Raw genomic sequence first — 144,179 nt, 5'->3', positions numbered from 1 at the left:
ACATCCTTATTTATATTAATAGGTCTATCCAACCACATGCATATTATGCATTGTTCTCAATACAACCCTAATCCAACTTATTTTGGTGCTTGAACTCGTCTTTAAATTTTCCATTGATGTACATCTCAATATAAATCTCACACAATTCAAGATCTCTAACATCCCCAATTTTTCAATGGTAAAATGATCATACATCATTTACAAGTAAAACCATAGGTGGATTAGCAAACAAGGCACCTACCTTGTTTGTTTGTGCAATGATTTCTGGATAAAGTTTATAGTTTGGCTATTCACATGCTTCATTTCAAATCAGCTTAACAAGGTTCACCTTCATCTTGGTTTGTCTTTTCACACTTGTGGAGTTGGAAGCCATTTTTGTTGAGTAAGGTTTTGTCAGACGCTCAACTGATCACTCAGTTTGCACACCACTCACTTTTCTCACAAATTCACTAATACATTCTCACTTCAAATTGTTCTACAACTAATTCTTAGCTATAATCATTCAAAATTTCTCTTTTTCTCTTCAAATGTAGGGTGAAATAATGAAAATAAAAAACCACATGTATACACAATAAAGTTACCTTTTTTTACCATTAGGGCACATTAAATGCATTGTATTCCAAATTCTATCATATTTAAAATCTCAATCACCACACAATTCTAGCATTGCTCGGTTATCTTAGCAAACTTGACTCATGCTTAGGTAAAGCATTACCATACCTTTATTATTACTAGCTTGGTTTCCTTTGCTGACACTTTGCTATTGACACACTCAACAAGACTGCCTAATTATAAAAAAAATTAACTCCATGTAATATCCTTGTGCATCAAGTTTTATGCAAGTACAGACTTCTTTTCACTTTATTATAGGAACTAATATAGAATTTATCAATGATAGTAGAGTTCCTCACCTCCTTGTGTGATGTAGTTTAAGGTGGGGGTTTCACCTAATCCATGAGATGAGGTGTCCCCATTTGTTACACTTGATGTCCCATTTTTTCCTATCTTCCTTACCCACTTCTTGTTCATCTATTCATGAATTTCATCTGCACCTACTTTTCTTTTACCTTTAGAATTTTCACCATTAAGTGCTAAAACTCAATTTCTATAGTTCCTTCTTAGATGATTGACCCTGTGACAATTATAGCATGTCATGTCATTATTTCTCCAATTACTAGATCTTCCTCCAAAATATAGTCTTATGCAATTCATAAAAATATGACCATACTTCCCACATGCAATACATCAATACCATGTGTTTTAATCCCACTTAAGAGCATTACCCTTCTTCCTTGGTTTCCAGTTAGAGTTCATCTATGATCTGCAATCTTGTGACTTATGTCTAAACTTATTACAAGTATAACATTAACTGATGAAGGGTGCTCTAATACCACTTGATGATGGGCCACTACACCCTTACAAAAATACAATTAAAAATACAAAATGGAAACAAAGAGAAGAAAAAAAGCTTTACAAAGCATCCATTAATAGTTGAAATTTATTACAACTTCTCCAAATGAGAGAACTAAAACTTCTTACAATATGAGAAAGATTCCAATATGAGAGCTTACAAACCAAGAGCTTCCAAAAAGAGCTTCACCAAGAAGAACTTCCCAAATAAGTTTTTATACACTAAGATCTTTCACCTCCAAAGCTTCAACCACAAGAGCTTTCCAAATAAGATCTTACACACTAAGATCTTTCACCTCAAAATATTGCTTCTATATGCTCATATACCTTGCTTATATATGCACTTACAATCCAAGATATTACAAATGCAACCGATGTGGGATAAAAGGTAAGTGCAACTACCTGACAAAAAACATTAAATTCCCACCCAAATACAACTAAGCACCACCATGTGGTCCAATTATAAAATTACATTGCCTTTGTGGATCACAAAAAATATTAAATACATGATTTAAGGAACTTTACACGAACTTCTAAGATGCCACCAGCACACCTTGATAAATGAAATAACAACTATTTTTCTTAATTTTCTTTTTATTCCACCAATGCACCTTGGTAAATGAAAAAGGCCTTTTTCTCCATTTTTTATTCTTCCCTATTTTTTCTCAAATTTGTGTCCCTTTCTCTCTCCTCCAATATTTTTTTTAACTTTATTTATCATGCCCCCTTTTATTTTTGATGCTAGGTGCTTGTGTGCTAGACACCCTATTGAAAATAATTCTTCAATTATATGTTGTCATTGATGTTACACAAATGTCAGTATTAACTGAGCAATGTAGAGTTTATAGTATTAACCTTATATATCTCAGTATTAACTGAGCAATCGGGTAAAGAAGACTAGTATCAACCAAGCAGTTGGTTAATAAAGGGATTCCTTCTTGCAGTATAGACCGAGTGATCAGGCATCAAAGGGCTTGTAGTACTAACCAAGTGGTCAGGCATCAAAAGAGTCATAGTGTTAACCGAGCATTCTATCCTAGTGTTGACCAAGTGATAGTAGAATGTATTTGTCAAATATTTAATTGATTGAGGCTGACTATTTGAATTTTTATTATTGTTTTGGAAGGATATTCAAGCTAACTTGTCCAATCTTATGATATATAAGAAAGGCCAAGTTGTGAGGATAGAATGTAGAAATGGAATATGAAATAAGATGAATATGTAAGAAAAGGCAAAGACAGAGAAGGAAAGTGTGGAAGATAAGCTACAAAAGAACATCTTATTAGGAAGGATCTAAAAGTCAAACCAGAATAGATATTTGAATCTATAAAGATAGTTGCTTCATAAATAGAGTCAAATTGTTGTTACTTTCTAACCATTGTAGCAAAAAAGAAATCTCTTAACAGAGTTGACTTAAAAGTCATTTTGTAAATCCTCTAGCAAGGTGACATTTCAAGATTGAAGTGTTTCAAGACCTCTAACCAAGCCACTCCTAACAAGGTGGTCTAAATCCTCTAACAAGGTCATACTTAACAGTATGTTTTGTAACCTTTAATAGGGTTGGATCCTAATAGGGCTCACTTCAAAAGAGTGAAAATATTGTGACTTGTTGCAAGGTGGTTTTCCCAAATTGGGTTTCCACATTAAATATCGGTGTCATATGTGTACATGTTATTTTCTTTATGCTTTAAGTTTCAGCAACTAAGTTACTAAAGGATAAAACATATTAATACTCTTAAGATTGCTTTTTTAACCAAGTGACAGTAATATTTTAGTGTTAACCAAGTTGGACAGTATTCCATGATTAGTAAAAGTTTGTATTGACATCTAAATGACAAGGAATTATTTTTGTGGTAACTGATTCACCCCTCCCCTCTTATTTACACTCTTGTTATAAGCATGAATGTTGATGATACTTCTATGGGTGAGTATTGTAGAATCATTATTAAATCATTATCATGATGATATGTTACATGCATGACTATGTTTGTTATTGATGTCAACATAGCAGTTTTCTATGGTATCTGAAGAAGAACAGTGGTAAAGATCAAGTTGGTACAAACAGATCATTGAGTATTTCACTAGCAAGGTTAAAGGGAGATACTACTAAGTTTCTAGTATATGTATATAACCTTGGGAGCATAAGATATTAAATTTGGAAGAAGTTATACAAGTTTTGGTGAAGATTGTTCTGAGATAGAGATTACAGAAGCATGTTCTAGTAAACTTGTTATATCTCTTAGTAAAGTTGTCATTCTAAGAAGCAAGGCTAAAGTGTGTAGAAGACATGTTGATGATGATGTGGCTAAGCTCATTCATCATAATATTACACATACGAAAATTTATTCAAGTTACAAAGTGACAAATTAATGTTATTGCTAAGTATAATGTGTTCTTAATGAGGTCCTATAATAATTAATTGAGAAGGTGTAATATCTAACTCAGGGAATTATTTTATGGATTTGGTATAAAGGAAGGACATCTTCCTTTGTTATGAATGAAAGATTGCATGAAGCACAAAGAGCAGAATAGAAGAGAAACAAATTGATATGCAAGGATAAATAGAGTAGAGCAAAGTTGGAGAGAACTTCATTGCTAAGGTTTTATTCTAAGATTTGAGGTTTGATATTTGGATCTAAGGTTCATGACCTAGTCTACAAGCTCTAACAGTGATTGCTCTAATTGACAGGACAAAGGAAAGAGGTTAAAGCACAATAGAAACAATTATTCTATAAGGAATAGTTGAGAGATCAATTGGACAGTGAAGTTCAATGGTCTTTCCCCAGAAGTTGTTTGGATAGTGGGTCCTTTTGCCTTCTACAACTCCTAACAGGGTTGGCACAACTCCTAACAAGGTTGGAATCTCCTAACAGGGATTCAAAGTCTCCTAACAGGGACTCTTATGTATTGAATGTGTTTATAGACTCCTAACAAGGTCCATCCTCTAACAAGGAATGTGTGTGTGTGTGTGTGTGTGTGTGTGTGTGTGTGTGTGTGTGTGTGTGTGTGTATATATATATACATATAACACACACACACACATATACATATATATATGTATATGTATATATATATGTATATACAGATACATATACATATATATGTATGTGTGTATATATACATATATATGTATATACACACACACACATATGTATATGTATATATATATGTATATACAAATATATATATATATATGTATATACAAATACATATACATATATGTGTGTATGTGTGTATATATACATATATATGTATATACACACACATATATGTATATGTATATGTATATGTATATATATATACATATACATATACATATGTGTGTGTGTGTATACATATATATGTATATATACACACATACACACATATATGTATATGTATTTGTATATACATATATGTGTATATATATACACATACATATATATGTATCTGTATATATATATACATATACATATATATGTATATATACACATACATATACATATATATGTATGTATATACATATACATATCTATATGTATATATACACATACATATACATATGTATGTATGTATATATATACACATACATATACATGTATATATACACATACATATACATGTATATATACACATACATATACATGTATATATATATATATACATGTATATATATATATATACATGTATATATATATATATATACATGTATATATATATATATATATATATATATATATATATATTAGTATGTCTTTGTGGGCATCATTCTCACTGGAATTTTTCCTCTAATCAAGGGTTTTCCTAGTTAACGAATATGGTGTAATTATGTATGTGCATCTTGTTATGGTTTTTGTTTACCAGTGATTGAATAGTTAAGATTAATTAAGGTTGATAAATGTTTTAATTGGATAACTAATTCACTCCCCCCCTCGCTCAGTTATTTTGGTGGACTATTACTTCCAACAATTCTTACATTTCCAACAATTGGTATCAGAACATTTAGTGCTTGCGGGAAAGGTTTCAAGGACCTAAGCTAAAGATTAAGATGTTTTACATAAAAGAGATCCCTAAGCTTAACAGAGACAACTTTTCAGCATGGTAAGAATTGATGAAGCTACATCTATCAAACATCAATGATATTGGTTTGTTCTACTTGGAAAACATATATGTACCACCACCTAAACCTATGACTATGGAGCAAATGAAGGAGGCAAAGGATCACAATATAATGATGATTGATATAGCTTCCTCTCTAAACTATTATAAATTTGAAGAGGTCAAAGATTGTCCTACTACATTTGATATGTGGGAAAAGCTACAGAGAATCTATGGAGGTGATAAAAATGTTCAAAGAGCCAAGGCCGAAATCTTGAGAGACAAGTTTGATCGAATGAAAATGAAAGAAGGTGAGAACATTGTCCAATATAGTGAAAGAATTAAAAAGAGTGTGAGTGAAATCAGAGCTGCAAGAAGGAAAATTGAGGATGAAACAATATTCAACAAGGTACTAAGTACACTTCTTCCTACTTATGCAATTAGAGTTTTATCAATTCAAGAGATGAGATGCAATCCTAAAAATGATATAACCTTGGATGAATTCATGGGAAGATTAACTACTTTTGAGTTTGATAACTTTGATAACTTTGCTCCTACTTCTAGCAATCTTAAATCTACATTCAAAACCAAACTAAAATCAAAAGGAAAATAGGTTGAGAGTGATGAAGAAGATGATTCAGATGAAGACCTTGAAGTTATTGAAGCCCTACTTGCAAAAAGAGTATCAAAGGGAAAAGGAAAATGCAGAGGGGAAATTCCATTGATCTATTTCTCATGTGAAGAGGTTGGTCATATTGCTGCAAGATGTCCAAACAAAGAAGACATATATGAGAAAAGGAATAATAGGTCCAAAGGAAAGAAATACTTCAAAAGCTACAAGGACTTCAAAGACAAAGGTAAGAAATCTTGTTACATTGATAAAGATTTTGATAGTAATAATGATGAAGAGGAAGTAGTCTAAATTGATGATAAAGATAAATCTGATAATGAGGACAATGAAAAGATGGAACTTATCTCTCACATTAGCAAAAATGATATATGGATCATAGATAATGGTTGTTCCCATCACATGAATGGTGACAAAACTAAGTTTGAACATTTAGAACACTATGATGGTGGAAGTGTTAGATTTGGAAACAATAAACCATGTTATGTTAAAGGAAAAGGAATCAAATGTGAAAATGCCTACTAGGTTGAAGGATTAAGACATAATCTACTCAGTGTAGCTTAGCTAAACAATGTAGGATTCAAAGTAGAATTCGTGAATGGAAAAGCTAAACTATTGGATGGAAAAGGAAACCTAGTTGGAACTAGCAATCAAACAAAAGGAAATTTATTTTACCTAGATCTCATTGAAAGTACATGTTTGTTAGCTTAGATAGAGTAAAGTTGGCTATGTAATAAAAGGATGTGTCATGTTAACTTTGATAACCTAGTTACCATAAGCAATAACAAAAGAGTAAGAGGCATGCCTTATCCGAAGAAACCTAAGATGGGCATGTGCAAACAATGTCAAATTGGTAAGATGAGTAAAAGAAGTTTTAGAAGAAAGTACTTTAATTCTGAAGAAGTTTTGGAGCTAGTTCATACAATCTTTGCAGGTAAATAGGTGTGGAAAGCTACTATAGAGACATTTATTTCATTATATTTGTTGATGATTATTTTAGGATGATGAGTGTAATATTTTTGAAAGATAAATCTGATGCTTTTCAAAAGTTCAAATGGTATTTGGCTAGAGTTGAGAAAGAAATTGAGAAGAATCTAAAATGCTAGAGATCAGATAGAGGAGGAGAATTCATCTTAAATAAATTCAATGAGTTTTTCAATGAAAGAGGAATCAAAAGACAAGTATCAGTACCTAAAACTCCAAAGAAAAATGGAATAGTAGAATTAAGGAACAAATCCATCATGGAATGTGCAAGGATACTAATGTCTGAGAAGAATGTTGCACCAAAATACTAGAGAGAATCAATCAACATAGTAGTTCATACACTAAACTGAGTTCAACTGAAAAAGGTATAAACAAAACACCTTATGAATACAAAGTAGTGTACATGTGTCTTAATGGACCCCAATTCATTAGATCCTTCATTACATCATCGCAGACAGTCTCAGGCTTAAATAATTTTAAGTTATGATGTTGTGATTCAAGGAAGAAGTCAAGTTTGATGGTCTTCACATCTTCGCTTGCAATCAAGGTTAACCCAAGGTTATGGTTACAATGATGTAATTCCCTTTTTTCACTCATTTGTAGGGTTATAATCATGGTTAATTTTTAGGGCTATGATGGGGTGAACAATAGTTGAGGTTGGTATTTGCAACTTTGCAGGTAGCAAAGTAGTTAAGTGTTCTCAAGTTGTAAAGCCGCGAAAAGTGTCATTCAATCAAACAAAGTGTTAAGGCAAACCCAGGTTTAGGTAGTGAAGTAGTGATTCCCCTTTATCACACTCTCGGAAGGTTAAAGTATGAGTTAAGAACTCAAGTCATGAAGTTGCAAACAAGGAAATGATAAGCAGTTAAAGATTAGGTGCATCTTTACAAGGATTCTCCTATAGTTACAGTTTTTAGTCATGAAGCTACAAAGTTAGAGATGGAAGTCATCAAAACAATGATCGTAGCATCGCATGTTCTAGTTGGGTTTCATGTTTGGAAGTTCTGATGAAGCAACAAAGGCAAGGATGACTACATCGTGGCTTTGCACAGTTAAAAGGTTGTTAAGTCCAAACTACATTGAGGGTGCAAGAAGGCTAATTTTATGACGATCATAGGATTGCAAAACTTTATGGGCTAAATTGATTCTAGGCTTCAAAGTAGCAATATGACATGAAATGAAGACATCATAATTTTCCATGGTTAAATGGTTAAAGAGGGAAAGTGGTTGTGAAGCCATGAACATAGATAGTCAATAGGTCAACATAAAGATAGAAAGTTGGGTGAGGTGGCAGAATGCTTAAAAGTTATTGGGCCACGTGGTGAAGGCAGATGTTGAATTTAGTTGACTTGTTGACATGGTTGACTTGGCATGTTGAGAACGTGAAATCAAGTAGCTCTTTAATGGTGAGTAGGTTCATGATCACTCATAACTACTATTTTGAGTGTTCTCCATGCCCGATGAGTGTACATTTCATTAGTATGTTGTCATGGTTATCTATCTACCCAATTAGAGTAGTTGTGGCCACCATTTTTGTTCTCTTTAGGGCTTGATTTGTATACAATATTAGATTTCCTACATATAGATGTGTACCTCAATCAAATCCTTCTAGATTGGCAGTGATTGTTCTCTGCAACTTTAAGGTAGTAGTTGAGTTTTGGCTTTCAATTGAAGTTTTCTCAGTTATGCTTTAACAATAAAAAAAAGTTTTATAACCTTTCCAAGGGTTGGTCTTTCTGTGATTCCATAGCAGTTGTATGGCATACTCTACTACTATAATTTCCTTTTCCTTTGAATGAATATAACTCTCGATTGTATCTCTTTCATCCATTAATATATTGTGTAGTATTTTCTTGCCTTATGTTGATGTATTGTATCTATTTTTCAATTGTATGATTTTATCTACTTGGCCTTTGAATGATATAGAGTGAAGTTTCTTCCTTATAACATTATATTAGTTTTATGATGTTCATATGGTTGTTGAGTCAAACAAAGATTGAATCTGTGTATTTTGAGATTATAATGATGAACTATACATTTCTAGGTAGAGATAAGATTAAACATACTATTTTGGTGTATCGCCCTCTCTAGATTAGATTGGGTAGTTTGATTTTCATGCATCTCCTTCTCCCTTTTCCTCTCAAGAAGTAGTTAGGTGTGCCCTAATAGTAAGGAATTCAACCTTCTTTGGAAACCCAATCTCATTGTTCAAGTCCCACAACTAGAAGATTTTTTTCATGTTTCATAGGTTTCCTTTAGGTCAAACTTTAGGCAAGGATGCAAACTTTTGTGACAACAATTACATTGGTAGTTGGCATAGTTGCAAGATTTTCTACTAATCTAACAAAAAATCACATGATGGTAGTAAAAAAGATTTCTAAGGTACCTAACAGGGACTGAAGAATATGGTTTATGGTATAAGAAAGGAGGAAATATTGAGTTGAGAGCCTTTACTAATGCAAATTAGGTAGGAAACATTAATGACATAAAAAGTACTAGTAGAGGAGTATTCTTTCTTAGAAAGAGGTTAGTATCTTGGACAAGCAAGATGTAGAATTGTATCTCTCAATCCACAATAGAGGTAGAGTATATTGTTGCAACAATCAATTGTTCTAATATAATGTGGATCAAGCAATTAATGTTAGGAATGAAGGAAGAAATCAAGGAACTAGTGGTTATCTATTGTGATAACACAAGTGCAATAAATATATCCAAAAATCCCATGATGCACACAAAGACAAAACACATTGCAATCAAATATCATTTCTTAAGGGAATTGGTTTAAGACAAAGAGGTGAGATTAGAATTTGTGAACATTAAGGAGCAGATAGAAGATATATTTACTAAGGCTTTACCTAAGGATGCATTTATGTATCTAAGAGGTAAACTAGGGATTGTTCCCCTATCTGATGTTCACTAAAGCAAAAGATAGTGAGGCATCAACCAAGTTTCATTGAAGATCTATCAAGTTGATGAAGATTGTCACACTTTAGGTACGAAATGTAGAGCATATTGCATATGAATCAGTACAAAGGTACATTATAACTTCAAAATTCTGTATCCTTTTGCATTTGATGTCAAAGAGGGAGAATATAGTATGTCAACATGGAAGATCGAGGAAAGTTCAGTGTCAATGAGAAAGAGGGAGAGTTTTGTATCTCAGTAGAAGGAAGATATTTAGATGATGGGTTGTACAAAAAAGAGGGAAAAAATGATAGAATTTCATAGTAGAGTGTTGACAAGGAAGCAACAGAGACAAATCCAAGAAAAATCTCAGAGGAGTTGGTATGGATGAGAATCAGAATGAAACTAAGGATATTACTCAATTGTTCATACTTATATCAGTTTATGTTGACATGTTGTGTTGCCATCAATGCCAAAGAGGGAGTTTTTTGAAAATAATTCTTCAGTTGTATGTCATCATTAATGTTACACAAATGTTAGTATTAACCAAGAAATGTAGATTTTGTAGTATTAACCTTGTATATCTCAATATTAACCAAGTAGTCGGGTAAATAAGACTTTCCAGTATTAACGGAGTAGTTGGTTAATAAAGGGATTCTTACTTGTAGTATAGACCAAGTGGGTGGGCATCAAAAGGTTACAGTATTGACCGAGTGGTCGGGCATCAAAGGAGTCACAGTGTTAACTGAGCATTCAGTCCTAGTGTTGACCAAGTGACAAAAAAATGCATTTGTCAAATATTTAATTGATTGAGGTTGACTATTTGGATGTTTATTATTGTTTTGGAAGGGTATTCAAGCTGACTTATCCAATCCTATGATATATAAGAAAGGTCAAGTTGTGAGGATAGAATGTAGAAGTGGAATATGAAATAAGATGAATATGTAACTAAAGGAAAAGGAAGAGAAGGAAAGTGTGGAAGAGAAGTTGCAAAAGAACCTTTGATCAGGAAGGATCTAGAAGTCAAACTAGAACAAACATCTAAATCTGCAAAGATAGTTGCTTCATAAATCAAGTCAAATTAATCTCTTCATAGAGTTGAGTTAACAATAATTTTGTAAATCCTCTAACAAGGTGACATTTGAAGATTGAAGTGTTTGAAGACCTCTAACCAGACCACTCCTAATAGGGTGATCTAAATCCTCTAACAGGGTCATACTTAATAGTATCTTTTGTTACCTTTAATAGGGTTGGCTCCTAACATGGCTCACTTCAAAAGAGTGAAAAATATTGTGACTAGTTGTAAGGTGGTTTTCCAAAATTGGGTTTCCACATTAAATTATGGTGTCATCTATGTTTATGTTATTTTATTTATGCTTTATGTTTCAACAACTAAGTTACTAAAGGATAAAATAGATTAATACTCTTAAGATTGCTTTGTTAACCAAGTGACAATAATATTTTAGTGTTAACTGAGTTGGACAGTATTGTATGATCAGTAAAAGTTTGTATTGACATCTAAGGGACAAGGAATTATTTTTGTGGTAACTGATTGACCCCTCCCCTCTTAGTTACACTCTTGCATTTCCAACAATGCACATGGTAGGAATTTTTTTTTGAATATGGATTCACAAAATGAAGTCACCACTACTGATATATATATATATATATATATATTTATTTATTTATTTATTTATTTATTTTATATTTTTTTCTTCTCTTCCAACACCTAACTAGAACAAGTATTTGATGTTCATATATTTTCTTCTTTCTTCTTTTCCAACACCTAGCTGGAAAAAGTATCTACTACTAACAGTACTCCTATGCAATTAACTATGCCCAAGTATAACTCTTATCCTCCTCCATTCTTTTTGAATTTAACACATCTGTAATAAACTAACAACACCATACCAATCTTCCTTTGCATACCACACATCAGTAACATGATCCTCATGAAAACCACCATCATTCAAATTCATCTTAAATTCAATATTCCATGATTCATATTAATTTACCTCTTTGACATCTTCATATATGTTTTCTTCTTTCATGTCATCAATAATGCATGTAACCACTTCACTTGTTGGATCTCCAACCAAGGCATTGTACTCCTCTACTATTGTAGTCTTCAAACCATCTTCATCTACTTTGGGTTCACAAATATTTTCATCTTCATGTTCTTTCTCTTCTTTTATATCACATGTATGATACTCTATAGCATCTTCTTTCTTTCCTTGATCCAAACAATTATTAGCATCTCTTTTATGATGAAGAACTTGTCTCTTTCGCAACTTTTCTTCTGAATTATTCATCCACTTATGTAAATCCAAAAATATTTTCTTGCATTCTCTTTCTAAATTTCTCAAATCTAGGGATCCTCAGAATCTATCCAATCACAAAATTCATATTCTTCTTTCTCTTCTCCATGCTCAAGTCTTCATAAGAAAAACTTTGTGCAATACAAGCACCTTGTATAAACTGCTTCACAATTGGTGATCTATCTATAAACTTAGCTCAAATCATGACCATGTAAAATGCCTCACTATTGGTGATATGTATACATAATCAAGAACTTCTTCTTGACAAACTTCACCCTACCCTAGGTCCTGGTGCAAACTGCCTCACATTCGACGATCTGTCCACACACTCAGGAACTCTCGCTTTGATACCATTTGATGAAGGGTCTCCCCTTAATACCACAAAAAACAAACAAAATAGAGAATGACACAAATTTCAAGAATAAACTATGGGCTTCTTATTATAATTGCAAATGCAAAATTATAAAATTACAATATGCAAACGCACATGGACGCCTTCCTTACAATAGTCTCTAAGATAGAGCTATGACTATCACCCAAAACTACCCTAGATAACATATGAGCCTTCCTTATATGAGATTTTTTTACCACCTAAGAAGGTTCTAGACACTAATCCCTAACCCTTGAGGTTGACCGACCTCGTATTTTAATACACCATTACACTTTATTAAATAAGATCAACTCAAGACAATTTGCAAATTACATTTTCAGATGGGTCCACTTCTAGAGACCATAACTAAAAAATAGTTGACTTAATGGGCTATTATAACCCCATTCTCAAAACCTCAGCTAGCAATCTACAATGATTGATAGTGAAAGCATCCATTAGTCAAGGTTTCACCTTGTTTCAGAGCTATTTAAGCCTTCATTGCTGGACCTAAAGTTTGGATAGACAATATTCATACAAAAAATTTGCAATGACTACATTAATATATATGATATGATAATAAAACTCATCTGGCATGCTAATATGTCAAATATGAACCTCTACATATGATATTAGAACAATATGAGCACATAATAATGAATTACTAAAATTAGCAAGCTCCCTCAAATAGCAAGTCTGTACAGGAATAATCCTTATTGGAAACACAAAAACTGGAAAACTAGAAATAGAAATAGTTTTGGGTGATACAAGATTTCCCTTAAACCCAGGATGCTCTTGCATCAATAACCATTAAATACATACCTCTTAGGTGGTTGGATAAACTTGGATCTACACTCAAATGCATGATGTTGATAATTATTATAATGATAACAGTAACCATTGAATTTGGGAGTAATATTGCTCTTACCATTTTTGCTTCTACATACATTTGTTGTGTGTCTAAACTTTCCACAATGATACCATGTTGGTTTCTTTAGCTTTGAATTAGTGTTCACGTTCCTTTTTTTGGCTTTCTTTGATGATTCGCCTTGCTCGGTATATCCTAAGTTAGATGTGTCTCTCGGTCTCCTTTGTGCTCTGAGTTGTTCGTCCATTAATTTGATATAGTCTTGTGATCTGTTCATCTCTCCATAAGATCTTTCTTAGACTTTAGTTCACTCTTTAGTCTTTCATTTTTAGTCCTCAATTCATCAATTCCTTCCATCTTCCTACCAATTTCAAGATTAGCATCGAGTAGTTGGGTCATACCAAAGTGATTCTATGTTAATCTTGAGATCTCTTCATCTTTTGCATCGAGTCTTGCAGTAATTGGGCTCTTGTCTTCTTCCATCATTTGTTTTTCATCCCCAACTTTTCTCTTTTGTTTGGTTACTTCACACATTCTTGTAGATTGCACTTGTTGTTCCATTTTCAAAGATTTGACCTACTCTAGTAAGATTGTGGTTTTTATCTAGTTGATTAGCAATGGTAGCATCAAATTCATCAGACATGTTTCCATTAGATAGTTCTTCTATAACTTGCTCTTGATAGGTTGTCTCATTGGTTTGCTAGGAAATTTCTTTTTCCTATTCTAGGAATGCTTCAGGTTGTTCTTCAATTCACTAATTTGACTCATGGCCATCCTTAACTCCAATATCTAGTTCTCAATGGTCCTATCAAATATGTACTTCTCCTTGACTCAGACTCTTAGGTAGTGAAACTTTAACAAGAGAACGCATCCCTGATACCAATTGTTAAAATACAAGATATATAGGATGTTGAGTTGGTGGGGGGTGGGGGGGGGGGGGGGGTGTGGGGGTGCGGGGGGTGAATTAGTATGCTCTAAAACTTTTTATTTTGATAAATTTAGTACTTTCTTTACTTCCTTTGTTAATAGTTTAACATTAAGCATATAGAAGTTTACTTATAACGAAAAGTAAAACAACTTATTCAACATCAACACATAAAATCATAAGACATAACTCGTAATATAATCATTTTGATATCGCATAAGCCCTTGGTTAGAGGGGAAACTATAGTGGGGATGGTACCCACAATTCCATCGCTATGATAATAAGAGGTTGCCTTATTAGGGATACAATGTTTAGTCACTTCTAAAGACTTATTCAATTAAGAGTATAAAATGAGATCTACAATACCTTTTACAAGGATTTTACAACAGTCATCAAGTGTGTTCTCAATTAAGAGATTTACATATAAGACTATGTTGGTGCCCAAATTAGCATATTAGGTTTCTTATGAAATGATGATCCAATAATGAGAATTCCTAATAGAAATTTTCCAATTGATAGGTTCTACTCTAATTGAATGTGGACCTCTACAATTATGGCTCTGTAGAACCAAGGTTGGTAGGCCTATACCTCACACCCTAGAGTCTTTTTAGAGTAGATAATTTGTGAGATTTAAGTGTTTTAATAATTTTAAAAGTTTATAAATGTTTGTAGGTGTAATATATAAATGTATAATGGATTTGACAACCTTTTTCACTTGGATGTATTTCCTTTCTGCAATCAGCATGAAGATTCAAAATAATAATCAATAGACCAGTGCCTTAATCGATGGAGTCTTTATCATTATTTTTTCAATCACTCAAAAATTTTAAAGTAACCTCCGAGATAGATAATAAATCCCTTTAAGATAGATTTTTATCACTTTAATGATGTATGAACTATTGAATGCTCAAGTAAATTTCAAAATTGATTCTTACTGAATTTAACTCCCCTGACAAGCCCAATAAGACAACAATGAAGATTGATTTATCAATACAATATTACTATTTTACAAACATTGAAAAAACTTACTACGTTCAATCAATTGAATAATCAATTAAAGCAAACTTGAAATTTCATATGAGGAAACAAAATGCATGAGACAGAAATGATATCACCAAAAGATCAATCGAGCACATGAAACACTTGTATTGAATTTGAAATGCTTTCACCATAAATACATGTGTTGCTAGTGCATACAGATAAAACAAACTAAAGTAGACAACAAGATCAACTTTCTCTATTAGGCCAATAGTGGCATGTTTTGATGGTTAAGTTGTTGTGTTGTTATCCTTGCCATCAAGGTTCAAATCTAATGGGGATGAGGTCCCCCGTTTGTGGCCTCACTGGTACATAGCTCCAGGTCAAAGCGTTTACCCCTCAAAAAAAAAAAAAACTTTCTCTATTATATATATATATATATATATATATATATATATATATATATATATATATATGATAATGATTATATTGTTGATATCCAAATTTGGTCCTTATAATTATAGATATCGAATTAGTTACAAAATGGAAGGGTGTGACCCTTTGTTTACAAAATTTATCCTAATTGACCAACTAATAACAACTGTCGATTTAGCAAAACAAGATTTTAAGAGAAAAGATTCAATGAGATGAATTTGATGATGATTCCTCAACAAAATCATTGCATTGTTTGATATGCTCCTGGTATTTATCATCCTCAAGAAAGTCTGCATCTCTAATCACCTCATGGGCCTTGATTTCCATCTCGATCATTCTTTCAATCTGTTCGCTTGTTCTTATCTGTTGGATACAATTGTTCAATTGTGCGTTGTCTTTGATGTTACACAAATGTCATATCAGTTATCAGATAGAGTCTACCGAGCTCAGTTGGTCAGCAAAGTAAATTCCAAAGTCTACCGAGTGTTCTTGAAAAATACTCTATGGAAACAGTTTTTTACTGAGCTCACTCAAGCATCGAAGGATTTTGTGATAGAAGTCAGTGGTAACTAAGCTCACAAGGTTAACAAAGGAAAGTTAGTGTTGACCGAGTTCACTTGGTCTCCAAAGGATTTTGCAGAGTTCACAATGTTTACTGAGCTTCAATTAGTTAACACTGAAAATCATTTATGGAGTAGTGTTTACCGAGCAGAGTTGGCCAATGAAGGATTTCATTGTTTTGGAAAATAAAGTTTAATTATTTCATGTACTGATTGTAGCCAACAAATGTAATGATTATTGGTAATTGTAACTTGTAAATGAGTCGATTTGACAATTTGTAAGGTATAAATAGGAGGTCAAGTTGTGAATTCTAAAGTATGGATGAGTGTAATGAGCAAGCATGCAAGTATACTGATTGTGTAAAGAAGAAAGTGTGAGTGAATTTTGAAGAAGGATCAGATATCCTTGAGGAGTAGCAAAGATTTATTTGATCAGTGAGGATCTAGTGAAGTAGCACTAAGATCTGTATCAGCAATTCAGTTGCATCTCATTCAGGTCAATTCATTGTTACTTTCTCACCATTGTAGCAGTGATTTGTAAATCTCTTAACAGAGTTGGTTTAACAACCATTTTGTAAATCCTCTAACAAGGTGACAGTTCTATTGAATTGTTCTAAAGTCCTCTAGCAAGGCCACTCCTAGCAGGGTGACTAAATCCTTTAACAAGGTCACACCTAACAGTGTGTTTTGTAATCTTTAACAGGGTTGGCTCCTAACAAGGCTCACTTCAGAAGAGTGAAAATTGGTAGCCAGTTACTTGGTGGTTTTTCCCATATTAGGTTTCCACGTTGAATCTGGTGTCTCTTGTGTTCATGTTATTTCTTTTATGCATGCATGTTAATCACTGTGAATGTTTAAGGTCTATCAAAGATAACATACATTGCATCTACCAAGTTACATAATTTTTTTCTGTATAGCTACCGAGTGATAGCAGTAACTAGTTTTATAAGACATCTAAGGGATTTGTGGATTTGTTTTTGTGATAACTGATTCACCCCCGCCCCTCAGTTACTCCATCTATATTTCCAACAATTGGTATCAAAGCATTTGGTGCTTGCAAGAAGGATTTCAAGGATCTAAGCTAAAGATCAAGATGTCTTACAAGAGGGAAATTCCAAGGCTTAACAAGGATAACTTTTCAGCATGGCAAGGTCTCATGAGACTCCATCTAGCTTCCATTGGAGATACAAGATTAAAATACCTTGATCAAGAATATGTAACTCCTTCTGATACATTATCTGTCAATGACATTGCTGAGAAAAAGACTCATAACACATGATGATAGACATTGCATCTACCTTAAGCTATGAAGAATTTGATGATATCAAGGACTAAAAAATTGCCTTTAAAATGTCGAACAAGCTAAAAGATATCTATGGAGGTGATGACAATGTGAGGAGAGCCAAAGCAAAAAGTCTAAAAGGATAATTTGATCAGATGAGGATGAGAGAAGATGAAAAAATTGCTAAATATGTTGAAAGAGTCAAAGCAAGCGTCAGTGCAATCAAAGCTTCTGGAGGAGATATCAAAGAGGAAATAGTTGTAAGTAAAGTTCTTAGAACATTACTTCCCATTTATGCAATTAGAGTTTTTGCAATTCAAGAAAGAAGGTGTGAAGCAAATCATAAGATAAATTTAGAGGCCATAGTAGGAAGATTGACTGCATTTGAGCTAGATAACTATGACAACTATGTTCCAGCTCCCAAGAACATTGAATCAACATTTGAAGCCAAGCTTTCACTCAAAGATAAGGGCAAAAAGATAAAGGATTCTCAGTCAGAAAGTGAAGAAGAATAAGAATGGAGTTCTGACAATGATCTTGAGTTGGTTGAAGCTCTACTAGCAAGGAAATATTCTAGAGGCAAAGGGAAATATAAAGGTAAGGTTCCTCTAATATGTTTTTCATGTGAAGAAATTGGTCATATTGTTGCTAGGTGCCCAAACAAGCAAAAAAAGGATGAGAAGAAAGGTCACAAGTGAAATGGCAAGAAATACTTCAAATCATTCAAGGAAAAAGGTAAGAAAACATGTTTCATGGCTAAGGATTAATAGTGAAGATGAAATTGTTTACATTGCTATGAAAGATGAATCTGATAATGATGAGGAAGATAAGATGACAGTTATCTCTCATGTAAGAAAAAATTATACATGGATCATAGACAGTGGTTGTTCACATCATATGACTGGTGACAAAACAAGGTTTGAACATTTTGAAGACTTTGATGGTGGCAGTGTTGGTAATAATGAACCTTGTTGCATAAAAGGAAGAGGAAGAATCTCACTAACCAAAGAGCTTGTATGTGATAATGCCTATTGGGTTGAAGGACGAAAACACAATTTTTTGAGTGTGGCACGTCTAATCAATATTGGATTAAAGGTGGAATTCATGCAAGGAAAAGCAAGATTGTTAGATGATAAAGAAAAGCTGATTGGATCAGGCATACAAACAAAAGGTAACTTGTTATATCTTGAACTTGGTGAATGTTCATGTTTTATTGCTCAAGTTGAATAAAGTTGGTTATGGCACAGAAGGTTATGTCATGTGAACTTTGATAACCTAGTGAAAATAAGCAAATTCAAAAAAGTAAGAGGCATTCCTAGTATAAAGAAACTTGATGTTGGTCTATGCAAGAATTGTCAAATTGGTAAGATGAGAAAAACTAGCTTTAAAAGTGAAAACTATCAGTCTGAAGAAATTTTGGAAATTGTGCATACTAATTTGTGTGGACCTATTGGAATTGAGAGCTATACTAGAGAAAAGTTCTTTATTCCTTTTGTTGATAACTACTCTAGAATGATGATTGTCATGTTTTTGAGAGAGAAATCATAAGCATTTGAAAAGTTCAAATGGTATTTAGCTAGAGTAGAGAAGGAAACTGGGAAAAGATTGAAATTCTTGAGATCAAATAGAGGTGGTGAATTCATCTCCCATGAATTCAATAAATTTTGCATTGAAAGAGGAATCAAGAGACAGGTATCAACACCTAGAACTCCCGAGTAGAATGGAATAGCTGAAAGGAGGAATAGATCTATCATGGATTGTGCAAGGACTCTAATGATTGAAAAGAGAATTGCTATCAAATACTAGAAGGAAGCTATCAACACTGCAGTTCATACCTTGAACCAAGTACAGTTGAAGAAGGACTCATTCAAGACTCCTTATGAGTTATGGTATGGCTATAAACCCAATGTAAGTTACCTAAAAGTATTTGGAAGTAAATGTTACATCTTGAAAGAATCTAAAAAATGTAAATTTGATGTGAAGGGTGATGTAGGAATATTTTTGGGATATTCTTGCAAAAGTAAGGCATATAGATATTTGAATTTATCTATTCACAAAGTCATAGAAAGTGCACATATGAAAGTTGATGAGTTTGCAGAAAGGACTGAAGAAGAAAGCAAAAAGGAACCAGAAGACTATAGAAGATTTGTTTTCATTGAACCTAATATAGTGCTAGATACATCTGTCAATCAAGAAACTTCTACTCCTGAGTCCTTAGTCACCAAGTTGCAAGAAGTTCAAATTGAGTTGAAGTAACCTGCGTCACATTCAGATGCTACCAAGCCAATGCCTACTGAGTCTGAAGGACTTGAGTAGTAATCATATCAACCAGAGACAAAAACTCAAAATGAAGACAGTGGAACTCAATCAAAGGGAAAAGAACCTATATTGGCCAAGTATGTTAGGAGACATCAGGCACCAGATCAGATTATTGGAGACAAATATGAAGGTATTATGACAAGAAGTAAGATAAAAAGTACTTGTTTACTTGCTGATTTTGAACCTAGAAATGCCAAAGATGCATTAGAAAATGAAAGTTGGATTGAGGCTATGAATGAAGAGATTGAGCAAATAGAAAAGAACAAAACATGGACTCTTGTACCTAGGCCTAAAGATAAAAATGTGATTGGAACTAAGTGGATATTTAGAAATAAGTTGAATGAGGATGGTAAGATATCAAGAAACAAAGCTAGATTGGTGTGTAAAGGCTACTCTCAAGAAGAAGGAATTGATTATGGAGAGACCTTTGCTCCTATTGCAAGACTGGAAGGTGTTGGGACCTTACTTGCATATGCTGCAGACAAAGGATTTAAGGTATATTAGATGGATGTCAAATCTACATTTCTTAATGGTATTCTTAATGAAGAAGTCTACATTGAGTAGCCTGAAGGTTTTGTTGATCTAGGCAAGAAGAACATGGTCTGCAAGTTACACAAAGCATGGTATGGTCTGAAACAAGCCCTTAGAGCATGGTATGAAAGATTGCATAACTATCTTATTCAAATTGGTTTTCAAATCTAACTAATGATAATAGTAGCTTGTATATCAAGGAAGGACTAGATAACAAGATTGTTTTGGCAGAAATATTTGTGGATGATACTTTGTTTATAGGAAATGATGATCAATGGAAAGAATTTTTAGAGAAAATGAACAAGGAATTTGAAATGTCAATGTTTGGTGAGATGAAATTCTTTGTTGGTCTTCAAATTCAGTAGAGAAAGAATGGTATCTACATTACTCAGTCAAAATACATCAAGGAGATACTCAAGAAGTTTGGTATGGAAGATTGTAAACCAATTGGGACTCTCATGTGTACTGGATTAAAGCTTACCAAGAATGATGAATCAAAAGAGGTAGATCAAACCTTATATAGATTAATGATTGGAAAGTTGCAGTATGTAGTTCATATGAGGCTTGATATTGCTCTTGCAACTGGTATAGTAGCAATATTTTCAGAAAAACCCAAAGAGAATCACATGATGGCAATCAAAAGGATCTTGAGATATTTGAAAGGAACTAAAGATTATGGACTGTGGTATAAACTTGGAGGAAATTTGGACTTGAAAGTCTTTACTGATGTTGATTGGGCAAGAAACATTGATGACATAAAGAGTACAAGTAGTGGAGCATTCTTTCTTGGAAAGAGGTTGGTTTCTTGGACAAGTAAAAAGAAAAATTGCACATCCCAATCTACAGCAGAAGCAAAGTATGTTACAGCAGTAGTAAACTGTTCTAATATTGTTTGGTTTAAACAGTTATTAGAAGGCATGAAGGTTGAGATCAAAGAACTAGTTGTTATGTTTTGTGATAATACAAGTGCAATCAACATATCCAAGAACCCAGTGATGCACTCCAAAACTAAGCACATTGCAATAAAGTATCACTTTGTTAGAGAATTGGTGTAGGACAAGGAGATTAGATTGGAATATGTCCATACAAAGGAGCATATTGCTGACATATTCACTAAGCCTTTACCTAAGGATGCATTTTTGTATCTAAGAGGTAAGATAGGGGCCATTCCCCTATCTGAGGCTCACTAAAATGAAGTTTTAGTGATGCATCAACAAGAACCTAGTTGAAGATCTATCAGTTGATGCAGCATAGTCATGGAAACATTTTATATGAATCGGTACTTAAGGTACATTGCTACTCATTTGGTATGTGTTGTCTTTGGCATATGTTGTCAAAGAGGGAGAGTATACTGTCATATCTTCCTGAAATTTGAATTTGTGTGTGGAGAGTTTGTTGTTTAGAAAATAAGCTATGTAATTCCTTCACAAAGGGAGATTACTGCATTAGAGAAGTTTGTAGCATAAAATCTAAGAGGGAGAAATGTTCTGTCAGAAAAAGACTTGTTTTCAAATTTCATCTGCTATGACATGTTGTGTTGCCATCAATGCCAAAGAGGGAGATTGTTGGATACAATTGTTCAATTGTGTGTTGTCTTTGATGTTACACAAATGTCATATCAGTTATCAAATGGAGTCTACCAAGCTTAGCTAGCCAGCAAAGCAAATTTTAGAGTCTACCGAGCATTCCTAAAAAATACTCTATGGAAACATTTTTTACTGAGCTCACTCGGGCATTGAAGGATTTTGTGATAGAAGTCAGTGGTAACCGAGCTCACAAGGTTAACAAAGGAAAGTTAGTGTTTACCGAGTTCACTTGGTCTCCAAAGGATTTTGCAGAGTTTGTAGTGTTTATTGAGCTTCAGTTGGTTAACACTAAAAATCATTTATGGAGTAGTGTTTATCGAGCAGGGTTGGCCAATGAAGGATTTCATTGTTTTGGAAAATAAAGTTTAATTGTTTCATGTATTGATTGTAGCCGACTAATGTAATGATTATTGGTAATTGTAACTTGTAAATGAGTCGACTTGACAATTTGTAAGGTATAAATAAGAGGTCAAGTTGTGAATTCTAAGGTATGGATGAGTCTAATGAGTGAGCATGCAAGTATACTAATTGTGTGAAGAAGAAAGTGTGAGAAAATTTTGAAGAAGGATCAGATATCCTTGAGGAGCAACAAAGATTTATTCAATCAGTGAGGATCTAATGAAGCTAAACTAAGATTTGTATCAACAATTCAGTTGCATCTCATTCAGATCAATTCATTGTTACTTTCTCGCCATTGTAGCAGTGATTTCTCAATCTCTTAACAGAGTTGGTTTAATAGCCATTTTGTAAATCCTCTAACAAGGTGGCAGTTCTATTGAATTGTTCTAAAGTCCTCTAGCAAGGCCACTCCTAACAAGGTGATTAAATCCTTTAACAAGGTCACACCTAATAGTGTGTTTTGTAACCTTTAATAGGGTTGGCTCCTAATAGGGCTCACTTCATAGGAGTGAAAATTGGTAGCTAGTTACTTGGTGGTTTTTCTCATATTGGGTTTCCACATTAAATCTGGTGTCTCTTGTGTTCATGTTATTTCTTTTATGCATGCATGTTAATCACTGTGAATGTTTAAGATCTATTAAAGATAACATACACTACATCTACCGAGTTACAATATTTTTTTCTGTATAGCTACCAAGTGATAGCAGTAACTAGTTTTATAAGACATCTAAGGGATTTGTGGATTTGTTTTTGTGGTAACTGATTCACCCCCCCCCCCCCCCTCAATTACTCCATCTATATTTCCAACACTTGTCATCTCTAGGACGTCATTCTTTTTTGCTCTGAGGGCTTGATCTTGTATCGCATGACACATCCCCATCCATATTTGCTAGTTAATTGTCTTTCCATCTGCATCATGCCATGATAGGACTCTATGCTCCGTTAACAAATCCTCAATTAATTGAAAAGTGGTCTTAAACTCTTGTGTGTATATGTTGTGATCGTTAATCAATTTATTTGCTTCTTGCATGTCTTCATCCTCTACAAGATCATTATTTTCCTTGACTAGTCTTTTGTACACCTCATTATGCTAGAAGGCCAAAGATTTATATGCATTATATAGATTCAAAACCCTTCCTAACCTGGTTAGCAACATTTTGAAATGATTTCTCAATATGGAGCTAGATATCTCTCTTCGAATCAAAAATACATCCTTTAGCCTTTTGTTTTCTTCCTATATCCTCTTCAATTCACTCTTCAAGGCATCATCTGATAATTGAATCATAGGCTAGGTTGTTGGCCTTCTTATTTCCAGCAAGCTCTCATACATTGCCTTCCAATTGTCTCTCTCAAATGTCACCTGCTTTATTTGTGTTTGGTTAAACATAGCAATGTCCACGTGTATAGTTGCCGACTTATTAGGGTTTGTTATCCCTACTTTCAATGTCATGAAATGTCCAAAATCTTGATCAGTATCAATGATTTGTGGCCTTTTGTGTAGAGGGTAAAGATCCCATTATAGCATAGATCTTTCATCTTCCACAAATTTGAAACCATTGATTGCATCTTGTACACCCTGCTCTCAAATCTCATCTTGGTAAAATCATGATTCCTGCTTCATTTAGTAGTTGTCTCCCTTTTGCTAGGGTCATTCTCTCTACTTCCTTCTTGATGTCCTCTTTCAAGTTGGCCATCAACTCTTTTTCATTTTTTGGAGTGAAGTGTTAGACACTCTGTCTCAACATCTTCCCTTTGTAATTATATAAAATAATAATAAATTCTTCAGATTTGACAAAGTCATCATCACTTACAAACTTGCTAGATCCAAGGATTATTTCATCCTTTTTAACATCAACTCTTCAAGTATACGAACATCATATTTAATGCTTGAAGCGTTGGCTTGTCTAAAGTCCTAGTCACTAGAATAGGGGACTGTGGCAAATTATGAATGTCATTTTTGAATTGCTCCAATTCTTGTTGTCTCCTCTCTTCAAGCTTCATGTTCTGATCTTGCAAGTACTGTTGAACTTCTAGCCACTCCATATTTTTGAAATTCTCTTCATATTCAATGCCATGATGGATATAGTCTCCCAATTTTTGTGACATTCTGCATGCATGGATATAACCCTCAGGATCATAATGGGTCCATAGATCCACAGTGTACATATGATACTCATTCTACAAATTTTCCCCAATCTTATCATACGTCTTTGTTGCACAAATTGTAAAATCTCCAAAAGATAAAGTGGTGGGGAGAAAAGTTTGTTTCCTTTTCTTCCCTCCAAAATGTTGTTTTCTTGACTCTAACATCTGCCTTACAATCTCCAAGTAAGCAATTATGTCAGGTACTGAGGCTGGCTGTCTGTATGGTTTACCCTCAAATCCAAAAACTCTAAAACATGTGAAATAATCACAAGCATACCAATCGCCCCAATTATGCTTAATCTTCTCCCCCAATCCATTATCTTTAGGTCTCAAAAACCTCTTATGTCAGGGCTAATAGAAGGGAAAGCTTGATGCCCAAATAGCATATACAAGGGTTGGACAAAATATTCCTCAAAAGTGAAGTAGCAAGAGGCATTGTTTTTGTAATCCCATATTGAAGTCCACAATTAAACTAGTTTTTCTTCTTCATTAGTCTCCCACATATTTAATTTTAAATTATCATGCCATGTATTTCTTAATTGGTCATAATATAGAATCACATGCATTAGAAAAGAATAATGTCTAAAAGTAGGGTATTGAACATCATTAAAATTAACAAAAGAAGAATGAATATTGTCAACAATATACTCTGCATAATCATAGGGCCTGGTCTCCAACATTTGTATATCAGATGCTAAGACCATAGGTCTAATCTCCATTAAATTAGGAACTCCCATTCCTCCCACTTGCCCGCAAGACTGAATGTCATGTCGAGGTAAGTCTTGAACATATTAATATTAAATGGAGGTCTATCTACTACAGTCAGTGGCTCTCTAACAGTCTTTTCAACATCAGCTTCCACTACATATAGGATATATCTGACATTTCAAATTCATTCTTCAACTTATTAAATGATAATTTCTTTGTGAGACCATCTGTTAATTTGAAAACTTTATTCAAAGAATCAATAGATATTTCCATAAATTTCTCCCCACATTGACATAGATATATCTATCATTATCATTGTATTTACTGATGATAACCTTCAACAATTCAACATTCACAAATACATTAGACACAATTAGCTTTCCTAAATTCATCTCTCATGGATGAAAAATAGGTGCTTTATGATTCCTTCTGACATTATGGTATAGGAAGAGCTCATATCCTCTTGTCCTTGTCCAGACATCTCCTACCTCACTGTATTTGTCTTCCAATTTGTCAGGAGAGGCAAACTTACTTCTTCTAGATTTAAGTCCAGTGAAATCCATCTTTTCAATGAAACCTTCATTTAGCTTTCTAGGAGGAACTTCATCCTCCAGTTTTTGTTTCTTCTCAGCTTTAATCTTCTTCACTTTCTCAACTTTCCTCTTCTACATTGAACTAGAACCCTCCATGATTTTCTAAAAATCCTCTCTGAATCAAATTATTGCAAACTTTGTATACTAATAGAAGCCTCTTATGAAATTCTTTATGCTCAAAATAAGGAATGATTACCTCTTTAATAAAAGATTCCTTATGCTTGTGTATTTACTTCCCTGCATGAATCAAAGCCATAAAGTTTTTTGATCTTTGTAATACAACACAGATTGTCAGTAGTCACTTCTTGCCATTACTTCCCCACCTTATAAAACATATTCAAATATTCGATCACTATAGCTTTTGGCAAAAAATACATGTATACCTTTGATCATTGTGCCTCATCCCTTAAAATAGTGATCTATTTTATTTTCCATATTTATCATTGTAGCAATGGTGATAACCATATCGTTCATCGCCGTATGGAAAACCTCTTATCCACAACCTTTGATGGATGATCTCACAATAGGACATAGCGATCACAATCTTTAGTTTTCATTGCAAGTTCTCATACCATCGCTATAGCACATAAAGATATGCAAAATATCACCGCTCATGCCATGTCTCTATTACTCCAAGTGTGATCCATGATCATTCCTAATCTATCACTATAGTCCATACCAATCCCTTTTTAACATCTTATTACTTTATCGATGTAGAACATAGTGATGAACAAACTTCATCATTGATCACTAAAACACAAACTTTATTACTTTGGCTATTGATGATCGGTAAAGGTCATAGTGATATATCTCTTTTGTCACTCATCACTATTTAAACAATGTATCCTCTCTACATAGTGATAGACTTGATCGCTATATGCTATAGTGATACATCACCCAACTCTTGAAAATGACCCTACTGTCATCGCTATAGCATACAATGATATTTGATACTTCACCATTGTAGCTATAGAGATATAAAAAAAATCATATATCTCATAGAATTTCAAGAAAATCAAAACTATGACCCATTGACAGGGATTGCCATATGATGAGTAAGCCTTAGGAATGCATTTTGGGATAGACACCTTTGATTTAGATAGTATATTATGATTCCTTGCAAACACAAAGAAATGTAGTAAGTGATTCTTTTATTTGATCACAATATAATCAACCTAGGCTATAAAAAATGATAAGTAATTTGCAACACGAAGAAAAAGTCCAAAAGATCCATTATAGTCAAAGAAAATAAAAGGTGGAAAATATTTATAAAATATTGAGCTCCACCAGACTATTAAATCCACCTTTTTCAAGGATTTAGAAAACTACTGCAGTGATTATAAAGTAGTGTCAAATGATCTATAGAAGAAACTTACTTTACTTGATTAGACCCCTCTTCTTCTCAATGATTATCACCTTCCTATGATAGATCTACAATTTCTTTTTGTTATGTCCTTAAATTCAACTTTCGACCTTTTCTCTATAGTGTTTTTTTAATTCCTTACTCAATAGTATTCACCTCTTCATAACATAACCTCAACCATACCATCAGCAACAATAACTTCTAATTATTCTCGACTACCTCTTTTATAGAAGTCTTTTGTCATTTTGTAGCTTGACCTAATTAGGATTTTAGATCCTTCTGGAATAGTCCTTTGATTGTGATCAATGATTTTGGAAACATCCATTCCTTCCCTCCTTTTCAACTTTATTTTAATTGGTTTGTGCTACCTTAAATTCATCAACAATCATTTCCCATTCTTTAAGAAAATATTTTCAAATCTTTACATCAATTATTGTAAACTATTTGTTTTGCTTAGTGTAGTCGTGTCACATTAGATTATGTGCAATTCAAGCTTTAATGTTGCCTCTATGTCAGTCGATAAATACAATGTTATTTCTTGTTGACACTTAGTATGGATTCTTTTCGGTGACTACCGAATTGCTCAATATAGCTTTTAGCTTGACTCAGGTATAGCCTTTGCATGGTAGATATAGTATATGTCTATTTCCACTAAATCTTGAGTACAATTGTAATGTTCTTCCATGTCCTCCTTCATTGCTCAAGAAACATAATGACTTGGTTACTATGCACATTTTGAAACTAATAGGCAACATAGCTACTTGTAGGAATAATAGTTAAGCCCTTGTCACAAATCCTGAGGGGAGCATTGAACATTTTTCAAACAATCCCCCCCTCATCGTTAGCCAAGAGTCTAAAGATTCAAACTTGTGACCAAAATCTGTTACCACTTGTTAGAGTGGGGTTGTCATTGCACCAAAAGACCAATCTATTAGTTCTTAATACAACCTCTCAACTTATAGTATATAGGAGGCAGTTAAGCCCTTATCATAGATACTGAAGGAGGCAATACCAACTTCCCCTTTCTACAATATACTTTTTTTTAGGAGGTTAGTGTTTTGGGTTTATAACCCATGCTTTTGGGACTCTAGAGGGTCTAGGTGTAATGTGCATCAATGATTGATAAACTGAGATAAGATTCAAGAAGTAGGGCCTTGAAAGAGGAGAATGCATAGAAATTAGATCATACCTCATCCCATGAGTGATAAAAAGTGAAGTCAAGGATGAAATGTTAGGTCCTACCCCAATCTCACCCACAAGAGAAGAGAAAGAAATGGGGGAAGTGTGTGCTCCAAGTGCAATTTTGAAATGCAAACACACTAAAGAAGAGCTCAAAGTTATAAATTGAGCAATTTAAGATGATATAGGAGCAAAGTAACATGTTGCAGTCTTGATGAGATTTCCATTTTATTAGATTTTAATTCAAATGGATTGTTGATTTTGGTCTCCTCCTTCTAGTTGAATGACACAAAATTATTATTTTTATTACAAAGATAATAATACCTCGTGCCTTTTGTTATTCCTTTTTGACTTGTTCCACACTCCCATTTTCAAATACCCTTCAAACAAAGGTGTCTTGCACCCTTCATGCTCATGTGTTCTTATAAGACAAATTATGCCTTTATCTTTTGCATCATGCCCTAACCTAGGTCCTTGCTTCCAAAAGCAACCTTTGCAATTCCAACAAATTAATATTAAGTAAACCTAAGTAGAACTTGATTGCTATTTATTTTGACACACTAGATTCAAAGTTGATTCTTCATCCCTAGTTTCCTATTTTGACCTTAATTTAAAGTTTCTTACCAGAAAAATTATCATGACTTATTTGATGCGAATTTGCTATCTTGTTTGATAAAAGAGACCTAAAAGAGGCAATAACAACTTCCTCTTTGTACAACATGATCTTTTTCCTTTATCTCGTGTTGCTCTAGCCTTTGATATTTCCTCCCTTCTTTCCTCTTGTTTCTTAATAGCCAAATATTTATCTAGAAAAAAAATGAGAGCACCTCAACAATTGCTCCTTATCTAGGAGACTTTGTTTATCATGCATGCTTTACATGATGATTTGAACAGTTTAGCTATCTTGTCACTAAACTTGCTCACTCTCTATGATTTGAAATTTTGTCATTGCCAAACCAATTTGTCTTGTAATTAATTTTTCCATAAAACTCTCACCCCTTTGATAGTTGATCTAGAGGATATTTTCACTAAAATTTGAAGTATCTCCAAAACTCCAATAATCAGTACCATGTTGAAGTCCTCAAAATTTTGAGTCCAACGCAACTTGAATGGACGAAAAAGGAGTCCGTATGCTCGAGATATGTCTAGTCAAAGTTGGATCAAACCTTGGGTCAAAGGCTGTTAGAAAAGGCAAAATTTCAAACTCTCCAAAATTGGTTGAAGACAACGCCAAATCGAAGGTCTCGTTGAAAGATTTCTGATAACATTTTTTTCATAAAAAATGGAGCCCGGATGCAAAATTTATGCTCGGTTAAAGTTGGCTGACCAAAGTAGTTGATGACAAGGCAAAACTAGTGACGTGGCATGTGGCAGCCAGTCTGAAGAGGACATGTGGCATGTAGAACATAATCCTCATCTAGTGGAAAGAGGACATGTGGCATATGTCAGGTTTGACACCGTGGTAGATAAAGTTGACACGTGTTGGCATCAAGGAGTGCCATGTGGCACATGACGTGTCATGGTAAGAGGAGCGATGTGGCAACATCATCAAAAGTGGTGGCAAGTGGTCAGTGGGGTTTGAACCTATGACCACCGGCCCCTAAAACCCAACCAGTGGTTGTTGCACTGCTGACATTTGTTTGAAACCATACCTAGTGGATTTCTATTTAAACTTAAATTGCCGCTAATTTTGTTAAAACAAGCTGCCGACAGGGGTTGAACCCTCGACTCGATGGGTAACAAAATGAATGGTGGCCGCTGTGCCACCTTTGTGCCATAAGATGTATGAGCTTAAATTAGTATTTAAGTTTAAACCAACAGCCGATCCATCACTTAAAAAAAGGTTTTTGTTATTTTTGCTACTAATTAAACCCCCAAATTGTTATAAAGGCCAACTTTATAAAATAAAAAAGGTGTTAATTTGAATGTAGCTTGTTAAAAGGGGACTATTTTTTAAATTATTTTGTTTTAGCCTTTTTTAGAAAATTTGATGTATAGAAGGGGTAGGAGGTCATTTTGAAGACATAGAAATTGGTGAGGAATTATTTTGAAACTAGAAGGATGACTTATTGCTAAGGAGGAGAGAGAGAATTCTGGAGGCATATTTTCAGTCCTGAACATTAGAGAAGTGTAATGTTGATGTTCTTTGTGGGGTTGATTCTATAACACTTTGTAATTGATTTTGGAGTTAATCGGATTGGTCCACTAGTTGGAGCTGGACTCAGAGATGTAGTGCTGATAGGGCGAACTCCGAGATCAAATTGTGATGTGACTCTCTTATCTCTCATTTCTCTTTTTGTTAGTTTATTATGTGTTGTTCTTTTCTGTATTTCAATTGCATTAATTTGCTTCAGTAAAAGCATTAAATTAACTTTAATATGTAATTGATTAAAATTCCTTTGTAATAGTTCTAAATTCTTCTTCTCTGTAATTTCAACGTTTAAAATACATAGCCACACATTTACTGCTTGGATCAAGGAAAGTATATATGATTGTTGGGATTAAGTTATTAAACTTGTAGATCCTAAATTATATCAAGTTTGGTATCAGAGCCTATTTTTGCAGAGAAATTGTAGGTGGTGAATGTTAACCAAGTTGAAATTGAAACAAGGAGAAGGTGAACTTGTAGAGTTCAATCCAGATATTGGGAAAAGAAGAAATTTTTTGCAAGTCATGGCATCTGAACAAAATCATTCTGAGTTTGATATGGAAGCCTTCCAGAGAGCTTTTGTGGAATTGAAAGCTTTGGTGGACATTCTTCTTCAAGAGAGGCATGAATGACAGTTGAGAAAGGCAAACAAGGCTAAGAAGAAGGAAGAAGCTAAATCTTCATCAAAAGATGACAAAGGCAAAGGAGTAGGAGGTGGCAGTGACCCTCCTGAACCTCCATCCCCATATTCTTCATCTTCTTCATCGTCTTCTTCTTCTCTATCTACTTCTTCTAAAAAGAAACAATCTATGAAGACACCTTTGTTAAAGCTTGAAGTAAAGTTTGATTTGCCTGTATATAATGGTGAATTGGATGCTGAAAAATTAGATAATTGGCTTAAGCAGATTGAAGTGTACTGTAGGGTTCAAAATATTTTGGATGATTCTTCTAGAATCCATCTAGCTACTCTTAGGATGGGAGGTACTGCATTAGTTTGGTGGGAGAGTAAGATCCACGATGATCTTGCTACACACAGTAAAATCATTTCATCTTGGTATGAATTTACTTCTGCTTTGAAGAAACAATTTTATCCTTTGGGTTATTTACAACAAGCCATTATGGATTGGGAAAATCTAAGGCAAGGTAAAGGGCAATCTGTGCAAGAGTATACACAGGTGTTTAGGAAGAAGGCATTAACTCTTGGAATTCCTCTTTACATGCAAGATACTTTATTAAAGTATATAGGTGGAATGCATTCATATTTAAAGCATACAATATTGGAAAGAAAAAGTCTATGGCTATTGTTCAGGATCTTGGATTAGATTCTGATGATGCGACAACAATATCAATTGTAGGTTTGAAAGGTAAAGCTTTTGTTGATTCTACCATTGATGTTTCATATGCTTCCACTTTAAAAAGTCATGTTGTTCTTGAAGATAGTAAAAGGTGTGAACTTTTTCATATAAGGATGATTTCTAAGAACACTAAAATTGACACATTGATAGATAGTGGGTCCCAAGTTAATCTAATTTCAGAAGAAGTTGTTAAACAATTGGGATTGAAAATTAAGCCACACAAGAGACCTTATCCATTAGGCTAGGTGTGCAATGATAACAGATTGTGAGTCACTAAGCAATGTAAGCTAAGATTTGCAATAACATCTAAGTTCATAGATGAGGTTGAATTTGATGTGGTTGCACTTGATATTTGTGGGATTGTGTTGGGTAGCCCATATTTATATGATAGGAAAGCTATCTTCTACAGGGAACATAATAGGTATCACTTGTTTAAAAATGGAATTGAACACATTATAAGAGCTCATCGCATGAAGAATGAAGGATCGATTGTAAACACGAGGCATTTGAAAATGATTGCAAATGAAAGCAGTAAACTAACTCTCATGTCTGCAACAACTAGTGAGGATCAAGTGCAAGCATAATCAAGTCTTCAACCAATGATGGTAAAAGAGGATTTGAAAGGTTCATTTTCTAGTGATGTTTTTGTACGAGAGGTCCAAAATGTTGATACTCTTTCCATTTCATCAGTTATTTCAATTTTGTTGCTTTTATTTCTACTAATTGGTACTATGTGGGTGATGGATGTAACAATGAACACTGGTGCATATATGGTTGACTATATTAGCAGTGCTATTTCATTCTTCATAATGTGTGTGACAATCCAGATATTCAGAATTCTAGCAGTTTGTATAGGTGATACTGGACAAGTGAGGCAAACATGCCCTTAGTTTTATTTTATGTAAAAATAAACTTTCAGAGGTCCAAAAGCTCTTTTTCAGTGGGGAGGCTTGATCTGGAGGATATTTTCACTGAAATTTGAAGTATCTCCAAAACTCCAATAATTAGTACCATGTTGAAGTTCTCAAAATTCTAATTCCAATGCAACTTGAATGGGCAAAAAAGGAGTCTGTATGCTCGAGATATGGCTAGTCAATGTTGGGTCAAAGGCTGTCAGAAAGGCTAAATTTCAAACTCTCCAAAACTGGTCGAAGATAGTGCCAAATCAAAGGTCTTGTCGAAAGCTTTTCGACAATGTTCGTTTCATCAAAAATGGAGCCCAGACGCAAAAGTTATGCTCAGTCAAGGTTGGTTGACCAAAGTAGTTGATGACATGGCAAAACTAGTGACGTAACATGTGGTAGCTAGTCTAAAGAGGACACGTGGCATGTAGAGCATAATCCTCATCTAGTGGAAAGAGGACATGTGGCATATGTTAGGTTTGACACCGTGGCAGATAAAGTTGACACATGTCGGCATCAAGGAGTGCCACGTGGCATGTGACGTGTCGTGGCAAGAGGAGCGACGTGGTGACATCATTAAAAGTGGTGGCAAGTGGTGTGTGGAGTTTGAACCTACCACCATCGGCCCCTAAAACCCAACCGGTGGTCGTTGCATTGCTGACATTTGTTTGAAACCATACTTAGCAGATTTCTATTTAAACTTAAACTGTCGCCAATTCTGTTAAAACAAGCTGCCGACGAGGGTTGAACCCCTGACCCAGCGGGTAACAAAATGAATGGTGGCCACTACACCACCTTTGTACCTTAAGATGTATGAGCTTAAATTAGTATTTAAGTTTAAACCAAGAGCTAATCCATTACTTAAAAAAAGGTTTTTGTTATTTTTGCTATTAATTAAACCCCCAAATTGTTATAAAGGCCAACTTTATAAAATAGAAAAGGGGTTAATTAGCTTGTTAAAAGGGGCCTATTTAAAAAAAAAAAATTAGCCTTTTTAAGGCAAATTTGATGTATAAAAGGGGGTATGAGGTCATTTTGAAGACATAGAAATTGGTGAGGAATTATTTTGAAACTAGAAGGATGACTTATTGTTGAGGAGGAGAGAGAGAATTCCAGAAGACATATTTTCAGTCCTGAATAGCAGAGCAGTGTAATGTTGATGTTCTTTGTGGGGTTGATTCTGCAACACTTTGTAATTGATTTTGGAGTTAATTGAATCGGTCCACCAGTTGGAGTTGGACCTGGAGACATAGTCCTGATAGGGCGAACTCTGAGATCAAATTGTGCTGTACCTCTCTTATCTCTCATTTCTCTTTCTATCAATTTATTATGTGTTGTTCTTTTCTGCATTTCAATTGCATAAATTTGCTTCAGTAAAAGCATTAAATTAACTTTAATATGTACTTGATTAAAATTCCTCTGTAACAATTCTAAATTCTTCTTCTTTATAATTTCAACAGTTTAAAATACATAGCCACACATTTACTGCTTGGATCAGGGAAAGTATATCTAATTGTTGGGATTAATTTATTAAACTTGCAGATCCTAAATCAAATCAATAGTTATAGTTACTTCTCTAACTTGCCTTTCTTTGATTTCTGTATCTTACATTATCAACTCGGGGGTTTGCTTCCATACTTGTAGAACTACTAATAACTTCTGTCTTTGTTTTAGATCTCTTTGTAAAATCTCTTGTTTTCTTCTCTTACTTTTACTGAGTGGTTGTTTTCTTGGTCAACCACTTCCCCTTCGGCTTTAGATGATTTAGAATTCAACACATATATATTTTCCACTATAGATTTTTTCACGATTGCTAAATAACCTTCAATGTCTTACCATTTAGTCTTTCTGATCAAAAGAGCCACTGGCAACAAAGCCACTTACTGCTTCAAAACCTTATTATTTTATGCTAAAGATTGATTTGGAACTATTAATTCATGGGTTTTAATATCTCTTTCTTCCTCATTGACCTCCAAAACGCCCAACCTCCTCTTAACATTTAACAATTACTACACTCTTATAAAAAGGGTTTTTAAAATATGTTGTTTATCATGAAAGGGAAAAATATTTTCTCTTAAAAACATTTTTTCCTTCCCAACCCTAATTTTAGATATACAAATTAGTTATCCTCAAATTGCTTGGCATTGACTTAAACCCAATTCCTTGCTTTTACTAAAAATGCATTTTTCACTTCACCTTAATGATTTGTTTCAAAAGAGAATATGACTAAATACCTAGCTTGCCTATTAGTGACAACCCAAGAACTAAAACATTCTAAAAAAGGAAAGAAACTTAAGCCCATTGAAAGAGAAAGGTGCATAGCAAAAGGATACAAAAAGCCCTTGGATGGTGCTATTAAATGTTCATCTAAATCATAAACCCATATTGTCTTGATGAAAATTAATGAAAAAATGGAGGAGTTTAAATAACGTCTATAAGATTGAGGGTTTAAGGGACCAAGAGTCCAATCCTAAATCTTCTTTATGTTTTAAATAATGTCAAATCTTTAGTTGTAAAGTCTTTTTCAAGAAATTGACAATTTTGTGAATCTTTGCTTCTTCGAAAAGCTAGTATAGACAACCTTCCTTCAAGATGTTCTCATAGTGACAACAAATATCTTGGTAAGCAACATATTCAAAGATAAAATGCCATTCAATTTCTACAACCACTTTGCTAAAAAAAGTACACAACTTTTTCTCTCAAACCTCTTTGAAAACCATCCATCCACTCCCACCTTAGGTGATGAGACACGTTCTTAGTTGAACTACTAACAATCAAATCTTATCATTAATTTGCTACCACAAATGATCTTTTTCATAATGATCCCAAGGAGAATTAAACTCTTTCACACAATGAACAATTATTTATCCTACTTGAATTGTCCACGTGACAACCTGAGAATATAGAACTCACAATTAGCTACCATATTTCTAGACAACACAAATCAATGATAAGTGGATAGATAGATAGATAGATGATTTTGAACGAGGCTTAGAATAACCTATGAGATAGATGAGCCTCTACGGTGCAACATATATGCACCATTATTCAATGGAAGTATAAAAGACTTCCACAATTTACCAGTAACTAGAGGTGCATATATGTTGCCTGGTAGCCACTGGCTGGGACAGTCTTCCCACTAAACCAGGTTTAGCCTATGGATATGATTGATTGGATGAAATAAGAGGATGACATCGTTGGTCGGTGAGATGCGATCGCATATAAAACAAATTTTCGTCGACTATCCCCACGATTTAAATCCAAGAATTGTCGAGAGCCCGTTGCAACGTGGAGGATCTTTCAGCTCATGACATATGTGCTTGAGCCAAACCCACGGACATGTAACCACATCATCAATTCTGTATAATAAAGCAAAGGGAATAACTGTTCGTGTCATTGTCTCTGCAGCGGCCTGTTCATTTGGAAGAGTTCTACACTAGGTATGCAGTTGTGCTTTTCTTTTGTCCTGCTTTGAAATGTTTGATTTAATTTGGTACGGAATAGATTGACACAATTCTTAAATTTGTTTTTTCTTGCATCATACCTTCCTGCATTGGCTTGATTGGGTGCGTTCTAGAATGGATTCAAGTGGGCTACTCATTTTCTTGATCGCGGGCCAAAAAAAAACATAGTTTTTCGTTTTTGGTCATTCCCTCCTTCCCGAGATCTTATGTCAGGGTAGCGACTGCAAGTAGAGTACCTATTTCTAGTACTTCCTCAAATCTTTCCTGGACTCGAAGGAAAATTTGTTCGAAATCAGGTGTCGGATTGCCCTGTAAAAGGACATATGATCAGTATGCATCTAGACCGGGATGATTCACATTTGAACATGTTTCTAGATGATAATATAGAAGTTGGGTATCTATAAGATGAAACAAAGGTTTTGTAAATTAGGTAGCAAGATAAGCAGATTTGACTGTGGAGAAGTACTAAAGATGAGCTACAATTTCTGAAGTCCATGTTGCCAGATGGATTCACCTGCGCGAGTTCTTGTAAATCTTTACTTTCGAAAGATGGGTGATTGAAGAAATCGCTCTTAAGTCCTTGCTACTTGAACAATAAATCCTTGAAATTTTAAAAGCTATTCTACACAAGCGAACATTTTCAAATACTTAAGATTTCAATTTTTCAACATTACCACTCAATCCCCATTAATTTGGTTCTATAAAGGGGCTTAACAAATGAAGTTTTACCAGGTCATCAAAATAGTTGCATTTAGATTCACATCATAATCTTAATCCCCGAACCCTGTTGATTAATCCAATCCTCAGGTCCTAGGGAAGGTGCCAAAAAGGATTGTACATTTGTGTGCCAAATAATTGCCAGCCAAGCAGAGAAATTCATTCCCATGACAGAGCCTTGATTTCTTCGTCGTCCCAGGATGGAATCCTGATTACAAACCTTCACGTGCTAGAGTTAGAAATATAGTTGGAAGTGAAACAGTTCCCATTTTGATAAGTAGGAAACTCCGTAGTTAAGCGCGCTCAGGCTGGAGTAGTACTGGGATGGGTGACCTCTTGGGAAGTCCTGGTGCTTCACACCTGTGAGCAACACCTAGATCCAATGAGTGCTAAGTGTTTCATTTATTTTCATGAGAGATGGATTCGTGTTGAATCACTACTCATGAAACATGGGTCAATGAGTTTGACTCAAAATCACACAGTTAAATCCTGATAGCAATATCACAATTTGACTTGCTGTGGAAATTATTTCCCACTTATCAATTGATGAGCTTAAGGGGCTTTTTAATGAATGGTTCATAAGGCAAAACACTTGGTGAAGGCTTTGCAAATGTGGTTGCAAGCTTTGGGTTTAACCATGGAGGAAACTCTGTAGTTAAGTGCGCTTAGGTTGGAGTAGTACTGGGATAGGTGATCTCCCTGGAAGTCCCGGTGCTTCACCCCTGTGAGCATCACCTAGTTCCAATGAGTGCTAAGTGTTCCATTTATTCTTATGAGAGATGGATTCATGTTGAATCACTACTCATGAAACATGGGTCAACGAGTTTGACTCAAAATCACACAGTTAAATCCTGATAGCAATATCACAGTCCCCATTCTGTTGTGTCAAAAGCTCTGAAGTAGCAGTAACTAGAGCATTCATTACTGCAATGTTGATCCTAGTTTAACATCTGCAGATGTACTTCCGTGTAATGTGACTGTTTGTTAAGGTAATCGAAGTGGAAGGAGGTGACTCCCCAATAATTGGCTAGTATTTCTTTGGGTAAAGATTTAGATGCTAGTATTTCTTGCTCTCATGAGACAAAAGGATTATTAGCCATTTTGCAGAGCTGTCTTCCTACCTTAGTGTCTGACAAATGGTCAGAAAAATTGGTATCTTATGGAGCATCTGAGAAGTCTTCTAATTCTATTTCTGGCATATAAACAGTACACCCAAATTTATTAGCATTTGTTTGCTGATTGTATAGAAAAGTTTGAGATTATAACTGCTATTTAGTTGTTAGGTCTTTAGGATCATCCTAATCTGGGTTTGTGATCCATATAGATCATGATAAATGTAAATAGAAATGTCAAGGGTATTATGATTTCATGAAAAAGTAATTAACAAACACAGTCTGGAGTTTGCAGGGTCAAATCTGATTGTGCAGGATGAATCTCCACCTACCGATCCCACTAGTGGCAGAAATGACCCTCGACTTAGAAAACAAATTCAAAATGAAAAAATTGACTGTTCTGTTTGCTGTTTGAAAGGATCCTTTGAGGGGCCAAGATGGATCCTTCAGCACTGACAACAGTTATAAATAATGGTGGGAAGTATGTCTGTAGTCATTGTACACATGGAAGAACATATAATTTTTTTATTTCAGTTTGGTCAAATAAAGGAAAAGTAAACTGGTTTGTTAGTGTAATCAAAGATTGTGACTATTGTATACACAAATAATGGAGCAAGGGGCAGATTACATCTGTGGCAACTCATTTTACCTGGTAATCTTTTAGTTTTATATTGGTAGACGTGCATTTGTGACTATCAAAGCTGCTGTTGCCTTCATTGAGTGGCCCAAGCTAAAAATTCTTAATAATATGGTGTTGGATTCTGTATTTTTAGGGAATGCTATTTTCTTATTTTGTAACAATATATCTCTTTAACACCATCATTAGTGGGAGCAAGTAGAATAGCATATTGAAAAATTGAAAGGAAATTTGCAGCAATGGTAAACCATATCCATATAACTTCAAGAGAGGAAAATATGCAAAAAAGTATTTAGAATTCACCATGGAAAAATATAGGCCAACACACCTTTAATATGACACAAGATGTACCCTAAGAAAACTCTCAAAGGGGAAAATCTAATCTTCAAAAGCACTCAAAACTCAATGTATTATCTCATGAAAAAATATTACAATACACTTGTAGAGTCTATGCAAGGTTCCTAAAACATCAAGCTCCCTAATTGCAATCTAAGCGACAAGCAATTGAGAATCATGCAAACACACATCTCAATCCATATTCCCTCTCCTCACTATGCTAAATGAACCTTAGCTGACAATCCAGAGGTGTGACTATCAACCTCAACAATTACTTATGTGCTTGCTTTTATAGAAACAAGTTTTCTTGAAACCACTGAATGATATTGCATAAAGCATGTGTCTTATGCCATGAGTCTACAATACGATGTCATTGTTATTTACTTTTTATACTGAGTTTTTCCAATATTAAATATTTTTTTAATGTGCAATGTACATATTATATTTATGTTATTGTTACATACAACATACAAAGTAACCTCAAGACAGTCTAATCTATGTGATGCTCGCATTGCTAGATTCCTTGGGTGTATCACAAATAAGTATTATTTAAGGTAAACAATTGATGCAGGAGCATCCTAGGGTAGTTAGCAATCTTGCATGTTGGAGGGATTTTGGCTTTGGAGTTGAGGACTTGCTCACCAAAGAAGTGGTGCTCGGTCGTTATTGGGTAGTTTTGGATGCAGTATTGACCGAGGAGCTCGTTCGCTATGTTGCTCGATACTCACTGCAGTGCTCAGTGTGTGTTGGTTGTTCAACACATGTAGAACTCGACAGTGCTTGTGGGAGCTCGACGATGCTTGTGGTTTCTGCTGACGCTCGGTAGTGTGGCTTGTGAGATGGGGTTCTTGCGGATTCGCTTGGCTGACTTGGCATAGTTAATGCGTGTGATCATGATGTGGATCGATCGTAGGGATGTATGGATTTATTTGGGTCTTGGATCTTTATCCTAAGTGCATTTAATGGGTGTTGTAAGCTGACTAAGGAATTTTGTATTTAATATTTGTTGCAGGCCTACTTGTGGCTTGAATATGTATTTAATGCGAGGGTTTTTTTAATTTGTAACTTGCTAGGCTGACTTGTGGCTTAGTTGGGTATAAGTAGAGGGTCTTGTGGAGTCTTGAGTCATTAGGAGTTCAACATGGAGTAGCTGAGAGAGCGAAGTTTGTGAGTAGAGCTAGTAGTTGTAGCTAGGGAAACAAGGAGATTGCTTGGTGGCTTGTGAGTACAAGTTTAGATCTCATTGGAGGTTTCTACTAGAGTATTTTTCTGCTATAGACCTAGACTAGCTCGGGTTTGGTTGGATCTTGAGGGATCTTGCAGAACTATTACTTGCTTTGTATTTGACCGTAACTGGAAAGGCCTTACAACCCGACACATTGCATGTAATCAGTTGTTTATTAAATAAAGAATTGAGTTTGGTATCAGATCTTGTATCTTGTGTTGTGTTTTTGCTATGTGGTTATTTCCGGAGAACTGGATCACCCCCACTGGAGCTTCATTCGGTTCTACACTACATCAGGTGGTATTAGAGCTTAGTTTTCCATAGTGTGTAGACAGATTGCCGAAGTTGAGGCAGTTTGCACTAGGACTTGGGGTGGAGATTATCAAAGCAAAGGTTTGCTCTGGTTGAAGATTTATTGCCGAGGGTTTATGAAGATCTTGGAAGATGCCTTCGAGAAGATTGGACCCTAGGGCGATTGAAGATCTCTGTGATGCTATGGAAGCAAGGATCTCAAAGATGATTAAAACATATTTTAGATCTAGGATGGAGTTGATGAAGAATGAGATCATGAGGGCTATAGCTGGTGTACCTCAGCATGTGGGTACTCAAGATGGTTATGAGGAAGTTGCTAAAGACTACAAGGTTGCTGGATCGAGTGGTGAAGATAGAACTAATCGCATGGAGCGACCTGTGGGAGATAGGGCTGGTCAGATGGATAGATTTGGATCTCAGTTGAAGCTGAAGCATAAGATGGATGTTTCTAATTTCTCAAGTACTTCGAATATTGAAGATCTAAATGATTTGATTGGCGAATTGGAAGATTACTTTGAGTTAGAGGATATTGGTGATCCGCTTAGAGTGAGGTTGGCACAAACTAAGTTGAAAGGACATGCTACTTTATGGTGGAAAGAATTATAGCGAGATAGAGAAGAGGATGGTGAAATGAAGATCACTAGATGAAGATTGATGGTGACTAAGTTGAATGTTAAGTTCATTCCTATTGATTATGAACTTGATTTGTTTAAGAGGTTGCAAAATCTGAAATAGAAGGATATGTCTGCGAAAGATTATACCGAGGAGTTCTACAAGTTGAAAATTTGGTTTGGACATAGAGAACATTGTAAGGACAAGGTGGCTTGGTAAATTAATGGCTTGAGATTCAATATTCAGGATGAGGTTGGTATGCTGAAGATTGTTTTGATTGAGGATGCTTATTAGTATGCTCTAAAGGCAGAAGATAATTTAAAGAGGAGACATCAGGGTAGCTCCTGAGGGAAGGACAAGTAGGATCACTCAGCAAAGTATAAATAGATTGCATAAGATGAATCAAAACTTGTTGAGTTGAGGAAGAGGACTAAGGTTGCCTATAAAGGTAATTGTTTTTGTTGTGGTGAAGAAGGACATAGAGCTTATGAATGTTCATAGAAGGCTAGTGATAGGAGAGTTGCTGTGGTGAATGAAGTTGAAGACTGTGTCAATGAAGTTGAGCAGGAAGGGGAGAATTTGTTGGTTCGGCGAGTACTGTTTGGTAAGAAGGCACTGGAACCTTGTCAAATGAGTAATTTGTTCAAGACTCTTTGTAAGTCTGGTGGTAAAATCTGCAACGTGATTGTGGATGATGATAGTACAAATAACCTTGTTGCTAAGGAGATGCTTCAGAAACTTGGTTTGAAGAGAATGAGACATCCTTGTCCTTATAGGATTGGTTGGTTACAAGATGGTCATGCTTTGGAAGTGAAGGAGCAGTGTCTTTATGATTTTTAGATTGGGCAGTATAAGGATCAAGTGTTGTGTAATATTGTGGACATGAGTAGTTGTCACATATTACTTGGTAGACCTTGGCAGTATGATTGTGTCAAGAATGTGATTACTGTTGAGAAAGGTGGCAGGAAGCATTCCTTGATTCCTTTGTAGAATGAAGAACTTGATAGGAGGAACCTAAGTATTGGTAGTTGAGTTGAGTTGAAGGATTCTGAGAGGGTTCGAGATTAGTGTGGAAAACAACCTTGTGGAACACCAAAGAAAAATGTAACGAAGTAGAGAGGGAGCAAGGGAGAGAGCGTGCAAGTCGAAGACTTGGAGGATATGTATGTGAAGAACCAGTTTGGGATTTATGTGCTGAATCCCAAAAGATGTTCTTCCAGCTACTGCAAACATCTTTTTGCACTTGGGGTGTCTGATGCAGGAGCATCCTAGGGTAGTTAGCAATCTTGCATGTTGGAGGGATTTTGGCTTTGGATTTGAGGACTCAGTTAGCAAAGGAGTGGTGGTGTTCGGTCATTATTGGGTAGTTTAGGATGCAGTATTGACCGAGGAGCTTGGTTGTTGAAGGAGCTCAATTGCTATGTTGCTTGGCACTCATTGTAGTGCTCGGTGTGTGTTGGCTGTTCGGCACCTGTGGAACTTGGCAATGCTTGTGGGAGCTCGGCAATGCTTTTGGTTTTTGCTGATGCTCGACAGTGCGGCTTGCAAGATGGAGTTCCTGCAGATTTGCTCGACTGACTTGGCGTATTCAATGTGTGTAATTGTGATGTGGATTGATTGTAGGGATGTATGGACTTATTTGGGTCTTGGATCTTTATCCTAAGTGCATTTAATGGGTGTTGTAAGCCGACTAAGGCATTTTGTATTTAATACCTGTTGCAGGCTGACTTATGTCTTGAATATGTATTTAATGTGAGGGTGTATTTAATTTGTAACTTGCTAGGCCAACTTGTGGCTCAGTTCGGTATGAGTAGAGGGTCTTGTGGAGTCTTGAGTCATTAGGAGTTCAACATGGAGTAGCTGAGAGAGTGAAGTTTGTGAGCAGAGCTAGTAGCTGCGTCTTGGGAAACAAGGAGATTGCTTGGTGGCTTGTGAGTACAAGTTTAGATCTCATTGGAGGTTTATACTAGAGTACTGTTTGTTGGAAATGAAGCGAGTAACTGAGAGGGGAGGGGTGAATCAGTTACGACAAAACAATTCCCTGTCCCTAGATGTCAATTTAAACTTTTCATTGATAATGCAATACTCTATCTAGCTCTATTAAAACTAAGTTCTTGCTGTAACTTGGTTAACGGAGTAGTCGTATGATTATAAATCTTTTTTAACCTTTAATAACTTAGTTACAGAAACATAAAACATAAAGAAAATAACATGAACAAAAATGATACCAAGATTTAACGTGGAAACCTAATTTGGGAAAATCACCATGCAACTAGTTACAATATTTTTCACTTATTGGAAGTGAGCCTTGTTAGGAGCCAACCCTGTTAGAGGTTACAATACATATTGTTAAGTATGACTTAGTTAGAGGATTTGGTTCACCCTGTTAGGAGTGGCCTAGTTAGAGGTCTTCAAACACTTCAAGCTTGAAATATCACCTTGTTAGAGGATTTGCAATTTGATTGTTAAGTCAACTCTATTAGGAGATTGCTCCATTGCTACAATGGTTAGATGGTAACAGTAATTTGACTTGATTTATGAAGCAACTTCTTTTGCAGGTTCATATATCTGTTTTGGCTTACCTTTGGATCCTTGATGATCATAATATTCTTTGTTACTTATCTTCCACACTTGCCTGCTCTTTGTTTTTCTTTGATCACATATCCATCTTGTTTCACGTTCACACTTTTATTACATTTCTTGACCTTTCTTATATATCGTAAGCTTTGCCAAGTCAGCTTGAATACCTTTTGAAATAATCATTAAACATCCAACTAGTTGGCCTTAATTAGTCAATTAATTAACAAGTGTAATTTGCTGATACTTGGTTAATACTGGGATTAACCACTCGGTTAACGCTGTGATTCCTTCATTGCCTGACTGCCCAACTGTGCTCGACCAATACTGATATTACTCGGTTAATACTAACATTTGTGTAACATCAATGACAACATACAATTTGAAGAATTGTTTCTAATACTGTTGTGCTATAGTCTTGGACTAGCTCGGGTTTGGGTTTGATCTTGAGGGATCTTGCAGAACTATTACTTGTCATTAATAATATAGCCTTTTCCAACATTCTTTCCCTTGTATACACTGTATAAGGGGTCAAAAAACTTCAAGGGAACAATCCCCATAACCAACATGTTCTATCAAAACACACAAGTGGTCCATCAAGATACTCGCAACAATAAGAAACATGACCACCATCTCAAACAAGTGCACACTCATTCTCCATCATGCATAGAAAATAAGATTTAATCCAAAAAGGAATGCCACTCAAAATATGATATATCACATAGAAGTATGAATATCGCGTTAACTTGATATCCAAACACAAACACTAAATCCAGTAACAACTAGGCTTGATTAGTTGGACAAGCAATTGCAGCTAACAGTTACCACATGCAACCGACTGTACCTCAAAACCAGTAAATACCAATCATAACAGGCAGACCTCATGCTATAAACATATCCAACCTAGTATGTGATTATAAGTCCTTGTCTATGCACCATCCTGTATAAAGAAGTCCTCCAAGGCAATAACACAAACATGTGATAAAAATGCTTGATGATCAATTGCATTGTAATATAATGTGAATATACAACAAAACAACACAAACAATTTGGAACTCCCATTGCATGGGTAATGTCAAATCTGAAATCAATCAAGACATTCAAACGTCCATTGATAGCACTTACATAGTTGTAGCAAATGTCTTCCATATCATCTAGTATGAGGAACATCTACAATGATATGCAAACTTGCACACTAAATTGCTGCAATACAACTCTCTAAACACTAGTCTCAGTAGCTCTCCCAAGTTCTCCTTTCCATGGAAGAGAAAGATCAAAGAGTCCTGATGCCATTACCCAAAGGTTAACGATTAAGTACAATAACAACAAAATGATTACACACCCTAATATCATGTTAATAGTAACATCTAGGAAGAAACACAAGACCACAAAGAGAACTTGTAAGATGTACTGTGTCTTATCAACACCTTGAAGTGCTTAAGTTATGACAAGTTAAATCTCCTTCACAAAACTGCAAATAGAAAAGACTTATCAATATCCAATTGTTTATTTAAAAAATGAAACACATGACATTAATCAATATGCCAATAGAATGTAAGTCTATAAAATCAAAATTGTCCATACTAAAGACCAAGGGAATAAGCCCAAAACTATCATGTATACTTCTTAAATAAGCCCTGCAAAACTAACATCCATAGCTCAAGATTTCTTTGCAGGATAAGACTAAGGGGAAAATCCCCATGTGAAGTAATCTTCAATAAGGCATCAAAACTAACATTCATAGCTCAAGATCTATTCTCATGAGAAAACAAATCACCAAACAAAATACACTTGTAACAAGGTGGAAAATACTTCCTATAGGATCCATCATTGGGAGGACCAAAAGTGAAGAATGATATTGCTCCTCCAAGGTACACCAAGCCGAAATGACTCACCAAGAACAATCTTCTCAAAAGATCCATTTGGATCTAACATCCAACCTAGGTGTTGGCTCTCTAGTTCTCTTGTTGCAATCTCATCAAAGAGCAACCATCTCAACACATGATCTCTAGGAACAAGAGATCTCTAGCCTTATCCAAATTTGATACAGGTGTAGAACCAATCATCTCATGCCAATCCAATTCCAATGCAACATTACATTAACGACAAGTTCACAAGCAAAATGAATACAACACTTATCAATCAAATCAGCACAAATGACCACCAAAGATCCAGCTCTAAAATTGGTAATTCTCCATGACATTGTGATCTTAATTTCTTCAAAATATCACGTCTCTAATGATCGTAGTTGCTCCCAAGAGCACTTGCATCACACTAGCACTCTAAACTAGAAATCAATAGTACACCATGGCACAGTAACATCTGTCCTCTAAACAAGCATTAGTTGTCAAATCATAACTCACACCTCAACTAAGGACTTCAAAGTACTCCATGGTACCAACATGTCAAAATCTCCAAGCCACATGAAGATAACTTTCTCTTGACAACAAAACTCAAGCTGCTAAAGAACTCTTACCACATACAAGGAACAAGATCCAAGAGCTCCTCCATCACACCAAAAATTATTGCAAAAGATCATCTATCACCAAGTGATGAATCCATCATTGCAAAACTTTCCACTGAATTGTGATATAGAGGTAGGCATGGCATTGTGATATGATCTTGGAATGAAGATCACCCACAATACACATCTCAATTTCAACACCAACTACTCCAAAAGATAAAGTAGAGGCAATGTAACAAATGGATTTTCATAACAAAATGAAGAAGAACTAATATCTGGTTTCACATAGAAAAGAAAGGGCTTTCTTCTACTAATTTTCGAAATAAAACATCTTAAATCCCTTTCATGAGACATTGACTTATTTAACTACTAACGACTAATTGAGATAACCATTCAACTGAAATAACTAAAATAACAATTAACTGAAAAACTGAAATAACGATTAACTAAAGTAACTGAAATAACAATTAACTAAAGTAACTAAAATAACGATTAATTGAAGTAATTGAAATAACGATTTCCTATCTTCCCTAGCATATAGTAAAGTAAATACATAATCAGTTACAAAAGGGAAATAATTTCATATCAGGAATGGAAAAAGAAACATACAAGAAGTAACTGACGGGTCTTTAACTAGTTGTGCAAGCTTCGGCTTTCGGTAAGAGGAGAAGCATTGACTTAGGCTTAACCTCCCAACCTCGGACCATATCTATCCCCACACAATCTTTTGTAAAGAAAGACCCTCCCTATCCTAAGATTGGGCTTGGGGTACTACTAGTCCAACCACCCAAGCATTTCCGGTGTTTAGAATGTCTGCACAGTTATGGACGGACATGTCTGAATAATTGACGCTACTAACATCAAGTGATCTTATAAAGGAAAACATGCCCTTTAACGACCTTGGCCAAGGCTTTTGGATGGGTTCTATTACCTGATCACCACCGCTCGACTTGACAATAGGAGAACAATAAATATGAACATGCATGAGCTATTAAACGATTTTCCTTTTAAAATAATAATTGTTATATCATTTCTAATTTTGTTTTTATGTTATTGCAGATTTCTTTATCACCTCTTCACCTCTTCCTTAGCCATACAGCCGGGTGAGTCCCAGGTGTTTAAATCTCAGAGTATACAAACTCATTTTGCTGATCCTTAGCTAGTGTATGAATATTACATGTTTCCGTATATCACAGCTTTTATGACTTAGAAAAATAATCTTAAGACTTGCAAAAGTACAATTCGATTTTGACTTACAAGAGTGAAATAAAGATGTTTGCACTTAACATGACAATTTGTCTTTACTCAAAAGGGAAAGATTATTCTCTTTGATAATACAGTGCAGATTTCTCATGGACGTAATTCCTTCTGCTATAATTTCTAATGCAGGAATAAAAGAATGAAGATGTATCACTCGAAAGGGGAAATGACCACCTAACCTAGTCTGACTTAATGGAAATGTGAGCCTTGGCTGGATGTTGAACCACTGGTTCCCTCACGGAAGCAATCCATATGCAAAATCCAAAATATATTTGATTCCCAACCTTTAGCAATGGGTACAGCAAGGAGTAAAAATATGGAAAAAAATATGTAGAGGTAAAATCATGTGGAGACAAAATTCATATCCGTCTTCTCTCGGCTTCCAAATATATGTAGAGGCATTCGATTTCTCAAAGGCTTCTAAGAAGCCGTAACTCTTAAAGAAATGATTTGTCTTCTTGAACACCGATATAATATGCCAAGTGTACATTTTGGTTTTTAGTAAAGAATTGAATAAATATGGAAAAGAACTTGAAGGTTATAAATCAAGGATAATTTATAATATATTTATCTACTTGCACGTAGGTGTATTTATAAGATGGCATCATATTATATGTTTTATCCAAGTTCGTATCTTTTATTATGTATATCTAAATACATTCTTTATTTGGAAGATTATTTTATCTTCTTGTACATGTATTTAAATGTAAGTATTAGATAGAATCTTGTATAAAAATAATATTATGGTGTCACCTTTATTTCTATATCTATGTGGACGTACATAAATATGTGTTACAATGAAATGATGGAAATGTCAACTGTAAGCTGTTAAAGGTATGTATTTTAATTAAGTTAAGATTATTAATGTTTTTAATGTTTATCTAATAGCTCATACGTGTCCAAATGATTGTACCTTGCTATACAAGTCGCGAGGTCATTACCATGATAGTTAGAGGTCATACCTGTCAACCAGATAAATGGACTAAGATAGTACCCCATTCTGTTGATCCCGTTTAGCAATGCTTCTCCCCTTCGTCTTCTCCTGCAATCACCCGTGCAACATTTTTCACAATAATAACAAGTTCCATGATAAATCCATAATAACATTTAATGTAGATATTAGCAAGGAATTTAACCATAATTTCATTACCAAGCAATTGTTAACTACTATCATCATCGTATGATAAATAATGGATAACGACCATCATCATTAAACAGTTAGACAAATAATTGACAACAAACATTTCTATAGAATACAATGGTTATATTTAAGTACTCTTTCCACATGATTATGAAAGAAAATCCATTCGATTCAACAACTATAATAAATTTAATTTAGGTCAAAAATTGGGATGTAACAGGCAAGATCTCCAAGCCAAGAAGATAAGCTACCACCTAAAATTTAGAAATTCAACCACTAATATAACATTTGTGTAACAACCATGTTCTGCCAAATCTTCAAGCTTACAAGTAATGTCCATGATACTATGATCACTATTAAATCAAGTCTTATGCCTTGCACCACAGTTAACAATTGTAGGTCCCACAATAGAATTGCATTAGGTAATACTATCTCTTTCTATCTTATAATCATAATCAAACGAATGAAGTAGGTGACAAAACTAGGCCAACTAAAGAAATATTGCATCCACATTGAAATATCTATGGGTATAGATGGTCAACATCTAAGTTATCCACACAACCTGTAAATAGAAACATTGTCATGTTCGTTGATTTGAACTAAAAAAATAATTTAATTTGATATAAATTGTTGAGAAAGAAATTTTAATTTTATAAAAAAGACAACTTTTATTTTATTATTAAAAAAAAAAATTACCTTAAAGTCATTGATAAAGTGTTTTAAAAAAAAGAGAGCCTCAATTACCTCAAAGTCATTGATAAAGTGTTGCTGTAAAGACTTTGAGTCTGATTTTACAAATGCAAACTTAGAGATGTCTTTGAAACATAAGTCTATGGCTATGTGGGTTATTGATGTGTGGTCTTTGTATATTTTTAATTGATGGATAAAATCATAGTTCCACTGGTTAACTTTTAAAATGCCAATGTCTAGTATTTAATGTTCATAAAAATGTTTCACAACTTAATCACGAGTAAGCTATCACCGAACCTAGGATTAGAACTCTGAAATTTTCATATATAGATATAAGTCTTTAACTCAATTTATCAAGAATACACAGTAGAGAACATCAAGAACTAGATTTAAAGTAGATGCATTCAAGCACTTGAAACATACACAGTCTAGGAGCTGATACAATTCGGATTTGGAATGTGACAAGGCGTGGATCTCTGTAGACTCTGTTAGGAGTATTACTGATCATTAATCTTCCCGACAACTTCCAAGAAATTGTGTGCGACTCACTTCTCTAAACACTCAACCCCCAAACAACACCATTCAACAAGGCGATGTTGTCCTTCAACTTCCTCACTCCTGGCTTAGTTGATATTCCCAATGTCAATGAAACTTTGCTGCTACGTCCAAGCGTCTGATAGATTTGTCTTCAGCTGCATCATTTTGGGACTCCAACGTTTTGCTTCCGTGCTATATCCACCAAGTGAACTTGTGCTTACACGCGTTGGGTGGTCGTTTAATGCTCAAAACTGAAAGGGATTTTGTCCTCTGTCTAGAAAGCTCAGATCAAAGTGTTAGATTGCCAAATTCTCTTCTTTGCGCCCATCAACAATTGATTCCCCTCCCTATATCCATTCTTACAATTCTAGAAAGGCCCACGATAGTTATGAATTGATGGAAATGCATGTTGCAGTTACTAAAGTGCCCAATCATATTGACATTGACTCAACTAAAAACCGGTGCTAATGTTAATGCATTTTCTAGATACCAATTTTTCTTAATCAGTCAGCTAAAGTTAGGCATCATTGAAGAGTTGAGAATATGGATGGAAAAAAACATGCAAGCCACCTCCCAATGCAAGAATCTTCAAGTTGACCACCTAAAGTCATACCTAAATTTTTCCTTAGCCTATTAGGATGAGGAAAATAGGCCAACTGTAAAGCTTGGTAGATTATTCCTGGGGAGGGGACATGATAGTCCTCCCTTCCCGTGATTGTTTGCCCTCAAGCAATCGCAATGCTGGATGCTGTAGAATACGTTCACTCTCCCATGTTCTATCTTCTATGGGCATTCCTTCCAACTCACCAAGTACTCACGAATGGGTTTGCTTCTCAACTTATCTTACTTCCAAAACCTTGTTAGGGACCAATTCTAGTTTCCCCTCCTCATCTAGTGGGGGTAATCTGATTGAGGTAGGATACATGAAAAATGTTACGAGTCCTGGTGTTATTTGGTAGATCCATCTCGTAAGCTACCTCCCCTATTCTCCTCAACACCTGAAAGGGTCCATAGATTCTAGGATTGAGCTGATCCGCTCTTCTTTAGTGAGCTCTGTTTGTAGGGCTAAAGACATAGGAACATCATATTTACCACCTCAAAAGATCTTTGTCTTGTGGTGATCTGCATAAATTTCTTGTTGGTTTTGGGCTCGCTGTATATTCTTTCAGAGATCAAGGAGGACATCCTGTTGTTCCTACAACCAATCCTTTGCCAATGGAGTCTGACTATCTGCCAAGGCTAAGTCAATGAAGGACAGGGGGTCATTATCATATAGTGCCCTGGATGGGGACATGTCGATAGACATATGATAGGTCGATTGTAGCAATACTCACCCAAATTTCACCACTTAACCCAAGCTTGCTGCTGTCCTAAAATGTAGTTGCGGAGATATCGTTCTATTCACTTATTAATTATCTCCATCTATCCATCCGTCTGGGGGTAGTAGCTAGTGATAGGGATTAGTCATGTACAAGCTAGTTTGAATATTTCCTGTGAAAATTTGCCGAGAAACTTGCTCTCCTTGTTACTGACAATGGCCTTGAGTAGATCATGTAATTTGAAAACCTCTCTAAAGATAAATGTCGCTACTAGAGAGTTTTTGTAGTAAGCTACCACAACAAAAAAGTGGATGCATTTTGTCAATCTATCCACCACCACAAAGATATTGTCCTTGCCCTGCACCTTTGGGAGCTTTGTTTTGAAGTCCATAGATATACCGTCTCATGTATGCTTAGGAATCGGTTAGGGCTACAGTAGTCCAACAGGATACACATGCTCAGACTTGTTCTGCTAACAAATCAAACACCTTCTGACATGCTGAAGAACGTCATCCTTGAGGCCTTTCCAAGAGAACCTCTCTCTGATCTACCTGTAGGTTGCCTTGCATGCAAGATCTGCTCCTTAAGTTTTGACCCAATAACTAGATAGATTCTAATATCATGAGAAGATTTTTTGGAGCTTGATTGTGTCACAATTTTTTAAGCATCAACGTTTCAGATCACACACAGTGATCCATCATCAGGATGAGGAGTGTAAGAGAATAGAGAAATAAAGTAGCAGACTGGAGGGAGCACAAATATATAAAGGAGGAAGAGAGGGAAAAGCGGGGGGGGAGGGTTGCTGCAGCATGCAGATCAAGAGGGGGAACACAAGGTAAGGAAGAAGAAGAAGCTAGATTAAAGAACAAAGGAATTCAAAAAATGAGAACAATTAAAAATTGAACAAAAAGACTAATAGAAGCAGAGATAAAATAAAGGGCATCATGTATATAGGTGAGTATGTCTAGAAACAATAAGAATAAAAAAAATAAAAATAAAAGCAAATAAAGCAATGACAAAAAATTCAAATCAACAAAAAGAGATAATATTAAAAACTAAATAAATAATGAAAATAAAAACTAGGAAAAAAACAAAAGTGGACTACACAAGCAAACTTAAAAGAGGATAAGAAGACGCAAACAAAACATGAATTAAAAAAAAATAAAAAATAAAAAAATAGAATTATATATATATATAATGGTGTCAAAAAAATAATGAAGAGGAGGAAAAATAATAAAAAATAAAAAGAAATGAAAGTAAAAACTAAAGATAAAAAATAAAAAGTAAAATAAAAAAGGAATACACAAGCAAACCTAAAAAAGGAAGAGAGGACACAAATATTAAAACGCAAACAAAAATGAAAATAATTAAAAATCAAAATTGCTATAATAATTAAATAAATGAACATAATGATATATATATATATATATATTAGTGGTAAAGAAATATAGATAGGAAGAAGAAAAATAAAAGTAGTAAAATACATAGATATAAATGAATGAGAAACAAAATGAAACGAAAAAAGCAATGAAAAAGCGATAAAACCAAAAATAGAAAAATGAAAACTAAAAGAGTGAAACCAAAAAAATAAAATAATAATAACAATATCAACAATAATAACAATAATAGGAGTGTGTGTGTATGTGTATATATCTATGTTCCACGGAGTTTCCGGGACGGGGACGTTTTAGGGGACGGGGACGTGTTTCCGGTACGGGTACGGGTCGAAGCCAAAATTTAGGGGACGGGACATCAGGGGACGGCGATTAAAAACATAGGGGATTTTTTTTAATATAGAGACAAAATTCAAATATGTATATCATAACATTGATAAACCATTCACCATAGACATTTTAGAAGATAAATACATGGAATATTATCAAATGGCAAATACTAAGTGCTTCCATTATAACAATATCACATACATATATAGCAAAAATTAAAATGCCTAAAGGCTTCAAGTATCATGCTGAAATCAGAATGAAATAAAGAGAAGTCCAACTAAAATAGTTAGTAAATAGTAAATACCGAACGCAGTCTTGCCTCACTAAACACAATCTTTGCTCATTGCTGCTACTGCTATTATGTTTTTTTCCTTCCTCTTAGCAAGTATGTTAAATCGAAAAATGAGTAGAAGAGTTAGTGTTTTAATGGACCAAATATGGGTTGCATATTGTTATTATGTCTTTAAGATGACTAGGGGCCACACGAACAACAAAAATTAGGAAAAAATGTTTTTTTGGGGATGGTTTGCCTTTACCAGATTGACTGGAAAAAAGGGGACGGCCAGCAGTTTCGGGGACGGATAGGGGACGGCAAAACTGTCCCCGATACTGCTGGCCGTCCCCAAGTTTCCTGCCCAAAAAAATTGGCCGTTTCGGGGACGTTTCTGAATTTTTCAAAAAAGGGACGTCGCAGGGTACGGCCAAAATCCGTACCCGCGTCCCCGTTTCGTACCCGGTACGGGTACTAGGGTACAGAGGCAGGGGACGCGTCCCCGTGGAGCATAGGTATATATACATATATATAAGAGAGGTAAAGAAATATAGATAAGAAGGAAAAATAATAGTAAAGAAAATAGATATAAAAAATGAAAAAAAGAAATGAAACCAAAAAAGCACAGAAAAAGCATAAAAACCAAAAATAGAAATAATGAAACCTAAGAGAGCGAAACCAACAAAGAGAAATAAAATGATAATAATAAAACCAAAAATAATAACAACAATAATACTAAAAGGAGTGTATATAAATATAATAAGAAATAAGAATTGAGTAAAAATCAATATAAAATAACAATAACGACAAAGAACTTGAACAAGCGAACCTAAAAAAGAATAAAGGGCCAAACCCAAACAATTGAAAAGAAGTGATAGAAACAATGACGAAAAGCGAGGTAATGAAAAAGGAAAGAAAGAAAAGGAGCCAAGTTGGCGAAAAAGCAACCATCGAGAAAAGGAAAGCTCAGGGAAAGAGAGACGAACTGAGACTAGGGAGCCCATAGAGGGAGTGCAAGACACCAAAGAAGAATAAAAACGAACAGGATAAAGCGGGGCAAAACTGACGACCACCAACCATCACCAAGGGAACAAAGAGGAATAGAAAGACAGAGGAAGCGTGAAGACCGCAGGACTAGGATCGATGGCACTTAAGCATCCCCCTCAGACCCATTGTGGACACCAGAGGTTCCCCCATGTACCTTCTTGCCGCTCATCTTGCCAAGTTAATCTCCCCCTTAGTGGGCGTCTCCAGGACCTTCATCAAGGATTCGTCCCACTTTGTTAATTTCATCAAAGATACCAAGCTAGAGAAAAATGACATCTTGGTTAGCTTTGATGTGGTCTCCCTCTTTACCAAGGTTCCTATTTCGGATGCTGTTGAAATTGTGAAGAGCAAAACTAATGTTGAGATCGCCAATCTTGTTGATCTCTGCTTAAGATCAACTTTCTTTTCCTTCCAAGGGGTCATCTATGAGCAGGTAGATGGTGTCGCCATGGGCTTCCCTCTCTCCCCAGTGATTGCTAACCTTTATATGGAGCATTTTGAGGAGCTAGCCCTTTGTTCTTTCCCCCTCAAGCCAAAATGGTGGAAACGGTACGTTGATGACACCAATGTATGTTGGCCCCATGGGATGGAGAAACTTGAGGAGTTTCACAAGCATATCGACGGTATTTCTTCTTGCATTTCTTTCACCAAAGAGCTTGAATTCGGCGACCAATTATCCTTCCTTGATGTGTTACTCATTAAGAAACCTGATGGCTCATTAGGTCGTCGTGTGTTTCAGAAAGCCACCCATACCGATTTGTACCTTCATGCCTCTTCTCATCACCATCCCAGCCAAAAAGTTGGCATCCTTAAGACCTTGGCTTTAAGGGCCCACAAAATTTGTGATGATGACCACTTAAATCTGGAGCTTACCCACCTTCGCCAAGTCTTTAGATTAAATGGGTACTCCAACAAACAAATTTCGAAGGCCCTTGCCCAGGCTCGTTCTTTCTTCTTGTCCCTCTCTGCTCCCAAACCCACTCCCTCTCTGCCTCCCTCCTTTGTGACTCTTCCCTTCGTTGATGGTGTCTCGCAAAAGCTTGCCAAGATTTTAAGTAAAAAAGGCTTGCGTGTGGCTTTCAAACCCTTGCAGAGGATAAAAAACCAAACCCCCACACTCAAAGACTCCAACGGTGTCTTTTCAGAATCAGGAGTCTACAAAGTGTCTTGCTCTTGTGGTATGCCTTATATAGGTGAAACTGGTCATTCTTTCAGCACTCGTATCAAGGAGCATAGTGCGAACATTAGACATGACAAGGTTCAAAAGTCAGCCTTAGCTGAACACTCATCAACCACTAAGCATCACATCTGTTTGGAAGATGCTCGTATCTTATCTAAGGAGGACAATTATTTCAAAAGGAAACTTAAGGAAGCAGTTGAAATCAATGGTCACCCCATCAACCTTAACAGGGACGATGGATGGGCATTAAACCCCTCCTGGTTTCCTATGTTAGCCAAGTGCCATCGATCCTAATCCTGCGGTCTTCACGCTTCCTCTGTCTTTCTGTTCCTCTTTGTTCCCTTGGTGATGGTTGGTGGTCGTCAGTTTTGCCCCGCTTTATCTTGTTCGTTTTTATTCTTCTTTGGTGTCTCGCACTCCCTCTATGGGCTCCCTAGTCTCAGTTCCTCTCTCTTTCCCTGAGCTTTCCTTTTCTCGATGGTTGCTTTTTCGCTACCTTGGCTTCTTTTCTTTCTTTCCTTTTTCATTACCTTGCTTTTCGTCATTGTTTCTATCACTTCTTTTCAATTGTTTGGGTTTGGCCTTTTATTCTTTTTTAGGTTCGCTTGTTCAAGTTCTTTGTCGTTATTGTTATTTTATATTGATTTTTACTCAATTCTTATTTCTTATTATATTTATATACACTCCTTTAAGTATTATTGTTGTTATTATTTTTGGTTTTATTATTATCATTTTATTTCTCTTTGTTGGTTTCGCTCTCTTAGGTTTCATTATTTCTATTTTTGGTTTTTATGCTATTTCTATGCTTTTTTGGTTTCATTTCTTTTTTTCATTTTTTATATCTATTTTCTTTACTATTATTTTTCCTTCTTATCTATATTTCTTTACCTCTCTTACACACACACACACACACACACACCTATTATTGTTATTATTGTTGATATTGTTATTATTATTATTTTTTTTTGGTTTCGCTCTTTTAGTTTTCATTTTTCTATTTTTGGTTTTATTGTTTTTTCATTTCTTTTTTCGTTTCAGTTTGTTTCTCATTCATTTATATCTATGTATTTTACTATTTTTATTTTTCTTCTTCCTATCTATATTTCTTTACCACTAATATATATATATATATATATATATATATATATATATATATATATATATATATATATATATATATATATATATATATATATCATTATGTTCATTTATTTAATTATTATAGCAATTTTGATTTTGATTTATTTTCATTTTTGTTTGCATTTTAATATTTGTGTCTTCTCTTCCTTTTTTAGGTTTGCTTGTGTATTCCTTTTTTATTTTACTTTTTATTTTTTATCTTTAGTTTTTACTTTCATTTCTTTTTATTTTTTATTATTTTTCCTCCTCTTCATTATTTTTTTGACACCATGATATATATATATGTAAAATTCTATTTTTTAATTTTTAATTTTATTTTTATTCATGTTTTGTTTGCGTCTTCTTATCCTCTTTTAAGTTTGCTTGTGTAGTCCACTTTTGTTTTTTCCTAGTTTTTATTTTCATTATTTATTTAGTCTTTAATATTATTTCTTTTGTTGATTTGAATTTTTTGTCATTGCTTTATTTGCTTTTATTTATTTATTTTTTATTCTTATTGTTTCTAGACATACTCACCTATATACACGATGCCCTTTATTTTATCTCTGCTTCTATTAGTCTTTTTGTTCAATTTTTAATTGTTTTCATTTTTTGAATTCCTTTGTTTTTTAATCTAGGTTCTTCTTCTTCCTTACCTTGTGTTCCCCCTCTTGATCTGCGTGCTGCAGCAACCCCGCCCCCCCCCTTTTTCCCTTTCTTCCTCTTTTATATATCTGCGCTCCCTCTAGTCTGCTACTTTATTTCTCTATTCTCTTGCACTCCTCATCCTGATGATGGATCAGTGTGTGTGATCCGAAATGTTGATGCTTAAAAAATTGTGACACAATCAAGCTCCAGAAAATCTTCTCATGATATTACTAATGGATTGTGGAAATCAAATGACATTAGATAGATTCTGTTTTTGCAATAGATGACATCATCAATAACCTTGTATCTATCATCCTGAACATGATCATCCATGACCTCACAAGTAAATGTGTTCTTGGAATACTCAACTAAAAGCTGAGACTTCCAATTAGTCGATGTCTCTTATGTAGAACAAGAAGTAGCACTAGCTAGTCTCTTGAAAAGCGCATTAGCTACTACATTATTCTTCCCCTTGCCATATTCAATGCCAAGGTCATAAGCCCGAACATTGCTGGTCCACTTCTATTGTTTCTCATTAAGTTCCTTCTATGCCAAGAAGAAATGCAAACTGTTATGGTCTGTCTTGACTACAAATCATCCACCCACCAAATACTGTTTGAACTTAGCTAGAGCATGCATGATGGCTAATATCTTATCGTAGGTGGAATGCAACTTTTCATGACCCTTCGGCTTCCTTTTCTTGTAGGCAATAGGGTGCCAATCCTACGTAAGTATTGTGCCTACCCTTTGACCAAAGGTGTCACTCCAAAACAAATGTTCTAATGAAATCTAGTAATGCTAACGGTGGGCATTTTCTCATCATTTGTTTGACCTTATCAAATATCACCTCTGCATCTTCGGACCATCTAAAAGCACCCTGTTTTGTGAGATTAGTAAGAGGTAGGGTAAGCTGGGAAAACCCCTTCACAAATCTCTTGTAGTAGGAACACATCCCATGGAATCCTCACAAATTTGAAACATTTCTTGGCAGCGACCAATCTATCATAGCTTGTATCTTTTCTTGATGAACCTTGACCCCATTAGCTCCAATAACATGCCCAAGGTACAATATCACTATCAAGCCAACCTTGCACTCGGATTCTTTAAAACAATGGATGTTGCTCCTTGATACTCAAAGCCTCACCCAAATGTTGTAAGTGGCCCTCCCAAGTCCTGCTAAATATCAGAATATCATCAAAGAAAACCAACACAAACTTATGTAGTTGCTTATTAAATATGCGGTTCATAAATGAGTGGAATGTAAAAGGTGCATTGGTGAGTCCAAAAGACATCACCAAAAAATCGTAGTGTCCATAGTGATACCTAAAAGCCGTCTTATGTACATCCTCCTCACCGACTTGAATTTGATGGTGTCCTAAACATAGATCAATCTTTGAAAAGTTGACGACCCCATGTAACTCATTCAACAACTCATCTATGTGGGGAATGAGATACCTATTCTTGATAGTCCTCTTATTCAGAGCCCTATAATCAATACACATCTGTAGAGTCACATCCTTCTTTTTGACCAAAAATGTTGATGAAGTAAATGGACTCAAGCTCGGCCTTATGTGCCCCATATCTAGTAACTCTCTAACGGTCCTCCCGATCTCCTTATGATGCTTTAGGTGACGATAAGGTCTAGTAATCACCAGTTTTGCACCCTCCTCCAACTCAATCACATGCTCAAACCCACAGTCAGGAGGTATGTCCGGAGGAATATCACTGAAAGCATCTTGTTGCTTATCTAGCATTGACTGAATATCAATGTGATGCTGCTGTCCTAACCCCGAATTGGATTTGGTCGAGATAAAATAGTGAGCTGTCCACTTCGTGTCGTCATGTCTCAACAAGGACTACATACTATGAGCTGAGATTATTCTCGGACCCATGTCAGTCATGGCTCTAAAAATGGTTTGCTGATCCACTCACATAAACTCGATCTACTTCTGGTCATGATCAATAGTGTACCTTCCAAGAGTTTAGAACCATTGTAGACCCAAAATAGCATCCATCCTTCCTAATTCAATCACATAAGAATCTGCAGTCAACGTATAACTTTCCAGCTGGATCCCAAGTTGTGGAACCATCCCGAAATAGTTGAGTATATCTTCATTAGCAACCTTAACATCAAAATGGGGGACTGCATTTACCTATAACTTTGTTTTTGCTTCTGTGGAGGCACTAATGAAATTATGTGTAGCTCCCGTGTCTACTAAGCAAATCATTTGCTGCCCTTCTACCATTCCCTTCAAATAGATAAGTCTACCTCTAGGTAGTCCTGAGAGTGTAGCAATTGTAGGAGGCTGATCTGAAACCTGTCCCTCAACTAACTCCACTTGGGGCTGCTTGTGATTGCCTTTCTTGTCTCTGTCATCAGATTTTTTGCCTTCATTTTCATCATCTGAAACTACCTCAATATAGTGACTCTTACTCTTTCGAAGGCATCTATGCTCTGGTTTCCAAGGTTCTTTGCATGTGAAGCACAAGTGTTTCCTTAGTTCATTCCTGGACTCAAAATCTGACTTAGGTACAGGTGTCTTGTTCTGATTTGAAGACTTCAGATTGGTCTTTGATCCCTTGAAAGGATTCTTAAGGGGCGGAACTGCTCATGATGAACTATCTAGATCAAGTACCATCTTGATTGCATCTTGGAGAGTGGTGGGTTTCAACACTTTAACAAACCATTTGAACCTCTCACTCAAACCTTCCACAAACAACATCACTGTTTTGCTTTCAGACATGTCAGGAACTATAATAGATATCTACTGAAATTCATCAATATAGTTGTCCAAAACACCACTATGCATAAGCTAGGCCAACTCTGTAGTAAACTTCTGTTGTGAAGTTTTCACACCATCGATAATTTTTGGAGTTGTCCAAAAAATTTTTGGTCTTAGAAAACTTTAAGTCTTGGACACCTTCGGGCCTAGGGGGAGAAAGGTTAGATTTATTTTTACCTGGTTTCAACTTGATTTTCCAGGGCAGACAATTTCATCCTTAGGTCAAACAAATTTCAAAGAGCAACACTTGGCAGGATAAAGTTGTAAATTTTGTACTTGACGATTTCTTTTGAAAATTTGGATATAATTGTGTAAATTTGGATAATTTTCAAATTTTTTTTTTTTTTTTTTTTTGTTAAATTTGGTCTTTTGGAAAATCTTAAATTTTTGGTGAATGAAAATTAATTTTTGTGATGGTGGAATCAAATTGCAAAATCAATTTTAGAATTTAGAGAAATAATTTTATTTATGTTAAAAACTAAAATTGCTTAGCAAAATTGATTTCAATTAAGTTGCAAAAATTGGCTTTAAATTTTTTAAGCCTTTAATGAAATTGGTAATTTAATATTGAAAAATGGCTTTTGGCAAGCCAAAATCCGATTTTAATGACATATTAATTACTTAATCTTCATTAAATGGAAACATTTATCATCTCCAAGGCATTATTTATTTTCCTTTAACAATTTTGGTCTAATTGGCAATTTTAAAAAGTAAATTTCATCTTGGCAAAGTTAATTTTGGGCTAAGCATTTAATTGGGGGCTATGCCTTGTGTTCTAATTAATTTATTTTTGCTCCCAGGGTCCCAGCCGGCCAGCTTGGAGGAGCGGAGGGAAAATGGTATAAGAGGGCTCCTCCCTCTCCCATTTTCTTCATTCCTCACAGCCTTCTCTTGCTTGGCGAATTTTCTAAGGGAGTAGATTTTCAGACCTTGGGTGATTTTTTTCTTGCAAGGGCAGTTTTTCTTCCTCCTTGGGCGATTTTTGAGAGGGCAGATTGGTGTTATTTTTGGCGATTTTTCCATGCTTGGGCAGAATTTCCATGTTTGGCGAATTTTCTAAGGGGCAAATCTGAAACTTCTTCTATGTTTGGCAATTTTTTCAAGTTCAAGAGTTTGAAATTCTGATTTGTAGGAGGGTATGAAATTCTCAAGTCTGATCCTAAATTCCAAAAGAAAGATCCGGCTATTGGTGGAGGTGACTTTTAATTATTTAGAATTGAAAGGGGTCCTTAAGCTGACTTCCTTCTTTCGTTCTTTTCTAAGGATTGTCTCCCTTGGTTCTTCTCGCATTCATTGTCCACCACTTTACCATCCCGTAATAGGGTGATGAGTCGGTAGATGTGCAAGCAAGAACCCTAAGGGAACAAACACTAAGAAAGACAAAGAGGATATGATGCCCAAAACAACTTTCTTCTTGAAAATGAGGCGAATAATCGATACCAATGTCGGTACAGTAAATATGCTATCCTAAATTCCGAAAGAAAGATCCGGCTATTAATAGAGGTGACTTCTAATCATTTAGAGTTGAAAGGGGTCTTTAAATTGACTTCCTTCTTTCATTCTAGTTTAAGGATTGCCTCCTTTGGTTCTGCTAGTCTAATTGTCCACCACTTTACCATCCCGTAATAGGGCAACGAGATGGAGAATGTTAGTACAAGCAAGAACCCTAAGTGGACAAACACTAAGAAAGACAAAGAGGATATGATGCCCAAAACACCTTTCTTCTCGAAAATGAAGCGAATAACCGATACCAATGTTGGTACAGTAAACATGATACAGGTAAAAGATAGACTAAAGAAAGGACAATCCCCCTTGGCAAAGAAGATACAGAAGGCGGTTGCACATCATAGCCCAAGCGTCAACACTTCTATTTCAACCATGAAGAGCGACGTTGGAGTGGCGCTTGATTTTGAAGACATTAGAGAAGAGGATATCAATGAGGCAGGATTTGGATCAAGATTGGATGAGTTAGGGAAGGTTGTTATCAAAAAGAAACATTTGAACACCTTTTCCTCCCTCAATGCCTTTATCGGATTTGCAAAAGAATATGAGAAAGATCACGAGAAGGCACTATAGGCAGCAAGCAGCATGATGAAATCGGCTGAGCTCAAGATAAAGCATACACCTTGTCCTCCCATGGAGCAAGTCAACAAAAGGCTAGCTAGGTTCATTGCCTTTGCTAAAAGAATGAAAGAAAAAAGGAGATTTATATTAGAAGATCATTTGATGTGAGCCCCAAGTGGCAATTTCTCTTTCTTCTAGGATAGGACAAGTGTCTAATTCTGATTGGCCACCATTTTGGTGCCTTCTCATTGGTTGCCACTTTTACACTTTTTTCATTGGTCCATTGACGACGTGGCACCTTCTCATTGGCTGATGGGGTGGCAACCCTAATTAGGGTTTCTAGGATCCAATCTAGATCGTTGATTCTGCTTTTGATCTCTACTATTCGTTGTATTTTGGCCTCTATATAAGGCCATTTTGCTCTCATTTGTGGAGAGTTATGTTGGAGAATTGTTGCCATAATATTATCAAAATTGTGCTTTATTCATTGTTGTGACTTGCATGGTGGATATACATGATCATTTTGGTGTATTGCATGGTTCTTCTTATCTCTCAAATTAAAGTAGGATTTTATTTCATGTTGCTAGAGTAGAAGTAGATGGCTAATTGTGTGGTGATGTTGGTAGATGTTTGATAGGGATCAATACTAGATCACTAGCATCCTAGTGGTTGGTTGGGAAGCCTTGTGTGGTAAACTAGTTCATTTTCCTTTGAATCATTGCATCTATGGAGGTGGGGCTGCTAGTTAGCCTTCATTAGATTCAATCTTCGTCCATTTGCTAACCTTTCAATTGATAGGAGTAGGAGTAGAATGGTGAGCAGTTGAAGGAGTAGGAGTAGAATAGCGAGTAGTTGGGTAGTCGAATTTCATTCTAAGAAAGTTAGGAAGGTAGAAGTTATTAGAACCATTACTGCCTCCTCCTTGCACAATCAACATCATCTAGCACTCACACCAAACCACTATCTCCATCATCCCATCGAAGCCCAAGTCATCCTTGAATGAGCAGTGTAAGGCTGCCTACATGATTACTAGCGAATCACATCGATAAAATTGAGTGAGTATCCACAAGTGTAAGGAACATTGGAGTTATTCTCATATCCCATGAGCAATAACTTCTCAAGAGAGGAATTGTATGTTTGATACTCCGTATCGGATATCCAATTACTAATATGTTATGTAAGTGATACAAAACTCGCATCAACAACTTCTACATCCTTATTGTCAAATCTAGCTATTAGCTTGTTGCTAAACTCCCCACATGAGTTAATCATGCCATGATCTTAAGTGACAAGGCCGTGATGCCACCAATCATAAGCTGACCCATCCAAATGCATTGTAGCAAACTTAGTTGCCTCAGCTTTAGTCATGGGTTTCAGTGTGAGAAATGTATCCAACTTATGTATCTAGGCCCTGGCTGTAGATTTCCTACTGCCATCAAATTGTGGTAAGTTACGCTTATTCATAGCATGCTTCAAATTCCTATTTGGGCCTCTTAGCCTTATATCTTGTCTAGCTTGTACCATTTCCCGTTGTTGTCCAATCCAAATGTATAGTAGCAAACTTAGTTGCCTTAGCTTTAATCATGGGTTTCAGTGTGAAAATGTATCCAACTTATGTATCTAGGCCCTGGTTGTAGTTTTCCTACTACCATCAAATTCTGGTAAGTTAAGCTTATTCATAGCATGCTTCAAATCCCTATTTGGGCCTCTTAGCCTTATATCTTGTCTAGCTTGTACCATTTCCCATTGCTGTCCCATATATTCAATAAAGCTCAAATCTGCCTTGACATTATCAGGAAATAAATACCATTCAACATGCACAATCATGACATTCTCTGGAATAGCCACTGCTGCCGCTGCATTTGTGTAAAATTTCCAACTGGCTTCCAACTTGTACAACTTATTTCTTTGCAATTTTTGAACAATATATAAAGTATTTACTTTATTTTCTATTGAAATTGGGTTTTTAACAATAACTAGAATTTTGAAAGAGATTATGGATAATAACCAGTCAACATTTTATTTCTCTACAATTTCTTTGAAAACATACATTTGAACCACAAAATTAAAATAAAGCACTTGGTCTGCAATTATATGAACCAAATCGTGGCCCAGCTGTACTCTTTAATTGTCCACAAGCCGCAATAGAAGGAGGTCGGCCTTGGTGATTTACGACAATGCCAAATGATTGTGGAATTTGGTGGCAGGTAGGAAGTTCACAAGAAGACGTGAATCCCTGTTTCACTAGGCGTGGATTGGCTGGAAAATAACATAGGCCTCAATTACCTCTTCACAATCTTTAAATGCTGTCCAAACTCAGCTCTTCACAATCTTTAAATGCCGCCCAAACTCAGTACTGCAAATATTTTATGATGTCTCGCCTCAGTATGGTTGTCGTCTAGCAAAAATCGGCCTGCTTGCAACCTTGGCCGCTAGTATTGACAGGAGAACAATTCCCAATATAAATTCGAACTCCAATTCAGATTCTTAGATTGAAAATGTGAGCCTCCACACTTCCCAGTATAACTCAGTGACAAAATTCTCCAAGCCATAGTTGAACACAGTAGGAGAAATTAGATAATTGTATACTTAAGTACAATTATCAAATGGAATAACCTGAACTTCTTCAAATCCTAGGCAGTTGATATGAGCAAATAGATATATAAAAACAAGGGGATCTCTCCTCAACAAAAAGCTGTATTTATAACACAAATTGAGCCATCCAGCTTCACTCTCACACCTTCTTAAAAAGGAACTTTATAATATAAAGTTATAACATTTTATAATATAAAGTACCTGGCTTATTAAATGTAAATTAAATCATCATTAAATCGACAAGCTGGCCAATAAAAGACTTCAATAAGAATCCTAGAGAGATCAAATATCCAGAATCAGAGAACCATCTTGCCTGAACTGCTCAAACCAAAAATAGCAAATGACCAAAGTGACCTACTAAAAATAGTAAGTCCAAAAATAGCAATCTCATGACAAAGACCCCCAACTAGACATTAGCTCACGAGGGTTGGGATGATGAGCTGACAAACCCACACTCCGGAGACCTACTAAATCGGGGACATTACAATTTGCAATCTCAACTTCCTCATTATTCTCAACAAACATAGGCATCAAGGGCCTATCAATGGTAGGAGTGGTTTCTCTAGCATCACTTGGTGTTCCAGCTGCACTACACCCTCACTGTGATGACTTTGGGGTCTCCTTGGTCTGGTATTCAACTATTTTATCGCTTCCGTAAGCTGCTGGAACATGTCAACAACATGTTTCTATCCATCTCTGAGGGCTCATAATGTTTCCCTCACTTCTCTATTTGCTTGCTCAGCCTGATTTGCAGCCCTCTCAGCCATTGAGTGAACTCTTACAATCTTAGATATTGTCCTACCTTCTGGTATTGGCGGGAGTCTCCAAACTCTTCGTGTTTCCATGTTATACAGATGCATTTAAAACAGTCATCCTCTTGGCAGCAGGTTCGCTACTTTGATATCATTTTAAAGACTCCGAGTCTGATTTTGCAGAATGCAGACTTAGAGATGTCTTTGAAACATAAGTCTGTGGGCTCTGTTGGTTATTGATGTGCATTCTCTGTATATTTTAAACTGATGGATAAAATCCTAGTCCACTGGTTAACTTTTAAAATGCCAACATCAAGTATTTAATGTTCATAAAATCGTTTCACAATTTAATCATGAGTAAGCTATCACCGAATGTGGGATTATAACAAATAAAATTTTCATATATAGATATTTGTCTTTAACTTGATTTATCAAGAATACACAATAGAGAACATCAAGAACAAGATTTAAAGTAGATGTATTCGAGCACCTGAAACACAGAGTCTAGGAATTGATACAATCTGGATATGGAATGTGACAAGGCATGGATCTCTGTAGACTTCGCTGGGTGCATTACTGATGCCATTAATCTTCCCAACAGCTTTTAAGCAACCGTGTGCAACTTGATTCTTGGAAAATTCAATCCCTGAACAACACCATTCAACAGGGCAATGTTGTCCTTCAACTTCCTCACTCCCAACTTAGTTGATATTCCTGAATGTCAATGAAGCTCTGCTGCTACCTCCAAACTTCTGCTAAATTTGTCTTCAGCTGCATCATTCTGGGGATCCTTCAATGTTTTCCATCTATGCTATACCCACCTTTTAAGCTCATAATGCAAGCTCTGATTTGAACTTGCTCTCACGCGCACTGAGTGACAGTCCACCGCTCAAGATTGAGAGGGATTTCGTCCTCTATCTAGAAAACTAAGTTTAAAGTGCCTTATTGCCAAATCCTCTTCTTCTCCGTGTCCACCAACAGTTGACTCCCCTCCCTACATGTATTCCTTCGATTCCAGAAAGGCCTGCGACAGTTACAAATTGATGAACATGCATGCGACATTTACTAAAGTGCCCAGTCATATTAAGGCTGATTCAATTGAAAATCGGCACTAATATTACTACATTTGCCAGATACTAACATTTCTTAATTAGTTGGCTAACAATAGTCATCAATCAAGAGTTGAGAAGATGGATGGAAAAAAAAAACATGTTAACCACCTCCCAATGCAAGAATCTTCAAAGCCGACCACCCAAAGTCATCCCTGAAATTTGCCTTAGCCTATCGGGATGAGGGAAATAGGCCAAGTGTTAAGGTTGGTAGATTATTTCCGGGGAGGGGACATGAGAGTTGCTAGGACAAGGGAGCAGTTTGAAATATTAAAATTAAAAGAAAAAGAAATTCTCTAGATTCCTGAGGGCTTAAAGTAACAAGTAGGTGACTATAAATTAGTTGAGCTTGAGAAAATTGTCCATTGTTTGTTGCCAAAAATCCCTTTGTTGAATATTGTGCATTTGGTGCTCACGTTTTAGTTAGAGGACAAAAACCTCCTGGTAATGTAATCAGAGGATGAAAATCTTCTTGGTTTTCAGATTGAATTTGAGACAAAAATTATTGAATAATATTTAATTTGCAAAATTTTCTATTAGTCATTCCTTGCAGGGCCATGCGATTATACAATAGTATATCTTATATTAGTAATTACTTATTTTTCTGGCTGTACGTCTTTTCATATGCTTGTGTTGCTTCAACTCAAAAGGAAGAGTTGCTAATTTTTTTTGAGCATCATAAGGAAGGTATCAAATACTTTCATGTTATTCACTTTATTAAATGTTTAAGTGGTTGCCATGCCTTATGAATATTGTGTATCCAGCTTTACAGAAATTGTCACGTCCCCTATCCCTAAATTTCCATATAGGGTTTGTATTGCTCTTGGGAATGACAACTTGTAATGTTCCCTACTAGGATAATTCCAATTTTCAATGATTACATCATCACCATGTATATAAATCAGATTAAATTAAGAAACAATAATTAATTCATAATACATACTTAAGCCCTGGTTCCTTACTTCTCTCCTAATCAATAATTTTGAGGAGGACGGTGGCAATAACATATAACAGTCTACAAGTGGGCTCCCTCAAGGTTCTTACCCATCTTGGGAACTTACTTTCATGTGACTGAATTACTTTGCCTCTCCCTACACAAAATATGTGCTAGGGCACGTGAAACAGTCCACAAGTAGGCTACCTCAAGGTTCCAACCCATCCTGGGACCTTCGCGTTATGTGACCAAATTCCTCTGCTTCTCTTAACGGCAATTAGTGAGTTAATAAGGAACCAAGTACTGTCTTATATATTACAAATACACACCCATGTAACACAACTGATATGCAATTCTGATTTCATTATTGGCATCAGATATAGCAATACACATGGTTCATTTCATTTAACATCATCAGCATGTATATACATCAGATTAAATTAAGAAACAACTATTAGTTAATAATACATACTTAAGCCTTGACTCCTTACTTCTCTCATAATCAATAACTTTGAGAAGGATGGTGGAATTAACATAAAACATTCTATAAGCGGGCTCCTTCAAGGTTCTTAACCATCTTGGGACATTTCTTTCATGTGACCGAAATACTCTGCTTCTCCCTACACAAAACCTGGGCCAGGCATGTGAAACAGTCTACAAGCAGGCTCCCTCAAGGTTCTCATCCATCTTGGGACCTTTTCATCATGTGACCAAATTGCTCCGCTCTCCTGTTAACTGTAATTAGTGAGTTAATAAGGAATAGACTAAGTACACACTACTATCTAATTTATTACAAATACACACGTGACATAAGTGACATACACTTCTGATTTTGGACATAGCAATGCACACGATTCATTTCAGATCTTGGCTATTACTTGTGCTGATAACACCAATTCTTCAATTATACTATAATTTCTTAAAGCTTGTTATGTCATAGATGATCTCTTGTAATTAAGGATTCTAATCGATATTTCTTGAGTCTTATCAATATTCCTTAATTGCTGTCTATCTCATATGTTAACTCTGCTCACTTCATTAGTCTCCTATTCTAGTCACTGCATAATTACGTATAAATACATTGTAATTGTTTCTGTTACTGAATCCTCATATACTGTTTGCTATTCAGTATAATTTCTCAATGATATTGCTTGTAATCCTCAGAGGAACAGTAGGGATACTTGCTGTCAATTCTGCTTATTAACATCATAGACCATTGTAATTACTAATTACATCAACACTTGTATGGCTTTGGAACATTTCATTGCTATCTTTGTTAATCATTTATATTTGACTTTATTCGTAATTGATCTTTGGTTTCTGAAGAATGCTCTACTCTTATTCACTACATTTTGAAAGGCATTCTCTCATCCTGTCGACTCCTCTATATGTGATTGTTCTTGCCTTGGCCACTTTGGAACAATGGGTATTGCAAATGTTAATCGATACCCTTAGTATCGTGGATGCATTTGTTTGGTCTACTCACCACCTTTATGGTCATAGCACCATCACTTCTCTTATTCGCTGGTAATTACCTAAGTGGATGCTCTTGTGAAGGCCCTGGATTCGGATCTTTTAAAATATGTAGCTACGATACAGACCTTCATTCAGTCGTTTCCTGTTTGTGCTCATGAATTCCTTAAGGCAGTTTTTAGATGCAGTATATTGCTGTAATAGTTGTTATGTGTATCCACGGTCTCTGCTTCTGTTCATCTTCATTCTCCAGTGTTTTCGTGAGCCTTTGTTTTATGGTTCTTATAGTATCTATGATCGAACATGTGATGTATATTTTCAAGCATTTTTGTTGCTGAGTCAGCATCATCCTTATCAGCTTTTTTTTTTTTTTTTGGCACTATTGCTGTTGGACATGGTTTCCACGTATTATTTTACCTGTCTTCACCTTTGCATTCCACCGTTATAGAACTGTTTCAAACCTTCATGTCAAGGAGTTTTTGTCGTACTTCTTAATATTCAAATGCCGACTCTTCCTATTCAAGTGTTTTGTTGAAGTTGTCCCTCTCTTCATTTCTGGCGGATCTTATTATTGAATATTATTATTCATTTGTATGCCTCCATCTTTGGGTGGTGACTATTTTGTGTTGTCCACATGCTATTCTTGTTCGTGTGTAAAAAGAGTCTTTGACAGCTTTGATTTCTTATTGGTGTTCATTGGAATACTCAGATCAAGATTTCTGAGAATACAGTGTTCTCTTAGTTGAAGATTGCTTGCTTTGAAGTGTAGTTGCATTTCTCTGTTTTGATTCTGATACATATACATATAATCATTATCAGTTTGTGAAGTGTAATGAGTTGTTTCATTTTCTTTTATTATTAAGTATGAGTAGCATATTTGTGTACTAAGAATTAAATCTCTAATCATATATAATCATCAAGTATTGAAGAATATTTGTTAAGTGCAAAGACTTTGTAACTGATTTGAAATCTCAATAATGGAATATATTTTGGTGGGCTGGGTTGTTTCCCCTGCTCAGGAGGGTTTTTCCCAGGATAAGTGCCTTGTGTCATGTGATAGCTTTGCATCTCTATTTGTATTATTTGATTTACTTAGTTTCCGGAGTTAGCATGGTATCAGAGCCAGTTTGAAGGAATTTGATCCAGAACCGGAAGTTTTCTTTGATCTTTCTTAGTGTATGGAACAAAATGAGTAATCAAATTTAAGCATGTTCTTAATTATAAAGATATGAACCGGTTGACAGGGTTTCTTTTGAGGGGGTGTTGGGGTTCTTATCTTGTTCTCAATCAAACATTTTTACTCCAGTTTTTAAGCCAATGGTGAGCCCAAGGTTCAATGCCAAACCTAGAGCTCTAATACCATATATAGCAACCAATTTAAAAAAAAAAACTAAAAACCTTGAAATACTCATTCTTTTATTGAACAAAAGTGAGCTAGCTACTCATTTGCATGAAGGAATAACAGAAAATAACCAATTAACTGCAGTCTCATGATAAGATCTTAACTACTAATTGAAAGATTTAACTGTCTTTGATAAACTAGAAAGAATGATCAGGAAAAGTTAACTAATTATATTATGCATGCTAAGTAAAATAAAATCTAACATCAAAATTCTAACTACCATTTCAGATGAATAGATTTTCTTAACTAAAAAGAATGGAACTAATATTTGATTTCAAATAGAAATGAAAATAGTTCTTCAACTAACTTCTGAAATAATACATCTTTATTTCCATTTCATGGGATAATAATTGAAATAACGATTAACTGAAATATCACTCAACTGAAATAACTACTAATTGAAATAACTGTTTCCTATCATTCTTTGTATACAAGTAAATTATTACGATTTATACTATGATACAAGAGGAAACAAATGCATAGCAAGGATAGAGAAAGAACATACAAAAAGCAACTGGTGAGTCTCTAACTGGTTGTGCAAGCCTCAGCTTTTGGGTAAGAGGAGAAGCATTGACTTAGGCTTAACCTCCCAACCGCAAAACATATCCATCCCCACACAATCTTTTGAAAAGAAAGAACCTCCCTACCCTGGGGCTAGGGTTGGGGCACTACTAGTCTAGCCATCCAAGCAATACCGGTGTTTAGAATATCCGCATAGTTATGGACGGACATGTTTGAATAACTGGTGCTATCGACATCATATGATCTTTAGAAGGCAAACACACTTTTAACGACCTTGGCTAAGGTTTTTGGATGGGTTTCTAATACCCGATCACCAGTGCTCGACTTGACAATAGGAAAACAATATAAATGGACATGCATAAGCTATTAAATAATTCTTTTAAAATTATATATATATATATATTGTATCACATCTGATTATGTTTCATGTTCTTGCAGATTTTTCTCTCACCTCATCACTCTCTTCCTTGGCTATACAATTGGGTGAGTCTTAGGTATTCAAATTTTAGAGTAATCCAACTCTTTTTGCTGAACCTCAGTTGGTTTAAAGAATATTATATATTTTCTCTTAATGGACTTACAAGGAAAATAGTTTGATTCTGAAATCCATCAGTAACAAAGACGTTTGAGCGTATCATATACATTTGATCTTGACTTAACATGGGAAGTGTGGACTCATCCAATGTCTATTCGATATTGCAATTCAATATTAATGTATGGAACTCATGGACACATTTCTTACTGTTGTAAATTTGAATGCAAATGTATATATAACAAATTATGATTGGAAAAGTTCAGGAAGATGTGGGGCTTGGCTTGACTCTATGTAGCTGACTCTTCTTGACGTGAGCAATCCAAAGTGCAGAGCTCAGAGTAACAATGAATACGACTTGTCCTCAATCATTCGCAGCAAAAAAAGAAGTGAAACATAGGAGAACAGAGGTATAAAATGCATAATGGATTTTTGGTTCTCCCGACTTGTAAATATAAAAAGGAGGCATTCGAAATAATAAAGGCTTCCAAGAAGCTGTGACTCTATGATCAGTTATAAGAAAAGAAGAAGATTTATCTTCTTGAATCATCGATAAAAAATGCCAAATGTACATTCTCACCTCTTATAAGGAAAGAATAAATATGAAAGAGAACTTGAAGGTTACGTAATCAAAAGGATAATTTATAAAGTTATACACACACACACACACATATTTGCACATATATATATTATTATGATGGCATCATATTTAATATTTATCCAAGGTTGTACCTACTAAAGTATGCATATCTAAATACATGCATCACCTAGAAGATTATTTTATCTCCATATCTTCTCATGGTGTACGCACATTTAAATATATGTATTTTAATAGATATAATTTTGTATGAATTAATACTATGATGTCACCTTACTTTTATATCTATGTGCACGCACATAAATATGTATTATATTGAAGTGATGAGAATGTCAACCATAAGCCATTAAAGGTATGTACTTTAATCAAGTTAAAATGTTTAATGTTTATCCAATAGCTCATGCGTGTCTAATGATTGTATTCTCTTATACAAGTCGCTAGGTTCTTACCAAAATAGTTAAAGGTCATACCTATCGATCAGATAAATAGAGTAAGGTAGTACCCTAGTTCGTAGATCCCGTTAAGCAATGCTTCTCCCCTTCCTCTGCTTTGCAATCACCCGTGCAACATTTTTCACAATAATAACAAGTTCCATGATAAATCCATAATAACAATTAATATAGATATTAGTAAGGAAATTAGTTAATAACCATAATTCCGAAACCAAGCAGCTGCTAACTACTATCATCATCATATGACAAATAATGGATAATGACCATCATCATTAAACTGTTATACAAAATAATTGATGACAACTAATTCCATAGGATACAACGGTTATATTTAACTACCCTTTTCACATGAATAAGAAAGAAAAATCCATTCAACTCAATGGCTATAATAATTTAAATTAGCAAAATTTGGGATGTAATAGAAAGTAACTACGTAAAATATAATAGTTGAACTGAAATAAAGATGCAACTGAAAGGAAATAACATAATACTATCAAGGTTTAGATCACACCATGTCAAGAGAATGTCGGAACTAGTTGATCTGTCCTGTGCATGTCTAGGCATTGGAGGAGAGCAGAAGCACTGACTAAGGCTTAACCCCCCAACCATAGACCTACTATGATCCACACTTAGTCTCTATTGAGAATGGCCTAACCTTGCACGGGATAAGGCACGTGCACACCATCTCGCTTGCCACATGAGCAACTTGGTGTTAGAGTTGTGAACTACTTAGCCGACTAGGTTGTGGGTAATCCCCCCCCAACCAAACATACTATCGATTCGACTATGAGTTATCTTGACCTCTAGTGATCATAGCAACATCATTCACCATTAAACCTACTCTGGTGAGGGATTTCCAGGGACACGATGTGCCCGATCACCCACCGCTTAACTTGACAGTCATAACTAATACCCCGTTCCACCATGAGCTTACTAGACTTACTAATATCAAATTCTTATGCAATTCTTCATAATTTTGATATATCTTTCTATTTGTTGCAAGTTTATCAATCTGTCCAATCCATGGATTACACCACTCATCTCGACCATTCTTGGTTATCCTTGATGATCTCGGGGTGCAGGGGCACCTAGGTAGGTTCATGGAAGACCTAGGGCTCCTATGTTATTTTGCTTGTAGTGGTGCCAGCCACACCACTAGGTGAATGATAGGGCTAACCTAGTCCTAGGTTGAGGTAAGTTAAGGTTCGCAAGCCTCTTGAGGCCCTAGTTGCTCCTAGTTGTATGATTAGGTCAAATAGGGTATCTTTGTGTTTTGAAGGGTAGAATGGCGAAGTAAGTGTTTGAAGGTCCTTTTTACATGTTTTGTATCCATTTAAGGCTTTTGGTTAGGTTTGGTAACCTTTGGAGCAAGTTTGAGGGTCAAACACTAAAAGATGTAGAAGTTGCTCAAAAATTGCAACTTTTTGGTGGGAGCTTGGTAAATGTTTGAAACACTTAGAGTTGGAGATGGGATGTGTATTTAAGGCCATCCTCGACCTTTTGAAAGGGTTGGAAGTTGTAGCCATTTTGGTGTGTACGGACTATTAGCAAGATAACAGTTATGGTTTTATGCTTTTTGTGGATATTGGCATTTACATGGATTGAATTTGGAACTGTAGTGTTTGGAAGTTGTAGTGGAGTTTTATTTGAGATTCTGTATAACTTTAGTTTGTGTTTTTGTAGGGTTTAAGTTTCTTTAATAAATTATTTTGCCTCTTGCTTGCCTGCTGTTCTGAACTAGGCCACTGGACAAAATGGAGTCATAACTCGTCTTCCCAGTGTAGGATCTGTACGGTCTCTTGGGATTAGGAAGATGACTCCTTGAACATTCTATATAGTGAAGGAGGGGCCTTGGAAAGCAAGGGAAGTATTTTTGTGGTGATGCCCTAGGCGAGCCATTGATGCATGGCTAGGGATCACAATATGTAGCAGAGGTGTTAGAAGTGATTGAATGCTTGAAATGCTTCAATCAAAGGGTGGATTGTGATAGGAGTGTGTGTGGAGAAGCCCCAAACTCAGTGGGAGGCAGTGATGAAGGCCCTAAGGAGGGTAATACTTGTTTCTTGATAGACTGGTCCAATTACCTTGGAAATCCTGATTTTTAGGCACTAGTATAGGTCGTACAATATGGATGCCTTGAGAGATTGAGACCTCATGAATTCTCAAGTGCTTTGAAAAGGGTGTCAGGATTAGTGAATAGGTTACCCCCTTGTTAAGGACTTTGCCAAGTTATTCCATTTTTTCATCATTAGGAGGGCTAATTGCTTATAGCCTTTTTGCAAGCAATGTTGTGCAATTTTGGGTGCTTCTTGGAACTCGTTTAGGGTTTCAATTCGAAATGTGGTAGCGAGTCTTGGGAAGTATCCTAGTGTCTTCTGAGATGCTCATACCCTCATTTAGGGTCTTAGTTGTAAGTTGGGTTGTTTGTGGTGTTAATGAAGAGGAAGCAATAAGGCCAAAGCAAGCCTAGGGAGTTGTAAATGAATCATTGTTCTACCTAGTTGGTGGGCACTAGTTGAAGGGGCTAGGATCTCATGGATAGGATCCTAAGAAGAGTAGAGTAACTAAAAACCCTATTAGGTCAAGAGAAAGGCCTAAGGAGACCCTAGGATAAACTAGGGTAGGAGCAAAACTAGTTGTCACATTAGAGTGGTATCAAAGCAAGTTAAAGACTTGGGGAGGAAGTGTATGTTTACAGGTGGTGGAGATCAGTGGGTGAGTCAAATATGGTGACTAATGCAGAGCTAGCTAAGGAAGTTGATGAGCAAAAGGAGAAGAATAGACTCTTTGAAGAAGCCTTAGCAGAGGTGAAGTTAAAGTTGGATGCAGTTGCTGATGCAGCCAAGAAAAAGGAAGAAGAGAATGATGTTAGGGGTAAGGAGATAGCAGAAGAAGATGTTGTCCCTAAGCTAGACCCTATCTTGAATGATGAACCTTTCTTGAAGGCCATAAAAGCCCTAGGAGGAAAGGCCTTGGAAGGTGTGCCACTATTTAGTGGGAAGATGGACATAGATGCAGTGATGGATTGGATAGATGGGATGGAGAACCATTTTGAATGTGAAGGGGTGTCAGAGGCACAAAAGATCTATGTAGCCAAGTCAAGACTTAGAGGATCAGCATTGACTTCGTGGAAATATGTCCAGGATGAGAGGATTAGGATAGGCAAGAAGCCTATATCCCATTGGAATGCCATGGTAACCAAACTAAGGGAGAATTTCCTAACAAAGGACTATGAGATTCAACTCCACAAGAGGAGACAAGGACTGAAACAAAGAGATTTGGATGTGGCCTCTTATACAGAGGAGTTTCAGAGATTATGCCTTAGATCCAAGAAGTAAGAGGAAGAGCCAATAAAGGTGGCTAGGTACTTGGGTGGTTTAAAATGGAATATCCAAGAGGAGCTAAGCTTTGGACACCTATTGTTCAAAGGTGCCATCAACTAGTCCTAAAGGTGGAAAAAAAGACTAGAAAGAAAGGGGAATCTAACTTCAAGGATAGAGGCAAGGGTAGAAATCAGAGGGGGCGAAGAGGAGGATACCAAGGCAGAGGTAATGATTAGAAGAACCAAGGTGAGACCAAGCTCACTGAGAAAACCACTGAAAGCATTCCTAGAGGAGGTTACAGTAGAGGAAGAGGTAACCAAGGAGGTTCTAGCAGAGGCAGAGGATCAGGTAGAAGTAACTCATACTTTGCTAGTATGAAGTGTTACAACTGTGGTCAACTAGGCCATCCAACATGCAGATGCCTTGAAAAGCCCTCTTCTTCAAACCATGACAAGAGAGTGGCCTATGCTCAAGAAGACAACTCTAGTGGCAAGGAGAATGAAGTGGATCACATAGAGTTTGAAAAGGGTGAGAACCTTATGTTTAGAAGGGTATTGATCAAGCAACCAGCTCCTGATGAACCTAATAAGCATAGGAGGGCTTTGTTTAGAATCAAATGTAAGATTCTTGGAAAGTTTTGCAAGGTAGTGGTGGATTCAGGCTCTACTGACAACATAATATCAGAAGAGGCAGTTGAAAAGCTTAAACTAACTAAGATACCCCATGTAAATCCATACAAGGTGACTTGGCTCAACAAGGGTCAAAGTATACTGGTCAATGAACAGACTTGGGTTGATTTCTCCATAGCAGGGTACAAGGACAGGTTATTGTGTGATATCTTGCCCATGGATGCTTGCCATCTGCTGTTAGGTAGACCCTAGCAGTATGACAGAGAGACATTATATGATGGGAAGGCAAACTCCATATCATTCAAGAAAAGAGGCAAAACTTTTAAAAGCCGGTCTTTGTTGGAAGGAGAGGAACTACAGCTCAAGGTGCCTAGTGTGTTGCTATATACTGGGAATGAATTTGTCAAAGATCTCAGGGATGATGAGAGCCAAAGTTTTGCAGTTGTGTTGAAGTCCAAAGGAGAGGAGATCAAAGAGCCACTGCCCATAGAGGTACTAGCATTGCTTGAGAAATATAAAGACATTGTGAGTGATGGTACTCCTGCCACTTTACCTCCGAGAAGGGTTATAAGCCATCAAATAGACTTTGTTCCTGGTGCATCTTTGCCAAACAAGGCAGCATACAAGCTCACTCTAGACCAAAACTTGGAAGTGGCAAGACAAGTACAAGAACTATTGGATCAAGGATCGATCAAGAAAGAGTGTAAGCCCATGTGCAGTCCCTGTTGTACCAGCATCCAAGAAGGGAGGAAAATGGAAGTTATGTACAAACTCAAGGGCTATAAATAGGATCACAATCAGGTATAGGTTTCCCATACCTAGGATTGAGGATCTCATGGATTGTCTTGGAGTGGCAATGTACTTCACAAAGTTGGATTTAAAGAGTGGATACCACCAAATTAGGATTAAGGAGGGAAATGAATGGAAGACAACATTCAAGACAATAGATGGGCTATATGAGTGGCTTGTAATGCCATTTGGCCTCTCTAATGCTCCTAGCACATTCATGAGGCTCATGAATGAAGAATGAAGTGCTCAAAGACTTCACTGGAAGATTTGTGGTTGTATATCTAGATGATATACTCTTCTTCACCAAGACAAGGGAGGAGCACATCAGACATGTGGAAGCAGTATTGCAGAGACTTCACGAGGAGAAGCTTTCTATAAACCTTGAAAAGTGTGACTTCTTCAAGCAAGAACTTGTGTATTTGGGCTTTTGTGGTGTCAAAGGGGTCCTTGAAGATGGATCAAGAGAAGGTTGTTGCTATCTTCAACCGGCCACCACCTACTACATCTATTGAGGTAAGAAGTTTTCATGGTCTAGCTTAGTTTTATAGGAAGTTCATTAGGAATTTTAGTGGCATATGTGCAACTTTGCTAGATACCATTAAGGGTGGGGTCAAGTCCAAGTTCAAGTGGACCTTAGAAGTAGGGAAATCCTTTGAGTTGCTAAAGAAGCAAGTAGCTACCCAACCTGTTTTGCAATTGCCTAGTTTTGAGAAACTTTTCACCATAGAGTGTGATGCAAGTGGCCTAGCAGTAGGGGGAGTGTTGAGTCAAGAAGGTAGGCCAGTAGCCTTCTTTAGTGAAAAATTAAATGAAGCCAAAAAGAAGTATTCTTCCTATGACCTAGAACTCTATGCCCTAGTTCAGTCTCTTAGGAAGTGGATGCATTACCTATTGCCCAAGGAATTTGTTGTGTTTACTAACAATCAAGCTCTCAGCTACATCAATACTCAAGAAAAGTTGAGTAATAGGCATTTGAAATGGATGGAGTATCTACAAGCTTTCACCTTCACAATCAAGCATAAGAAAGGACAGATGAACAAGGTGGTAGATGCATTGAGCAGGAGAGTGTTAACAGTCCAAGAAGTTCAGTTGCATAGCATTGGGATAGAGAGCTTCAAGAGTCTCTATAAGGAGGATGAAGACTTTGCAGAGGCATATAAGCTATGATATGATTTTGAGAACCATTTCCATAGCAAGTTCTCTGAATTTACCTTGTAAAATGGATTGTTATTTAAGGGCAATCAGTTATGTGTACAAAGGGGATCCATAAGGGAGAACCTAATTCAGGAAAAACATAATGGGAGTCTAAGTGGACACTTTGGTGTGAGCAAAACTCTAGAACTAGTTCAAATTTTTATTCTTGGCCTAAACTAGTCAGATATGTGACTAGGTATGTTGAGCAATGCATGGTATGTATGAAAGCTAAGGGTGGAATGAGTAATGCAGGACTTTGTTAGCCCTTACTAGTCCCAAATAGGCCATGAGAGTGTGTGAGCATGGAGTAGGTCTGCCCGAGACAAAACAGGGCTATGATAGTATCTATGTAGTTGTTGACAGATTCAGTAAGATGGGGCACTTCATTCCATGTAAGACTACCAATGATGCTAGCCACATTGCACACCTATTCTTTAAGGAGGTTGTAAGGATTCATGGACTTCCATTAAGCATTGTTTCAGATACAGATGTGCAGTTCATGAGCAATTTTTTGAAGACTTTGTGGAGCAGACTTAGTACCTACCTCTCGTTTGGTTCAGCATACCATCCTCAAACTGATGACCAGAGTGAGGTGGTTAATAGGGTGCTAGGTAATCTCTTGAGGTGCCTAAGGAGTATGGGCAAACATGGGATGACATCATTCCCCAACCAGAGTACGCTTACAATGACAGTAGGAATAAGACCACATGCAAAAGGCCTTTTGAAATTGTGTATGGGATGCATCCAAGGGGTGTATGTGAGTTGAGGGATCTTGAAGGAATGGAACATAGAAGTGGACATGCTAAAGATTTTGCCCAAACCATGAAAGAAATCCAAGAACAAGTCCAGAAGACTATCCAAAATAATACATAGAAATTGAAAGCCAAGGTGGATGAAAGAAGGAAAGACATTCAGTTTGCTATTGGTGACTATGTTATGGTGCATTTGAACAAATCCAGGTTGCAAAAGGGATTGCCAACTAAGCTGCAAATGAAACGAGTGCGGCCTTACAAAATCATAGCCAAATATGGTGCCAATGCTTATAAAATTGATTTGCCTTTAGATTTGGGCATCTCTCCACTTTTCGATGTCCAAGATTTGGTTGAATTCAAGGGTACACTACCTCAGAGCAGTCCAAGAGTCGGTGCAGATCTAGAGCCTCTAGTAGTACCTTCATCAAACAAGTTGGAAGTTGAACAAGTGTTGGACTCCAAAGTTAAGAAGGCCACCAAGCACAAGGTGTACATGGAGCACCTCATCAAGTGGAAAGGCAAGCCAAATTTAGAAGCAACTTGGGTTGCTGAGGCAGACTTCAACAAGGTAGGCATCCCACAAGACCTATTGTCCACAGGAGTGACAGTTTTCTTTTGTGGGGGAGTATGGTGTAGGAGCACCTAGGTAGGCTCATGGAAGACTTAGGGCTCCTAGGTTATTTTGGCTTGTAGTGGTGCTAGCCACACCACTAGGGGAATAAAAGGGCTAACCTAGTCTTAGGTTGAGGTAAGTTAAGGTTAGAAATCCTTTTGAGCCCCTAGTTGCTCCTAGTTGCATGACTAGGTCAAATAAGGCATCTTTGTGTTTTGAAGGGTAGAATGACCAAGTAAGTGTTTGAAGGTCCTTTTTACATGTTTTGTATCCATTTAAGGCTTTTGGTAATGTTTGGTAACCTTTGGAGCAAGTTTGAGGGTCAAACACTAAAGATGTAAAAGTTGCTCAAAAATTGTCAATGTTGTCATTGACAACATTGACAACTTTTGTTGCATTCGAGCAAATTTTTGGTGGGAGCTTGGTAACTGTCTAAAACAATTAGAGTTGGAGTTGGGATGTGTATTTAAGACCATCCTTGACCCTTTGAAAGGGTTGGAAGTTTTAGCCATTTTGATGTGTATAGTCCTGTCAACAAGATAACAGTTATAGTTTATGCTTTTTGTGGATCTTGGCATTTACATGGATTGAATTTGGAACTGTAGTGTTTGGAAGTTGTAGTGGAGTTCTATTTGAGATTCTGTATAACTCTAGTTTGTGTTTTTGTAGGGTTTAAGTTGCTTGAATAAATTATTTTGTTTCTTGCTTGCTTGCTGTTCTGAACCAGGGCATTGGATAAAATGGAGTCATAACTCCTCTTCCCATTGTAGGATTTGTACGGTCTCTTGGGATTAGGAAGATGACTCCTTGTACATTCTGTACAATGAAAGAGGGGCCCTAGAAAGCAAGGGAAGTATTTTTGTGGTGATGCCCTAGGTGAGCCATTGATGCATGGCTAGGGATCACAGTATGCAGCAGAGGTGTTAGGAGTGATTGAATGCTTGAAATGCTCAATCAAAGGGTGGATTGTGATAGGAGAGCGTGTGGAGAAACCCCAAACTCAGTGGGAGGCAGTTATGAAGGCCCTAAGGAGGGTAATACTTGTTTCTTGACAGACTGGTCCAATTACTTTGGAAATCCTGATTTTTAGGCACTAATATAGGTCGTCTTGTACAGATGCCTTGAGAGATTGAGACCTCATGAATCCTCAAGTGCTCTGAAAATGGTGTCAGGATTAGCGAATAGGTTATCCCCTTGTTAAGGACATTGCCATGTTATTCCAGTTTTTCATCATTAGGAGGGCTAATTGCTTGTAGCCTTTTTGCAAGTAGTTTTGTGCAATTTTGGGTGTTTCTTGGAACTCGTTTAGGATTTCAATTTGAAATGTGGTAGCGAGTCTTGGGAAGTGTACTAGTGTCTTCTGAGATGCCCATACCCTCATTTGGGGTGTTAGTTGTGAAGTTGGGTTGTTTGTGGTGTTAATGAAGAGGAAGCAATAAGGTCAAAGCAAGCCTAGGGAGTTGTAAATGAATGATTGTTCTACCTAGTTGGTATGCTCTAGTTTAAGGGGCTAGGATCTTCTTAGATATGATCCTAAGAAAAATAGGGTAACTAGCAACCCTATTAGGTCAAGAGAAAGGCCTAATGAGACCCTAGGAGAAACTAGTGTAGGAGCAAGACTAGTTGTCACATCACCTGGCGTAACTTTCCAGATTACATTGCATATTGTTTAATTACGAAAAATAATATCTTTTCCCTCCAAATTCCAGAAAGAGGGAAAGAAAGATTATGTTTGTATATGTAGTTAGATACATTTTCAGCTAGTGGTAGGTTTCCACAATCTTAGGGACATATGCATTTGATGTCATTGCATTTGGAAGGAAACGACATGTTCAATTGATAACTTCCACCTTGATATATAAACTTGAGGAAGAAATATTGTATAATAGAGACTTTACATCAGCTTGTGAGTGCTCTCGGCATTAAGTAGTATATTAGTTCCAACCTTGTACACATAAACTTTAGATATTTCAACTAAGGTCTGACTGGACCATCTTCTATAATGCATGATAAGCTATTGATCATCGATGTGGAAGTAAATAACTCAGTGAGAGTACGACCTGAATAAGAAAGTCTGTTTGGTAAATCTTTTTCCTCCAACTTGACTCTGTCGAAGAGCAATGAATTTCAGTGATTCGTTCTAGATGCAGACACCGTTTCATTATTGGCAAGGTAAATTTGAATGAACATCAAGTGTAGACACAATTGATAAAAATGGAGCTGTGATTAGCAAATGAATAATGGCTGATTCTTTTGCTTTAAATGCAATTTGTGGATAGGATGCTTCTAGCGGGGGTGAGAAAGAAAAGCTTGCGACTTGTGAGACTGATATATCTTTTTCCTTAACCATCATGGGAAAATGAAAGAGCAAGGTGGAGTTACATTTGCATCAAAACGGGGTGATAGACACATGCAACTTTCATTACAATCTTGGCCAATGGCCATGCAATATTTGAAAAAAGAAATGAATGGCCTAATTAATAAAGACTCATAAAAGGCTGATGGACTTTCTTGATTTAAATTAAATTGATATGGAAATTGAATTTCACCCATACTTAATATAAATAATACTCATATTATTTTGTGTGTATTTGTATGTATCATGTATACACATAAGCATATACATTATGTAAAACAAATATGCGCATACGTATATATGTATATTGTAATATGTACAAATATACCTAAGTACTATGGGTATTATTTCTAGGATATATCATATCTGCTGTTGGATGATTGAGAACATCCAGATTCCAATTTAAAGGTAATAGTTTTATTTCATTACTGTTCATATGAATAAATATATGTATCTTATAAATGAGATAAATGAGATGACCTAGAAAACTCATGGTGGACACTTGGTATTAGTTAGTCTTCTCTAGTCTACTTTGTTCTTAGGCAAATGGGTTTAGACAAATACCTAACAAGCTTGGTGCTTATGCTCTATTCCCTCTCTGTCAATGTCCCCCCCCCCCTTCATCGCGCATGTGCAAAAAAAATTAGCATGGTGAAAATACACTTCCAATACATTCTAATGCAAATAATGCAATCATGATAAATAACCATCTTAACAAATCAATTCCAATTTACATGAGATCATAATGAATAACCAATTTAACCAACCATTTCCAATTCACATGAAACCTCAATGGCTATATAGAACATTTGAAATAAAAAATAAAATATGGAATGTAATATTGAGAAAAGTATTGCTAGGGTTGTTTAGACAAACCACGGATTCCACAATCATACACTGTGATACCGAGAGTTGCATAAAGCTTTCAATAAATCTTGTATTTCATGATACGTCCAAGCACATTGAGATTCCCTACCATTATATTAGAGACATGGTGGACAAAAACATTATATAGCTGAGATACATTAGCACAAATGAGCATACTACTGATATCGTAACCAAGCCTCTCTCTAAGATAAAATTGGATCACCTTAGAGGTAAGCTTGGTACGGTAAAAATGTAGAATATTGTTTGAGATCAAGTCTTAGTGAATTTATTACTACTATATATATATAACATGTGGGTTTTTACACGATTTCGTAGAAACATCATGAAAGGTGACAATATTTGAATAATGTTTACTTGTGGTTATTGTTGTAAAGTGACAACCCTAACAATAGTTTAACTTACTATCATGATTGATATCTTTAATTATATCTTGATAGCTCATATCTCTTAGTAGTGTGCAACTACAATAAGTTATCTTATTGAGATATGTCATGGTGGATGTTGTGAGATATGACATCTATGGTTATGCCATGAGCAAATATCTTCTTTGGTAGGTATCATGAGACTTGATGCCAGTGCACATACCGAAAAATATATTAGTATGGTGAATATCACATGGTTGGTATTTTAGAATATACCATATCCCTTACAATATTGTGATCTCACAATGCATCTAGGATCAAAACTATCCTCGCTAGCTAAGAGGGAGTGTTGATGATTTGTAGCTTTGGTCGACTAAGTTGAATCGATGCAATTAAATCATTGAGTAAACTATTGCCATCTATCCTTTTCTTATTATATGAAGTATTAATACATATTTATTAGATAATCATATATGCATACATATATATATACATATATGTATATATATGTGTGCATGTGTGTGTATACATATATGATGAGCTACACACACACACACACACACACACACACATATATATACGTATATATATACATATATGTATACATTTTATTCTTGTATTCTCATTACCTGATAAATATATATTAATCATCACTCATTATTTTTTGTAGGTTATCCAATTGCAAAAATCGATAACAATGATCAACTGCATATATTCGATATTAATCAAATAAACATTAAATGTTTAGCCTGATACTATTCACAGTTCTATATTCCCTTGATGGCACCGTCGGTACCGACGACATTTGGATTTGTTATTAACATAACACACATGATAATGGATGAGTGGCAATGATTGATAAGAGGACATGCCTCTAGTTAGAGGCACGTCTCTACGTGAACCATGTTCGTGTAGAGACAAGTCCCTACGTGAACCTTGTTCATGTAGAGACATGTCTTTATGCCAGTCATGTCCATGGAGAGCAATACATATATGTTGATCTCTTTTGAAACTTGGAAAACACAGAAATCAATGAGTACTGCTATAAGTACATGCACATGTGTGTATATATATAACATCAAAATCATACTTAATAGTTGACAGTCTTGTTCTTATTTATATATTCAGTTTTGCAAAGGAAGAAACTCATTAGCTTGAAAGAAGATCAAAACTTGATTTCAGTCAACACTTAACCAAGAAAAATATAATTCTTCTATCTCTAATATGATCCTAAAGTTTTAACGAGAGTAAATGTCTCATATCAAGCCAATTGAATTTGCCTGAATCACCCTATATCTTTCTACAACATTCCAAGGCTGATTTATCGCTCAATTGTCTCCTATAGGTTTTAAACTTTGGGCCACTTTTTATACGTGCCACCAATCTTGTACACTGAAGTATTGCAAGATCAATACATCCTCAATCAATTTGACTCTAGATGCATTTGAGCATTGGTGATGGGGATAGAAGGTGATTCGTATATTATTCATATGCTATACGGAGAGGACCAAAGAGACGAGACTTGCCAAGTCTCAAATACTCGGTGAGTTGCAAGTCGAGGCATGGCTAGAAAGTTCTCCAAGCTTGCACTTAGAAAATGTAGAGTTATTTTTGGACTTGTAGAGTCTTGGGACTTGCCAAGACTCTGTGAACCTTGGCGAGTTTGTGCCTAAGACCTGGCCTTTTTATTGAACTCTCAAAATTTCAATGTTTTTTTGGTTTATGACACACCTTCAGAGTATAAACGGAAAATAACATTTAACTTGTATTTGTTTTTATAAAATTCACAAAATTTCAATGCTACCTTCTAAATATCTAGGAAATATAACATTTAATTCCTGGTCTTTGTCTTCAAGTTGGTCTCATTGTTTTCATCAAAATATATACATGAAATAAAGCATTTCAGTGTTTTACCAATATTATAATTCAAGTTATATTTCATGTATTTATTGGTAGGATATTTGAGAGCAGTTTTACATACTTAGGAGTTATAATGCAAATTCTATGTTTAGAAGATATTATAAATTTTAAGATAGTCAAATTTCAGTAGTCAACAAGTTCCTATCAGCATTCTCTCGCGCTCACTATCTCAGTTTCTCTCTTCTGAACTCTAGATCTATCTCTTTTTGTATCACTCTTCCTTTAACCCCTCTCTATTCTCTCTATCTCATTCTCTCCTCTCTCCCACAAGATGTAAACCTCTCTCTCTCTCTGTCTCTGTCTCTGTAATGACCCCAAAATCGGGGTAAAACATTTGAAATAAATTTAAATACTATATCTATTTTATCAAGTGGCTTTGGCAATAATAAATTTATCCTTTGTGTATTTAATTGAAATAATCTTCAATAGTAAATAAAGAATAAATAATTAGATAAATGCTACTGTAAATATTAGAGCAAATAACATAAATATTATTGTAAATATATAATATCTTTATAACAAACATTATAATTATAATTAAGATAATCTTCAATTATAATAAATAAATAAATATTGTGACTTAATCAAACATTATCGTAAATAAATATTGTGACTTAATCGAAATAAACTTATAAAGATAAATTATAAATAATCAAAACAGGATGTATTATAAACATCAAACGGAAGGGTTGTTGCTATAAATAAATAAACATTATGTAATGGAAGAATATGGGTCACGACCATTTCCTATGGTTGTGACCTTTGGCCGATCATCAATATTTATTTCAACCCACAACCGTAGAAGAGGGCAGAACGAAGAAAGGTAGAAACTAGGAAGGAATAACAAACCCGCAGAAGCATATAATACATAGATGTTTAAAGGATTGTTCAGAATAGTTGCCGAGGAGAAGACCCGCAGTCATACTTGTCTCATGCGGAATGACGTAAATTCTCAGAGAACAGAAGAGTACTTGCAGACGACCACCAAGTAAATGTTGTTGCTACAGAATTCTCAGGCACTCACAAATCCATTTCAACAGCAAGTCGAACATCATCATTTGTGACTGCAACCTTGGAGATCATAGACCCGAGTCAAAGGTTAAAAACGATGGAACTCAAGGAACACTGAGTTAAAGAGAAGATTGTCATAAAAGATAATTCCTAACAGGAATCAAGGCAAAGATATAATATCTTTGAAGGTCGGTAAAACCAAATGGCTGAATACATATTCAGATAGATTGAACATACCTAAGGTAGTTCATAAGGCTTAGGAGAAGAGTAATCTTCCCTAAGAAGGATGGATGTATCTGATCAATCATCCATAAGGCTTAACGAGAGTAACTGTGAAAGGATGTCACTTAGTGGAGAGCTGTTCCGTTATAGGAGCCTAGGAGGCCCTCCCCCAGGAGCTAAGTGATCGATCACAAGCTCTCCTTAAGAAGGAAGTAGTAACTATAGGATATAAGCCCAAATTTCTATATGTACAATGTTTTTCCAATATCTTTTCTTTTTTTAAAATACTAACACTTGTGCAGGATTAATAGCTAGGAGAGTGTGAGAATAGTTCGAATCAAATAATTGGGACACTATAGTGGTATCAGAGCTCTCAACCCTACAAGGGATGCTCGTCTCAGCCTCGTTTTGGTTTTGCCTTCAAACCCCCTTCAATCTATAAGCCTATAAGTCTAACCATGTACTAGGCCAATGATGATTCGGGATCATAAAAATCTACATAATACATGTCCCTTGTTGCAAATTTCTGCATATTGATAGTTAAAACAATATTATGGTTGCTACATCATCAAGGATCTACCTTATATGCCTTTGTAGGAAGGATGCAGATCCTCTTAGCCATAGACTTCTAGTTATTGTTTTGTTATCTGTTAGGAACTTTTGATGCCATGGACTTCACATTCTATAAATTTTGTATAAATTTGACAATATTTTTATGCCCCTGCTATTTCCTTCAGCTACAACTTGCATTTATGCTTATTAGATCAATCGATCTATACTTGTATATGTTATCAAATTAGCTGTATTTGGTGATGTTATTGTGTCTTTAAGGTTCATATAGTAAAGAGTGCATGAGACAAGTTTCAAATCCTTAAAAATCTCTAAATTTCTGGTTTTCGCTTGCTGAGTTTTTGGTGACTCCAAGTCTGAGCATGAACTATGCTTGCCAAGTCTGAGTCTTGTATCTTTGGAGAGGACAATGTATTGAATTAGTACACAACTTCTCTTCCACAGGTTGTCGAGGCTAATATTTGATAAATGATGGGCTGACTATGCAGATATTAAAATTTTGGGTGTAATGTTAAATTACTAAATACAAGAGGGCTGTCAAATTATTTGTTTCTAATTTCTTGATGCTGTCTCCCTAGAACTTTGTATCCAATGTGGACTTTGCCTTCACTCTTGTTACTTTTCCACCCTGTTAAGTTCATCTTGTTTATTATTTGAATACGGATGTTTGTCTCCCTAAAACCTTGTATCCTATATTGACTTTGCCTTCACTCTTTTTGTTTTGACACCTTGTTAAGTTTATCTTCTTGTTATTAAAAGATGTGTCTTTGGGCTAAGATAGCTCTTAAATTTGATTTTAAAACCACTTCATGGTTTTGGCTTTTGCTAGCTATTCTTCTCTTGGTTTTCATGTATTTTTGGTTGGATCATATGAGGTCAGGTCCACCCTTTTTGCAGCCATATCTAATAAAGAACTCAATTAGATAGGACTCTGGGATATTGTCTCAAAATGCAAATCTGATCAAATCTTCTGTTATGAAACTCAAGGAATATTATCAAACATCATACAATGTTCAAAACCTAAGAAGCTGGGTTTGAACCCTGGAGCTCAGGTTCGGGTTTGGATTTGAGCTCAAGTCCGCTTCGGGTCTAGGTAGGCGATTTAAAATATTTTTAAAGTGATTTTTTTGGCTCCACGGGCCGCTTGGGGGGTTTGCAGACCCAGGTGGACCCACAGTCCCCAACAGGGACCCTGCTTGGATCCATCGCGGACCTGGGCGAATTTGGGAGGACCTGCGCAAATCCAGATGAAAAAAATCTTTTAAGAAACAAAAAATAATAGTTTTAATTTTTTTTTATCATTTCTAACCCTAAAAGAAGCCCAATAAGAAGCATTTCATTCCTCTAAACTCCCATTTTCTTTCTCATTTTGCTCTCATTTTGGTGTGGGCATTCTACAAGTTTGAAGAGAAGTTGGAAGAGATTGATTGTGGAGTCTCAAATGCTTCCAAAAATCAGCGTTGAGTGTTCTAGGTATGCATTTGATCCTTCCCTTTGCTTCTTTGATAGTTAGTTTTTAGTTTTTTTATTGTTCTACAAGTTCTTGTATAAGTTTTGAAATATTTTATTTTATTTTTGTTATAGCTTGAAAGAATGAGTAGTTAGAGTTGGGCGGGGGGTGGAGGGGTGCGGAGGTGAGGGATCCCAAAGATTTAAAATTGATAAAAGTTCTCCTTTGTGGAAGTATACAACAAGAATTGAGCAATGTGTTGGAGGGGGAGGGTATATATGGAAATGCAATTTTCGCCAAACCCAATATAGAAGCTCATATTACGGAGTTAAACATCATTTCATAGGCCCAACAGGTCAAGGGATTAGCATTTGTGAGGGGCCCCCAAATGGAGGTAGAAAGGGGTTGCCGGCTTCTCAAATAGCAGACATGTTAAAAGAACAACAAGAGGCTGATAGGTTAGTGTCAAAGGGGAAAAAAGATAGAACAAAGCAAAAACCACCAACACCATCCTCTCAAACAGCTACTAGACAACATCACTTCCTACTTACCCCTTCTACAAATGAAGAAGAAATAGAAACACCCCCATCCTACAAGAGAGGCCCATTAGATAAGGCATTTCAAAATGAATTGAGAGAAATTGCTGACATAAAGGTTGGGCGTTGCCTCTTTACAAATGGTGTTCTATTTAATCTAGTGAGATCACCATATTGGAGAGAGACGTTGCAAGCAATAAATGAAGCACCTTGTGGTTACCGAGGCCCTAGATATGAAAAGTTGAGAACCACCATATTGCATAAGGAGAGAAAGAATGTAGACACCCACCTCAAACCAATTAGAGATTCTTGGATCCGAACGAGGTTGACTATTGTCTCTGATGGATGGAAAGATTGCAAAAACCGTCAATGTTTATGTTTTGAAATATAATTTTGCAATTTAGTAATCCAATGTATTATTTTCTTTACAATCATGAACATAGATTAATGAGTGAGTATTTAATGTTTGTCTTTGACACTTGGCATTGATCAATGATCAACATTTATATATTCATACTATATGAAATGACTTAGTTTTACAATTATGCGTGTTTCTCTTTCTTTTTTGCATATATATATATATATATATACTCACAAACCCACCCACAAACCCAAATGGGAAATTTTGTTTTGCCCGAACGCACGAACCTGAACCCCAAACCGAATCAGCAAGTTTGTTCAAAACCGCTATTATGAATTTTGTGTTTGTCTTTTTAAGTTTGTAGACTGCAAATGAAGTTATTCAATGCTGTTGACAATGCAAGGTTGTTATAGAAATGATATACTAGTTGTTCCAAACCTTTGAGAAACTTATACATGACTGAAATTAACTATTACATACAATGTTCAAAACTGCTATTATGAATTTTTGTTTGTCTTCTTTAAGTTTGTGGGCTGCAAATGAAGTTATTGAATGCTCCTTACAATGCAAGGTTGTTATACAAATGATATACTAGTTGTTCCAGACCTTTGACAAACTTATACATGACTGAAATTAACTATTACAGGTGATAGACATATAAATAAACACTTGCTACGCATCTAAATGTCCACCTACAACCACTAGGCATTTCTACAAACACTTGACATGCATACTAGTTGATTCAATATAACTGAGACACGTAATTGTAGCTTGGCATCTCATCAAATAAGTAATGATAGCGACTTATTCTTGCAATCTAATTACAATTTGGAAGAAATAGATATTAAATTTAATTAAGATGCAAAGACCTGTTATGCAGATTTTCACGCGGGCCTGGCAATGATGGAATAACATTTATATTGCCATCTAGTATAATCCATACCAGCACTTAGTAGCAGATTGCAGCCTTAGGCAGTAATGATGGAATGACAATTATATTGCCAGCTAGTGTAATCCACTCCAGCCCTTATTAGCAGGTTGCAACCTTAGGAATTCAGCCGCTGTCAGTATTCAGAGGAAGAATGTTGCTTGCAGACTAATTGCAGCTTTGCAAACTGTAAACGCAGGTCATAAAAAGTGACCGTAGGTGATAAATATGCCAAGCTTGACCTCTCGATGTTGCCAGTAGCGACATAAATATATTTGCCTGTAGACATTGGACTATAGTTCATCCAATTTGAAGTCAATACCATGAAGAACTCTCAGCCCAGACCAATGATAAATTACTTCACTTCTTCTTCAGCTACAGCAGAAAATATAACCCTCTTATATGGATGCCAAATTCTCGGTCTTAGCAATGATCAAATTGTTATACAACAACAATTTTAGTGATAATCAGAAACAAATTTAACACAATTCACCTTGTGCTTCAATGGCGCAAGGTGTAACAACAGAGAAGGGAATCAGTCCTCACAGAAATCTCATGCAGAAACCCCCAGCAAATTCTCAAAATGAATAAAAGCCAATGTCATAGAATGAATTGCATTCTCACAAAGCATTGCTTGTATAATAATAAAAGATAACTTCTTCAAGACACCAAAAACGAGTAACTTCTTTCACACATGTTTCACTACAGAGCGTTCATCAACACACTTTTCAATTAAAAGCTTTCATTTAATAACCTTGAATAAATAACTCCCAAGCTAAAAGCTTAATGAAGACAATTTTTACTTAAAATGCTTTTTCAACATACCTTTCACTTAAAATTATTGCTTTAAGACTTAGGATTATATTCTATGTGAAATATTGATTAATACCACTTAGTGCCCAAAAATAATTTATAACTTAATATATATCACTAAAAGTGCCAATATCATCACCGTCTGAGAATAGCACCTAGGTGCCTGCCTGAAATAGAAACCACCAATGTTGACTTACTAAAAATAGTAAGTCGATCACCATGGACCCTTTAAACATCTTGCTAGATCACGAGGATTACAATGATGGACTGGTCTCACTGACTACCTGTCAACCGTTAAAAATAGGGGACATTATAGTCCTCCCTCCCCAAGATTGCTTATCCTCGAGGAATCGCCAGAATCAAAGGCACATATTGATCCACTCAGATCCCAAGGAAATGTATGTGTAATGTCCTTGGCATCATCTACAAACACCTTTGATAATAATTCTACCCATAGAGCTATCCTTAATATATTGTTGCCGTACCAACGATGGCGACTCAACCACTTCGTAGTGTTAAACTTGTCTCCACTTGGATCCCAGTAGAGACATAACTCACATCCGTCCATAAGAAGGAAAAATGGATATTTGATATCATCTACTAGATCAAAGCTCCATGCCCATCCTACCAATCTGCCATGAGTATGGAGTTTATATGTGCAACAGGAACTAGCACTCACAAAAGCATATGTACCATAACCCAAATATCCATCCTCAGCAAAAATGTAATGGACATACTGATTCTGCTAGTAGTCTCCTACTAACCTGCGACTACACCCCATCGACAACAGATGGTGTATACCATCCTATTTAAAGGATGGTATGAACCTAGTGCAAACCCACACCTGTGTGAAATCCTCTACCTGTGGGTCAAAAGAAAAATGATGAGCACTCCTCATTGTGCAGAAAAATGCTCCAATCTTTGTTAGAGGCTCATCAACACCAAAATGGGAATCAAGAGATGGCTCCAACCTATGACTTCGAACAACTGCCTGGGCAAGATCCTGTGTAACCCTCTCAGCGAACCCAACCACAAAATCTCTACAATCTTTTCCACCAAATGTTGAATACTGCGAGAAGCTCGTATGAGAGTACCCTCAAAAGCTCTGTATGGCCCCTCATCCAACTTCAAAATCTCAAACAAATACTTCATAAATGACTCTGTGCTGTAGAAATTATATGAAGCATCAACCTGCTCACCGCAATCCATAACTGATTCCTTTGAAATTGTGGCACTACTCTTTGTCTATTGCTATCAGTTGTATCAGATGGAAGTAATAGATTTGCTTCTGGCAGAAGGAAACAAATCCCCATGAGAGCTCGTCTCCAAATTAGATGACACCCTGCCAAAGTCTTGTAAAGAAGCAAGAGCAGTGTTAGGAATTGGCACACAACTCTTTGAAGAATCCACTACTGCCACATCAAGACTCTCAATAACCTATTCTGCATCATTTGTTAGTATGCTAACTACTGGGGAACCTGGTACAACAAAAAACTCTATATAGTCCTCCATTGATGCACTCATCTCATCTATAACTATTGCACTCATTTGTAAGATGGATATAACTGCATCCTCATCACATCCATCATCCCTATCCATGGAAGTCAACTCACCAACAACCAACACTATATGTAGCTGAACTAGATTTGGGGCTGGTGTAGACTGTTTACGCTCCAACTCCATGGTAACCTCATCCAACTGTGATTGTGACTCCTGGAGGGCCAACTGAGTACACTGCAAAGAGTTCATCATCATCTCAAGCTCATGGGTGACCTCGTCGACCTCCTCCTCCTTTCCCTTCAAGACATCATAACATACTCAGTCTCTCTCTTGAGTAGGAAATCTCGATTGGGTAACAACTATAAATAATTATGTCTCATAATCCTTATAGCCTCTCAGAGACCATGAAACTCCTCAAGGGAAAAACCACCACCATAGTGCACATCTGTTACAGAAGCGCTTAAACCATTGGTAGCCAACATTTGTCGAGCAACATCAAAGTGCTCTAGAGATGTGGTAATCATGTTATTGCTAACCTTCAGCTGCCCAATCAAATGATAAGGAACTTGTAACCGTTGAATCCTGCACATGTCCTCAAACCCAAACTTGACACCGTGATAGGAAATTGTATCTGCATCACTCATCTCATCACACATAACATCATATGTATTATCATCCTTGCACAAATGAACAACCGAGGTACCGCTTCTGAGTACCTCTACCAAGATGTCTGAAGAATTGGAAGGCACTACTATATCAAACTCCTCGCATGACTCTGCTTCCCCCTTATTAGTTTGTCCTTGTAAATCACAATCCTGGGACCTATCATCATCTAATAACTACTCTGAGTCATCACCTAAATTCTGATATGATATACTAGACTCGTTGTAGCATGAATCATCATCACACGAAACATCAGAGATCCCCACATCACTAGTATCAATACTGTCCAACAGAGACCCCTTTGCAATCACCTGCTGCTGCATACATGACTCACTGTTATCATGTGAATCAACAACACTAGGGCATAAATCTACATCACTTGACTCCTTCGTAACATTCAAATCATGAGTGACATCACTAGGTAGCTCTATATCCTCATCCTTCCCACTTGAGAAGACTGCTGTCCCTTTTACTGACTCAACACTACAACAACTGCAATAAAAATCAGAGCCATTAGTGCTCATATCCTCCTTGCAGTCTTCAAAAAAAACAATCTCATCAAGAGAGTCTAAACTAATGGTGGTATCAATTGCCTCTTCTACACTTGCCCTGTCAACAACACTATCAACATGATCAAATAAGAGTCTGTTGTCCTGAGACTCAGAACCTGTGTCACTGACATTTTCATAACCACTAACTGGAGTGAGGATTGCCATCAATGGTAGTGGACATTTCATCAATATTTTCCTGTTCACTAACTCTGGTCTCATCAAGACGTTGAGACTTGGTGTGGCTATCCTGTAGCAACTTTATCATATCTACATGTCCATGCAAAGAGTCACCAACATCATGTATGCAGGATGGACTTGTGGCTGCCCCACTACGCACATGATCATCTTCACCATGATCACTAGTTGTTGAAAATTCATGGTGAAGACTTCTGGATGTCTCACCTATGAAAAACTCAAGTTTCTCTTTTTGCATTCTTGCTGAGGGAGACTTTTTAAAAATGGAAATCATATACCTAGCTGCCTTGTCAACTGTCGCCAGATTTGAAAGTTTTGCATCCATCATTTTCTGATTGTCTAAGCTTTTCCATACTTTTCATCAGGGCATTTGTTTGCTTCCTGAGATTACCTCCATTATTCAATCGGTTTCATATTTATTAGATTTCATGTATTTGTCCATATCTGAAATAATTGCAAGAGTGTCGGTCACTCAAATATCAACAACAGGACCAAAATAATTATATTTTCCCTACCCCACAAAATGGAAGGAAACCGCTCTAATTCCACTGTAATATCCCACGCTAGGATATTGTCTCAAAATGTAAATTTGATCAAAATCTGTTGTTATGAAACTCAAGGAATATTATCAACATTTAGCATACAATGTTTGAAACCGCTGTTATGAATTTTGTGTTTGTCTTCTTTAAGTTTGTAGGCTGCAAATGAAGTTATTGAATGGTCCTGACAATGCAAAGTTGTTATAGAAATGATATATAAGCTGTTCCTGACCTTTAACAAACTTATACATGACTGAAATTAACTATTAAAACTGATAGACATAAAGACAAATACTTGCCACGCATCCAAATGTGCACCTACAATCACTAGGCATTTCTACAAACACTTGACATGCATACTAGTTGATTCAATATAACTGAAACACATAACCACAGATTTGAATTTCAGAAAATAAATAATGATAGCAACTTCACACCACTTTATTCTAGACTATGTTGCAGTCTAATTACAATTTAGAAGCAGTCGATATTAAATTTAATTAAGATGCAAAGACCTGTTATGCAGATTGTCACGTGGGCCTGGTAATGATGATATAACAATTATATTGTCAGCCAGTAAAATCCACGCCAACCCTTAGTAGCAGATCACAGCCTTAGGAATTTAGTTGCTGTCAGTATTCAGAGGAAGAATGTTGCTTGCAGACTAATCGCAGCTTTGCAAACTGTAAATGCAGGTCATAAAAAGTGATTGCAGGTGATAAATATGCCAAGCTTGACCTCTTAGTGCTACCAGTAATGGCAGAAATATATTTTCTAGTAGAAATCAAAACACAATTCATCCAATTTTCAGTCAATAGCATGAAGAACTCTCAGCCCAGACCAGTGATAAATTACTTCACTTTTTCTTCAGCTACAACAACAAATATAACCCTCTTATTTGGATGCCAAATTCTACTTAACAATGATCAAATCGTTATACAACAACAACAATTTGATTGATAATCAGAAACAAATTTAACACAATTCACCATGTGTTACAATGGCTGAAAGTGTAACAACAGAGAGGAATCAGTCCTCATAGAAATCTCATGTAGAAACCCTTAACAAATTCTCAAAATGAATAAAATCCAATGTCATAGGACGAATTGCTTTCTCAGAAAGCATTGCTTTTATAATAATAAAAGATAACTTCTTCAAGACACCAAAAGCAAGTAGCTTCTCTTGCACACTTACACTAAAGACCCTTCATCAATACACTTTTCAATTAGAAGCTTTCATTTAATAATTTTGAATAAATAACTTCCAAGCTAAAAGCTTCATGAAGACACTTTTCACTTAAAAGCTAAGTTACCGGTTTGAGTTCAGATTCAAAGAACTGATTCACTGGTACGTCAAAATCTTGAAATGGTGTTTGGGTTCGTTAGTACAAAAACATGTAATACACACACACTCATATATGAATGCATCTTAGAAAAATGAATTAAGATTAGAATGCCACATAGTATCATAAAAACAACAAAAACACTACAAACTTGTAATCTTAGCACATATCTATTAGCAACACCAAAATATTAAAATAATATCGAGTTCAAGTAGCATTATTTTTACTTTCAACAATTTTAACTTTATGCAAAGTTTCAATCATCTAATGGATTATCTAAATCTTCTTCTTCTTCTTCTTTATCAAAGGCATTAGTTGGTTCACAAACATTGTCAATGTTACTGGGATCAACTGTACTAATAACATTCCTGCTTTCCAAGTTGTCCAACGCTTACTACTTTTTCATTGTAGAAAGAGCCTGTTTGTTTTTTAATTAACACCCTACTTGAAAAATGTTATATAAGTAGCTTGCAACTCCCTTCACCTATTGAAGATGTTGTATAATGTTTCATATATGATTTATCGTAGTTACACCGCCCTGGGAGATGGGGGGACGATGAAGGGGATGGGGTGGCGGTGGAGGGAGCAAGGGTGTATATACTATACATATGGTATTTAAAATGCTAGTTATGAAAAGATGTACTACAATTATACGATATAAGATACAAAGATGTAAAAAACTTAAACATTGAATATTGCATTGAAGTTTTCAATTGAAACATCATGATTCATGATCAAATAACAAACAAACAATGAACATTGAACATTGAACATCGGCAAATAATAAATAGTAGTTTATATATCAGTCTTCAGATCAATAGTATGAGTATCTAGATTCTACTATCTAATAAGTAATCAATGATCATATGAGTCATGACATAAAAATGATTACAATAAGTATCATGTGCCATGAATCATGATATCAAAATAAGTATATAATGCAAACAAAAACTACAAGTCTTCAAGAGTCCAAATCAAAATGTCAAATCAATGATCAATGATCATCCCCTAGAGGCTGGAAGTTGAAACTCATCACCATTGGAACTATCAGTCTCTCCAAGATCAAGAGCCGAAAAGGGAACACCAACTAGCCCTGTGGCTAGATCTAAAGCATCCTCCTCCTCATCAATTTGCGATGGCTCCTCAGGCTCTACATCCGATCATGATGTTGGACTCTCCTTGTACATAGTTGTCTTGCGGTCATTGATATGCAACACACTGTGTACAACCATTAGCTTCTCTGCCTTTTGAGAGGTAAGTCTATTCCTCTTAAGAGAGTGGATGAAGTTATATGTAGACCAATTCCTCTCAATGAAGGAGATGTCCTGGCGCCCCCCCGCAATGAAGGAGACTCCTTCGCGTCCCCCCGCACCCCCACAATTGCAGACGTCTCACTGTCTCAGAGATGTCTTGCCGTCTCGGAAACAATGAAGAAGACTCTTTGGCGTCCCCCTGCACCCCACAATCGGAGACGTCTCCCTGTCTCAGAGACATCTCATTGTCCTCGACGACGGCAGCGCTCTAAGTGGCGCTGCTCGAAACATTGTCCCCTTGTCCCAGGGATGTCCTCGTCTCCGAGATGGCCCTTTTTTTGGGGTGGGGGGGGGGTACGTGCCCCCATGTTACACTGTGATTTATCACTATACAGAGCTTCCAATTATTCAGATAGGGGCCATTATCAACAATTGGATATAAAAAATTCACTGGAAGAAAACTTGAGGGCTAGTTTAATTTGATGTAATAAATATTTGAACTTTAGAAAATTTTGTTTGTAATGCTAAAAATCTTTATTCAAATTATGTAATAATTGTTTTTTGCACTAAATTATAGAATGGTCCCAATGGAACTGTACCTACTTTGCACTCAGTCTACTTGGGTTTGCCCTAATTTGACCTAGGTTTGACCCAAAAGAACCAACCTGCTTGGTTTCAAACCCAAGTGGGACCCAAAAGGGAACTAGGACCAGGACCAAGAATCGGTTCGAAATTCTCCTAGTTTAAAGGGTCAAGGGGAGAATAGGGTAACTAAGCTTAAAAGGCTTCTTCAACACACCTTTCACTTAACATTATTCCTTTTAAGACTTAGGATTATATTCTATGTGAAATATTGATTAATGTCTTCACTAAGCGCCCAAGAGCAATTTATATTTTCATATATATCATTGAAAGTGCCTATATCATCACCCCTTGAGAATAGTGCCTAAGTGTCTGCTTGAAATGGTAACCACCTTCACTGACTTACTAAAAATAGTAAGTCGATCACAATTGACCCTTTAAACTATTAAGATAATATCTTATACTTTCTATAATAGTCAACTACTTGTCTATAGTCCGTCTTTCAGTCTAGATAGGAATGTTTCCTATCCCGTCTCTTTTGTCTTCAGTCTAGATAGGAATGTTTCCTATCCTGTCTCTAGTTTTGTTTCTAATTCTGTCTTCAGTCTACGTTGTTTTTTTTAGAAACAACGTCCTTATAAGGAACACATTTGTTCCTCAGTTAATCAATAAATCATCCGGAAATCCGTTAATCTGCCAACTCTTCTTGAATCTTGTAACATGGTATCAGAGCTATTACTTAAATTTTTTCGAAAAAATATATAATTTCTTCGTGAAATTATTTGTTTAATTTTTTTCAAAATTATTTTTGTTGAATTTCTCTAAAAACCCGCTTAGGGTTTTCGGCTTAAAGAAATTCCCGAACTCGGGTCTGCCTGTGTTTGTTCAGTGCACTCTAGCCCCATTCGTCCATGCACATCGATCCTTGAAGAAAAATCTGCCATTTTTTATCAAGAAATCTGAAATTTTTTCAAGCTTTTTTCAGCTAGGGCCGTTTTTTTCGAAACCCTAATTTTTGGGGTCGAAAAAATATTTTGTTTGCAGATTCTTGGTGGGTTTTTCGAGAGCTCAACTGGGTTGTCGTTTGTTTGTTCTGGTTGCCTCAATTTTCGAGCCAGTAGATCCAGAAAACGACAGCAGATTCCTTCTGGGTTTTTCGAGCTCTCTTCTGGGTCATTCTTTGATTCTTTTGGGTCTTCCGTATTTTTTCTTTGAAGAACGTGCCTTCACAGATTTTCACAGTTTTTCATTGAAAAACGTGCCATGGCATCTCTGACAAATATTCTGCTCGAACATAATTCCAAATTCAATGGTCGCAATTATGGAACCTGGAAGCAGCGCATCATCGCAATCTTCGAATATCGAAACATCGATCAACTTGTTCTGGGTGTTAGGCAGCGTCCTACTTCTCCGGGTCTTGATCAAGGCGAAGCTGCATTTTTCATCTTCTGAATCTGTTTTTGTTTTTATGGGTTTGTTGATTTTCTCTTCAAAAATCATTTCAAGTTGTCTGTAATACGCAAGGTTGCGTGAGATTCTGGGTTTGTTGATTTTCTCCTCAAAAATCATTTCAAGTTGTCTGTATTACGCAAGGTTGCGTGAGATTCTGGGTTTGTTGATTTTCTCCTCAAAAATCATTTCAAGTTGTCTGTAATACGCAAGGTTGTGTGAGATTCTGGGTTTGTTGATTTTCTCCTCAAAAATCATTTCAAGTTGTCTGTAATACGCAAGGTTGTGTGAGATTCTGGGTTTGTTGATTTTCTCCTCAAAAATCATTTCAAGTTGTCTGTAATACGCAAGGTTGTGTGAGATTCTGGGTTTGTTGATTTTCTCCTCAAAAATCATTTCAAGTTGTTTGTAATACGCAAGGTTGTGTGAGATTCTGGGTTTGTTGATTTTCTTCTCAAAAATCATTTCAAGTTGTCTGTAATATGCAAGGTTGTGTGAGATTCTGGGTTTGTTGATTTTCTCCTCAAAAATCATTTCAAGTTGTCTGTAATACGCAAGGTTGCGTGAGGTTCTGGGTTTTACCGTTTTTTCCACAAAAACAAAGTTTTGTAATTGCAACTTATTTTGAGTCATAGCACTCTTCTGGCAAAGCTTCTTGGTTTCAGGATTCTGTAGATCCAGGGAGGGTCTTAGTTATCACAGAATGTTCCAACATCCGTACGTTGACCATTAAGGGAGGGTATTAAGATAATATCTTATACTTTCTATAATAGTCAACTACTTGTCTATAGTCCGTCTTTCAGTCTAGATATGAATGTTTCCTATCCCGTCTCTTTTGTCTTCAGTCTAGATAGGAATGTTTCCTATCCTGTCTCTAGTTTTGTTTCTAATTCCGTCTTCAGTCTACGTTGTTTCTTTTAGAAACAACGTCCTTATAAAGAACACATTTGTTCCTCTGTTAATCAATAAATCATCCGGAAATCCGTTAATCTGCCAACTCTTCTTGAATCTTGTAACATAAACAGCCCACCAAACCACAAGGATCACAATGATGGATTGGCTTTACTGACTTTCTACCAACTGCTAGGAATAGAGGAAATTACAGTTTCCATGTATTTTTGGGCTGGATCATATGAGGCTAGGTCCACCCTTTTTTCAGTCATAACTAATAATGAATTCAATTAGATGGGACACTAAGATCATGGACAAAAGGGAGATGTCAATTCCAATATTACACACTACTACAGTTATTTTTCTGAGTAAGTTGTCAATGGGCAACTTTTACTGTCTATCATTTTTTTCTAGAAGCACATTTATTTGGTGAAATGTTTGGTTTCAAGATAGCTAGTTGAATAATTTTCTAAAAGGATATTTTTTGATTTTCTGACCTGCATGGAACCTCAGTTAGTTCTTTTTCAAGCTGCTTAGCAGAGGGAACATGCTGAAATCCACATATTTATACTGAAATAATTGCTTGACGTACTGCATATGATTCTTAATGTGTTTTGTCCATTGATGGTGAACTGGATTGTATATCATTTGAATGTTGAAAAAGTTATTTTTGTGGATGATTATGGGGGTTGTTTTGAGGAAAATGAATATTTTAAGCAAGAGTTTGAAACCACATGAAGCGGCATGCTACTTTCTCACTAAGATATTCAGTCTTGAAAGTAGATAACAAGATAAAAGGTCTTCCATGGCTATTGTTTTGCATGCAATCATATTGTCATAGAGCATTAGAATGTAGAGTGCATACAAGAAATGATTTCACTTTTTCAAAGGGGAACTTCAACTCATTTTCTCCTCTAATGGGTTATACAATCAATGTTACAAGTGGAACAACTTTGGATACACAGTTAAGGTCTGCAGAAGTACCTTTTGTTATGCTGCCAAAACAAAATAAGAATGATGATGTCCACGACAATGAGGATGGACCAAACAAAGTTTAGAAAAAGGAGCAAGAGACAAAGGAGAGTTTTATGCTCATACAAGTTTCTTTACATACTCAAGATGACATAAACCAATGGTACGTTGATAGTGGATGCTCAAGTCACATGATTGGCGACAAAAGAAAATTCAGAGATAATGCTACAACAAACATAAAAGGAAAAGCTACACTTTGGAGAATGGAAGAACCAAACCAAAAGATGTCTTATATGTTGAAGCACTAAAGCAGAATGTACCAAGTGCGAGTTAAGTGTGTGATAAAGTAAGGTTAGAAGTGAAGATTGCTACATGGGACAAGAAGATGAGAGTTGAGTGTGGCACAACAGGATGGGTCCTCTTAAATTTGACAACATTGTGAAGATCAACAAAAAAAGTCATCAAGGACATGCCACAAATAGTAAAACCTTCAAATACTATTTGGAAACAGTGTCAACATGGGGAAAAAAACATGGACAAGTTTCAAATCGAAGGAGTGTTTTACATCAAAACCTTTGGGAATTGTTCACGCTGATTTGTGTGGGCCCATGTAATAACTGGCTTTAACAAACATCAACTTCCTATATAAATCAGAGATCTGGCATTTAATCAAACACTTTACAAGCAACATTAATTACTCGTGTTAATTTCTGCAATTCCTAATTTCCACACTTAGATAATATCAAAAAGTCAGGCAATTTTGATGAATAATTCTGATGACCAATTCGCAAGGTAGGATTTGCAAATTATTTACCACACCACCCAACAATGAGATACTGAATTTCTGATCACAAACAATCTCTGAATTTATTTGCAAATATTTAATAATGTCAGTTCTAATTCTGTATTCAAAACAGCTAATACTTGCAAATTAGATTGATTAATGTAAATTAGTGTCTAAAAGTAAATACAAACAAATTAAAATGGCATATGAGGAACCTGTTTCTTTGACTGAATTATATTTTCAAATGGCTCAGCCACAATACACAGCTTCAGAACGGAGATTTTATGGCAACTCAGATTCATAAACAATGCTGCTATAAAATGCAGTTTGAACAACCTGAATAGCAGAGGTAGACCCTATCAATTGGCAAATATAAATGGCACTCCAAATAGAGCCCACAAATATGCGCTTCTCTATGTTAATTCACTCACCCAGTCACAGAAAATACAGTAGGAATGATGCCCAATTTTCAGACTCCCAATACCAAATTCTTTAGCAACACTTTGCTTCTCAGCTACAGGAAATACAGTACGAGAAGCCACCATGAAAATCTCAGAATGCACAAGAAACCAATCTCCACTACACTTCAGCAATGGAGAAAAACCTCAGGTCAATCCCTAGACACAGTAAGTACAGTAAGGAAAACACTTGCAATAATTCGCAGATATGCAATTCACAATACCACAGCTGTAGATTGCCAAGCACTTCTCAGACAACCCTTTTACTTCAGCAAGGGCAACAAATTCAGAACCTCAAGAAAAGCCACAAAGGCAACAAAAGCAAATACATATCCAAGCATGCTTTTCTCAACAAATGGACTTGTATTAATAACCTTGAAATTCCCTTTTGTTCCCAAAATGCAACTTCACTCAAGAAGCTTCACCACACAACATTCATTAGAAGCTTCCTTTAGATTCTCTCACTTGACTTGGCTTAACTAATTAATAAATGACACTTTCCAATGATAACTCAACTCTCAAGTGAAATTATAAAGTTAAATTATAACTTTATAATAAGCCATTTAATAATTAATAATAATTTGGCCACTAAAAAATAATAACTCCCAAAATACTCATCATTTAAATATGTCCTCTGAAATAGGAGTCATACCTATCATTTCTCCATGTGACCAAATGCACTTTCCAAAAATAGAAAAGGTACATCTCTATCAACACCCAACTTACCACAAATAGTAAGTACACACAACTAAGCCTAAATGAAGTCCAATCTGAGCCAAACGAAGATCAATTTGTAGCTTACTGAATTGTGGAGAAGATAAGACCCTCTCAAGCTAAGCTAGTACCTCAGAAAACCCTCAATCCACAATAATTAGCCTATGAGGATCACAATAATAGGCTAATCCTTGAAACTCCAATGCTGGCAAAAATGGGGACATTACAACACAAGGACAAAAAGCTTCCAAGGTGGGTACTAATTTATATTTTTAATTGATGATTATTCCAAGATAAAACGAGTAGCATTTCTAAAATAAAAATTTGAAGCAATAGAGAAGTTTAAGGCATTCAAAGCCTTAGTTATCTAGTATAGGAGAATTTTCCTCAAATGAGTTGGAAGAATATTGTGAAAGGTATGAGATAAAGATACAGTATTTAACTGCGAGGATTCCACAACAAAATAGAGTAGTTGAGAGAAAGAGTAGACCATCAAAGGCATGGCAAGAGCCATGCTCAATGAATCCAAGATAGCAGATACTTTTTGGAAAGAAGTGGGTCTTACAAATGTATCAATATCCAAAAAAGCACAAATTAGGGTAAATAACAACAAATTTCCTTTTGAACTTTGGAAGGGAAGGCCTACATCAATAAAGGAATTCAAGGCTTTTTGATATTTTTTTAAGAAGTTTTGGAAAAAAATGATTCTAGAAGAAATGAAGGAATCTTCCTTGGATATTCTACAAGAAGCAAAAGTAGTGGTGTTATAATAAGTGATTGCATAAAGTTGTTGAGAGTCAAGAGTGCTAATGTGAGGGTTAATTAGGAGAAGCAAAGGATATAGCACAAGAAATTGATTTTCGAAAGGTAGGAAGCCACAAAAGAGAAGTGACAATGGTTGGACATGATATGAATGTCATAACCCTATATTGACATAATTAATTTAAATATATTCAAAATATATATTATCCTAAATATAGTCATCAATAAAGAGCTAATCCATGTAATATAATCTTGTTAATTATTGTGAATGTAATCATACATAAAAATAGGTCATTTGTGATCAATATAGATAATTAATTAACATAATATTAAACCATGTTAATACAATCTATTAATCAAAAATCAAAATTATTTTAATTAATTAACCTATATGTATTTAATAGTGTTTACAATGACCAATGCATATCAATTTTAAAAAAGGTGATTCAACATGATTAGTAGCAAATAAATAATGAAAGGGGCTTAAGTCTAGGGATCTATGGACACATCCCATAGCCGATAAACCTATAATGGTGGGCCATACATGGATAATGAAGGATATATATCAGAGGAGTTAGAAAAGAGGTTAGGGGAATAACAAACACACCTATATTAATAGAAAATAAATAAGAGGGAGTGGACATACATCGACACTATAATAATAAAGGAAGAATAATTATAAAGTGAAAACCATTCCTCAAATAGGTGTTGAGGGGAAAGGTCATCAGACCCATGCAACTATTACTATGAATAAGGTATTGCATATATATATATATATATATATATATATATATATATATATATATATATATATATATATATATATAAAGCTCTCTTCATATTATTTATGAGACTATTATATATATACAAATGCATTTGGAAATTTATATTCATTAAAAAATTATATTTAAAGATTTGATTCATTAGTGGAAATTTACATCAATTTAAAATAATGATAATTTTTTATTCGATATTATGTTTACTATTTGAATATAAGAAGTAATGAATCAAAATTCTCCTAGTGCCAATACATGAATTGTGCTCATCTTTATATGAATGGCTAAGTGCCAGTGTAGGGATTGGGATCGTCTCTATAATGACTAAACTCAAACTAATGAAATCCCATATTGCTAGTAGAGGGACTATGCTCATCTCTATATGAATGGCTAAGTGCCAGTGTAGGGATTAAGATTGTCCTTATATGAATGGTTAAACTAGTTATAGTGGAACCTCATAGTGCTAGTGTCGGAGGTTAGTATAATCTTAGTATGAATGGCTAATAGTGCTAGTGCGAGAGGTTAGCACAACCCCATATAAATGGCTAAATGAGATGGATATAATAGTGCTGAAATATTTTGATGTTGTCAATATATGCATATGTGCTTGGCCTTGGATAGAGGATGTCCTGTCCAAGAAAAAACCTTAAGTGGTGCATTCTAGAGAAGATGATGAAATAACTAATGGTTATGCAATCCGATGTGGAGACATCCTTAAGGTTTGGGTTAGAATTGGGGCAAAATATCATAATTAAACTTGTTATTGTTTAATTCTTAAATTTCTTTTGCAAATATTATTTATACCAAGACAACTCCATTAGTGGGCACATTGCAATCAAATAAGAGGAAGAAGATAATACAAGAACTTCATCCAAGGCATCACCTATGGCATCATCTAGGTTTGTTCAAAAGAACCATTTGGAAGATTTGATTATTGGAGATAAAGTGTGAAAATTCAAACAAGAAGAAGATTTGCCAATACAATGGAGCATGTAAACTTGTGTTTGCCAAAATTGAGGGAAATAAATTTTTAGAAGCAAGTGAAAATAAGAACTGCATCAAGGCTATGGAGAAAGACTTGGAACAAATGGAAAAGAATGAAACTTGAGAGCTTGTCCGAAGACCTAAGTACAAGAACGTTTGTGGAACCTAGTTGGTTTTTCAAAACAAGTTGAATGAAGATGGGGAAGTCATAGGGAACAAAGCAAGACTTGTGTGCAAAAGTTATACACAAGTTGAAAGAATAGATTTAAAAAAAAAACATTTTCTCTTGTTGCATGATTAGAGGCCATCCAAATGTTCTTAGCTCTTGCAAACTTCAAGAATTTCAAAGTTTATCAAATGGATGTCAAATCAAATTTTCTTAATGGATATCTTGAACTAGAAGTGTATATTGAACAGCTTGAAGGGTTCATCTTATCAAAGAGTGAAGAGTATGTGTGTAGACTAAAGAAGACCCTTTATGGACTAAATCAAGCCCCAAGGGCTTGGGTATTCAAGGTTAGAGAAGTACCTCCAAGAGCAAGGCTTCATAAGAGGTCTAGTAGATAACAAATTGTATGTCAAGAATAAAGGAGATGAGTTGTTAATTGTTGTCTATGTGGATGACACATTCTTGGAGGATATTGTGAGGGAATGTGCCAAGGATTTGTTTCTAACATGTATATAGAATTTGAGATAAGAGCAAGTAGATTTCCACAATCCATGAGATCATTTGCAGTTTCTTTTGGATTTGATTATGTAGATGTTTTTGCAACACTATTTCGGATCACACTCTATGACCCATCATTAGGATGAACAAGAAAGAGAGCTTAAGGATTAGATGCCAATGCTTGATGAGTTATTTTTATTTCTTGGTTTGCAAATATCTTAGTAAAAGGGATCTTTATTTCTCAAACCAAGTATGTTAAAGAGATGTTAAATAAGTTCAATAAGTATTCCTATGGTTATTGTTTGAAAATTGAGCAAAGACTTAGTAAAAGGGATCTTTATTTCTCAAACCAAGTATGTTAAAGAGATGTTAAATAAGTTCAATAAGTATTCCTATGGTTATTGTTTGAAAATTGAGGAAAGACCATGAATTTTCTGCAACAAATGAAACTATTTATAGATCAATGATTGGAAGCTTGCTATATATAAAAACCAGACCTAACATTATGCAGCTAGTGTGTTTAGTGGCATGGCTTCAGGCAGCTCAGAAAGAAAGCCATGTTAATGTAGTCATGATAATATTGAAATATTTAAAGGGGAGTATGGATTTTGGATTGTGGTATCCAAGAGGTAAAGATTTCACCCTTACAGCATACACAGACGTGGATTGGGGTGGCAGTATTGATGATATGAAAAGTACCAATGAAGGTGCATTCTTTCTTGGTAATTGTCTTGTATCTTGGTTAGCGAGAAAGAAGCATCAACTTCCCTATCTATAGTAGAGGCAGAATATGTTGCTGCAGCAACTTGCTGCACACAGGTTCTATGGATAAAATAAATAGTAAAAGATATCAAGGTTGAGTTTGATCATTCTCATACTTCACAATAATACAAGTGCCATCAACATATCAAAAAATCCTGTTGTGCACTCAAGGAAAGACACATATTTTGATTACCATTTCTTGAGGGAGCAAGTACTTGAGCAGCAAGTAAAGGTGGAGTATATTGATAACAAGGAGCAGATTGCAAATATCTTTACAAGGCCTCTTCCAAAAGAGACTTTTGAGTATCTAAGGGCAAAATTCCAAGTGATATGTTTCTCATCCATTCACTATTTTTCCAGAGAAACATATGTTCACGGTGAGCTATTCATTTTCTTTTTCAATTAGTCTTGGATAGCCTTTGCGATTGGTGTCAAAGAGGGAGAAGTTAATTAAGCAATGCAGTCAAGGGGAGCATTTTAGTTAGCGGGAGTTGATTGACCTAGTCACTCTTAGGAGTTTGTTTTCTTTTGGGTTGCCATCAATTATAAAGGGGAAAATTGTTGGAATATTGTCATTGATGTCAAAGGACAGTCGTCACGTTGATTGTAAAGAGCAAAAATATAATTAAGGAGTATAATTTATGATCTTTAAGGAGCAGAGTTAAATCACGGAGCATAGCTTTAATGTAGAGATATAATTAAGGAGCAGAGCTTTAATGCTACATATATATGCAGAAATAAATGAATAAGATGCTCATGGGCCGAGTTCCTTGAAAAAGGTTTGTAAACAAAAATAATAAATATTAAATCTGCCTTTGGCTGACCTAGACAAGAAAAGAATAGGTCTATTAAATTCTTGACAATTCTCACGAGTGAAGGCACCTATTTTGGAAGGAACACATTCAAATTAAATAGTTATTATTTGCTCCCTCGGCCAACCTTGCTGTAAAGGGTATAACTGTTCATCGAAGAGGCATGCCAAGGATATAAACAAGAGTTTTTAGGAGGACATTGAATCAATTCATCAAATATCATTCCAATCAAGAGCAGATAGTAAAAGCAGAAAATCAGATGTGTAAGGGAAGACCTATGAATAAAAGTCAGATCTTTTGAGAGCAGAAATTAGAGTAGACCTTGGGCAGATCTGTGAGCTTATTTTAAAGATCATATTTCAAATTTGAGTGGAGGTTTAATAAGAGAAGTTAAAGGGAAATTGTGGGAAGATTTCGTTGAACACCTTGAAGGGATCTAGGACTGTAGATCCAACAAAATTACGATTACTGTCTTCTTTGAAGGTTGCCTTCTAATTTGCAAATTCAAGAGGTTGGGCTATCTCACTCAGAGATCACTGTTTTGGTTTGGTTTTCTCCAGCACAGGTTTCCACGTAAAATTGTGTGCGCACCATGTTCCTTTTGTTAGATCTTATTCGTATGGGTGCTTTTTTTATTGCTTAAAGATTGCTAAACTTATAAATTAAAATGTCGGTCTTATTTATTTATTTTTTTGATCGATAAAAAGGCCGAAGCCATTAATTTATATATTTATAATTTGAAAAATGATATCCAAAATCTTACATTGAAACGGGCACTGGTAGGAAAGAATGGGGAAGAAAACTTCCAGTCTTGCCCGGGACTGTAGTTCAATATTATTACAAGATTAAAAGTTGCATTCCCCCATTACAAAGTTTCAGCCTTGGGGAACTTTGTCCCTCTAATACAAATAACTTTTTTAGATAAAATCAAATGCTGGCTTTCTATGATATTGAGTTTTAGTGATAGAAAGATTAGAAGATAAAAAATGAACTGCATATTGTTCTGAAGAGGGATCCATCTGGAGAAAGAACAATTAAATCCAAATAATTCAGTGAATGAGTGGGAGAGAACTGAAGCTGAGTTATACCTCTGACAGAGACCTGCAAGTTTTAAATGCATACGCGGCTAAACTTTGTTATGAAACAATCAATCCTTGGCTTTGAATCTGTCAATTAGGTTAGAAAGTAGGCAGCCAACAGACACCCTTCACAAGCATGATATCCTTATATATTAATATACCTCTACATATGAAAATTACATCTGAAATATATTTTAAAATGTTTGCTGAAATAAAACATAATGTTCTACTCCCTACTAGCAAAACAAAATGGGAGGTCATAAAAACAGACAGATAGGTTAGAACAAAGCTTAAAACTGTAAACGTAGTCAAAGATCTAGCTCTATTAGTGGGTATAACTATTTTGAATCTTCCCCAAGCTCCTCACACAGTTCTTGGACTGCTTCCTCCATTGCTTCATCAGCTAGAATCTCGACCGCTGCTTTGTAATCTTCTACCCAGTTGAGATCGGTTGGGTCAATGACCCCATGGTAATGGGCCAAGAAGCTCAGGTTCCTAACAAAGGTGGGCTGGGTTGCCTAGAAACCATCTTCATCTTCTGTGAAGATGATTGGATATGTGGGGACGACTTCTCAGATATAAAGCATCCAGTAGTTGGCAGCTGATGGGATGGTTAAGCCTTCCCTAATATTCCATAATGCTTCTTCAAGACCAAGCTGGATACTTGGAATGAAGATCTTGGAACAAAGCTCCACAACCGTATCATTATCTCCATATACATGACGGGCTATGGCTGCAAACATTGCTACAATGTCAGAGTTTGATCTCCATCGGTTTGGGCAATTGATGTATTGATCTCCCAAAACCCTCAACCACCCTAATTACAATCTTGTTGCTTTTGTTCACCATTAACCTTAAACATTCTACCTTGATTGGTTCGTCAAAGTCCATAAGCCTTGAATTACAACAAAGTTTAATGGGGGTATCTATAGCTTTCTACTCTCGGAAAGATAGTTGCAAAAAATGACACAGATAAGATGGCTAAAACAATCTTGGGTGTTAAATGTAGACATTGATCAAGCTGCAAACTCACGTGATAATCACAAACTTCGGGAGCTACAAAAGGGAATCAAGCAAATCTGAAAAGGTGTCCCGGTTGTGACAGAGCGATAAGCAGTAGTAGTGATAGGATATGAAAAGACCGTCGAGTCAAATCAAGGGAGATTCCTCTAAGTCTAAGTGATAACTATGCAAAATTCAATACCATGGGTACCTTTATTAGCAAGTTCATCAACTAGGGTGTTGCCTTCCCTATAAATGTGGTTAAAGGTTACCTACTCCAAATTCTTAATGAGGTTGAGGGAAAGGTTAAGGAAACTAGTTAGTCTCCAATTGGGGGTAGCTTGCTTCCTCAAGGCATTGATGACAATCAAAGAATCTCCTTCAATGGCAACACTCTTGAAATTGAATTGAGAGCATAAACAAAGACCTTCCAATAAGGCTTTGAATTTTGCAACATTGTTTGTGGTAAGCTTTATCCTCATCGGGCCTGGATTGCCTTTGGAAGCCCCATCAAAATTGAGTTTAACCCATCTAGCTTCTGGAGGGATCCACACAGTTTTCCCTTAAGGTTGGACTAAAGCCTTCTCCTTTACCATTAAAGGGAGGAATTCTAAGTCCAATCCTCTATTCCTCATAGAGCCATCCCACGAAGTCATATTTTCATTAGTTTGATTTAATTTACTATTCAGGGTTTCAATTATCGATGCTTCTATTTTAAGTATAACTTGATCAGAAGACATATCCCGACTCTTAAAGATATGTCTATTTCTCTCTTTCCAGATTTCCCATAAAATAATAGAAGGTAAGATAATCCATAGTCCTTTAAAAATATTGTTGAAGTGGAAACTTGGCCAGGCCAAGAGGTGTTTTAAAATTGATTCATGTCAAACCATAGAAATGCTCATCCTTTTATAAAACCAAGTCCAAATAGTGTGGGCGAAATTGCAGTGTAAGAGGATATGAATCCTTGCATAAGGGACATCTTGATGGCCCTGCATAACCCAAACTTATGAATTTATCTGCAGTTAGAAACTTGTTCTGTATTGCTAACCACGAGAAGGTTCCTGCTTTAGGTAGGCATAACGAGTGCCAACAAAGATTAGTTGGTAATAATTTCAAGTTGTTCGACTTAAGTTTGGATAAATAATTGTAACCATCTTTAGAATTATACTCACCAGTCTTAGAACCAATCCAAACAAGTTTGTCCTTGTTTGAAGAGAGGGTAAAGGATCTCGAGGCTAGGGCAGATTCTAAAATAGAGAGTTCCTCTGTGCGAATGTCAAAATTGTTTCAGATTTTTCCATTTCCATCCTTCAGCTGAAGACACATCCTCTTCCCAATAATCCACTAATAGGGTTCCTATTGCGTGTGATAAGAAAGTCCTAGCCTTGGATAACCTTCGTAATTTACAAAGGGGTGGGAATCCTTGCCAAGAATTTGTCTAGAATCTAACTTCCCTACCATTTGCTACTTGCCATGTTACTTTGTTGAAAATAATATGTCGACATTTTAACATGAAATTCCAGACCCCTGACCCTTAAGGGGGGGGATTTGGTTCTGAGGATGCTAAGGGGATCCGAGGAGTTCAGATATTTATCTGAGAGTCCTGACCTAGGGCAATTTTGGATTACGAATCATTCTCCAGATCAATCTTCTAGGGCAAGAGCTTGGAGTTTTATATCTCTAATCCCAAAGCCACCTTCCTCCTTTGTTTGACAAATCCTATTCCAAGCCATTAGGTTGAATTTCTTTTTGTTATCTGTTCCTTGCCAGAAAAAATCTTTAAGGATTTTATTCAGCGAGTTCTCTATACTAGTTGGGGGGTTTTGCAGTGATAGTTGGTAGATAGGCATACTAGATAAAACTGATTTAAGCATAATAGTTCTACCTGCTAAAGAGAGCCACTTCCCTTTCCATGACAGGATTTTCTTTTTGATTTTTCCTAATAGGGGTGCCCATAGTTTAGCAGGTTTAGAGGAGTGATTCAATTGGAAACCGAAATACTTACATGGTAGAGATCCTTTGACAATGTCAAGGGTTAAGTTGATACTTTTTTTTGTTTCTTCCTCTGTGTTGAAGAAAATTTCAGATTTTCCTCTGTTAATTTCTTGACCAGATACCTTCATGTAGTTTGAAAGTGTAGAGTTAATAATCTCAGCTTCCTTTACACTGGCTTCTCCATAGAGTAAGGTATCATCTACGAATTGTTGGTGCGTTTCAGGTTTGCTATTATTGGAAATCTTAAGCCCTTTAAGGGATGATTCCAACTTTTGCTGTTTGAGAAATCTCCCCAATGCTTCTAAGAGCAAAATAAAAAGGAAGGGAGAAATGGGGTCTCCTTGTCTAATCCTCTACAAGGGGAAAAGAAACCTTCCAGGGTACCATTAATTAGAACCGAAAATTTAGGTGTAGATATACATTTGAAAATTAAGTTAATCCAGGCTTTTGCAAAACCAAAAGCCTGCAAGCATTTACATGAGAATCTCCAATTTACTTTGTTGTAGGTCTTACTAATATCTAATTTTACTAGCATCCCTCGCTTATTACTTAATTTTAGTGAGTGTATTGTTTCCTTTGCAATAATCATACCATCATAGATTGATCTTCCTTGTACAAATCCAGATTGTTCTTCACTAATGAGCATCAGGAGGAACTGTTGGCGACTTGATGCCAAAGTCTTGGTTAATAGTTTGTTAAGGGTATTACAAAGGGCTATTGGTCTAAAATCTTTAAAACCTTTACATTGGTCAGATTTAGGGATGAACATTAAGGTGTTGTTAATTTCTTTGAGGATTCCCCCAGAGTTCCTAATACTCTCAAGGGCTTCTGTAATTTCATCACCCATGAAGTGCCAACATTTTTGAAAAAAGAAAGTTGGGAATCCATCCAGCCCTAGGGCTTTATCTGGAGTCATCTTAAAAAGAACCTTCATAACTTCTTCCTTTTGAGAGTTTGTTAAGTAGGATCTTGTTTTCCTTATCATTAATAATCTCAGGGATAGTTTTCAGAAACTTTGATTGATCTTGACAAGAGGAGTCTTCATTCAAGATAGTTTCAAAATATCCAAGGGCTTCCTTGGTTATTTCCTCTTTTGCTTCTAAGACTTGTCCCTTCTGTGAGTAGATTTTAGTTATATAGTTAGTTGATCTTTTAGCCTTGGTACAATTATGAAAAAATTTAGTGTTCTTATCTCCTTTTAGCCATGCTTCTCTGGGTTTCTGTCTCCAGTAGATTTCTTCTTTTGCCAGAATATCTTCCAGCTTTAATCTTTGTCAGTCTTATATTGATTCCCCTATGTTGCATTGGTTTGTGAGAAAATTTAGTTTTTGTCCCAATACATTATTTTATGCTGAGTATTTGGGTTCCTTTGGAATACATCACCAGCTGTTCTTGTAGTTAGAAGAGAATGCACCCCATAGGATTGAAGTCCAAGAGTATGGGTCCATGGTCAAGTAGTGATCTTGTTAGGTCCTCTCGATTTAACCCAATCAAAATCTATTAAGGCTTCACCCACCAGAAAACTGCGTAACCTTTCTGTCTGCAGGACTTTGATAACATATTAATTATTTGAATTAGAAATGCCCTCCGTTGAGGGATATCAAGGCAATCACAAGCTTGAATTAAATATTTAAATAGCTATCTAGTAACTTTGGAAAATGCAGTTCTACATATTTTTCCGAAGAAGAATATAAGTGATCTAAATTTCCCGGGTCAGAATGGGATGCCTAGATTAAAAGCTTAAGTGGGTGCAGTTTCAGTTTCCAACTCAAGGCAAACTTAAGATACCTCTAGAATAAGTGTACGCCCTGTTTCATGGCCGATAATCTGTGTAGTTTCCTGTATTACAGTAAGATTAGGAGTAGTAGAAAGCCTTCTTCATTGGAGCCTGCCTTATGTTAAACATTTTTGGGATTATGCTTTTGGTTTTCTTCTTATATTCTTGGTGCTACAAGAGTCAATTTTTCATTAAGTATATGGTCTGTCACTCAAGTTGATCAACTCTTGGTTCCTTACCATATTTCAGTTTATTGTAATTTATGGAATGTTAGAAGAACTCGTAAAAGAAACTTTCATGAAAGCTACATTTTGTCTGAGTGAATGGAGTTAGGGAACAAGTAGTGAGTTATCTTGTCTGTGATATATTGGATTTTTCAATTAATGAAAACTGTGATATTTTGAGCATGCAGGGATTACTCGAGTGTGAGATGTCAGAGCAATTATTTCAATGCTTGCATGGGTATTGGCTTCTGCAAAGCTTAATTGGATATAAAGCTGTCCTAAATTTGTGAAGCAAACCACATATTTTGATCAACAATATGAATATCAAGCACAGGCCATAAGGTCAACGCTGGAACATAGGAAAATATTGATTAGAATGATGGCCACTTTAAATGGAGCTATGGCTTTTGGAACAAAGCAACCACTTTTCTCTTTTGGGGTCATCACGGATGTTCAATATGCTGATATTCCTGATGGTCGTTCATTCCTTGGTGTTCCCCGCTATTATCGCCATAGCATTCTTGCATTGCAAAGGGCTGTCAGGAAATGGAATCAGATGGAAAAACTTAAGTTTGCAGTACATTTTGGTGACATAGTGGATGGCTTCTGTCCTAAAGACAAGTCTCACACTGCTGTATTAAAAGTTATTAATGAATTCGATAAGTTTAATGGGCCTGTTTATCATATGCTTGGTAATCATTGCCTTTATAATCTTCCTCGGAGTGATTTAATTAACCTGTTGAAACTTCCTAGCCCCCATGGCTATGCATATTATGATTTTAGTCCAGTGCCAGATTATCGATTTGTTGTTCTTGATGGATACGACATCAGTACAATTGGATGGCCTGAAGATCATCCACATAGATTAGAAGCTATCAAATATATGGAAACTAAAAATCCAAATGTGGAAAAAAATAGTCCAGATGGGCTGAGTGGCAATGACAGAAGGTTTGTGATGTTCAATGGTGGAGTTGGAAAGGAACAACTAGCATGGTTTGATAGTGTCCTGCAAGATGCATCTGTACTTGATCAGAAGGTGATTGTTTGCTGCCATCTCCCTCTAGATCCGGCTGCATCATCTCCCGAATCATTATTGTGGAATTATGATGAAGTGATGCACGTCATTCACAAGTATAATTGTGTTAAAGTTTGCTTAGCAGGCCATGCTCACAAAGGTGGATATGTTGTAGATTCTCATGGAATTCATCATAGGGTCCTTGAAGCCGTGCTTGAATGTCCACCTGGATCAGATTCATTTGGCTATATTGATGTCTACCACGATCAGTTGTCACTGATTGGGACTGACCGTATGGCAAGTACGGAGATGCACTTTAGCTTGGAAAGGATATCCTAGATAGCGGTTCTTACTATCTTGAGCATGATGTAAGGAGTATGCGTGTCTGAGTCACAAGTCCAAACATTTGTACTATATACAGTTATGCATTGTTTATTCCAGAGACAGGAGTAAAATCTTATACACTTTCTTTGATACATCTTCATCCAGACATGGACAAGCTTTATCTGTTTCTGAGATGCACACCTTGAGGATGAAGATTTGCTCATGTACACAGGCATTTGGTGAAATTTTAGATTTCTTACATTGCTTGATATACTACATCTTTTTCATCATTTAATTAAATTACTATATTGTTAGAATTGTTCTGAGGCTTGTATAGTATTTTTGGAGAAGGCTTTGTGGACTTCATTATGCATGATCTACTAGTAGTTTCAGAATTTATTATTCTCATTTTCTTCTTGAGTTAGTAGCTTTTGGTTGTTCAATGTGCAATTTGGGGATGACTGCTCAACTGTGCTGGAGGATTGAATACAGAAGGTACTCAAGAGTTCAAACCCAATGGGTGAACAATTGCCCATTGAAGACTGTATTTTTGAAGGCTAAAAGTAATTATCCGTTCAGATGCATGTCTCTTGTTTACATGGGTTTTTAGTGGCTATTTGCCATGTTGGGGCATTCAACACTTGCAAGGCTGCGCTGATTTCTCTGACAGTTTGGTGTAAAAACCTTCAGGACATGGGATTAAAGGGTATAAACATGCTATCATCTGTTTGTCCCTTGTGCTAATTCCTGTAGATATTCTGAATTTGAATGGACTAATTATATTGTACTGGGAATTTGAGCTTTAAAAATAATTTATTTGCTTTTTATTATTGATTTCTTCTTAAGGTTTAATTTTTATTCCAATCTTTATGCATTATATTTGACACGAACAAAAAATCAAGATTCCAATATTTCTTGTTTTTTTGGAGTATAATGTGTTTACAATCATCCTATTTTTTGTTTGTTTAGTAAATGGCCTTAGTCTATATTGTTTTATTAATAAAATTAAAATTTTACACCCAGTTGAACGCAGGTATTGGGGGAAAAAGAAAAGAATGGGTAAGAAAACCCCAGCGTGGCCCGAGACTCATTCGGTCATGTATACTAAATTACAATTGATCCTCGCCTTAGACTAGCGATATTAAATTACATGTCCCTTCTGTTTAAAGAAGTCATTTGTGCTGATATTGCATTGCAACTGAAAACATACTATACATTTCTGTCTTAAGCTTATTAGTGGATTGTTTGGCTTTCTTGTCTTCCATTTGCTATGTAAAGTCCCTTCTGTAAAAAAAAAGGCATTTGTGCTGATATTCCATTGCAACTGAAAACATATTAAGTGAATGAATATATTTTGAAATCACTATTCTGCAGAGATAACATCATTTGCTATAAGATCTTACTTCAGTTTTTTCATTCTCAATCACATATTTTCTTTCAAATTGTGTTTCAAATAAATATTAATAATTAAATTAAATAAAAAATTGATTGGAAAGATTTGGGAGGGAGTATTAACAAGTTAAAAGGGTCCTATTAAATCGAGAATGACTGAGATTCTTATTTAAATCGAGAATGAAGGGTTAAACTGAGATTCTTTTTAAGCACGATATACCTATTTAATCACATAATTGCCAATGTCTGATAATTCAAAGCCCCTCGAAAAATTCTGATAAAAGCATATTTAAGCTTTCATTATGCAATTACGAAATTAAAAAGTATGTAAGATGAGTGAATTCTAAATAGAGTTGAATATAAGTACTACACTTATTAAAATATACTAATCAGAAGAATGAAAAATAAAGTCATAGATTCTTATGGAAAAAAATACATTTTTACTTATTACTACTTGTCAATAGGCTAAGTACTATTGTGACACATTTTGAATTTAATGCTTTAATTAGTAATTAAATTTTTTTATTTCTACAATTAGAATTAATCGATTTAACTTTTATTGTCAACCTAATATGTTGCACAAGTATAACTTTACAATTTAAAAAAAATATATTTCTAATATTTGATTAGGTGAATTGATTTATTAAGGTGAGTTATTCATTTTTAGTATTTTTTGAATATAAGTGGGCTGGTTTAGATTTTTATATTTTAATATTGCATTTTTTACTATATTTTTTTTTCATTTAATTAAAAATATGAAAAATAATATTTCTTATATTGTATAATAGTGTAAGAAATATTATTATATATTATTATTATAAAAATGTTATAATTTATTTATAATATAATACTATCACACAATATATATGCAATAAAATATATATCAATAATTATATTAATAAGTAAATTTTAAATTTAAATTATAATTAATATCATTATAGAAAACTATAAATATATAATCTTTTTATTAATTAAAATATTTAATAGAATATAATTTTTATTTATTAAATTAAAACTATATCTATATAAAAACTAAAGGCAAGTACTAAGCCACTATGTTTTCATTCAGATATGGCCTTAATAATCTAAGGTTTTAAGATTAATTCACGTTTGTTCTCTTATCAATTTATACCTTACTTTTACTTGGATAGTTGATCTCCAATATTTATTATCTTAATGCCTAACATTTTTGACAATATCATACCAAAAATTGTGACTTTAAAGTTATTAGTACAATAATAACTACCCATAATAGAATGAAATGTGCCCATAATAACTTACTGCAAGTATGAGAACCCTTTTTGCACAACCATTGATCTCACTTTTTATTTGGGCTATTTTGGACAACCTAGCAAAAACATGTTGATATGGCATTATAATTGATGATGTGGACTTAAAACCTTAGTTATAAGAAGAAGACTTGCCAAGTAAGCTGCAATTAAAAAATGTTTTTTCTTGAAATTTCTATATAAGATTTTGATAAGCATGAAGTTAGGGGCGCTCAAGTATCGAGTCCTCTCCCCTAATACATCTTATAATAAACTTATAAAATTCAGTTAGATAATCATGTCCAAAAATAAAACACCATTATGTTTTAGTTGTTAATACATACATACTTAGCAACCCTTTCACAAAGTAAAAGAAAGAAGGAAGAAATAAAGAAACCAAGATAAATCAGATCAAAACTTAGTGGGAAACCAAAAACCCAAAAAAGTGATAACACAAAACCACGACAATGTAGCCTAATAATCTTATTTATTTGATTATACATGATTATGTAAGCTATACTATCCGAGCTAGAAGAATCAAAGAAAGAAGAAAGGGGAACAAAAGAGAAAACCAAAGCAGGAAAATGAGAGGGGAGAAACAACAAAACCTGAAGGCAAAGGGGGAGGAAAACCACGCTAGCATCACTAAGAAAGGAGGAGGGAAAGAAAAGAGAAAAATGCCATCATAGAGGAAAGGAGAAAGAAACATACCATTAGAAGAGGGGGAAAAAGGAAGAACAGACTTTAAAATGTTGTATTTTCATAACCGTTCATCTTTACAAGATGATTATTCAAGGCATAACATTAAGAACAAAGATCCTAGAAAAGCCAAAAATAAAGGAAGCCAAAGAGAAGCCAACAATCAGTGAGACAAATAGAATGCCTCAATTTCTTATGTAGGGGATATTACGCCCTGTAATACATTTTGTTATAGATTATCAAGAGTACGATAGCCCCTAAGCATGAAATCAAACAATAAACAAGAAAGACTTACTCGAACCAAAACAAGAGAAGGAAGAGAGTAGGGAAGAGAATGAGAGAGAGGCCTTCGAACAGTCTTTGAAAATTCCAAACTACCTGTTGCCCCACTTTTTGTTTTCTAACCAGTTGGAAAAAGAGAGTATTATGTAGTAGGAGAAGTGAATGAAGTCCTTGGTTGGGTTTGAGTCGAGGTCTAAGTCCCTAAGGCTGGGTGATTTCTATTGGATTTTCCCATTTCACCTTCTTTTTCCCTCTTTCCGGGTGGGTGTTTATTTTAGCTTATGACTAGTCGGGTAAGTTAGTACCTAGTCTGATAGAGATCAAATTTGCTTATTTGATGATCAATCATGCTTCATATTCACTCACGACGTACCACTCCTTGATAAGTAGGAATTGGCAAAATTTGAAAATCATCTTCTCCTCGGTGGGTTTCAGACCCATGAAGGTGATTTCTTATAATAACCACATGAAGATGTATATGGATTAAAAACATGCAAAAGGTGAAGGGTTCTAAGATAAATTAATGTTTGAATCTAAGTTAATATCCCCAATCATTGTTCAGATTCACTGTTACTAAAATATTTAAGCCCTGGTGGAAAACCTGAAGTTGTCTTCTCCTCAGCGGGTTTTCAACCCATGAAGATAATTTTTCGCAAAATGCCTTGAGGTGAAAAAAAAGATGTTTAATGACTCTCAAACAAGTACTCACACCTTAACCAAGCATTCCTAGCTTCCAAAAATGTGTTGTCAAAGATTTGATCTAGAAGAAAGCAGTGATAGAAAAATGGAAAATGTCTTCTCCTCGATGAGTTTCCAACCAATGAAGACAATTTTCTAATTTTTCAAGAAAATCAAGTTAATGGTTAAGCTCGACCCCCATATTGGATTCAGAGCATGTCAGAATGATATTGGAATGGATCAAATCATTAAGGAAGAAGAAATATAGCAAGAATCTCATTTAGTAGATTGACCTCAATGGGGTACCCTAAGGGTAACTTTTTGAAACTTAGAAAACAAAAAAGTAAGTAGTGGGCATGCAGAAAGTTATCATTGAGTTCAACGGAACAGTCAAACGATCCCTAAATGTTCGTTGAACTCTTGTATTTACTATCCAATGGGTATTTCCTTAAATTTTCATCCGTGTAGCGCGAGTTCTGAAGATCAATAGATGAATTGAAGCTCTCATATAAAGATGCACAAGCAGTTGAATAAGTTACCACTTTTCCTTTGATTTTTCATTCTATCAGTACATATAGCTTTTGAAAAACCTGATTGTTACATTCGTTGTCTCATTCATTTTCTCGATTCAAAATCTTGTTCATGAACTCATGGCAACCAAGTTCGTGGGTTTTGATGGGTTAACTGGTATCATGTCCCAATTGCAGAACTTCACAGATACTTCTCTTCACTTCTTTGACATGGTAGACTTCTAGAAAAGGTTGAGATTTGAACAAATTCATCCCATTACCGAGAAGCTCCGAGGATGCAGTTTAGTCGAGGCCGCTAGTTTCCCAGTTGCAGTCCAAGCCCTTGAGTTGATTTATGAATGCATTCATCACTACAACCTAGAAACTAGGAAAATTGTGCTGCCTGATGGTACAATGCTAATCTCAATTGATAGAAAAATAGCGGTGAACTGCCTTCGTGTGCCAGAGCAGGAGGAGTTCTCCAATTTATACTTTGGTAGAGCCGTCTCAGAATTCTCAACTAAGAAAATCATCTGGAGGAAAGAAATCATGAGGACATGGTTCCAAAAACCATGGAGTGATAAAAGAGTAAAGTTCCCAAAACTTTGTTTGGGACCAACCTTAAGCCAGGAATCATTGATATTTTGGTTCTCCTACATAGGTTGAATGGTGAGGTAGAAGCTTTAAATTTCATCGAGCAATATTTCTTTTTAGTTCAAGTAATTTGCTCAAATACCCAATACATTGATTTGGGCTCAACAGGTAGGCGAAATCTTGTCGAATGCTCTTTGGGCAACCAAGTTCTATAATACATTCTACATGTCTTCCTTCTTGATTTATATGTTAGCCTCATTTCAATTATGGCCTAGCCTCCCAAGATTAGATAATTTCATTGATGATGTTAAATCTTATGAGTTTTATCCATGTCTAACAATTACATAATAGTTATGCAAATTATGTTAAGGTGAATGATACTTTTACCACGAGGATTTGTAAGGAGCTACATGGATCCCCGAAAAGGAGATTCAACCCATAAGCCATGGTAGCCATTAGTCAATTTGGATATCACTTCATTCAATTCTCATCATTTTCTTATTTGTGTCTTGCAGCATTTGACGACTTTCCCTTAAAGCTAGCAAGGTATCCAAGCGACATGATCGTGTTGATCGAGATCATATGACAAGCCCTACAAGTGAATATATTGAGTGGGAGCCTAAAGAAGAAAGGATACAAATTTCCCATGAAACCTGGAGCCTTCAGTTGCGACACTCGGTCCAATGCCAAAAACATGATGAAGGTGTTCGAGAAGAAATATAAGTTGGACATGTATGAAGTCCTGAGGCCTATGTTCGACCTGAATGGGTATGCCAGAGATGTCTTGCTGATAGGGAGCATGATAAAGCACATCACTACCAATGAGGACTATTGGGCCAATTGCAAACATGAGTTCGAGAGCCATGATCGAGCCTTTGCTAGATTGATAGTTGACCAAGTGAAGATGTATAAGATTAACATTGAGGTAGAAGGAGCTGAAGATGATGGTCAACATATTTATAGCAATACTTACTTGACCAAGCTAAGGAGTACTCCTATAAGTTTGGAACCTTATGAAGATGCTGTGGAAGACCTAGATTTGATGATGGGCAAAATTTACAAGAGAATTGGAAAATGGGTTGAGTGGACCACAACACGATGAAGCAGGAGCAAAGGCATGCCTGCCTAATCATCCCCTAATGTAGCGACAACCTTATCCTCTCAAAGTGGCGCTTCAGGCACAATCTTGCCCATCATTCAAGGGCTTGCACAACCAACTAGTTGAGGTGACCAACCTCTTGACAAGAATATCCCTCTTGATAAAACTTGTCAGGATGGTTCAATGCCGGTGATAGGAACTGAAATGGAGGCCGAGAAGAAGAAGGCAGAGGAATTGAAGGACAGTGCAATCACGGTGGCTCTCTCACCCCACAATAGTCCGATCCCATCTATAAATGCTGCATTACTCCTACCAAGTAGGCCCCAAGTACAAGTGGTGGACCTTGGAGATGGTGGAAGTAGCGAGAGTGAATCTACCGAATCCGATGAAGCTACAAAGAAAACTACAGAAACAGAGAAGGGTACTGAAACTTCAAAACTTATTTTCCAGACTCCAAAGAATCCTCTTTCTTCAACTATGAAGACATTAACTCCAGTCAAGAAGAAAATGTTCAGTGTAGATACGCTCGGGACTGCATCTGAGGTGATGGTGTTGAGTCATGGCTTGAGGATACCTTGGACATAAAGAGGAAGAGGAAAGAAGAGGGAGCTCCCAACAAAGAAACTTTATCTGTAGCTATCTATTTTGGATCGACATTGATTAAAATTAAGAAGCAGAAGACCATGTCAATTCCCAGACAAGATCCTGATATAGGGCACTTAGCTATGGAGATTGCTAAGCTTTCCAAGGAAGGAAGAATTGAAGACAAGTCTACAGAGGACTTCGCATTGCATTCTGTAGACCTCGAAGAAGTTAGACATAACACCAAGGTGGGCTTTTGGAAATCACCAAATGATGTGATAGAAGGACAACTTGAAATTCTCAAGCTGGGTAAAGTCAGAATGAAGGCAAAGATTCATGAGCTTAATTGCTTCATCAAGAAACTAGTCACCTCGCAGGCAAGCATCTTGGGAGTGTCAATCACTAACGACCCTATAGCCACAAACATTCAAGCTATCATCTCCTGGCATTAAGAAAACAAGCAGTTCAAGAAAATTGGTAGGGATTGGAGCGAAAAACTCAAGTGTGAGGGATTTGCAATCATAGAGCAACTCGGTAATGCAATAGTGAGGCTTGAAATAGAGAAAGATAATATCTCAGCTAACCAGGCTACCCTATTAGTAGAAAAAGCCAAGAGCGAGGATTGCATTTCCTTATTGAAAATGATCATCCACATGAAGGCTAAGGAAGTAGTAGAGGCAAAGATTCTGCTTAAGGGAGAGGAACTCTTATTTGAATGGCTACAAAGTATGCAATTCAAAATTGAAATGATTTTAGTGGTAGAAGAAGGATTAAAGGAAACATAGGCTAAAGTTAAAAAGGATTAGGAAAGAGACTATGAATTACTAAGAGGTCTACATACAGACTCCCAAGCTAGTGGACAAGGGAAATGGATAGCTAGAGTTGCTGTCATGCAAAAGAATTTCTCTAATTATCTAGATAGCTTAACAAAGAAATCTCCTGATCATCATAACAGAGTGTCAGAGCTCCAAAAGCTTGGTGAGTGTGTACACGTGGCTATGGAGGAAATGTAGGAGTGGTTGAATGCCATCAAAGATCTAGACAGAGAGCATTCCAAGTGGCTCTTAAGATGCACTAACATTCATGTTCATAGACATGAGGAGTTGATCCCAATCATTGTTGCCGCCAAAGCATATAAGACAAAGTTAGAAAAGGAAAGTAGGTGAAGTGATTCTTATCCCACCCTTTCATATTTTGATGTAATGATTGTAACTGACAATTGGCTCCTTGCCATTTGTCAATTTTTAGGAGATGAACCGATTTGAGTCTCATTTTGCAATGGTCATCTTAGAATCCTATATGTACCTAATTGAAAGATTAATAGAAGGCCGGTTAATTTTTGGTGTGAAATAATCTATGTTGCAAAGACAAGTTGAATGTATTTTGTGTCAATTATTTACTATTCCATTGTTTCATGATAGCTTAGGATATCTCTTTCAATTGAATTGAGTTAAGGAATAAACAGAGTTTTGTTCCCCTATTCAATACAACAAGATCTAGATAATAGTAGTGTTATTGAAGGTTTAAAGAGATTCTGTTTTGTCTTTTTATTCAAGTTTGTCTCTTCTTTATTAGAGTTAGAAGCTTTTAGTTAAGTAGTTGATTCATAGATAGGATCTATTAACTTTTCATCAAATTCTGCGAGTTCATAAGATGTGCGAGTTCATAGATTTGGATAGTTTTAAGGCCCACATCTTTGCCTGAGTTAGTTCCTATTTAGGCCTAACTTGGTTTACCTCTCTTGTTCTCTGGTCAAGAAAAAGCCCCATTTAGATTTAGAAATAAACAAGATTCATTGCAAATCACAAATCCGAGGGAGGTGCACCTAAGAATTCAAAGGGAAGTCAATCACTTAGCTATGATTTCCCAACTATTGTAACCTGATATTGTTCAAGAATATTGGGCATTCAAAGAGTAGAATAAAAGAACAATCTATTTATCAATAGATTTTTGGTGACTCTGCTAGATATAATCTTGTTCCTAAATACATTCATTTGGAGGAATAGGAGGAATACAAAGCAGTATAGAAATGCTAGCCAGGTGGTAGAATAAGAAGCTAGAGCTAAAGCATTGGAAAGAGCTATTCAGAGGAGAGAATTTCAAAGAGAAGAAAGACAAGTAGATCATGAAGCTTGGAGGAAAAATTAACTCAACATCTTGGAACAAGCAAGATTTATCAGAAGCAACAAAGATCAAGGTGGGCAAGACCCTATTTTTGAAAAGCTTATAGAACTTGGTTTCCCCATTCTAGAAGTACCTTGATGAAAGGGTGATAAGAAGAGTAGGAGTAGGCCACCTTTACTCCTTAGAAATCAAAATTTGTTGCACACCACTTACCAGGTATTAGCCTTACATGGAGTAGCTGCTCCTCCAGTTGTCAATTTTCTGCCATACCTTGCTAGGACAATAATGGCCGCCCCCTGGGCTGCAACAACTGATCCACTAGCACTTATGACGTATCATCCACTCTTGTATGGTTCAAGAAATAACTTTCCCAAATTCTCATGTGATGGAAGGATCACCACTGATGAACATATCAAAGCCTTTTTCGTAGCAACTCATCCTAGGACTGGCACACAAAGACGTAGTCGTAAGACTATTTGTAGAGACTTTGATAGAGAATGCAAAAGATTGATTTTGTCATCTGGCCAATGCCTCACTCATAGACTAGGATACAATGAGGACGACATTTGAAACAAGATTCAAAACTATAGAAGATGAGTACGTCCCGCTAACACAATTGACGTCTATAAAGAAGCAACCTGTTGTAAGTATGAGGGATTTTGTTTCTAATTTTAATAAGATCAATAGTAGAATGCCTACTATTGATAGACCTACTACGAGTAATTTGAAAACATTCTTCATAAGCTTGATGCCACCAGATATCAACTATGACCTTAGGAGATCCCATCCCACGAACTTGGCAGATGTCCAAAAGAAGGTAGTTGAACTAGAGGATGACTTGATCTCTACTAAAAAATGTAAACATGAGCTTCAAACCAAAGGGAATTCCAGTAATACTACTTCATCAAATGAGATGTTGCAAAAATTGTCAAACAAGCTAGTTGCTATGAAGAGGCAACTTCCCAGATTCAACAATTGTTACCAATGGAATTACCAAAATCAAACGGGAAGGAATATTGATGAAAAATTTCCATAGCTTATTGGTCCACCATAGAGGTTGGCTATAGAAGCTACACCTAAGAAAGGAAATGTGTGTTTTCCACTTAACAAAAAATCATGATAAAAAAAGTTATCTTGAAACAACTTGTATGATGCAATTGTTATCTACTAACGAGTTGAATGTCGTAATTTTTGGTTTTGAGTCAGATTTGTACTCAAATGGAAGCTCTAGAAATTCATTTTTAGAGTATGAGTTAGAATTAGAAAGACAAGGTGAATGTTACACAATAATTGATAGAACCTCATACATAGTACTGACTAGGAGCCAAAAGCACAAAAATCAATCTTCTAGTCATTGCTGAGGAAGTGATGGCACCTCTCCTTCAGGGACTAGTCATATTGACCAAGGAGCTACAATCTCTCAATCAAGTAAGGACAAAAATCCTTCTGATTTCATCCAATTTTGTAAAGACTTTAGGATTCAAATTTCCCCAATAGATTATTTGAAATCTCATCCTTCCGAGTTAAAAAGATTGGTAGATCATTGCAAATAAGACAATTTGACCTTGAATCATAATGTTACCACTGAAAAGGAAGATAAGACATTAACATCTAACCTTTTTTATCAAGAAGAGTTCATAGTCATAGCAAATTTTCCTAGATAGAAACCTGATCCATTCTACATATTATTATATATTAATTGGTACAAGCTGAGCAATTGTATAATTGATTTAGGTGCCTCAGACAATGTGATGCCTTATCATGTAGCTAAAGCTCTAGGCCTCATTGTTACTAAGGTTAATGGAAGATGTTATTCTATGGATGCCAAACAAGCCCCCCTACTTGGGAAAATCAAGGATGCTCAAGTAGCATTGGCCTCCACCCAGAAAAGAAATTGCTATTGACTATTCTAGTTATAGATATTCTAGCCAACTATAGATTTCTTCTAAGAAGAATTTTCTGTAGAGACCTAGGAGGAGAAATAAGATCGGATTGGTCTCGAGTGGTTATACCCATACGAAGCAAGAAAGTAAAGTTAGAACTTGAGGAGAAAGCCAAGTTTACAGTTATGAAGTCAGATGACCCCAAAGCTCAAATTCTCTACTAGGAATTAGAATTTGGTAACTATATGTTGTTCACTGAAGATGTCTCAAGTGACCAAAAAGTCAAAGAGCAAGAAGATCAAATTCTTATAGAAGAAGAAGAATGATCATCAGTATGGACACTAAAATTTGATGGAAGTTGTTCCTCATCTAGTTTTGGCACAAGGGTGGTATTGATATCACCTAAAGGAGAACCTAAACCCATGGCATTCAAGTTAGAATTTGGGAACATGAACAACACAATAGAATATGAAGCCCTATTGATTGGGATAATAGTTGCGAAGGAAAAAGGTATAAAAATACTAAAAGAGCGAGGTGATACAGATCTTGTACAAAAAATCAAGGGGAAATACTTTGTAAAGAATCATAAATTGAAAAATTATAGAAGTAGGGTCTGGGATGAGATCAAAGGGCTAGATACATTCTCAATTGAATCTGTGCCAAAGGAGATGAACTCTAAAGTGGACTCATTAGTCGTTTCTACCTCCTTACTACTTCCTCATCCACAATTCAAGAACAAAAAGTATCAAGTATAAATTGTGTACAGACCTTTCATCCCTAACAATGTAGAAGCCTGGCAAGTGTTCGAAGATGACAAAAGTCTGCAGTTTTTTTTAGAAGATGCCATAAATATCGAAGAAAATCATCCTAAGAAGCAAAAAGAAGAGGGGACTGATGTAATACAACTACAAGGTAATATCATTCCCCCATACTTCGTGTCATTAGAAAGGTTTTTTAGTAGACATGATACTTACATTGAAGAAAAGAGGATAAAAAAGGGGCCTACTATTGGTGACTATGAGGGTGTAAATAATGGAAACCTGCAAAGTCCCAAAATGATCAACATTGGAAAATGTTCCTCACCCAAGGAAAAGGAAGCTGCCACACAACTTTTCGTAGAATATCAAGATGTATTCGCCTAGAGCTATACGGATTTGGAAAGCTACAGAGGCAGGAAAATGAAACATTAGATCCCCTTGAAACCTGATGCAACTCATTTTTGAAAAAAGTAGAGAAACTATAATTTGAAGGTAGCTGATGCCATATTTCAGGAGGTTGACAAGATAGTGAAGGCCATAATCATTTACTCTATTCACCACTCTACATGGATAGCAAATATAGTACCAGTTAGAAAGAAGAATGGAGAGATAAGGATCTGTGTGGATTTTAGAAATCTAAACCAAGTGTCTTTGAAAGATAATTATGCCCTTCCTAATATGGATTATCTACTACAAATAGTAGCTAGAGCTAAAATGATGTCCATGTTTGATGGCTTCTCAAGATACAACTAGATAGAAGTGGAAGAGAAAGATTAACATAAGACAACTTTTACCACTCCTTGGGGTATGTTCACATACCATAGAATCCCATTTGGTCTTATCAAAACTAACGCCACTTTTTAGAGATGTATGAATAAATCTTTTGTTGACTTGAAGGATAGAATCACCATTATATTTCTGGATGACCTTACTGTATTCTTGAAGAAAAGAAAAAATCACATAGAAGATTTGAGGAAAGCGTTGCAAAGATGTTGGGAGCACAAAATCTCTTTGAATCCTAAGAAATTTGTTTTCTGCATGACAAAAGGAAAGTTACTTGGTCATATAGTATAATAAAAAGGTATTAGAATTGATCCTAAATGAATTGAGGCCATCTAAAGATTAAGTCTACCTATGAGCAAGACAGGAGTTAAGTCATTTTTTAGACAAGTGAATTTCCTTAGAAGGTTCATGCCTGATTTTGCTGAAACCACTAAGTGTATTGTAGATATGATGAAAGGAAATTCAAGCTTTAAATGGAATGATGCCAAAAAACAAGATTTCTAGAATATAAAGACTGCCATTGCTAATGCTCTAGTCTTATGTCATCCCTACTACAAACTAGACTTCATGATCTATTGTTATGCTTGTAAACACACCTTGTTAGCTATCCTCATGCACGATAATAAAGAAGGAATACAAGCTCCTATTGCCTTCATAAGTATACCCTTGAAGAGTCATGAGTTGAAATATTCTCAAATTTCAAACAAAACTCATTAGAAGGGACCATTCACCATATATCAAGATTTTGAACAAAACTCATTTGAATTGGCATATCTAGATGGTGAAGTACTTCCCCTGACCTACAATGGTCATGACTTAAAGCTCTATCAAGTTCCAAATTGAAAATAGGTAACCCTTGTATTGTATCATAGTTACATTTAGTTCCCATCCCCCCCCCCCACCTTGTTTAGGTTCCCTTGCTTTTTGCTTCTTTAATTTTTTTGTGTAGCCACTTTTTCATTTTTGCAAAACCAAAGATCTTGGATTCCTTGCTTGGACATGGAATTCCCAAGTCCCCAAACAAAGCTAGTTATTGCCCTACATTTTGTTTTCTAACTAGTTGGAAAAAGTGAGTATTGTGTAGTAGGAGAAATGATTGCAGTCCTCGGTTGGGTTTGAGTCTAGGTCTAAGCCCCTAAGGTTAGGTGATCTCTATCGGATTTTCCCATTTCACCTTCATTTTCCCTCTTGCCGAGTGGGTATTTGTTTTACCTTGTGACTAGTTAGGTAAGTTAGTACCTAGTCCAATAGAGATTGAATTTTCTTATTTGATGATCAATCATGCTCCATATTCACTCATAGCACACCACTCCTTGATAAGTAGGCATTGGTAGAAATTTGAAAATCATCTTCTCCTCGGCAGGTTTCAGACCCATGAAGGTGATTTCCTATAATAACCACTTGAAGATGCATATGGATTAAAAACATGCAAAAGATGAAGCGTTCTAAGATAGTTTAATGTTTGAATCTAAGTTAAGATCCCCAAGCATTGTTCAGATTCACTGTTACTCAAATATTTAAGCCCTAGTGGAAAACTTGATGTTGTCTTCTTCTTGGCATGTTTTCAACCCATTGGCCAATCAACTAAACACCCTAGTAATAAATGATTGGACATGCTTCACATTGACTCCATGACTAGATAAAATCATGTAGTTTCCTAAGAATAACATACTGAATTCATTTTATTTGTCAACTCGGGAGCATGAGCTTGAGAGGGTGGTTGCAAAGTATATGCTCTGATTCCTATTAAGTCATTACAATTTACGAAACTAAGCTAGGAACTAAAACAACATCTACCTTAAAGTTTAGAGTAATTTTGTAAACAATAAATGTATTTAAACACCTATGCTACAAGAATAGTTCAATGATTTTGTTATCAATGGTTGTAGGAACAAAAAAAGTCTACTTTGCAAGGAAACAAACTAAGAAAGGAAATCTATTCTAAAAAAGTAGTTCACTCACCAAGTGGGCCCCCTTGGATGAGTGAATAGAAAACAATCAAGTCTAAAGGTTGAAACTTGAACTCTATATTCTATTAATTCATAATAAGGAATTACATTTGAAAACATGATTCTAGTCTATTTCCTTCTGGCCAAAACCAGGAAAAGATCAAAATCAATAATCAATCATCAATCCCCTTTTCAAGGTTACAATAGAAATTATTTAAAGGAAAACTTTAACAACTTCCTACTCTTATGATCACTCTATTAACGAGGATCAATTACAGATTATAAAGTCTATAACAAAAATACTATTAACTGCATCTTAACTCTCCCAGGAATGTAGCAGGTTGAGGAAGCTATCTTCATGCGCTATCATAACATAATTTGCACCATGATCTGCTTACGCAATGGTTCATCAATCATCTGATCGACCTTGATTGAGTGCTAAAATGCTATCTTCAATATGCGTGACAACAACATATGCAAATCATTAAACACAACAACTTCCACATACATGCATTTATTTTATCATTAATGTTAGAAATGGGATAATGTTCAAATTATCTCTTGCAAATCCTATAGCTGCAGGAAGGAAAATACCCAAACATAGCATGGATGAGGAAATATTTATTAGCATGTAATATCCTCCATTAAACCATAAAAAACTATAGATTCAATAAAACACAACATAACTGATCAATCTATACTTCAATCTCCATTTCCTAACATATAGATAGTATATTCATAAAACATAAGTTTTTTTGCTTAAACCATAGAGTCTTAAAGTGTTTCTTGCAAGATAACTGCTAAAAAAAAGATAACAAGTAATCAAAATAATGGCCTTTTAGAGGCTCATTATTCCCCCCAACTGAAATATTGTTGGCCCCCAACAATCATGAAGTTCAAGATCCTGGCCCACACTCTCCAGTCACTCGGTGTCCTTTCTCTTGGCTCATTCTTCACATAGTCTAAGTAATCATAATTTTCCTTGAGCCTCTTCCAGTGCCAAACTTTAGTAGTCATGCCATGATCTTCTACATTGGCATTTACTACTAGTAGTGGCTGTAGGAGAATTGGAGGTTGGTATCTTAATGATAACCAATGTTTGCACTGATTACTTCCCAAGTCAATATACCAAGGAATTCTTACTGTAGCAAGAGTCAAATTTTGTGGAGAGTGGGGTTCTCTAATTTTTAAATGATGTGGAATTCTCACCCATTGCTGTTTTGAGGCAATGATTTTTGTTTCAACATTTTGAGATAAATACTATTGCCAATTTGTAAACACCTTTTTTCCGACTACACTCACCTTACCAAGTCCTACAAGATTGCCAAAATAGAAATCCAATCCAGATATATTCATCTAGAATATTGGACTTCTGGCCTCATGAACAAGGGTATTTTCATCTCACTTTCCTTATAGGGTGTGGCTTGATGTTCTCTGGTTATTTCATTTTGCATCCATGACATTGCTGCCCTTAACTACACATCCCCCACATACAGGACTGGTTTCCATTTAGTATCATTAGGCACAACCAAATATTGAAGATACAATTCACATAGTCAATTTTTCAAGGCCATAGGAATAGATCGAAATGCATCATAAAATTCATGTGGGGTAGAGATAGAGGGGTTAAGTCTTGCTACAATTCTAGTTAACTTATAATTGGCAAATTGTTCTTTAAGAAACAAAGCATATAATTGTGATGACTACCTACATTCCATTAACTCAAGAATCAATCCTGTAATCTGCTCAATTCTTCTCTTTAGAACTTCATTTTGATCTAAACTTTCTTTCAACTGGCATCTTTGCTCATCAATAACATGCTTTAACTTCTTTTTCTCTAATTTCCATTGATATCTTTCCCATAATAGTTGTTGAAACAAATTAATTTCTATAGACAAAGGTGTAGATAATTCTGGTGGTGGCAATGGCTCACGATGAAAGAGGTCTATCTATTTAGGTGCCAATTGATGAGTTTTGTTAGCATTCTATAGTGTGGAGCACCCAATTTTCCTTGTGACAATAGTTATTTCCTCTTTTTCCTCCTTACTAAATTTTGTGGCTATTGCAGCTAATGTATCCAACCCTTCTTGATCTAGATTTTGCAATACTTCTTTAACAATTTCAAGTCTAAATTATGGATAGTTCTTTGAAGGGAGTTCTGTAGAATTTTCACTAATGTCTTGCATAGCAGGGTTTTCTTCAAATTCCTCAGACATTTCAATCTCACCAGCTTCCTTATCGCTATAGATAAGCACATAATTGATACTACACTCTGCTTCAGGTAGCAGATTCTGAGTTTTACTTTCATTTTCACTAGTTTTAGTTTGTGGTATTTTTTCCTTGGAGAGGGCTCCTTTTCACTTTTAGATACTTTAGGGGTAATTATGGGAATAGAGGCCTCCAAAACCCTACTCTCAGAGAGTCTTGCACTTCACCTTGTGGGTGGTGTTGATAGGTATAGGGAACTCTTTCATTTTCTCTTGCTTACAGGTGTTTCTGTCATGGGCACTTCAGGAGGTTTTTGTAGGTCTTCCTCCTCTTGAGAATTCAAGGGTTCATTAGGATTACTTTCCTCATTTGATTGTTCTAGCCTTTCTGCTTCAGGTTCTAAAATTTTTCTTTTCTCCTTCTTAGTGGAGGACCTAGTTTTAATAGATGATGGGGCTTTAGGAACACTAGTAGTTTTTACCTCTTTGCTTTTCTTCTTACTAACCATGGAGTGTTCAGCCTTATAAATCCATTTCTTAGTTGGTTTATGACCAAAATGAGAGGCTTCAAGAGCATTTTCAACTCTAGGGACAATTTTACAAAATCTTGGAGACATTTTTCCCCTACGTCCTACACCCTGGCTTCTAGGATTGACCAACCTAGGTTCCATTTCTTTTAATGGCAAAAATTCCTCCCATGATCCAATTGCTTGTTTATTTAACTTTCTTTCTACAATTAACTTTACCAGACCATGATGAGAGATCAATTGATCACTACCTGACTGTACCAGAGAGGCTTATTTCTTAATAATATTGAAAAAGAAGTTGGGAATATTTACCTGTCTATAATCATGTTGTAGGTGAGCCAACAACTTGAAATGCAAGGCATGGAGATATTTGTAACATCCCTCACATGTGAAATATCAAATGATAACTGTAGAAGGTTGAATAAACTCCATTGCCAAGGATAGCCTCAAAGTTCCTTGTTTCTTATCAATGTCCAATGGCAGGTCCTAGTGTATGCTAATTGTGCCCTAGTCATCTTGAAGTCAAACTCTTTCTCCCAGTTTTCACTCTCTTGGGGCAACCTAGTGACTTCGACTATTGCTTCCTTTGAGAACTCAATTCTCAGACCTTTAACCACTACAACTCCATCTCTTAAGGTGGTCATAAATTGGAGAGCTACATGTTCATTAAATCCATTCAACTTAAGGTAGTAATCTAGCCATCCCCTTCTCTAAAACATTTCACAACTGGCTGCATCTCCCAAAAGAACTCGATGATCAACAAGCTCATTCCTCTATATACCTCTACCCATGGTCAATTACAACTATATTGTAGAAAAACTTTGATATTCAAAGTTTAGCAAATCAAGGTTTACAATGTTGTTGGCTCTGGTTTTTCAAAAAAACTACGTGTACTTGAGAAGTTAAATGCACCATATCACATAATATCCTTTTGCATCAAATTTCATGATTTTTGCACAATTACATGTTCATCACCCAAACACGTTGCAAACCATCATTAAAATTTAAATTACCACTTTTAATGTCGTTAATTGCATAATGACGCAATTGCAGAGAACAAGTCACCAACATTTGATATTAACTATGCACTTATTTGTAGTCATTTCAATGTACTTTAAAGGTACATGCGATTTTTGAAAAATGCAAATTTTTGAAAAATTACATTTTAAAAAGACAATCAAACATCCATTTAAATATTTCCCTCTCCCCAACTAAATGAAGGCATGGGTCTCACCAGGCCAGGATAAGAAAGAGTGAATAAATATAAACAATAACAAATCGTAACAAAGCATGAATAAAATAAAATGCATGCAAAGTTATGCGGAAGGTACCTGGCGACTGCTGTAGGAAAGATGTTTTGAAATGATCATCAAAATTAATAGAATGATGGGTTGGAATGGTAAGATGGAAGAGATAAAAGTGGAAGTGGAGTGGATGCGAAGAAAGTACTTCAAAAAAAGTGTTTATTATGAAGGTCTCGATCAGAGTCAAGAACTATTAGGAGTCAGGGTAGAAGACCCAGACTCAGCGGTTATAGGAATGATGGTATCCTCATTATGCTAGAATTTCTATAGGAACTCTTCATGACTATTTGGTTTATGGTAAAGCTTTAGGTGGTGCCCATTTACAAGTAGTTTGAAGCGAACAAGATCAATGGTAGACAACTGAATCACACCATTTGAAAATATGACAACAATGTCATAGGATCCTAACCAACATGTTTAGAACTTTCCCATATTATGTTGGTATATTGAGTCATAAAGAAGTGCCCAATTTTCTATAGAAAACATTTTTTTCTTGATAAAATTTTCATGCCAATATTTCCTTTGGTGTTGAATGAGCTTAGTATTGTTCAATGCAGATTTCCTCCATTCATCAAGATTGTTTAAACTTAGAATTTTGTCCTATTGGGAAATATTGAGTTCTATTTTGAGCTCTAAGGCAATCTTCAATGTTTTATATTCAAACTCAATAGGCATCATGACTAACTTACCATAAACAAGCTCAAACAGAGTAAAACCAGTTGTGGATTTCCATGTGGTTTTGTAAGCCTAGAGAGCTTCAGGAAGGCATGTTGCCCAATCCTTCCTATGAAGTGCTACAATCTTGGTGAGAATAGATTCTAGCTCCCTATTAGTAACTTCAACTTGACCATTAGCCTAAGGATGATAAGGTGATGATTTACCATGCCTAATGGTATACTCCTTCATAAGAGCAATTATCAAATTTGATGTAAATTGAGTTCCTTGATCAGATGTCAATTGTCTAGGAACACCAAACTATGTAAAAATGGATTCATATAAAAAATTTTCTACGTTAATATCCCTTGGGTGTTCCATAGGTTTAGCTTTTTCCCATTTGGTGACATAGTTAGTACACACCAAAATGTAGGATTTTCCTTGTGAAGTAGGCTCAATAGGTCCTACAATGTCAATTCCCCATTTGTCAAAGGGTATGAAAACTACTTGAGGCTGCAGGGGCATTTCATTTGACTTAGTGGGTCATCCCATTTGTTGACACTTGTCACATTTCTTTGTATATCTGGCTGCATCCTTGTGCAGGCTTGTCCAATAATATCCAGTTGTTAAAATTTTGAAGGCTATTCTTTTGGCTACAAAGTGACCTCCACAAGGTTCATCATGATAGGCCTTCAAGACATCATATGTTTCATCTTCTCTTAGATACACATGACTTGATCAAGACCGATATAAAACATAAATCCAACAATCCATGAATAGTTAAAGCTCTTCTTGGCTAGGAGCTTTCTAGCTTGAACAAAGAAGTATACTGGCATTTTTCTTGTGGTGAGGTAGTTAACAATATCTTCATACCAAGGGTATTGTGCAGCTAACAAAAAAATGTTCTCATCTAGAAAACTATTTTCAATGGCTACAGGATCATTAGGGAGATGCAACCTAGAGAGCAAGTCAGCTACCAAATTGGCCTTACCAGGTTTATCAACTATGGTGATGTTGAATTCTTGCATGATCAATAGCCATCAAGCCAATCTCCTTGAAATTGAAGGTTTGTTCTCCAAATATTTGATAGCAGAATGGTCAGTGTGAAAAAATATCTCATATCCAGTGATGTAATGCCTAAATTTATTGAGAGCATAAATGACTGCAAGAAATTCTTTTTCAGTGACTGTGTAATTAAATTCTGTACCTTGCAAATTCTTACTGATAAAATAAACAACATGTTCATCAGAGTCTACTTTCTGTCCTAGCACAATGCTAATAACATAGTCTGAGGTATCTGTATGAATGTGAAAAGGTAAGCCCCAATTGGGTCCTCTCAACACAGGTGCTATGGTAAGAACTTCCTTAAGTTGTGAGAAGGATGCTGCATAGTCTAAATCCCAAACAAATTCAAAATCCCTTTTGAGTAGGTTGTAGAGAGGTGCTGCAAGTTGATTGAAGTTTATAACGGATCTTCTATAATATCCAACATGTCCCAAAAAACTTCGTATATCCTTCTACTTCTCTGGTGTTGGCAAGGTACTGATAACTTCAATCTTTGCTGGATCTACTTGGATGCCCTTTGATGAAATGAAATGGCCTAAGACTACTCCTTCCTCCATCATCATAAAACATTTCTCACTATTTAAAGATAGGTTATAGTCTTGACATCTTTCAAGTATTTTTCTAAATTTTCTTTTGCTTCTTCAAAGTAACACCATAAATAGTGAAGTCATCCATATAGATCTCCATACAATAAACAAACATATCTGAAAAAATACTGATAACTACTTGTTGGAATGTGGCCGGGGCATTACACAAGCCAAAAGGTAAACTAAATAGGCAAACATTCCCCATAGGTAGGTAAAATTTGTTTTCTCTTGATCCTCTAGGGATATTTGAATTTTATTATAACCACTAAAACCATCCAGAAAAGAAAAATACTTTTACCGGCTAAGTTGTCAAGGACTTGGTGTATAAATGGTAATGGAAAATGGTCCTTAGTGGTTGAATTAGGCTCACTATAGTCTACACAAACTTTCCATTTTCCTCCTTTCTTGGGTACTATGACCAAGGGTGAGATCCATTGACTATTAGAGATGGGGTATATAAACCAACATATAACATTTTTTGCAATTCATTCATAACAATATCTTTTAAGACATGATTAAGTCTCCTTTGAGGCTATCTACCAAGTTTGAAATTAGTGCTGATATAAATCTTGTGAGTGCAGAGCATAAGATCTAATCCTTTCATGTCCATCTAATCCCAAGAAAATGCATTCTGATTTTCCTACAGTAACTGCAACATTTCTTCTTGTTGGGAGTGTGATAGGGAATTGTTTACATTCAATTCCTTACCTAGACCAATTTTTATCTTAATAACCTTATCTACCATAAATAATTGAGCAATGGGAGAAGAATCCATCTCATGAGGTAATAATAAATGGAGAAACTATGAAGCATCCGAATGATGTAGTGAATTCAAAGATGATATAATAGTTTCTAGTATACATTTAGCTTGAGGACCTATTGGAGATTATGTTCCATACTCATTCAAAATAATGGATGAAATGATTTCATCTTCTTCTTGAGTAGCTATGAATGATTCTCTTCTTATCATCATCAACTAATGGATAGAATTGGCTTCTAGATCATCATCACCCAAGCCTAGCCAAACTACTTGGTCATCTAGTAACAATGGTTGAGTAGGGGAGTATAAAGTCAGGTTCTTGGTATGAACTCCATTGGACATTGTCATCTTCCCAGATCAACAAGATATATAAGCATCTGTAGTGGCTAACTATGGCCTCCCTAAGATTAAAGGATATCCTCCCATACTAGATTTTGGAGAGAGAACAACAATATCAACTAGATACTCTCAAGAATTTAGGGTGACTACAACATCTTCTATTATTCCATTTAGTTTAATGGTAGAGCTATCAACAAATTGAAGGATGGTGGGTGTCTCTCTAAGGTCAAAAATATGCAACCAAGACAATACCTCCTTTGTCATGACATTAATAGATGCTCCCAGGTCAACCAAAGCATTTTGAACTTGGATGCCATGAATAGTAACTATTATTGCAAGACTCCCACGGTCAGAATATTTGGGTACAACTAATTTCTCTAGTATTAGGTCAGACAATTGTCCTAGGACATGAACGATTTTTGGATCTTTCCTCTTTCTTCCAAACTACTTACTGCATGCTTCCTTAATAGTTTTAGTATAGGTAGGGACTTCTTTAATAGCATCCAACAATGGTATTTTTATCATCATTTGTTTCAGCAGATTAAGCAAATCAATGACTACATAGTTTTTCTTGGACTAGTCTTTTTCTATCAACCTATAGAGAAATGGAGGTTTTTTAGCTACATGAGAAGTTTGCTGATTTGATTCCTCTATGTGTTCAATCAGAGGATCCTCAATTTCAATTATTATAGATTTTTGGGGTGCAAGAAGAGTGGTGCCTGATCTTAAGTGAATAGGCATAGCTTTGCTATTGAGGCTGCTATTTAGTATTGTTTGGATTCTGGTTAGGTTGAACTGGTAGTTGGGTTTTCTTGGAAGGAGTATTAGTGGCTGCAGGAGGAGGGATTAGAGCTTGTTGCTGAGTTGGTGGCAATATGGTTGGTTGACTAGATAAGGGAATCCAATTTTGAGGTTGCTACCAACCTTGCTGAGGTTGCTACCAACCTTGTTGAGGTTGTTGCCAACCTTGCTGGGGTTTTTGCTAACCCTGCTAGGGTTGTTGCCAACTATGATTTCCACTAAAACTAGTATTTTGAAAAATTTTCCATTGATTATTATTATGATAAATTTGAAGAGGATTTTGTGGCATACCTTGTCTTTGAGTCCATGGCCTTCTTTGAGCGACATAGAGTACCTCTCCATTTTTGCCAATGGCTTTGAACTTGGTTAGCATTGGTCGTGTCTCCATAATTGCAACAGAGTTAAATCTATAGTGCTTTTTCTTTTTTCTACAATGTGGATAGAATTTTGTCAACATGGCATCAACTTTGTCTTTCTTTCTTTAGGCTTGCATGATGTCCAACTGAGTAGCTACATCATTAATAATGTCTTGCTTGAAGTATGATAACAAATTAGATAACTCCATCTTGGACACTCCTGAACTGCCATTGGACTTAGGTGGTAGCTCTCTAAGTCCCCTACCTTTCTTCATAGTAGCTCTAGAATAGTTTAGGCATATTCTTTGTATCTTAGTCCAAGTCTTTTGAGTAATGTCTCCTCCTACCATAAGGTCTAGAGATTCAATGCTTCCTTCATTTACACCTCTCAGAAAAAGATGTTTTTTTGACTCCTCATTTAATTGATGCTATGTATTACATTGTAGGTTGAACATGAATCAGGAAACATAGTCTTCCAATGTTTCATCATCCTTTTGGGACATTTTGAAAATGTCACCCCCTTTAAATCTTGACCCTTGCAGTATTCCTTATACTTTGTGAGAAACATATTGGTCATTGCAGGCCAACTTGCTACAATATTGGCACCCAACCCCATGAACCAATTCAAAGTAGCTTCTTTGAGGGTAGAAGGAAATAACTTCAATTTATGGACATTAGTTGTATAGTCATAGGTTCTACATAGTATGTCAAACTCAAATAGAAAGGTTTCAGGGTCTTTAGTGATCAAACCATAAAACTTGGGAAGTGCAACAATAGGTATATTTTTCAAAATTTGGTTACCTTGCTAAGGAGGGATAGGAAAGGGAAATGTTGGTTGAGGCTGAGCCATTCATAGAGGAGGTACTCCTAATCATGCTTGATATATGATAAGAGCAAGTGGATTATCTTGGTATTCAGGTTCAATAAAAAGATCATTTAGATGCAAGGATTCATCAAAGAATGAGGGTATTCATTCTTGAGCAGCAGTGAATGGATTTTCAAAAGGTTCTTCTTCATTCTCACTATGTGGTTCTTTAGGTTCAAGATTAAAAATATCTTCCTAAATATTATGAGGAAGTAATCTCCCATAGGAGTCTCTTCTTCTATGAATACAAAATAATGCAAAATCTAATCTAAGATAATGAGTTTAGGGTTGAATTAGATTGACACCTTCCCTGGCAATGGTGCCAAAAATAGCCGGTCAGCTAAATACCTTAGTAATAAAGGATTGGAGATCCTTCTACATTGACTCCATGACTAGACATAATCATTTATTTTCCTAAGAATAACATACTGACTTCATTTTATTTGTCAACCCAAGAGCGTAATCTTGAGAGGGTGGTTGCAAAGTATATTCTCTAATTCCTCTTGAAGTCATTACAACTTACAACAAGAAAGAAATGCTAAAAGAAACTAAGCTAGGAACTGAAGCAATGTCTGCCTTAAAGTTTAGAGTATTTCTATAAATAGTAAATCTATTTAAACACCTATGCTGTAGGAATAATTTAATGATTTTGTTATCAATGGCTATAGGAATAGAAAAAGTCTACTTTGCAAGGAAACAAACTAAGAAGGAAATCTATTCTAAAAAAGTAGTTCACTCACCAAGTGGGCCCCCTTAGATGAGTGAACAGAAAAAAATCAAGTCTGAAGGTGGAAACTTGAACTCTATATTCTATTCATTCATAATAATGAATTACATTTGAAAACAAGATTCTACTCCATTTCCTTTTGGTCAAAACCAGGAAAAGATCAAAATCAGTAATTAATCATCAATCCCCTTTTCAAGGTTATAGTGGAAATTATTTAAAGGAAAAATTTAACAACTTCCTACTGCTATGATCACTCTATCAACAAGGATCAATTATAGATTATAAAGTCTACAACAAAAATGCTATTAATTGCATCTTAACTCTCCCAGGAATATAACAGGTTGAGGAAGCTATCTTCCTATGCCACCATAATAGAATTTGTACCATGATCTGCCTAAGTGGTGGTTCATCAATCATTTGGTTGGCCTTGACTCAGTGTTGAAATGCTATCTTCAATATGTGCGACAACAACAACTACAAAACATTAAATGCAACAGCTTCCACATACATGCATTCATTTCATCATTAATGTTAGAAATGGTATACAATTCAAATTATCACTATTAAAAATCTTATGGCTACAGGAAGGAACCTACCCAAACATAGCATGGATGAGGAAATATTTATTAGCATGTAATATCGCTCATTAAACTAGAGAAAACCATAAATTCAAGAAAAAACAACCTAACTGATCAATCTATACTTCAATCTCCATGTTTTAATATATAGATAGTATATTCATAAAACATAAGTTCTTTTACTTAAACCATAGAGTCTTAAACTGTTTCTTGCAAGATAATTACTAAAAACAAGAAAAAAAGTAATCAAAATAATGCCCTTTTAGACGCTCATCACCCATGAAGATAGTTTTACGCAAAATGGCTTGAGGTGAAAAAAAAGATGTTTAATGACTCTCAAACTAGTCCTTACACCTTAACCAAGGATTCCCAACTTCCATAAATACTGTCATTGAAGATTTGATCTAGAAGGAAGTGACGATAAAAAAATGGAGAATATCTTCTCCTCATTGGGTTTCCAACCCATGAAGACAATTTTTTGATTTTTCAAGACAATCAAGTTAATGGTTAAGCTCGACCCCCATACTGAATTTAGAGCATGTCAAAATGATATTGGAATGGATCAAATCATTAATAAAGAAGAAATATAGCAAGAATCTCATTTAGCAGATTTTCCTCAATGGGGTACCTTAAGGGTAACTTTCCAAAACTTAAAGGAAGATGAAAAAGTAACTAGTGGTCATGTAGAAAGTTACCTTTGAGTTCAATAGAATAGTGAAAAGACCCTCAGATGTCTGTTGAAATCTTGTATTTACTATCCAATGAGTATTTTCTTAAATTTTCATCCCTGTGGCGTGAGTTCGTAAGATCAATGGATGAATTGAAGCTCTCATATAAAGATGCACAAGCAGTTGAATAAGCTACCACTTTTCCATTGATTTTCATTCTATTAATACACAAAGATTTTAAAAAACTTGTAACTATTGCATTTGTTGTCTCATTCATTTTCTCGATTCAAAATCTAGTCCGCAAACTCATGGCAACCAAGTTCACAGGTTTTAATGGGTTAACTGGTATCAAGTCCCAATTGCAAAACTTCATGGATACTTGTCTTCACTTCTTTGACATGGAAGACTTCCAGAAAAGGTTGAGATCTGATCAAATTCATCCCATTACTGAGAAGCTCTGAGGATGTAGTTTAGTCAAGGCCACTAGTTTCCTAGTTACAGTCCAATCCCTTGAGTTTATTTATGAATGCATTCATCATTACAACCCAAATATTGGGAAAATTGTGCTACATGATGACATAGTGCTAATCTCAATTGATAGAAAAATAGTGGTGAACTACCTTCATATGCCAGAGCAAGAGGAGTTCTCCAATTTATACTTTGGTGGATCTTCCTCAAAATTCTTAGCTAAGAAGATGATTTGGAGGAAATAAATCATGAGGACATGGTTCCAAAAACCATGGAGTGATAAGAGTAAAGATCCCAAAACTTTTTTTGGGACTAAGCTTAAGCCAGAAATCATTGATATTTTGGTTCTCCCACATAGGTTGAAAGGTGAGGTAGAAGATTTAAATTTCATCAAGCAATATTTCTTTTTAGTCCAAGTAATTTGTTGATATACCTGATACATTGATTGGGCTCAAGAGGTAAGTGAAATCCTATCCAATGCTCTCTAGGTAGCCAAGTTCTATAATACATTCTACATGTCTTCCTTCTTAATTTACATGTTGGCCTCATTGCAATTATGGCATGGCCTCCCAAGATTAGAGAATTTCCTTGATGATGTTAAATCTAATGAGTTTTATCCATGTCTACAATTAAATAATAGTTATGTGGATTATGTTAAGGTGAATGATGCATTTACCATGAGGATATGTAGGGAGCTATAAGGATACCTCGAAAGGAGATTCAACCTAGAAGCCATGGCTGCCATTAGTCAATTTGGATATCACTTTATTCAATTCTCATCATTTTCTTATTTATGCCTTGTAGCATTTGATAGATTTCCCTTAAACCTACCAAGGTATCCAAGTGACATGATCAAGATCATACAACAAGCCCTTCAAGTGAATATATTAAGTGGTAGCCTAAAGAAGAAAGAATATGAATTCCCCATGAAAGTTGGAGCCTTCAGTTGCGACAATCGATTCAATGCCAAAAACATGATGAATGTGTTCAAGAAGAAATATAAGCTAGACATGTATGAGGTCCCAAGGCCCATGTTTGACCCAAATGGATATGCCAGAGATGTCTTGTAGATAGGAAGCGCAATAAAGCACATCACTACCATTGAGGACTACTGGGCTGATTGCAAAGATGAGTTTGAGAGCCGTGATTGAGAATTTTCTAGATTGATAGTTAACCAAGTGAAGATTGATAAGATTAATATTGATGTAGAAGGAGTTGAAGATGATGGTCAAAATATGTATAACTATATTTACTTGATCAAGATAAGGAGTACTCCTATAAGTTTGAAACCTTATGAAGATGCTATGGAAGACTTAGATTTGATGATGGCCAAAATTCATAAGAGAATTGGAAAATGGGTTGAGTGGACCACAATGCGATGAAGTAGGAGCAAAGGTACACCCACTCAATCATCCTTGAATGTAGCAACAACCTCATCCTCTCAAAGTGGTGCTTCAAGCACAATCTTATCCATCACTCAAGGGCCTACTCAACTGGTCGGTGGAGGTGACCAACTTCCTGACAAGAATATCCCTCTTGATAAAACTTGTCAGGATGGTTTAGTACCGATGATCAGAATTGAAATGGAGGCTGAGAAGGTGTAAGAATTGAAGGACAACGCAGTCATAGTGGCTCTCTCACCCCACAACAGTTTGATCCCATATGTAAATTCTACATTACTCCTATGAAGTAACATCCAAGTACAAGTGGTGGACCTTGGAGATGGTGGAAGTAGTGAGAGAGAATCTACTGAGTCTGAAAATGCTGAAAAGAAGACTACAAAAATAGAGAAGGGTCCCAAAACTTAAAAAAATATTTTCCAGACTCCAAAGAATCATTTTTCTTCAGCTACGAAGACATTAATTCTATTCATGAAGAAAATTTTCAGTTTAGATATGCTTGGGACTACATCTAAGGTGATTGGCACTAAGTCATGGCTTGAGGATACCTTGGATAGAGGGAGGAAGAGAAAAGAAGAGGGAAATCCCAACAAAGAAACTTTATCTTTAGCTATCCATTCTAGATTGACATTGAGTAAAGTTAAGAAGTAGAAGACCCTGTCAATCCTTGGACAAGATTCTAATACAAGGCACTTAACTATGGAGATTGCTAAGCCCACCAAGGAAGGAAGAATTGAAGACATGTCTATAGAGGACTTTACATTGCATTCTATAGACCTCAGAGAAGTTAGACATGACACCAAGGTGAGCCTATGGAAATCAAAAAATGATGTGATAGAATGAGAGCTCGAAAGTCTCAAACTGGCTAAAGTCAAAATGAACATGGAAATTCATGATCTTAATTGTTT

General features: G+C 35.7%; 2 protein-coding genes across 5 annotated transcripts; both read left to right on the top strand.

Annotated features, from left to right (window-relative positions):
• The first annotated feature begins 35,939 nt into the window (after positions 1-35,939).
• LOC149580153 (manganese-dependent ADP-ribose/CDP-alcohol diphosphatase-like protein) lies at positions 35,940-115,682 on the top strand. Of its 4 annotated transcripts, none has more exons than XR_016353349.1 (3): positions 35,940-36,405; positions 47,481-47,524; positions 47,811-48,245. XR_016353349.1 is itself a non-coding variant. In XM_089789762.1 (3 exons), the coding sequence occupies exon 3, from the start codon at positions 114,403-114,405 to the stop codon at positions 115,378-115,380; it is 978 nt and encodes a 325-aa protein (XP_089645888.1). In that variant the 5' UTR covers positions 36,044-36,405; positions 71,430-71,474; positions 114,215-114,402; the 3' UTR covers positions 115,381-115,682. The 4 variants fall into 4 exon arrangements, 3 of the variants coding, with proteins under 3 accessions (XP_089645888.1, XP_089645884.1, XP_089645879.1); XM_089789762.1 differs by lacking the exons at positions 47,481-47,524; positions 47,811-48,245 and adding exons at positions 71,430-71,474; positions 114,215-115,682 and having other exon boundaries at positions 36,044-36,405; XM_089789753.1 differs by lacking the exons at positions 47,481-47,524; positions 47,811-48,245 and adding exons at positions 60,941-61,074; positions 114,215-115,682 and having other exon boundaries at positions 36,050-36,405.
• On the top strand, positions 54,559-55,884 carry LOC149580154 (uncharacterized). Its single transcript, XM_089803590.1, has one exon. It carries the CDS (start codon positions 54,559-54,561, stop codon positions 55,882-55,884), a length of 1,326 nt encoding a protein of 441 aa, XP_089659716.1.
• Positions 115,683-144,179: the final 28,497 nt, after the last annotated feature.

Source organism: Cupressus sempervirens, chromosome 1 (genome assembly GCF_028749045.1).
Source record: "Cupressus sempervirens isolate cs-2001-9-10 chromosome 1, ASM2874904v1, whole genome shotgun sequence".
Lineage (NCBI taxonomy): Eukaryota > Viridiplantae > Streptophyta > Pinopsida > Cupressales > Cupressaceae > Cupressus > Cupressus sempervirens.
Note: the sequence above shows the minus strand (reverse complement) of the source record. Positions and strands in the feature narration are given on the sequence as shown.

What these genes read in the sequence shown, in the direction of transcription:
- LOC149580154 (XM_089803590.1), top strand. Translation starts at nt 54,559, where the DNA reads ATGTACCTTCTTGCCGCTCATCTTGCCAAGTTAATCTCCCCCTTAGTG.
- LOC149580153 (XM_089789758.1), top strand. Translation starts at nt 114,403, where the DNA reads ATGATGGCCACTTTAAATGGAGCTATGGCTTTTGGAACAAAGCAACCA.